The 120,672-nt window shown below is 39.9% G+C and overlaps 1 protein-coding gene across 2 annotated transcripts; it reads right to left on the bottom strand.

Annotated features, from left to right (window-relative positions):
• Positions 1–1,181: 1,181 nt before the first annotated feature.
• On the bottom strand, positions 1,182–117,068 carry LOC137278169 (centlein-like). Of its 2 annotated transcripts, none has more exons than XM_067810352.1 (37): positions 116,915–117,068; positions 111,628–111,723; positions 108,328–108,392; positions 90,231–90,319; positions 88,567–88,695; positions 87,825–87,909; positions 69,717–69,798; positions 64,740–64,843; positions 59,967–60,023; positions 58,287–58,384; positions 55,257–55,366; positions 54,945–54,997; positions 47,245–47,328; positions 38,554–38,664; positions 37,532–37,626; positions 30,541–30,670; positions 30,153–30,274; positions 28,795–28,917; positions 28,386–28,486; positions 26,428–26,513; positions 25,922–26,010; positions 19,840–19,926; positions 18,850–19,006; positions 16,620–16,717; positions 14,989–15,115; positions 14,625–14,742; positions 14,363–14,508; positions 13,136–13,267; positions 12,051–12,203; positions 11,540–11,637; positions 11,279–11,387; positions 8,620–8,679; positions 8,409–8,504; positions 7,707–7,892; positions 4,500–4,700; positions 3,683–3,757; positions 1,182–3,314 (listed from the first exon to the last, which is right to left on the bottom strand). In XM_067810352.1, exons 2-37 carry the CDS (start codon positions 111,671–111,673, stop codon positions 3,225–3,227), a joined length of 3,792 nt encoding a protein of 1,263 aa, XP_067666453.1. In that variant the 5' UTR covers positions 111,674–111,723; positions 116,915–117,068; the 3' UTR covers positions 1,182–3,224. The 2 variants fall into 2 exon arrangements, with proteins under 2 accessions (XP_067666453.1, XP_067666452.1); XM_067810351.1 differs by having other exon boundaries at positions 30,541–30,769; positions 116,915–117,063.
• Between the last annotated feature and the right edge of the window lie 3,604 nt (positions 117,069–120,672).

The following is a 120,672-nucleotide window of genomic DNA, read 5'->3' as shown; positions in this document are numbered from 1 at the left end:
ACAGACAATTATGTTTCAGCACATATACAGACAATTATGTTTCAGCACATATACAGACAATTATGTTTCAGCACATATACAGACAATTATGATTCAGCACATATACAGACAACTATGATTCAGCACATATACAGACAACTATGATTCAGCACAATATCCTTTGTGGCTGTCAGAACTTGAGGTTTGTGATGATACACCCGAGGCTATCATGTAGAATCCTGATGTCATGCGTGTAGCCCAATGATCCATGCAAACCAAAGATATGACGATGCACAACAGCTTGTTTTAAGTCAAATTTTTATGCTTACATACACTGGACGGACATCAAGATCTGTCCTCTTAGCTCAGAGCAGATGCATGTACCAGTGAGTGTCATTGTGCACTTTGTCTGAATTTCAAGCGTACTAAGTTTGGCATTTTGACTGATCTTGTCACTCTAAATGTCTTATGTCTTCACCCATGCTTTGTAAAGATTTTCAAAATGTGATCCCTGGCACATCCCGTACTGAGTCCCATCAGCAGTGGCAAGGGAGAGGCCATCACCCACAACATATTTTACAAACTAATTACTTATCAGAGAATTGTTGTTTCTCGCACTCCCTCAATCTGGCTCTTGTATGATGAAGTATCAGTGTGAACTGAGAACCAAAGGGGTTCAGATGATCAGCAAAATCTTCGCTACTTAGGTTGCATCCCTCACAACTACTGAGATATGTTAGCCATAATGTTTAGAGTGTGACTGACTGCCAAACATCAATTCATGCCTGTGATGTAATAGAGCTAAGTAATTCCAAGGAATTACATTACAGCAAATATATCTTAGGATGCCTCCGGATAGTTTACTTACCAAAACAAAGAGTTTGACGTAAGGTGAAAATAAAGGAGAAGGATATGACATACTCTGGAAGAGAAGAACAAATGTTCTTGTTTCATGAAAGACCACTGCAACTGAATACTCAGCAAATGCAGTTTTCATTGTAAGATACCTGATTCCTGGATATTTTCACCTATGACAAATTGAGCATTTGTGTAATCAAAAATGAACCTCTAGTCCAACAAAGTCCAATACAAGTTGGACATTTACCCTTGACGTATTGACACCAACTCTAATGTCAAACCGGGAAACTTTTCAAAACATAAGAACTGTGTATGTGTCTGAACTCCACAGATGACAAACCATGTTTCTTTGAGATGTATTTAGTACAAAAGTAGCCTCAGTTTACAAAAGTTTGTTGTATAATTTATTAAATTACATTGATCATGAAGCCATTTGTATAGCATTCTACTGCTGTAGTCTGGCCAGAGTAGGACTGCTACATCGATATAGACAAACTGCAACAAAATGCTTACAATGCAAAATGTACTTCATGATTATCAATTACTGAAGGAGTACAAGGAGAGCGATGTCACTGATAAAAAGTCTTTCCATGCAATGTCATAGAGCAAAAGATTACACAGTCCACGTAGCACTTGAGCTGGCACTGCAGTAATGTTAGCTTGAGTTAGTAATAAGTGAACAAAACTTGGTTGTTTGGTATGAGAAGAGAAACATCAGATGATTCATCAGTACACATGTAAGGTCCTATCTAAATACTATGTAAATACACATACAATGTACAAGTCGTTATCTACCTGCTGGGTCCACATGTGTTGTTAGACCCCACAATCCTGTTATATTATCATTACTTTCCCCAAGAAGAATTACTGAAAACCATTCAGCACACAAGAGGAGTCACTTATTTCCATTAGGGTAAGTATGAAAGTTTATCACAGTCACCAAGACAGAATAATAGAAGTGATGTATGCCATAACTCCTGCTGGTAGCCGACTGACCCCTGACTGGCTGGCTGCATCATATCACAGAATGAAGGCACATGTCATTGGTGTGAGGACGATGGTTCTGAAAGTTCTGATGAGTTCCTGAGACGTTCTTCACAAATACTTGCTGGCACGTTAGTAATCCACTGGAAAAATCCCTGACAAGCAGTTCTTGTCAGTGTCTAGGATGGAGGAGCCTGAAGCTGCAGCAGCAGTTCTTGTCAGTGTCTAGGATGGAGGAGCCTGAAGCTGCAGCAGCAGTTCTTGTCAGTGTCTAGGATGGAGGAGCCTGAAGCTGCAGCAGCAGTTCTTGTCAGTGTCTAGGATGGAGGAGCCTGAAGCTGCAGCAGCAGTTCTTGTCAGTGTCTAGGATGGGGGAGCCTGAAGCTGCAGCAGCAGTTCTTGTCAGTGTCTAGGATGGGGGAGCCTGAAGCTGCAGCAGCAGTTCTTGTCAGTGCCTAGGATGGGGGAGCCTGAAGCTGCAGCAGCAGTTCTTGTCAGTGTCTAGGATGGAGGAGCCTGAAGCTGCAGCAGCAGTTCTTGTCAGTGTCTAGGATGGGGGAGCCTGAAGCTGCAGCAGCAGTTCTTGTCAGTGTCTAGGATGGGGGAGCCTGAAGCTGCAGCAGCAGTTCTTGTCAGTGCCTAGGATGGGGGAGTCTGAAGCTGCAGCAGCAGTTCTTGTCAGTGTCTAGGATGGGGGAGCCTGAAGCTGCAGCAGCAGTTCTTGTCAGTGTCTAGGATGGGGGAGCCTGAAGCTGCAGCAGCAGTTCTTGTCAGTGCCTAGGATGGGGGAGCCTGAAGCTGCAGCAGCAGTTCTTGTCAGTGTCTAGGATGGGGGAGCCTGAAGCTGCAGCAGCAGTTCTTGTCAGTGTCTAGGATGGGGGAGCCTGAAGCTGCAGCAGCAGTTCTTGTCAGTGTCTAGGATGGAGGAGCCTGAAGCTGCAGCAGCAGTTCTTGTCAGTGTCTAGGATGGGGGAGCCTGAAGCTGCAGCAGCAGTTCTTGTCAGTGCCTAGGATGGGGGAGCCTGAAGCTGCAGCAGCAGTTCTTGTCAGTGCCTAGGATGGGGGAGCCTGAAGCTGCAGCAGCAGTTCTTGTCAGTGCCTAGGATGGGGGAGCCTGAAGCTGCAGCAGCAGTTCTTGTCAGTGCCTAGGATGGGGGAGCCTGAAGCTGCGGCAGCAGTTCTGGGAGCCTGAAGCTGCAGCAGCAGTTCTTGTCAGTGCCTAGGATGGGGGAGTCTGAAGCTGCAGCAGCAGTTCTTGTCAGTGTCTAGGATGGGGGAGCCTGAAGCTGCAGCAGCAGTTCTTGTCAGTGTCTAGGATGGGGGAGCCTGAAGCTGCAGCAGCAGTTCTTGTCAGTGTCTAGGATGGGGGAGCCTGAAGCTGCAGCAGCAGTTCTTGTCAGTGCCTAGGATGGGGGAGCCTGAAGCTGCAGCAGCAGTTCCCCTCTCTCATCCACCTTCTGCAGGAAGTGGTTCACCAGAGACAATACAAAGTCCTAGAAAATACAGGAGAAAACATGAATACATATTCTCTATTTCCAACTTCTAAGGACACCATACAACTCCAGAATAGGAAAACTACGAAGGCTTACATCATGTAATAATGTCCCATTGGGCAGAGTCCATTCATGATTTTATTTAGAGTAATCTCTCCCACTTTTCACATCCACATTTTAACAAAAATGTCCACAAGAAGAATGTCACAAATTCTTTCTTTCTCTTAGACACAAAAACATGTTTCATAATGTCATGAGCAATGGTATGGCATAAACATTCCTTTGATACAGTCATTGAACCTAACCTATAATCCTGGCAATATAAATGAAACCATATGGTCTCTTTAGAGTGAAGTTCCATTATTTACCTTGTTGTTGCTGATTTTTTCACATTTCTTCATCCAGCGCTTGTTGTTTTTCTTTTCCACTTCTGACACCAAGTCCTAAAATAAATTCACACCATACTGAATTCTTGCTATATTTTCGCATGTCTAATTTCTGAATTCCATAGGACAATACCCAAGATCCATTCCCCTTACAACACTTCATGTTCAATATGAATGAAATTACATGATTCTCAAAACAAATTAATTACAAATTTCAAATACAACAAACAGTCATTGGAAGATGACATAGCCCCACGGCCCCCATATATTTGAAAGAACAAATCATCTGACAGTTACTTGATGTTTTCATTGATGTTGAAATCATTTCCATGGAATCTAAGAAAAATGACAAATGATAACACTTAAAGATCTGCCTTGTATATCTGCCAAGTTCTATTTAAAGATATGTAGAAGTGTTCCGAAAATGAAGCCCATCCCTCCCTTTTGAGACTAAGTCTGAATCGTTTCCATGGAAGCCCATGAATGATATATCTACCAAGTTTTGCAGAAAAATATTGAACGTTTTTTGAGTTCTGCTCCGGAAATTAGCCCAAGACCAAAACAATTCCATGGAAACCAAGAAAAATAAAAATGCCAAAAATCTGTAGGTAGCAAAAGGCTAAACCTTAGGTTCAGCTTATTATATCTACAATTTTTGGTAAAAAAAGATATTGAATGTCTTTTACATTACATGCCAGGGGGATAAGAATGAGAAAGATCTAATATTTCCACTTTGATGATCTTGATTATTTTCCCAAGAAACAACTAAAAACAAATTTGTAAAGAGCTTGTGACTGACTGGTTCAGCTTCCATATCTCCATCAGCACTCATGATGTCGTCGAGGTCAGACTGGCTGAGATTCAGGATGTTCTTGGCCACATCCTGGGCCTTCTGTAGAGAGAAGTCAACCGGCTGAGTGTTCTTCTCCTGCTGTAAAAGATGCTCCTTTACCTGTACCCTGGTACGCTCTACCCTCAACACCAGCTCCTTGCCAAGAGCCTGCAAGACAAAGCATGACAGTTTAACATACAGCCACCAGGCAGGACATACCACAGCTTATAAACCTCCAGTGATGTCCTCTATTGTGTCTTGGGGAACACTTTTTTTCTGTGAAGATCGCTGTAAGGAATGAGATTCTTTCTCGGTATGAACGGTGTGTTTCTCGCAAGATGGGTAGTGTGGGCATTGTGTGTGCAAGGAGAGACGTTAGCTGCCAGTCTCATCCCATTTGATTTTATCAGTCAATACCAAATATTGAAATTATATCTAAAGTATATCTTGGTCTGTTTATAAGTGTAGGATGTAACATGACCCGTGGGCATTATTGAAAAGTAAGCCTGCTTCCCGAGGAAAATGCCCAAGGGCCAGAGGCCTGTGGGTATTTCCAGTGGGAAAAGGGCTCAATTTCCAATAATGGCCAAAGGTCATGTTATATCCTACACTTGTAAACCTCCAGTGGCATCACTCTTTTGTTATAACAAAGCTGTATTTCTTGTCATATCTTAAAGCCAGATCGATTAGGGGGCATTGTCTCTCTGCCCCTGGATTTTCGGAGGGACAGACTTTGACTTTGAATGATTACTTGTTTTGAAAATTGATACAACTTTGTCTTGCCATCACTGAATATAACTGAATCATTGTAAAATATGACATTACTGAAACATCCAACAGCAACCAGCAACCCTTCGCTTACTAGCTTGGTTGTTTTATCCAGTAAGCTATGAAGGATTTCTGTGAAGAATGAGATTGTTTCTTGAACCATGTGTTCCTTGCAAGATGGGTAGTATGGGTAGCACACAGGCAGCGAGGGCAGAGCATGTGCAATGAAAGTGCAAGGCACTGTGTTAGCTGCCAGTTTCATCCTAGAAATATTGAAATTATGTGTAAAATATATCTTCAGTTGGTATAAAAGCTGGATAAAGCATGACCCTTGGTCATTACAAAGAAGTCAGGATGTTTTCGAGGAATGTTGCAAGAGCTACTTCAGAACTTACTACAGCTTACAAAACCAGGCAGCACATACTGCAGCTTAACATACAGCCCCCTGGCATGACACACTACAGCCCCCTGGCAGGATACACTACAGTCCTCTGGCAGGACACACTACAGCCCCCTGACAGGACACACTACAGCCCCCTGGCAGGACACACTACAGCCCAAAGGCAGGACACACTACATCTCCCAGGTAGGACACACTACAGCCCAAAGGCAGGACACACTACATCTCCCAGGTAGGACACACTACAGCCCCCTGGCAGGACACACTACAGCCCAAAGGCAGGACACACTACATCTCCCAGGTAGGACACACTACAGCCCAAAGGCAGGACACACTACATCTCCCAGGCAGGACACACTACAGCCCAAAGACAGGACACACTACATCTCCCAGGTAGGACACACTACAGCCCAAAGGCAGGACACACTACAGCCCCCTGGCAGGACACACTACAGCCCAAAGGCAGGACACACTACAGCCCCCAGGTAGGACACACTACAGTCCTCTGGCAGGACACACTACAGTCCCCTGGCAGGACACACTACAGCCCAAAGGCAGGACACACTACAGCCCCCTGGCAGGATACACTACAGTCCTCTGGCAGGACACACTACAGCCCAAAGGCAGGACACACTACAGCCCCCTGGTAGGACACACTACATCTCCCAGGTAGGACACACTACATCTCCCAGGTAGGACACACTACAGTGTAACATACATCCATCAGGCCACACACACTATGTCTTAACATACAGCCACTAGGCCATACATGCCACAGCTTAACATACAGCCACCAGGCCATACATGCCACAGCTTAACATACAGCCACCAGGCCATACATGCCACAGCTTAACACACAGCAGCCAGGTCACACACGCCACAGCTTAACATACAGCCACCAGGCCATACATGCCACAGCTTAACACACAGCAGCCAGGTCACACACGCCACAGCTTAACATACAGCCACCAGGCCATACATGCCACAGCTTAACACACAGCAGCCAGGTCACACACGCCACAGCTTAACATACAGCCACCAGGCCATACATGCCACAGCTTAACACACAGCAGCCAGGTCACACACGCCACAGCTTAACATACAGCCACCAGGCCATACATGCCACAGCCTAACACACAGCAGCCAGGTCACACACGCCACAGCTTAACATACAGCCACTAGGCCATACATGCCACAGCTTAACACACAGCAGCCAGGTCACACACGCCACAGCTTAACATACAGCCACTAGGCCATACATGCCACAGCTTAACACACAGCAGCCAGGTCACACACGCCACAGCTTAACATACAGCCACCAGGCCATACATGCCACAGCTTAACACACAGCAGCCAGGTCACACACGCCACAGCTTAACATACAGCCACCAGGCCATACATGCCACAGCTTAACACACAGCAGCCAGGTCACACGCGCCACAGCTTAACATACAGCCACTAGGCCATACATGCCACAGCTTAACACACAGCAGCCAGGTCACACACGCCACAGCTTAACATACAGCCACTAGGCCATACATGCCACAGCTTAACACACAGCAGCCAGGTCACACACGCCACAGCTTAACATACAGCCACCAGGCCATACATGCCACAGCTTAACACACAGCAGCCAGGTCACACACGCCACAGCTTAACATACAGCCACTAGGCCATACATGCCACAGCTTAACACACAGCAGCCAGGTCACACACGCCACAGCTTAACATACAGCCACCAGGCCATACATGCCACAGCTTAACACACAGCAGCCAGGTCACGCACGCCACAGCTTAACATACAGCCACCAGGCCATACATGCCACAGCTTAACACACAGCCACCAGCCACCATACTACAGCTTACAAGCATCAGGCAGGTCATACTACAGCTTAAAGCCATCAGGCAGGTCATACTACAGCTTAAAACCATCAGGCAGGTCATACTACAGCTTACAGCCACCAGGTAACAGCTAACAGCTGACAAACTGGTACATTATGACTTACCTTGATAAACAGCTGGTACTGCTGTATGCGAGTATGGCAGTTGGTGAGTTGCTCCTGTGCAGAATCTATTGCAGCCTCACTCTGCGTTGCCAGGTCATGCAGCTGCTGCTTGGCTGTCTTCTCCAGCTCGGCCAGGGCCTCTTCCAGCTCACCAGACTTGGCCTTGGCCTCACAGTACAGCTTAGTCTGCACATACACACTAAGTCTATAACCACTGCAGTAGCAGTGCTTGTATTTCAGGAAGGATTATTGCTTGGTTGGGGAATACAGGGGAAAAGTTGGACATACACTTGCTTTTAAGATTGTACTTCTATTTGTTTGAGATTTGTCAAGCAAAGGCCAATATCATCAACTGCTGCTGCTTTCTCTGTACTAATGAGTTATACAAAAATAACCTTGCCTTGGAACATGACTTTCTTGAAGAATTTGATACAAATGAACAGTAGGACATGGTCTTATGGATCCCATAAATCCTTGCAGTAAATATTCTCTTGAAGTAGTCGTAAGATATTAAGCTTTTCTGCTTGAGTCAAAATTTATCAGTCTGATCTACAGAAATCATTGCTTTGGCAGTAGCAAGTGATGGATGCCCTTTAAGTTGGCAGAAAAATGAAGTCAATGTGCCAAATGTCTGTAAATACCAAGGTTGTCATTTTGGGTGATTATCACATGAGAGTTTCTTCCCCCAACCATATGGCCTACCTTCTTCTCCAGTTCCAGCACAGCCTTGCAGTATTTGTCTTCACAATCCTGCTTCTCCTTCACTGCCACACCCATACGCCGCCGGGACGACTCCATCTGGACACAAAAACTAAGATTATCAAAAGATCATCCATCTGGTGGAGTATTACATTTTGATAGTCACTTAGGTTTTAATGATATCATAGACGTCTGAATCAAATATCTGACTCACCTGTGTCTTCATCTTGTCATTGGCTTCAGAAAGGAGGCGGACTTTTGTCTCCATGTCAGTCTTAAACAGAAAACAGATGTCACTGTAAGACAACATGGCATCAATGTAACACCCCATCTATCACCACCATCATCTCGCTGTAAGACAACATGGCATCAATGTAACACTCAGTCTGTCACCACCATCATCTCGCTGTAAGACAACATGGCATCAATATAACACTCAGTCTGTCACCACCATCATCTCGCTGTAACACAACATGGCATCAATATAACACCCCATCTATCACCACCATCATCTCGCTGTAACACAACATGGCATCAATGTAACACCCCATCTATCACCACCATCATCTCGCTGTAACACAACATGGCATCAATGTAACACCCCATCTATCACCACCATCATCTCGCTGTAACACAACATGGCATCAATATAACACTCAGTCTGTCACCACCATCATCTCGCTGTAAGACAACATGGCATCAATGTAACACTCAGTCTGTCACCACCGTCATCTTGCTGTAAGACAACATGGCATCAATGTAACACTCAGTCTATCACCACCATCATCTCGCTGTAACACAACATGGCATCAATGTAACACTCAGTCTGTCACCACCATCATCTCGCTGTAACACAACATGGCATCAATATAACACTCAGTCTGTCACCACCATCATCTTGCTGTAAGACAACATGGCATCAATGTAACACTCAGTCTATCACCACCATCATCTTGCTGTAAGACAACATGGCATCAATGTAACACCCCATCTATCACCACCATCATCTCGCTGTAAGACAACATGGCATCAATGTAACACTCAGTCTGTCACCACCATCATCTCGCTGTAAGACAACATGGCATCAATGTAACACTCAGTCTGTCACCACCGTCATCTTGCTGTAAGACAACATGGCATCAATGTAACACTCAGTCTATCACCACCATCATCTCGCTGTAACACAACATGGCATCAATATAACACTCAGTCTGTCACCACCATCATCTTGCTGTAAGACAACATGGCATCAATGTGACACTCAGTCTATCACCACCGTCATCTTGCTGTAAGACAACATGGCATCAATGTAACACTCAGTCTATCACCACCATCATCTCGCTGTAACACAACATGGCATCAATATAACACTCAGTCTGTCACCACCATCATCTCGCTGTAAGACAACATGGCATCAATGTAACACTCAGTCTATCACCACCATCATCTTGCTGTAACACAACATGGCATCAATGTAACACTCAGTCTATCACCACCATCATCTTGCTGTAAGACAACATGGCATCAATATAACACTCAGTCTATCACCACCATCATCTCGCTGTAAGACAACATGGCATCAATGTAACACCCCATCTATCACCACCATCATCTCGCTGTAAGACAACATGGCATCAATATAACACTCAGTCTATCACCACCATCATCTCGCTGTAAGACAACATGGCATCAATATAACACTCAGTCTGTCACCACCATCATCTCGCTGTAAGACAACATGGCATCAATGTAACACTCAGTCTATCACCACCATCATCTCGCTGTAACACAACATGGCATCAATATAACACTCAGTCTGTCACCACCATCATCTCGCTGTAACACAACATGGCATCAATGTAACACCCCATCTATCACCACCATCATCTCGCTGTAAGACAACATGGCATCAATATAACACTCAGTCTGTCACCACCATCATCTCGCTGTAAGACAACATGGCATCAATGTAACACTCAGTCTGTCACCACCATCATCTCGCTGTAAGACAACATGGCATCAATGTAACACTCAGTCTGTCACCACCGTCATCTTGCTGTAAGACAACATGGCATCAATGTAACACTCAGTCTATCACCACCATCATCTCGCTGTAACACAACATGGCATCAATATAACACTCAGTCTGTCACCACCATCATCTTGCTGTAAGACAACATGGCATCAATGTAACACTCAGTCTATCACCACCATCATCTCGCTGTAAGACAACATGGCATCAATGTAACACTCAGTCTATCACCACCATCATCTCGCTGTAAGACAACATGGCATCAATGTAACACTCAGTCTGTCACCACCATCATCTCGCTGTAAGACAACATGGCATCAATGTAACACTCAGTCTATCACCTATATCATCTCACTGTAAGACAACATGGCATCAATGTGACACTCAGTCTATCACATATATCATCTCGCTGTAAGACAACATGGCATCAATGTAACACTCAGTCTATCACCACCATCATCTCGCTGTAAGACAACATGGCATCAATATAACACTCAGTCTATCACCACCATCATCTTGCTGTAAGACAACATGGCATCAATATAACACTCAGTCTATCACCACCATCATCTCGCTGTAAGACAACATGGCATCAATGTAACACTCAGTCTATCACCACCATCATCTCGCTGTAAGACAACATGGCATCAATGTAACACTCATGGCATGGGCACTCATATAATATACTCTATATTATGTCATCAAAGATAAGAACTGTATGAAAACAATGCAGTGTTATGTTACTACTGGTAAAGATATGAATGGCATCAAAGCCTCATTTGTCTGCAGTATCTTACACTAAATGCTTTGTAAGTGTTGTCTCCCCTAGACAAACACTTACAATTCTGTCTGCATCAGTTTTTGCTTCTTCCTGAACACGTTTGAGTTTGGTGCGTTGACTCTCCACAAGAGCTCGCTTCTGGTTGTTATCTCGCTCCACATGGTTGATCCTGGGGAGAGATATGAAAACTTGTGAGTAGTCAGTCTTAACAAATATAAACCAGGCTAACATAATTTCACTTTCCTTTTCCATCATTCGGATATATCTTGGTCATGGGAGGCCATTTGTACAAATTTGCATCCTTATGATTGGAATTCCCACCTTTCTTGAAGATTCTTTATCTGCTGTTGTAATCCCTCATTCTCAGACTTCAGGTTCCTAATGGTGACTGACTGGCGAGACAGTTCATTTGATGACACCTGAGAAATTATGAACTTCTTTATAGTTACTGAAATCCCTCTTTAAGTCCAATTTTATTATTATTATTCTAATACTAATATTTGTATGGTGCGAGTACTCAGCTCAGCTGCTTGAAAGTGCTTTGTTTTTCCCTCCATCACTGGATGTCTATCTTAAACAGCACATCATATTACCAATCTCCATGGGGACACACAACTATTGCAGCCACTAGGTGCGCCGAGTAAATGGGGGTTTCCCATCCTTAGAGACATTACACGATACAGTGATGCATGCACTTTCCTTCCATGTATTTACAAACAATTTCAGATTGTTGGGAGTACAAAAGTACTAACATCTGTCCTTAATCAAAAAAGTCGTATATGAAATAGATTGGACACTTCTAGTCTATGATATGTCAACATGTGAAAAGTACCTTCAATCTTGTCTCCAGCACCTTCCACTCCTGCTCATTGTGACGTTCATGGAGGGTGTTAATAGTGGAGGTGGAGTCGTCCCCTCTAGCAGACAGTTGTTTCTCCATTTCTTCCTTCTCTCTCTGCATCTTTTCCACCTCACTGGTGAGTCTCTGCAGGCACACACATCACATGACTTATAAAAGCCTACACACATCTACCTATCACTGCATGCACACACATCACATGCCTGATTGTTAGAGAACAACCAACGAGATATGAGTGATTACGGGAAATATGCACGAGTTGAAATAACGTTCACAGTGTCGAGACTTGAGATCTCAAACAGCTGATTCGTATTCATGCATGTATTAACCCTAATGTCTATAGAGGTAACCGTTTCACAACAATTAATGGGATTGATGTTGTTTCTCATAACTTGAAGAACTGCTCATTTATCAAATATTTTTGTGCCCACAAATGACTGGATGCACGACACCATTGTCAGAAAGGGTCTGGATGAGATGCTTTCGGGATCAGAGTAAGCCTAATGGTTTAGAAACAATATGCAAATGATTATTTTTTTTTTGTAAGGTTATTTATTTAAAAAAGACCATTATTTATAACCCTATTTTATTGCAAAATAATGTCTAATAAAAAGAGTTTTAATATTCTGTAGCCTTTATGTTTTCCTTTTTCAATTTTTCTGTGTGTGAGTACAGCACATTCTAATTATCAATGAAACGGAAAAAAGTTGTCAATGAACTTGATTCATGGAAAGTACGTCAGTCAACCAATCATATTTCTTCTCTGCTTATCTGACCAATCAACACTGAGAATCACTAAATTGCACACTGTGCATATATCAAAAAGATATTACATGGGATCTCCTTGCCCGTATAGGTAATAAAGGCTATAGTTCATGCTGCTCATAACTGTCATTAGCCAATACACAGTAGGGGATGTAGTGCCTTGGTAATCAAAGAGCTGTATCCTTGATGGAAGAGGGGAAGGCATCTGACTGACTGCTAAATCATAGGTCAGAAACTGAAATGTGAAATGATATTTATTTCTTGGTTTAAAAGTACTGGTTGACAACACAAACCTGGACAGTCTGCTTTGTGAGTCTGAGTCTCTGATTGGCAGCATTCAGATCTGACTGTGATTGCTGATTGGCCTCTTTCTGCTCACTCAGATTCTTTAGTGCCTGTCCCCGAGAGTCTCTCAGAGCTGTGATCTGGGAAAATAAACCAAAACCCCAAGTACTCACCACAGGTTCTCACACAGACCAAAACAGTTCACAAGAAACTCTCCATAAAGGGGTGACACACACACCTACAATTAGATACACTTTGCCAAACTAATACAAGACATTTATTATGGACGCGCAACTTCTTTATTAGTTACACACAATATTTCTGGGCTAATACTTGCCCCTTCATCAGGTGAATGACAGTGAATAGTTACAGAGGTATATACACTGTCATTCACAGTGTAAATAATGAAGAACTTGCATGTCCATAACAAGTGTCTTGTATTACCCTACCAACTTCTAAAAGCCTCTCAAGCATCTGTCAAAATAAATGAGAGATTTCTATGACAGAACGTGTACTTGTACATCACTAACAAGAGTCATCAGAAGATGACAAATCTCCCCAGCCGTAACAAATTTGGATGAACAAATTATCTGACAGTTCAACCTGATTTTTGGTCCACGTTTCCAATCGTTTCCATGGAAATCATAAAAAATTATACGCCAAAAGTCTGTGAATAGCAAAAGGTACCACTTCAAGATCTGTGTGATATGTCTGCAAAGTCCTGTAGATAGATACCAAACAGTTTTCAAGTTGTGATCCGGAAATGAAGCCAACCCAAAACATGGAAATGAAAAAGACAAAGATCTGTAAATACCAAAGGGCACCACTTTAGGTTCTGCTTGATATATCTGTGTATTTTTTTTCTTAAAGATATTGAATGGTTTTTGAGTCGTGCTTCTTTTTTGAGATGTTTCCATGGAAAACGAAGAAATATAACAATGACAAAAAGATGCAAATACCACTTTAAGTTTTGTTTGATATATCTACCAATTGTTATTGAAAAATATTGAATCATTTTTGAGTGATGCTCTAAAAACAAAATGATTATGGATGGATGGATGAACAAGGCATTGATTATATGCCCCTGCATTACATCCAGAGGGGCTTTAAAGAAATGAACCAGACTGAGGCTTTGGAACAGTAGATCAAGTGAGCTGTCAATGGTGTATGTGTTTGCATCATAATGTTTTTGATGTCTGTGATGCTACTATGGTTGTGAAAGAGTTTGAACCCACTTGCTGCTGGAGATGCCCCACTCTCTGTTTGAGAGATGCTAGTTGTCTCATAGCAGGTGTAACCATTTGGAGGCGGCCTTTCTTGGTTTTCTCTTTAACAGGAGTAGCAAACGGAATGGGGGAAGTTGCAGCCTCTCTGAACAGAACTGTAAAATGCATGGACAAACTGTTAACTATCAGTTTAGGCCATTAATCAGTGATATCTAAACAACTGCTCTGTTCCATCATTGAACATTTTCACATACTGCTGAGTGTTTTGTACCTCTGTCTGAGCTGCTGGTTGTCAAGGACTCCTGACTCTGTGACACAGAGGGTGTCTGTCTTGTGTCTTGCTGGATAACCACTCTAGGTTGTGCTTTCAACTTCCTAGGTTTCCGTAACTGACAACAAAGAAGAGTAAATATATCATAGCTGATATGGCATCTTTCTAGGTTATACTGACTACAGACCCCTCATACTGCTGTACCCAATTTCCCCACACTATGGACAGTCCTCCTTGACCCATTGTCTGATGTCTCTGGTGTGACCTCTGTTACAACTGTACCCACCTTGCCCACACTATGGACAGTCCTCCTTGACCCACTGTCTGATGTCACTGACGTGGCCTCTGTTACTGCTGTACCCACCTTGCCCACACTATGGACAGTCCTCCTTGACCCACTGTCTGATGTCTCTGATGTGACCATATCTCTACGTGAGCGTGTCACAATGGCCCGACCAAGTGTGTCGTTCTCTGTCAGGGTGTCTTCCTCACTACACAACACATACATAGTATAGCTAGACAACGTATAAGTTATATGAATGTATTCAAACTAATATCACGAGAAGAAAGGTTACGATGAAAGTACCTACAAATCAGTCCACAAAAATGCCTTAGCTTATGTACAGTCGAAACCCTGTTTACTCAGACCCCACATATCCGGAAACTCCACTTTTGGACGATTTTTATGTGAAACGAAACTTATGTTCATTAATTGTACTCGCTTAACCTGACGCCGAGCTTCCGGACCCAGATAGCGAATTTTCCTACCATTCCCATAGATTTCCACTGAAAAATGACCCAGTTATCAGGACGGAGAGATCTGTGCAACATGCATGTGTATGTGTCACATCAATATCGTTTACCGTTTGACTATGTGATTTCATTCTCAATCTGTCGGAAGGCATTTGATGTGAATTGATTAATCAGCCATCAAAACACTAGCGACACATGTCACTTGGGTTGTTCATTAGGATTTGGCGGGTGTGAGAATATCTTATCAGTAAGGAAAACACATGTTGAGTAGAATTAAGGAAAACTACAATGTAATTGTACTGTATATAACACTTATAAAATGACCCCTACTATCTGTCGCGATGCAAGTTAAAAATAGCCTGCCACATGATCTAAGTCATGTGATCCCATCTGGAAGTTTACTTTCTGCAGACAGCATAAGCTATGTTTTTAGGGCATATGTTCTTAGGGCATTTATATTAGCAAAAAAGAATATACAATTGGCAAAATAGAGAATTTTGGTCATTGATTTATGTTTTTCATGTAACATCCCGCTTGAAGCTCCACATACGACATGATTACGTCCAAGGTAACCTGACAACTTGTAACCTGCATTCTGCCTTCCATGTATTATCAGTACACTCATATGTTATGATGATTCACTGTTATTCTATTGACTGTTGATTTATTGATATATATCCATGAAACTTTTTTGCTTTCACTTAATTTTCAGATTTTGCTTGTTTAATCTAGTTAACTGGACGTCTCGCTATCAGGTCGATTTTCAAGTGAAACCAAAATGTCCAGATAAACGGGGTTTGTCTGTACATCTGTATTTCTGTAAATTCATTTAGTTGGTGAATATCAAATATCAATACATTTTTCAAACAAAATTGATATGTTATAATTAACCCAACTCTCCTGCGATATTTCTTATCTCCCTTTCTCTTTTAAAGGTTACAGACTTGAATCCTTTTGTTCCCAGGAAGAGTCAAAATTCACTCATGTACTGGGAGCCCCACATTCCTGCCAGAAGCTGACCCACTTGAAGGAAAAGGGAGATAATCAACAGAGCATGAGTCAAGATAAGGAAAAATCATGCTTTGTTTGTTATGATAGATTCATGTGTTCATGTTTCTGTTTTTTAAGATGCCATGAGAACTCTGTACTGTATCAAACACTGGAATGATAAATGGACCAAGAGAGTTGTTGTAAAAACTGGAAAAGACTGGAAATAGAAAAAGAAATAAAACTGTTGCTTACGTGGTAAGATTGTCTGATATTTCCTCCCATCCCTCCTCATTGAAGTCAGAGAACAAGGCCTTCATCTTCTCAATACTCTTGTTCAAACTTACTTGATACTGGAAAGGATATGAACATTTCTTGAAGAGCAGAAACATACCAGCATAAACTTTGCTTCATGTAGATAGCACTGATGAGGCGGATGTAACTGGTATAGATATTTATTTTAGCATTCTTCAGTGTTTCTTATTCTGTCTGCATAATTAGAGGTTGGGAGCATTAAATGTTGGTAATGAGTCTATCAAACCATACAACTGCCTAATCAACTGACAAACAAAGATGATCTTAAAAGTCACATGCAACCAAAAAATCAAACATAATTAAAACACAATTATCACCTATTCATGACATATAATATACATTGTTGCTTGTTAAAAAACAAATAAACAAAATTATAAGCGTACAATTACGATGCAAAAGTGCAATATTTTGTACTTGAGCTTACTTCCCTCGAAACGAAGCCCTTGGGAGACTGAACCCAGTCATAGCGGGTGGATGTGCACTCAAGTGTAATGACGGCTTCCAATTGGCTGGTTCATTTGCTGATACGCTGAGGGCTCATTTTGTGTACAGAAAGATGATCTGTTTGATGTGCATTTTAGAAGTATGTCGAGTCACAAGAAAGTAAGATTCTTTATGGACAACAACTTCTTTTATTGTACTTGATGCGTCATTTCAGTATGGATTCATATACTGTTGTCAAACAAAATAATATACACTGGGAGAAGTTGTTATCCATAAAGAACGTATATAGAGATGTTGGGTTTTATAAATACATCTTCTCTGAATTTGTGTTCAATCCAATTAAAACTCTACTGCGTGGCTGGAAACTGTCATTTGTCCAAGTACAAAGCAGGACTTGAAACTGAAAACAGTTTGCACCAGTTTCCGTCAGGCTACACACGTTTATGGCGTGTAGCATGATATGTGGTCAATGACTGAAGCTGTGTACTGCATATTGTCTTTAGCAGACAGACATATCAGTGTCAGTAAACCAGACATAGAGCTTTCTCTGTGACAGAGGCTGCTTACCACAATCAACAATTGTTTTTTATGTAACGAGTAGATCATTTACTTGTTTGTGTACACAACTAAGATTAGACTACAGCTAACGACCTCATACTCCGGGCATGCATACTGTTTCAAGCTCCGTGAACCTATTCACTGCACGTGTTATGGGCGCAGCGCAGCACAGCTGTTGAAACCTATTTTTGATTGAATCGAACGCAAATTCAGAGAACATGTATCTACAAAACCCAACATCTCTATATACATTCTTTACTTCTTCTAGTGCATATGATTTTGTTTGACAACAATATATGAATTCATACTGAAACGACGCATCAAGTACAATAAAAGAAGTTGTTATCCATAAAGAATCTTACTTTCTTGTGACTCGCCATACTTCTAAAATGCTCATCAAACAGATAATTTTTCTGTACACACAATGAACCCTCAGCATATCAGCAAATGAACCGACCAATCGGAAGCCATCATTACACTTGAGTGCATCCCCACCTGCTATGACTGGGTTCAGTCTCACGAAGGCTTGTTTCAAGGGAAGTAAGCCCAAGTACAAAATATTGCGATTGTATGCTTATAATTTTGTTTATTTATTTTTTACAAGCAGCAATGTATATTATATGTCGTGAATAACTGATAATTGTATTTTAATTATGTTTGATTTTTTGGTTGCATGTGACCTTTAAGCAAACTTAAAGTGAAAAGCTTCCTCTAAACCTCATCCATAAGGCAAAAGTGGTTAACTACTGGGAGGCTAATATATCTCTTTCTTATTATGCCTTCTAGTGCCAGGTATTCATGGACTATTCCATGTCTTAATGTATAGCCGTACTACTTGTTTTACAAAAGTAAACATTTTATTCAGATACCACACTTTTGTATACAGGTCTATTATACATTTGAATAACATCGGATTTGTCAGCAATAATTACATTAATTACAAAATAAGTATTTTATATGCATCATATTACCAGGTACCTATTTACCATAAGACATATCGATTGATAATCTTACCACTCAGTAAATGATTATCAATATACTGTGCTGTTCACTGTACATAGTGGGCCAACAATCAGTAACCACAAGAGGAGTAAGACCTGCTAGTATTTTCAAAACTGGTACTAGTACGTACTGCTGCAAATGAACTGTCCAACCACTGATTACAAACCTTCTTGGTTATCCTGCCACGTCTGCGTATGCGGGAAACTGGTAACGTGGGTGTTGGTCTGGTGTTTGATCGGGACTCAGAACAGCTGTCAGAGAGAGGCACAGACACCTCCCGACTGGTCTGGAGTTGACTGGACTCCTCAACTTCCCGCTCAAGCCTTCAAAATAAATTTGAACATTATTTAAATATCAAACAATAGTTATCATTTGCATAATACTAGCATATGTGGAAAGGAAGTAGGAGTTTTAGAATTAATAAAGTAACTACTAATAATTACTTCAATATCCTCAATTACATAGCATACATAGAGTTTGGTGGGATCTTGCACATAGCTCACAGTAATGACTGTCAGAATACATAGCAAGATCAACAAAAAGCACAATACCTTGATGCTTTCATTGTAGGTAATGTAATAAGTACCAAGTTCATGGTGTCAATTCCAGTTGTTGACATCATGACACTTGCTACTCCATTGTGTGTAGAAGTGGTAGGTCTGGAAATGATAGGCATGGAACTACTGTTGCCATAGCCACACATGTCTACTGCATTGTCTCTGACAAGTCAGATAAACATGAAGTGTCCTTCAACAACAGTATAGAGTGTAGCTGTACCCCAGACAGGCTGGCAATGGAGTGGGGTCTTTGTCCCCGAAATACTTTGACAAGGTTGTATCTACCTAGTTAACAACATACACAGTTGTCTAATCACGCAGAAACTGCAAGAATCACTCGCTACAAATATTCGTTTAACACATGTGCAGGTATACACACAGCACGTTCCAGACATGGTGCTTGCAAACACAAAATAGAAGTCATGTTCTCCCACAATGAACAGCACTGCACTGTTTTCTAACTACAGCTAAGGATGGCTGTCAATGAAAATGATGTCTGCTGAAACTGCAAGGCAAAGAAGATGAATATGACGTAACAGGAGGAATGATTTTGTGATCTGGCATGGTATGCCTCGATAAGCACGGCATGTGAAACCTACCGATGTATGTCCTTCTTCAAGTTGGCAATGTCAATTTTCTGCTGGGAGGACTCCTGGTTGATCTTAAGCATGGTGCTCTTTAACTGTCTTCAAAACAGAAAAAAGAAAATGAGTAAATCAAAGATTTCATAGTCAACAACAACAAAAAAACACAATGCAAATTAAAGATTACTACCTGTGCTGGACTAATATAATTCATCCCCGATAATTTCAGGTTTTACACTTCAAGGTGTCTAGTATAATGCATTCTCATGACATATTAACCTTATACAAGACTATTTCTAAGTCTTGTTTCAATTGTTCATGCTCTCATTCCGAACATAAACATGAGTATGACATCACATTGCCTCAGCTGCTAATAAACAACACTTTCAACAACATCCTTGTAAGATCATCTATCTCTGCTAGAAGCATGATCCTCTGGTCACACCATCCCGTACCTATGTCTCCAATCTCCTTGTAAGACCACTTACCTCTTCTCTCTAGTGGCATGTCCCTCTAGTCATACTATCCAGTACATATGTCTCTCACGTCTCTGTAAGACCACCTACCTCTTCCCTTCTAGAAGCATGTTCCTCTAGACACACCACACTGTACCTATGTCTCCCACATCTCTGTAAGACCACATACCTCTTCCCTTCTAGAAGCATGTTCCTCTAGACACACCATCCAGTACCTATGTCTCCCACATCTCTGTAAGACCACCTACCTCTTCCCTTCTAGAAGCATGTTCCTCTAGACACACCACCCAGTACATATGTCTCCCACATCTCTGTAAGACCACCTACCTCTTCCCTTTCAGAAGCATGTTCCTCTAGACACACCATCCAGTACATATGTCTCCCACATCTCTGTAAGACCACCTACCTCTTCCCTTTCAGAAGCATGTTCCTCTAGACACACCACCCAGTACATATGTCTCCCACATCTCTGTAAGACCACCTACCTCTTCCTTTCTAGAAGCATGTTCCTCTAGACACACCACCCAGTACCTATGTCTCCCACACCTCTGTAAGACCACATAACTCTTCCCTTTCAGAAGCACGTTCCTCTAGACACACCACACTGTACCTATGTCTCCCACATCTCTGTAAGACCACCTACCTCTTCCCTTCTAGAAGCATGCTCCTCTAGACACACCACACTGTACCTATGTCTCCCACATCTCTGTAAGACCACCTACCTCTTCCCTTCTAGAAGCATGTTCCTCTAGACACACCACCCAGTACATATGTCTCCCACGTCTCTGTAAGACCACATAACTCTTCCCTTCTAGAAGCATGTTCCTCTAGACACACCACCCTGTACCTTTGTCTCCCACATCTCTGTAAGACCACCTACCTCTTCCCTTCTAGAAGCATGTTCCTCTAGACACACCATCCAATACCTATGTCTCCCATATCTCTGTAAGACCACATAACTCTTCCCTTCTAGAAGCATGTTCCTCTAGACACACCACCCAGTACATATGTCTTCCACATCTCTGTAAGACCACCTACCTCTTCCTTTCTAGAAGCATGTTCCTCTAGACACACCACACTGTACCTATGTCTCCCACGTCTCTGTAAGACCACCTACCTCTTCCCTTTCAGAAGCATGTTCCTCTAGACACACCACCCAGTACCTATGTCTCCCACATCTCTGTAAGACCACATAACTCTTCCCTTTCAGAAGCATGTTCCTCTAGACACACCACCCAGTACATATGTCTCCCACATCTCTGTAAGACCACCTACCTCTTCCCTTTCAGAAGCATGTTCCTCTAGACACACCACACTGTACCTATGTCTCCCACATCTCTGTAAGACCACATAACTCTTCCCTTTCAGAAGCATGTTCCTCTAGACACACCACCCAGTACCTATGTCTCCCACACCTCTGTAAGACCACATAACTCTTCCCTTTCAGAAGCACGTTCCTCTAGACACACCACACTGTACCTATGTCTCCCACATCTCTGTAAGACCACCTACCTCTTCCCTTCTAGAAGCATGTTCCTCTAGACACACCATCCAATACCTATGTCTCCCATATCTCTGTAAGACCACATACCTCTTTCCTTCTAGAAGCATGTTCCTCTAGACACACCACCCAGTACCTATGTCTTCCACATCTCTGTAAGACCACCTACCTCTTCCTTTCTAGAAGCATGTTCCTTTAGACACACCACACTGTACCTATGTCTCCCACGTCTCTGTAAGACCACCTACCTCTTCCCTTTCAGAAGCATGTTCCTCTAGACACACCACCCAGTACCTATGTCTCCCACATCTCTGTAAGACCACATAACTCTTCTCTTTCAGAAGCATGTTCCTCTAGACACACCACCCAGTACCTATGTCTCCCACATCTCTGTAAGACCACCTACCTCTTCCCTTTCAGAAGCATGTTCCTCTAGACACACCACCCAGTACCTATGTCTTCCACATCTCTGTAAGACCACCTACCTCTTCCCTTCTAGAAGCATGTTCCTCTAGACACACCACCCAGTACCTATGTCTCCCACATCTCTGTAAGACCACATAACTCTTCCCTTTCAGAAGCATGTTCCTCTAGACACACCACCCAGTACCTATGTCTCCCACATCTCTGTAAGACCACCTACCTCTTCCCTTCTAGAAGCACGTTCCTCTAGACACACCACACTGTACCTATGTCTCCCACATCTCTGTAAGACCACCTACCTCTTCCCTTTCAGAAGCATGTTCCTCTTGACACACCACCCAGTACCTATGTCTCCCACATCTCTGTAAGACCACCTACCTCTTCCCTTCTAGAAGCACGTTCCTCTAGACACACCACCCAGTACCTGTGTCTTCCATATCTCTGTAAGACCACCTACCTCTTCCCTTCCAGAAGCATGTTCCTCTGGCCACACCACCCAATACCTATGTCTCCCACATCTCTGTAAGACCACCTACCTCTTCCCTTCTAGAAGCATGTTCCTCTAGACACACCACCCAGTACCTATGTCTCCCACATCTCTGTAAGACCACCTACCTCTTCCCTTCTAGAAGCACGTTCCTCTAGACACACCACCCAGTACCTGTGTCTTCCATATCTCTGTAAGACCACCTACCTCTTCCCTTCCAGAAGCATGTTCCTCTGGCCACACCACCCAGTACCTATGTCTCCCACATCTCTGTAAGACCACCTACCTCTTCCCTTCTAGAAGCATGTTCCTCTAGACACACCATCCAATACCTATGTCTCCCATATCTCTGTAAGACCACATACCTCTTCCCTTCTAGAAGCATGTTCCTCTAGACACACCACCCTGTACCTATGTCTCCCACATCTCTGTAAGACCACCTACCTCTTCCCTTTCAGAAGCATGTTCCTCTAGACACACCATCCAGTACATACGAGGGGAAGTCAATAAGTTCATAGAAGTGGGTGCTGATATATCCTTGGTGATGTTGTCATTGGTGTCATTATTGAGGTGATTCATCTGTGACTCTGTATACTGATACCCAACCTTCCTCGAGCATTTACTTGAGAGTTAGAGCCTTTAAAAGACGATTACCCTGCACAAATCATGGAAACCTCCATAACTGAGTTTCGTGCAGTTATCAAGTTTCTCACTAAAGAAGGTGTGAATGCAACCGAAATCCACAAACGCATGATCAATGTGTATGGCGAGGAAGCCCCTCAATATTCCACTGTGGCAAAATGGTCAGCTGAGTTTAAGCGAGGTCGCAGCTCCTTGGAAGATGACCCACGGTCAGGAAGACCTTCTGAAGCCATTACAGAAGATACAATTGCCCGGATCCAACGCTTAATTATGTCCGATCGGAGAATAAAGGTGGACGAGATAGCTTCAGAGTGTGGCATTTCACATGGAAGTGTTTGCACAGTGATCCATGAACACCTGCACATGTTCAAGGTATCCGCAAGATGGGTCCCTCGTAACCTAAATGCACATGATCGTCACCAGAGAGTTGAATCCAGTCGTGAGCTGTTGGACATCTACAACGCTGATCCTGATAACTTTCATGCTCGTCTGGTTACTGGGGATGAAACCTGGATTCATCACTGGGATCCCGAAACCAAACAAGAATCCATGCAGTGGAAGCACAAGCATTCTCCTGCACCCAAGAAGTTCAAAACACAACCTTCTGCTGGCAAGATCATGGCAACCGTTTTCTGGGATTCAAAGGGTGAGATTCTCATAGACTATAAACCACCTAAAACTACGATCACAGGGGCTTACTATGCTGACTTGTTGAAAAGATTGAGAGCGGCCATCAAAGAGAAGAGGCGTGGGAAGTTGACAGCTGGAGTCATGCTTCTCCACGACAATGCACCAGTCCACAAGAGCCGTGTTGCACAAGCTTCTCTTCAACAATGTGGCTTCGAACAACTAAACCATCCCCCATACAGTCCAGATCTGGCCCCCAGCGACTACTATCTGTTTCGCAATTTGAAATCTCACCTGCGTGGAACAAGATTTGCCAATGATGATGACCTCAAGGCAACAACAGAGGCGTGGCTGAGGGACCAATCTGAAGACTTCTATTTCAAGTACATAGACAGTCTCAAAGACAAATGGGCAAAATGCATCGAGGTTCAGGGAGACTATATTGAAAAATAAAACCAATATCACAACCATTGTGTTCTGTTTTATATCGAGTTCTATGAACATATTGACTTCCCCTCGTATGTCTCCCACATCTCTGTAAGACCACCTACCTCTTCCCTTTCAGAAGCATGTTCCTCTAGACACACCACCCAGTACCTATGTCTTCCACATCTCTGTAAGACCACCTACCTCTTCCTTTCTAGAAGCATGTTCCTCTAGACACACCACCCAGTACCTATGTCTCCCACACCTCTGTAAGACCACCTACCTCTTCCCTTCTAGAAGCATGTTCCTCTAGACACACCACACTGTACCTATGTCTCCCACATCTCTGTAAGACCACCTACCTCTTCCCTTCTAGAAGCATGTTCCTCTAGACACACCACCCAATAATTATGTCTCCCATATCTCTAAAAGACCACCTACCTCTTCCCTTCTAGAAGCATGTTCCTCTAGACACACCACACTGTACCTATGTCTTCCACATCTCTGTAAGACCACCTACCTCTTCCTTTCTAGAAGCATGTTCCTCTAGACACACCACCCAGTACCTATGTCTCCCACATCTCTGTAAGACCACCTACCTCTTCCCTTCTAGAAGCATGTTCCTCTAGACACACCACCCAGTACCTATGTCTCCCACATCTCTGTAAGACCACATAACTCTTCCCTTTCAGAAGCATGTTCCTCTAGACACACCACCCAGTACATATGTCTCCCACATCTCTGTAAGACCACCTACCTCTTCCCTTTCAGAAGCATGTTCCTCTAGACACACCACACTGTACCTATGTCTCCCACATCTCTGTAAGACCACCTACCTCTTCCCTTTCAGAAGCATGTTCCTCTAGACACACCACCCAGTACCTATGTCTCCCACACCTCTGTAAGACCACATAACTCTTCCCTTTCAGAAGCACGTTCCTCTAGACACACCACACTGTACCTATGTCTCCCACATCTCTGTAAGACCACCTACCTCTTCCCTTCTAGAAGCATGTTCCTCTAGACACACCACCCAATAATTATGTCTCCCATATCTCTAAAAGACCACCTACCTCTTCCCTTCTAGAAGCATGTTCCTCTAGACACACCACACTGTACCTATGTCTCCCACGTCTCTGTAAGACCATCTACCTCTTCCCTTCTAGACACCCCATCCAGTACCTATGTCTCCCACATCTCTGTAAGACCACCTACCTCTTCCCTTCTAGAAGCATGTTCCTCTAGACACACCACACTGTACCTATGTCTCCCACATCTCTGTAAGACCACCTACCTCTTCCCTTCTAGAAGCATGTTCCTCTAGACACACCACCCAATAATTATGTCTCCCATATCTCTGTAAGACCACCTACCTCTTCCCTTCTAGAAGCATGTTCCTCTAGACACACCACACTGTACCTATGTCTCCCACGTCTCTGTAAGACCATCTACCTCTTCCCTTCTAGACACCCCATCCAGTACCTATGTCTCCCACATCTCTGTAGGACCACCTACCGCTTCTCCTCCAGCAGCATGTCCCTCTCCCCAGTCATTTCCTGCAACTGTCTCTCCAACTTCTCCAAAACAGCGTCTCTACTTTGTACCTACAAATATCCAAATCTCTGAATGAAGCATAAACCCTCACTTCCCAATGAATATGCAGAGTATTTAGAAAGTGGTCAAAAGCAGCAGCTTTTGTGTTGACACTAAGGAGCCTGTGATCTGTATTTTACTAAGAAAGTGTAGTCCCAAATATGACTAATGTCCCTCACTAGGCTGACGACTTCAATGATGATACAAGGAAATTCAACTAATATTTTGATGTGTTATACGTTGATATGTGCATTCTTCCCCACTACCATCACTGAACTAGTGTATACATGCTATTTCATAGAAAAAACATTTGCAATATGAAGCATGGTCAGACATCAACAACAACCCAGTCTTTACCCAGTAACAATGTGCTGATGGAAGTGACTGATTGTTACAGTGGCTAAGGCAAAGAGGGTATTCTAACTCACAGAAGACTTGAGTACTGTGACTTCTGATGACATGTCTGTCTTTGCTTTATGTTCATACTCCCTTTTCTTCACCTGGAAGTCCACATCTGTGAAACAAGACAACAGCCGTGAAAACAACACTAACATGTTCCTTTACAACAGCATCATGGAGTACTCTTACATGGACAACAGCAACATGGAGTACTCTTACAGGACAACAGCAACATAGAGTACTCTTACATGGACAACAGCAACATGGAGTACTCTTACAGGACAACAGCATCATGGAGTACTCTTACATGGACAACAGCAACATGGAGTACTCTTACAGGACAACAGCATCATGGAGTACTCCTACAGGACAACAGCAACATGGAGTACTCCTACAGGACAACAGCATCATGGAGTACTCCTACAGGACAACAGCATCATGGAGTACTCTTACAGGACAACAGCAACATGGAGTACTCTTACAGGACAACAGCATCATGGAGTACTCTTACATGGACAACAGCATCATGGAGTACTCTTACAGGACAACAGCATCATGGAGTACTCCTACATGGACAACAGCAACATGGAGTACTCTTACATGGACAACAGCAACATAGAGTACTCCTACAGGACAACAGCAACATGGAGTACTCTTACAGGACAACAGCAACATAGAGTACTCCTACAGGACAACAGCAACATGGAGTACTCCTACAGGACAACAGCATCATGGAGTACTCTTACAGGACAACAGCAACATGGAGTACTCCTACAGGACAACAGCATCATGGAGTACTCTTACATGGACAACAGCAACATGGAGTACTCTTACATGGACAACAGCAACATAGAGTACTCCTACAGGACAACAGCAACATGGAGTACTCTTACAGGACAACAGCAACATAGACTACTCCTACAGGACAACAGCAACATGGAGCACTCCTACAGGACAACAGCATCATGGAGTACTCTTACAGGACAACAGCAACATAGAGTACTCCTACAGGACAACAGCATCATGGAGTACTCCTACATGGACAACAGCAACATAGAGTACTCTTACAGGACAACAGCAACATGCAGTACTCTTACAGGACAACAGCAACATAGAGTACTCCTACAGGACAACAGCAACATGGAGTACTCTTACAGGACAACAGCAACATGGAGTACTCTTACAGGACAACAACAACATAGAGTACTCCTACAGGACAACAGCAACATGGAGTACTCTTACAGGACAACAGCAACATAGAGTACTCTTACAGGACAACAGCATCATGGAGTACTCCTACATGGACAACAGCAACATAGAGTACTCTTACAGGACAACAGCATCATGGAGTACTCTTACATGGGCAACAGCAACATAGAGTGCTCTTACAGGACAACAGCATCATGGAGTACTCTTACAGGACAACAGCATCATGGAGTACTCCTACAGGACAACAGCATCATGGAGTACTCTTACATGGACAACAGCAACATAGAGTACTCTTACAGGACAACAGCATCATGGAGTACTCCTACAGGACAACAGCATCATGGAGTACTCCTACAGGACAACAGCATCATGGAGTACTCTTACAGGACAACAGCATCATGGAGTACTCTTACAGGACAACAGCATCATGGAGTACTCTTACAGGACAACAGCATCATGGAGTACTCTTACAGGACAACAGCATCATGGAGTACTACAGGACAACAGGAACATGGAGTACTCTTACAGGACAACAGCATCATGGAGTACTCTTACAGGACAACAGCATCATGGAGTACTCTTACAGGACAACAGCATCATGGAGTGATGTACAACAGGACACAAGCAGAGTGAATTATTCTTACAAGATCATATATGAATCAAAACTGGCATAACCTAAACCTCACACCATTGATATATTCCCATGTTGTATGATGGTATGAAATAGGGTGTATAGAGTTTTTGCATGCCTAGAAATGGACATGTCACGTAGAATTACCTTCATAAGCCTGTTCCAGCTTTAAGTTTAGTTCATGGATGAGGGCAGCATCCTGAGCAGCTTGAACTCTGAGCATGTCCAACTCCTCTTGCATAGCCATCCTTGAGGCAGATGTGATATATGTCACAATGATGATTATACATTAAAGGTCATGTGAAAAATCATTATTTACCTATGTCTACTGTGGAATTATCATTTGTTAGGTTACAATAACATCTTTGAAAGCCCTCGCATAAATATCATTAAACTCTTACATATTTTGAAAAACATACTGAAATTAATTAACACAAACACATCACCAAGAACCTGGAAGGCATATTATATGAATATCAAACATTAAGTAAAATAGCAAATACAGTGTAAACATTCTTTTTATCATTCATGTATCTGCATCAATTCATTAACACACGTTTCTGTTAGAAGTTTGCGATTTTCATTCTTGAAATGAGAGAGTTCATTCCAAACTTGGTCACTGTTTTCCTTCTGCAGTTCACGAGGGTCAGAACAACGAGACTTGATCTTCTTCTTGCCACTACAAGCAGATTCCATGACAGTCTTAGCAAAACTTGGAATAGAAGGTAGTAAATGTGATGCATCTTTAAAAACTGGGAAACAAACTTGGGAAACAAGTAGCAGACTTGATCTGTTTAAACACCATGGGATGTTAATCTTGGACATTGTCACTAGCTGAATTCATCAATGTCATAATTTTGAAACCATTTCTACACGATTCTTTTCACAAGTTAAGACACTTATATTTCACTATTTTTTATAGTTTTCAAGTGGTTTAATGCAGGTTAATGCAGAATGAAACCTTGATATGATTTCACATCTATGACCATTGGTGTGGGGCAATAGAGACATCATAATCTGGGAGTATCCTTTTGGCCAATACATGACTGACCAATGCTGGCTGTGATATATGTCTCTCAGCTGACAGTAGGTTATGGCCTCACATTCCTGACACAACAGGTAGTGGCATCACATTCTTGACACAGCAGGTAGTGGCCTTACAATCCTGACACAGCAGGTTGTGGCATCACATTCCTGACACAGCAGGTAGTGGCCTTACAATCCTGGAACAGCGGGTTGTGGGCTTACTTTCCTAACACAGGAGGTTGTGGCCCTACATTCCTGACACAGCAGGTTGTGTCATCACATTCCTGATACAGCAGGATGTGACCTCATATTCCTGACACAGCAGGTTGTTTGCTTTGCATTCCTGACACAGCAGGTTGTATCATCACATTCCTGACACAGCAGGATGTGACCTAACATTCCTGACACAGCCGGTTGTATAATCACATTCCTGACACAGCAGGATGTGACCTAACATTCCTGACACAGCCGGTTGTATCATCACATTCCTGACACAGCAGGATGTGACCTAACATTCCTGACAGAGCAGGTTGTGGCCTTACATTCCTGACACAGGTTGCGACCTAAAATTCCTGACACAGCAGGATGTGACCTTATATTCCTGATACAGTAGGTTGTGGCCTAAAATTCCTGACACGACAGGTTGTGTCTAAAAGACTAAAGGATAACTCAACAGGCATAGTAGCAGGTTTGGAGTCATCAATCTGTTACTCAGTTGATAAATAGGTACCCCATCAATACACATAAACAATATGTAATGGTGCATGATCAGCTCCGACACTGATAAGCAAGAAATGCTTAAATGATAGGCTGTCATCTGTCCTTACATTAGGCCATCCAGTTTTAACAAAGTGTCTTACAGAGTTTGACGACTTTGCCCTTACAAACCTGAATGTATCATCCTCCAGAGTCTTCAGTTGTTCCTTCACAAGTCGGTAACTGTTCTGGAGACTCCTCAGTCTGTCTAGTCGCTGGCTATGTGCCTTGTGCAGCACCATAAGCTCTCGAGACTGAACACAGAAACACATATTCCTTTATAGAAACAATGTGGCTTGAGGAGAAAGCATCCACCTATACCAGAGTAAAATTATATAATGATACAAGATACAGAAACAGACTCTATATGCTCATGCATCATATTGAATAATAGCTTTATATAATCAGTCCTAAACATGTTTCTATAAGGATGACCTACAAAATGCACATGCAAAGGCATAATGCTGTATGAAAAGATTGTAGACTTCTCCTACATGTGAACGACAACTCTGTCTCTCACCTTGAGTTCCAGAAGATGTTCTGTGTCAGCCAGCTTCCGCTTCAGGGTGCAGTATTGATGCTGACTGTCACGTGAGCCAGGCGATGCTGAGCGGGACCTGAGGCGGGGTGTGTGTTGCGAGCTGCTTGTGCTGCGAACATCGCGTGACGGAGTGGAATGGGTCCGCTCATGTTTGTTGAGGCGTGACACATCAAACTCCAAAGATTGATCACCAAATTCCCTGATTATCCTTAAATGACACATACATCGAATGTGAATTATTTTTTCACTTCAGATGTTTGATGGGTATTATGAAGTTGGAACATAATAACTTATGGTATGGATTTGCAACTTTAATATTTACAACAAAATGTTTCTGGGCTACCTATTGCCCTCATGAGGTGAATGATGGTGAATGGAGATGAAGGGGCAAAAAGTAACGTTGAAAGTAGCCCAGAAACATTGTGCTGTAAACAATAAACGAAATCTCAGTATTCTTCATATCATGAAACAGGGCACCCCAAATGCTTTAAATCTATAACATGAAACTCTTTTCAAGTAAATTGTACTGTCACTAAATGAACCATCAGAGGTTAATCCTGGCCAAAAGAAAATGTAACTTTCTGAATAAAATTGATATTTTATACTTATCCTGACTCATGCTAACTGCTTATCTCCTCTTCCCTGGCAAAGGTAGTGGCACACCTGAAATCCGTTGAAGTTCCCTTCTAAAAAGAAGCGGACGATAACTACACTCACCCATGTGTAGCCTCCCTTTTCCCGCACCTAGGTCATGTGACCGGCCATGCTTGTTACTCTCTCCTTGTATATCGCCCGACACGTGAATATAGGAATTCTGCGTGCCTGTGTGGGCATCTGGGAGGGCTTTTGTCATGAGTCAGGATAAGTATGAAATATCAATTTTATTCAGAAAATTACATATTTTTCCTTATCCTGACTCATGCTAATTGCTTACAGAATCCAACAGAAAAGGCGTTGGGTCAGGCCATGCTATATTCTGCCGACTGTCAAAAATACGTCCAATAATTTTTCCCCCAAATAGGAACTTGTAATGGCAATAATATGGTCCTGCTCTTCTAATATTCATGGTACATTCTGGGGGATCACATCCAGTCGAACTTGTCTTCAGATGAAGATTTCGTTGACAGGAATGTGTGACATCGAAAGTAACTAGCATCCTGCTAATTTCTGATGCAACTAATTGTCGAGATATTGAAATCAAGACTAGTTGCAACCCTTCTCCATGTACAAGTATCTACATTATGAGTACAGGGTCCTAATCACTCATGCTAGTCTGTTTAAGGCGCGTGCATGGACTTTCCACCATTATACTCCGCAGAGTGATAACTTGTGCGGTTATAGGCTTGAGCATGGATTTCTGACATTCGTGCAGCTGTCGCCAAGGCAACTAAAAACAGCGTCTTCTGAGTTAGCAGTTCAATTGAGGTCTGATCAAGCAGTTCGTACGCATCACTTGTGAGATGTTGAAGCACGATGTTTAGATCCCATGCTGGAGCTCTAAATCTACGCTGTTGATTTTCCAACTTGAAAGAGTGTAGTAAGGCAAGTAACTCAGTCAACTTGGTTCCTGTTTCCATGGTTATGACTGAGCTGAGAGCTGCCAAATATGTAGATAATGTATAACCTTTCACACCTCTGGACTGTCGTAGGTGACATAGATATTCTGCTAGCTGTGGATATGTAGCCTTCATCAAAGTGAAACCTTTCTTTTTGGCGAATGTCTCAAACCGCTTCCATTTGTCATCATAAAGGGTCTGAGTGGATTTCCACAAGGCTAAAGTAACTACTTTAGCTGCTCTCGCAGAGTATCTTCTGTATTTTAAACTGTTTTTAATACGCTCCACTCGAGAAGTCGGAATACAGATGGGTTGACCCCTGTCTGTTTATGTAAAAGACCACTGTTGAGTTGTCTGTGTGTATCATCAGTAGTTTGTCTTTCAACATTGTCGCCCAGTGATGGATTGCATGAATGACCACTTTCATCTCCAACTGGTTGATATGACGAGCTTGCTCTCCTTTGGTCCACATCCCTGCTGCTACTTCGTTGTCTAGATGGGCTCCCCATTGTTGCATTGACGCCTCTATGTAGAGATGGCTGTTGAACGCCGGCTCTACCATAAAATTCCTGCGCAAATGTTTGATCGGTGAGTCCACCAAAGTGAAAAAGGCTTCAGGTTGTCTGAGAGTGGAATCTGATCTCTGCTGTTGAGATGAAGATTCAAGAATCGTTGTAACGGACGCAGCTGTAGTCTTCCTCTTCTGGTCATGTCTTGTGCTGACGTGAGGAGACCCAGTAGACATTACGATTGTCGAAGTGTCAGCGGAGAGAGTAGAGCTTGCTATATCATGTTTTGAATCTTGACCCACCGGTCCTCTGGGACGACAATCTGATTCGATGTTGTGATGAAACGAATCCCGAGGAAAATGAGATCTCGTTGAGGTTCTAACTCCGACTTCATGTGGTTTACTAACCACCCCAGTTGTGTTAGTAGCCTGATGGTGAAATCTAACTGTAGTCTGAGTTGACTTTTCTCTAGATGCGCTTGTATGCCATCGTCCAGATAAAAGGCACTGCGTAACCCCCTCAGGTGTAGATAGCTGACTATGGGCTTGGTTACCCGTGTAAACAGCCACTGAGCCGAAGATATTCCGAATGGTAGGACCTTCCACTGGTAGTGTTGACCGTTGAAAAGGAAGCGCAGATATTTCCAGGACTCTCGATGTATCGGGATGTGCAGATATGGATCTTGTTACCTTGGCGAGGTAATCTTCTGGACGAATAAGGAGTCTTAGTTGAGGCAGATGTACCATCTTGAAATGCTCTGGTTTCTGAAGGCATGCTGTATTTAAGTCGAAATTTCTCTTTGGAATTCTTCTTGGGTACCGAAACTGGGCGTCCGACTCTGTGACTCTATAACTTCTACTGCTCCTTTCTTTCACAATGTTGCTATGGCGTTGGTCAACTTGTCCAGTTGATGCGTTGCATAAATAAAAGGAGTTGGTGTTCTTGTGAGCGGGGGATTGGTTCCCAGCGAGATCTTGTAGCCCTCTCTCAGAATTTTCATGACATCGTTGTCTTTGAGGATTCTCCAATTGTCCCAGTAAAGTTGAAGACGTCCATCCACTTGAGATGGTTATACGGGAACGGCTGCGGGTGGAAGACTCCAGTTGTTCCGAACCTGATCTTCAATAATGCCCTCTTCTCCCACCCCTAGACATTGTTGTTGAAACTTAGTTGCTGGATGTCTGGGGGCGCTTCTTTCCTCCACAGGAGCAACGAAAAGAAGATGTCCTCTCTTCACTTGCTCTTTGAACCCTGGAGAACTTGGACTTAAGGGTGTAACATTGATTAGTCTGTTTAAGTACTGATGTCAGAGTGTCGATAGACTTGATCATCACAACTTCTCTGGAGTCTTGAGCAACCATCCTAGCTACCTCTTCAATCTTCCCATCGAAGAGAGTAGGTGCTGACCATGGAACATGATACAAAGGTTTAGTAAAGTTCTCACCCCATGACACTGTAGATAGGAGACCTTGAAGACGAAGTAAATTCAATCCTGCCGTAGTAGACGCTAAGTGATCGGCCATAATTTGCTGATCCTTCTTCTGAGTTACCAACGCTGTCAGGATCATTTATCACTCCTCATTATCCAGATTACTGAACTTTGCAATGAGAGTTTCATTGATGGCTCTCGAATGAGCCAGTCCAAAGAAAGTATGCCTCGTAGTGGTGTCGAGCTGTGCAAACCTCTTGTCAAGTACCTTGTAAGATTTATTGCGGACTAGACTGATGATCTTATAAGCTTCATCCACGTCAAGTGCTATGACGAATGGCTCCATATGAGGGAAGGGAAGAGGGAAGCAACGCGCGCTGAACGACGGCACATGTTGTTTTTGAAACTTAGTTGTTGACTGCCGTAGATAACATTTCAGGAATCGTAGATATTGGTGGTATCAGCGGGAATGTAAGTGCATCAATGTCGTCATCCTTCATCATATAGGTATTACCTTCATTAGCGTCTTTGGTGAAGCTAAGTCAAGTCCATTTGTGTTTGATGATGTAACGAGTCCGAAAATAGGGCTTCCTCTGATAATGATGCTCGAAAATGTATATCTTCCATGAGTGTGAAACATTCATTCCATGTTGATGAACCCTCCTATAAGAATCCACGGCTAAGGGAGGTGATGACTGTTGACAGCGCCTTCAATGAACTCTGGTGAGCGATGGAGACTTTCTGCGTTGATGAGTGAACCCGCGAGTGTACTCACGCGAGCATGACTCGTCACTGGTGCGAGTGCACCCAGGCAAGCGCGAATCCTCACACCTGCAAGTGTACTCACTCGGCATGGTTGGATCTCTCTCTCGACTGTGATGTGAAGAGGGGGACACTGATGACGATCTTCCTCGAGTGTGTGCATACATGTCCTCTTCATCCTCAGGCGTGAGTGCCGCTCTAGGTGAGTGCTCATGCCGAGCTGTAGTCGATGATGACGAGTGCAGTCGTCTCTCCTCTTCTAAACGCCGCTCCATCAGATTCATCATCTGCATTGTAAACTGTTGCATGAAGGCGCCTGGGTTGAATTGCTGTAATGCTTGTTGCAACAGTTGAGCTGTAAAGTTGTCTACTGTTAATGTAGTCTGCGTTGTCTGATGATTCTGTGTTGTCTGGCGATTTTCCTCCAGGTTGAGAGGTGTAGAAGATGCCGTTGGGGTAGATCTAGATGATGTCATCCGATGACTGCGTTGATTGATATCTATCTCATTGTGTAGAATCAACGGTGGTTCGTTGAAGATAAGTCGTTCATGTAGAGGGAAGATTTCTTCACCAAACGATTCCTGCGCTGAAGAATGATGACTCTGCGATGATTTCGAGGAAGATGATTTTGTCTTCGATGAACTAGACTTCTTTGGTTGATACGGCACTGCTTTGGAGGAAGATCTCTTCTGAGATACAGGGGACGACATGCCGGACCCAAGACATAGCCCCGGAGAAATGCCAGACATTTCACTGGAATGAATCTCAGTAGACGTAGTTAACAAATTACCCGAATTTAAATCACTTGTTTTAGACATGACTAAGGCAAGCCCCCGTTGCTTGTCCCTAGCACGTCTGTAAACAGACTGTGTATAGAGAGTAACTTCTGAATCAGACAATTTTATGGAAAATTTACAATGATTATTAGAAGAACGTATAGGTTTGCACGTCGGGCAAATTAAATGAGGATCAACCGCCGACAGCCGCAATCTACATAGTAGACACGATTTCATCAACTGGGACTAAGTCTCAGTTGAAGAAATACATGCTTAATATGACATACTTTGATAACATATACTGCATATACAAATCCAAATACCGTATACGAGCAGAATTTAGTTTAAAGACCAAAATAAAGAAAGAACTTATCGCCGTATCGAGCCCCTCAGGTGCCTCAAGTCACCCACGTCGGGCAATAAGGAGAGAGTGACAAGCATGGCCGGTCACATGACCTAAGCGTGGGAAAAGGGAGGCTACACATGGGTGAGTGTATTTTACGTCTGCTTCTTTTTAGAAGGGAACTTCAAGGGATTTCAGGTGTGCCACTACCTTTGCCAGGGAAGAGGAGATAAGCAATCAGCATGAGTCAGGATAAAGAAAAATATTTGGTTTCTGACTAATATTAGGCTAAAGACATTCACAGGGAAAACACCTACAACTTTCATTGAAATACAGCAATCACATTGTCCTCCATAACTGGTAGGAGTTGTTTCCCTTGTACTGTTTGCCTTATTCAGTGAAGCTTCATAAGAGTGCCTGCAAATTTTATCTCCTCCACAAGAAAACATGACAGATGGACATGGAAGCCAGCTTACATTACCCCCAACAAAGATGCATGGGGGAGGTAGCAAATTGCATCACATGCAGCAAGGAAATCTGGGACAAGGAGATGGAAGGCATGTTACATCACCTGCAGCAAGGAAACCTGGGACAAGGAGATGGAAGGACTGTTACATCACCTGGAGCAAGGAAACCTGAGACAAGGAGATGGAAGGGAAATTACATCACCTGTAGCAAGGAAACCTGAGACAAGGAGATGGAAGGAAAATTACATAATCTGCAGCAAAGAAACCTGGGACAAGGAGATGGAAGGGAAATTTCATCATCTGCAGCAAGGAAACCTGAGACAAGGAGATGGAAGGCATGTTACATCACCTGCAGCAAGGAAACCTGAGACAAGGAGATGGAATGGAAATTACATCACCTGCATCAAGGAAACATGGGACAAGGAGATGGAAGGCATGTTACATCACCTGCAGCAAGAAAACCTGGGACAAGGAGATGGAATGGAAATTACATCACCTGTAGCAAGGAAACCTGGGACAAGGAGATGGAATGGAAATTTCATCACCAGCAGCAAGAAAACATGGGACAAGGAGATGGAAGGCATGTTACATCACCTGCAGCAAGGAAACCTGAGGCAAGGAGATGGAAGGCAATTGACATCACCTGCAGCAAGGAAACCTGGGACAAGGAGATGGAAGGGAAATTTCATCATCTGCAGCAAGGAAACCTGGGACAAGGAGATGGAAGGGAAATTTCATCACCAGCAGCAAGGAAACATGGGACAAGGAGATGGAAGGCATGTTACATCACCTGCAGCAAGAAAACCTGGGACAAGGAGATGGAAGGGAAATTTCATCACCAGCAGCAAGGAAACATGGGACAAGGAGATGGAAGGCATGTTACATCACCTGCAGCAAGAAAACCTGGGACAAGGAGATGGAAGGGAAATTTCATCACCAGCAGCAAGAAAACATGGGACAAGGAGATGGAAGGCATGTTACATCACCTGCAGCAAGGAAACCTGAGACAAGGAGATGGAAGGCAATTGACATCACCTGCAGCAAGGAAACATGGGACAAGGAGATGAAAGGAATGTTACATCACCTGCAGCAAGGAAACATGGGAGAGGGAGATGACTGGCAACGTACCTCTCTTTCTCCTGTAGCTTGAGCTTGAGAGCATTCATCTCCCTCTGCATTCCCTCCACTTTGTACTCCCAGTCAACTACAGGGGACTCCACAGACTTCAAAATACAACTAAGGATGCATTACCACATGTACAATGAATATTTGCAGGCAATTCCTGTACTGAAAGTTGTAAACGTTTACAATGATTTTGGTGACACTTTAAATACTTTGATGTTGATGTAACAACCCATTTATCATATACATGTAAAGTCTATAATTTCAATCAATCAATCTCAAACACTTATATTTGAGAGCACTCTAGTGACATTCATTGCTTTCAACAGGTTGGTGTGAACATCAGCATTATCACATTTTAGTTCGATGAGATGTCTACCATAAGGACCAGATTGATCTAATGTATGAACTGACTGACTGGGTAGTGATGTCAACCACTGGCTTGCTACATTTTCATTTACTGGGCAAGTGTATTACAGCTCACTCATACAGATGTTGAATACTGCATTATGTCGCTGACCACAATTTTAATGGACAAAATAAGTTAGGGATATTGGTATTCTTATAATCAGTATTTTATCAGTGTGTCAATGAGTAGATATATCATTATTCACAATTTCAAAATTTACATATAACCTTGAATATTTTTGTCCGGTATACATATTACAAATAAAAAGTATGCAAACACCCTAACCTTGATGGGAAGGCTGTTGTTTTGGCAGTATGAATAAAACATGGTGCTGTGAATTTCAGAACCCTTGTTTTTTCTGTTTTGACAGTGTTGCATTTTACTCAAAGACAACGCATACTGAATCAGTTGCTTCACTGAATGTTCCAACTCGTCATTTAAAGTGCCCATTAAGCACACAAAAAGCTGTATTTACCATAGAGTATATATGACCTCACCACAGTTAATTTTATTTATGACTATCAAATTTTAGAGTGTTCCCATACTTTTTATTTGTAGTATATGTTCCCACTGGGTGACTATAGCTATCTGGTACAAGTGCAGTAAAATGGAGGAAGACCTTTTGAGTGTCCAGGTAGCTGCCCTCCAGGTCGTCACTGACTGTCCTCCTGGTCCTAAAAGGGGATGAATCCTTCAGCTGGCAGATGAGGTCATCCTTCTCCAGGAGATCCTGCAACACCACTGCATTCTCAATAGCAGATTTGACTAAGTAGGAAAAAACCAATAGTAAGGTATTACTGATATATATAACATTGGCATCATGTCCTCTGCAATTGAACTTTGGCCACATGTCCACAGCACATAAACTCCAGCTTAACTAGTTGAAAATATATTGCATGGATAATTGCATTCTGTCACTGCCCAGCAGAATTGTGGAACTTTGGAAGATGTTCCTTCTCAAAACACTGTGAAAGTGTGAGTTTGGGAATTTAGGAAAATGATCCTTTGAGCTGGTGTGAGCTTAACGTGGTATGAAAGCCTGTTATGATGTAGGGTTTAGTTGTTTACTACTTTGTTGAAAGCAATTAGCATCAGAATGATGCTGCTAAGAGATCATAATCATAGGCAAAATCAGAGAATAATTATTGCTATCATTGTGTATAATTCTAACAATACTTCATTACATCATAGCTAAGAATTTCTACTTAAGCTGTCATCACACTATAAAATGTTTAATATTTACTTATCTTGCTTATTATGCTTATCTTCCTCTATGCGAATAATAGCGGAACACTTGAATCCCTTGAAGAGGATGTAAAAGTTCACTCTCCCATGAGTTTCCTTCCTTGGACCCTTTTCCTAGCAAAACAATCATGTGACTTGCCATGCTTGTCACTCTTTCTTTCAGCGCCTATGTGGATGTGGCACTATATCTTTTCTATATTTATATTCTTTATCCAAATTAAGCTGTGTATGGTTTTTGTCCATATTCTGTGACATTTATTCATCATAATGTAGTTGGTTTATGTTTGATGAAATCTTGCCTTGACTGCAGGTGTCAGTTATCAGTGGCTGATCCTCACCTCCAGTGTCCATCATGCATGAACCCATGTTCTTTCAGCTTGCGGTGCAGATGATGTATTAATTTATCAGATTTGCAATATAACTGGTATTTGTGTTACATGTATAGATATGCGATGGATCATGGTGAGGAAGTCATCTCAAGTCACTGATAAATCCTGAGATGATACCGGCATCCATATGTTGATGACTCAGGCAATTTGCCATCACAAGGGCAGTAATCTCCAAGAAGAGGTCCGCTACTACTGAGTCAACGCCATAGGAAAGAAAAAGGAAGATGTCCTCATTGTCTGTGCTACAGAAGAAATTGTCTTCATCTAGGACCTGGTTGAAGTGAACTCATTCCAGAAAAGAATGCATCAGAGGTCATTTTTTGAAGACACTGTGCCTCCTGATGAAGCAGATGTATATGCTGACCCTCCAATACTGCTGCCTGAAGTACCAGTAAGATCTACTAGAACATCAAGGCAACCACAACAACTGTTCAGCTGTTTGGAGACAAAATGCTGATGTCTGTCAACAGAGACAACACCAGTGTTGCAAGAAGATGCAGATGATGCTTCGGTGTTCTCGATTGCTTCATCTACACCCCATCAATTCCAGCCTACAATGCAGAACTTTGACCTGGGTGACTTTATGATGCAGTTTAACAATGTAGATGATGGCTATGACAGGACATTGCTTTACTGAAGAAAGATATGCACATGAAAACAGATGGCAGATCTGTCTGATGACAGATGGCATTCCTGGATGCATGATGCCTTTGAGAATATGTTCCTGAGTGATCTACATCCTCATCCCACAAGCCTACTGCTGACTACTACTTACTACCAACATTCAATGCTAAGAAGTTCCCACTGCAACACAAGGACCCCTTAATGAAAGTGTCAGACCTTGACAACTTGGAAGTTGATCAATGACCTACTATTTTGGGCGGGAGATCGATGAAGCTGCTAAGGAAGTCACATATGATTGAATGATGATCAAGTCCACTGATACGCTGGCAAAAGTCATAGAGGTACAGCAACAAATCAAAGTTCTCCAGAGTACAGAAGGCGAAGGAAAAGAGATCCTCCCACTCCAGAGATGGGAAGAATTCCTTTCATCGCTCATCTGGAAACAGCAGGAGCATTGTGCATGATTGACATCATCTTCTTTATTCAGCTAACTTTGTCATGATCATCATGACCTCTCTTGATTCATACATGACATTCTTGATGACTTCTTCCCTCCACTGACAACTGTCATCCCCAGCCAATCAACTCCAAGGAATGGGTTCTTGAATTTCTCACTCCAGGTGCATGACGACCACGATACTTGTCTCCTTAAGAGAGTAAGACCCACTGATGTAGGCTCTAGATGCTCAGAGTTCTTCTCAGCTTCTTCTAAGTAAGCAGAGCAGACAGGATCATCTGTGGGGTTCTTCCACTCTATAACTGGTTCATATGCTGAAGAGGGAATCTTCTTGTGTTAAACGGTGGGTGTTTATTAGTGTCCTTTGGTGGAATGTTCCATCCGAAAGTCTCGCTGAGTGTCCTCCCTACGGTGAAATAAATTACCATAGCCATATAGACAAGCTTACCGTCATCAATAAGGTTTGCTGACAGGGAAGAGGTTGGAGACCGGTATAGGCGAGGGGGGCTATGATGCTAGCACTGGGTGACTAGTTTCGTCCTGGATTGGACTCATCAGACATCGCTCTACACAAATATTCCCAACGAGGAAGGTACGAGAGCAGTTGCAAAAGCTATCAGGAGACACAAACCCACCAGTCTCCTCAACCTTCTTAGATTAGTCCTAATCAAGAACTATTTTGTGTTTAACGGCACCCACTACCTACAAGTAGGTGGCACTGCGACGGGGACTAAACTAGCTCCATCATACGGAAATGTCTTTATGGGTGAATTGGAAGAATCCCTCCTAGCCAACTACCCAGACAAGCCAGATCTATATGTCAGATTTATTGACGATATTTTCTTAATCTGGACGCTCGGCACAGATAGACTCGAGAAATTCCTCGATTATCTTAATTCTGCACACCCTACCATCATGTTTACTGCAGAATTCTCCCGAATGAAGGTAGCATTTCTAGACACCTGGGTTTCGAACGAAAACAAACTCCCAACCTTGGAGTTCTCACTTTATTGCAAACCCACAGACACACACTCCGATTTGCTGTACACTTCATGTCACCCCCGACTTGTCAAAACTAAAGGCCCTTACAGCCAGTTCCTCCGCCTCAGACGAATCTGTTCTAATGATGCAGAATACGAGAAACACAGCCTCAATCTTGTATTACCTCAAACGCGGATATCCCCGATCTATTATACAGCAAAACAAACTGCAGTCGGATTCCAAATCTAGGAGAGACTTTCTCCAGACAGGGACTAAAGTACGAGCCTCAAACAAGAAACAGGTACTAGTTTGCAACTATAATCCGTTGAACCTAGAGCTCAAACGCATCATTCAGAAATGCTGGCATTAACTCTGCAACCGCATTTCCCCTTCACCTCCTATTATGGCCTTCTGCCATAACAAAACTCTGAAAGATATCCTAGTCAGAGCTGCTATCAACTACCCACGTCCGCCTCCCCAAATCACAGGCAGATCAGTCCAGTTTATCGACGATCCATGCAACCCTCATTCCTGCAAAGTTTGTAGCAATATCAACTAATCTCGGTACTTTTACAGTATCCACACGGGCCGTAAATACTCCATCCGTGAACACCACTGCCAAAGTCACAATATCGTGTACCTCTTCACTTGCAACTCATGCAAAAAAACAATATGTAGGTGAAACTGAAAGGGCTTTCAGAACAAGACTTTCTGAGCATTTTCCAGATATTACACATAAGAGAGACAATCCTGTCGCTCATCATTTCAATCTCCCCAACCATCAAAAGAGTGATCTTCATTACACTATCATCACTCAGCTCAAGGCACACCTTGAGTGGGAATCAACCACCAAACTCCGCCACTCAACGGAACTAAAGTGGATTTTTGACCTCCACACGTTCAGCCTACATGGACTCAACGATAAAATTGTTGGTTGAAATTCACCCTGCTTTTTCAATCAATTTTAAGGTTTGCTGAGATAACCTGTGTACAAATGAGTGAGTTAATTTAGTTTTTTTGCTGCACTCAGCAACATTCCACCTTTATGGCAGTGGTCTGTAAATAATCGAGTCTAGACCAGACAATCCAGATATCTACAGCATGAGCATCAATCTACACAATCCATGAAACCAGTTTCGGCTTGAAATCTTAAAAATAACAGAAATACACTATTTTGTCAATTTAATGCATGTAAGACGTGGGTAATAAATAAAACACCACTCATTTCATATGAATTACATGAAACTTGTGACCTTCCCATAGTATCTGACCATGAGCGTAACAACAGAGATAATGCATTTATAGGAATTATGGGAACCTAACCCAAACACATAAGATTCCTGCACATTCTAAGGATGCAAACCTGCCCACAAAACTGCTGCACCGAAAACCATTAACAGTTTTTGAAAGATAATGCATGGCCTATGTACATCACAGTCAACCTGCTTTCACAAATGGAAATGACGTATGACCCTAGCATGCACCAAAAACTTTTGTTTGGGTTACAAATTTTGTCCTTTTAATCAATTAACACTGCAAAGTGGTTTTGTAAAATGTAATAGATTACTGAATCTGCAAAGTGTGGCATGTTTTGTAGTTTCCTAGTTTGCTTCTCTACAGAGAATATCTCAAAGGGTTATGTCTGCTTAAGGAATGATGGCAGCACTGACCATTTTTCTCCTCAAGCCTTTCTTCTATAACACTATCAGGTGACCATGAATTTTGTGGAATCCAATTGCCAAAAATCCTTGCCAAAAAACACCTTGTATCATTTTAACTTTCACAAAGAAGAAAATAGAGCTAATGCAATCAATGACAAAGGTTAGATTACCAAAGACACTTAAAATTAAAAGTGAAGGTGATCACTTTCTCCATTAAATCATTTGAACTATAGAAAATGAGATGCAAAAACTAGCAAAGAGTTACAGAAAATTAAACAGATACAAATTTTTGTCAAAACTGTTCTTTTAAGATCTGAGAGTGATGCCAGTGGGGCCAGGCAGGACACCAAGGGGGGCAATGTCAAGCCCCACCCTCATCAGCTAGCTGTCTCAGTGGCTATTGAGTATGCTATACACCACAACTCTCAACACAGGAGTGCTCAAGCAGCCCATTGTTCAGCAGAAGGGTATCATCCAGGGGGTGTAAATGAGACCTGGTGCTTGTGGATGTAGCCAGACACACTTAATGTAACATCAAATAAGTTGACAGTCAGATACTTCCATCACTGTCACCTTTTGATCAATACACATACAAATCATTAGACATCTTCCCTCCTAGTCTGTGTCGCTTGCTCCTTCCCCAGTCTAATTCGCAGTCACATTGACAAGCCCGTTAGGGGATGTGCTGATTACAATTCTTTGTTTACTCGGTTTATGCTAGGTCCCAAGTGGTCGCTAGACGACTCTAACTAGCCAGCAGGGTTCTTTGACTTTTTGAGGAGGCAAAAATTGGACAACAAGTCAGCATGGGATTTATAATTCAATGACTGGAGCTGGGAATCAATACAGACACATATCGGTCTAATTGACACTGACAAAACCGCGGATGAGCTGGTTCTGATGCGTTGTGGGTAATTTCCTTGTTCTTGACCTGACGACCACCAACACCATCACGGTGACGCCTTGTCATATTACTCTGGGACTGACATTGAGAGAAACGGCGACAACAATGTAGACGAAATCGATGCCTCAGATTGTCTCTGTCATTTAGTCTTTTTCAAGCATGGGCAAGGCATCAAAAATGTATACACTAATTTTGTGGTCTGTCTCCACATGACGCCTAAAGCCGTGTCGATATAATGACAAATAGTTAGAGGCGATAGCTTTCAAATTTCACTATGACAGGTGTTTGGGAGGCAGGCCTCTCGGGCCACAATGTGAGTGAGACAAGCGTCCATGTTCGTACCTTCCAAGCGTCACGTGACAAGGCCCATCAAGATATGATGAAGCATGTCCCTTGAGGATAGACTTGTCCACAAAGTCGAGAAAGACGATTTTCTTGTATTCCATGGCTTTCTCAAGTTTTTCTTAGAGACCTTTGTAAATGAGATAGGCAGGCCCCTAGAGGATGGGAGGTAATCCTACAGCTTTAACTTTTCATGACAACCCATTTCAAATCTAATAACACTTATCCATAGCCGATGTGAGATTGGCAGAGGTTCTGACCTTGATCAAACAATAATCCAAGGCATATCAGATGACTCATTATAACACCTATAACTATATGTACAAAGGAATAATAGATGACATGCTGTGATGAGCTCCATTTCCACACCACTAGTCTGCAGTGCAATCAAACATATCCCAGTGTTTATCATACAAATAGTCCTAAAATCACACAAAGCCTCTCTTTATGATGTATTTTTAATATATCATATAATCACAGATTTAACAAAACTTTTCTAAAGAAAAAAGTTCTGCATTTTCGTATTTGAGTTTCTTGAAAGGCATTTAGAAGTTGGTATTGCAAAATATTGTGGATGACAACCTTGTTTTTACTGTATGTCACAAAGTTTCTGTACTATTCCTTGCCCCTTTATCAGGTGAATTAGAGCAAACAAGATACATCAGGGAGTAGAGAGAAAGACACACATGCACAGACACAGACACAGACACAGACAGAGACACACACACACAAATAAGGAACCAGTGTTGCATGTATACACAATAAACTGAATAAGAAATAGGAGATGAAAGAGGGAGACGTCAATTAGGTCATAATTGTCTTCTGCCCACATCTGCTAATCACTGGCATAAACTCTTCCCTTGTGCAAACAATAAACCTATTATCTGTACATTGAAGGAATAGCCCAGAAATGATGTGACATGCAATAAAGAAGAAGTTGTCCTCCATAATGTTTGCCTTATACTTATTCTTATACTAGTGTTAGCTGTTTAACACAGAGCCATAGCAATCCAGTAGAAACAATGTACACCATATACATGACATAATAAAAGATTCTGTTGAAGATTTGTATTTATTGGACCAAGTTACCTCATCTTTGCCTTGCCACAGTAGACTCATCATTGAATTGTCTTCATAGTGTACATTTCACATGAGACATTACATTTACGTTTTTTTCACCCTATTTACATTTTTGTTTTACCTCAAACATGCTAGTTACAAATAGTTGTTAGACTGCCATCTTCAACATCAACTATGACATGGCAGACACTATGGTTGAGGTATTGGTATCTTTAATTCCAACATAACCTCAACCAACACTGGCACAATGTGGAATTACATCTTTCATGTGTGACCTTATCTCCTAAGAAACAGTACTGGCTAGTGACCAGCTATCACAATTTTTTAGCATTTCTTAATGATTTGCTTCTTTGTTTCTTGACAAATTGAAACAAAATCTTTCTTGATGATAGATTAGCCACTCACCCAAGTTCCCTGCTTGTTGACAGCTGCTGATCCTGTTTCTCCGAAACATGGTCAACATAAAGTACAGTAGTTGTGTTTTCCTAACAACTAACAGGACAAGTTATCGCCATTTCTGAATTTTTCATGTTATTTAGCAAATGTGACATAATTTTGGTAATAAAACTACTGTGTTTCAAACCCTGACATGTTGAAAATATTTCAAAATTGGAATTTGTTTTGAAAAAAAAAGAGGAAAGTTGAAAGAACAAAACATGCTCTCATTGTTAATGTTGATGGATGCCGATATAAGTTGAGGTGAATAATGGAGATGTTGTCACACGCTTGAACTTGTCAAAGTTGACTTTTTGAGAAGCTGTTTGCAATTTTGGTAATGTTTGTTTTCTCAGGGAAAAAATAAAGATAAAGGTGAAGATTGACAGTTCCTCATACAATTATCTTCAAGTATATAATAACTGTCCCCCGATTGTTGACAGTAAGGGAATATCTAAATACCTAATACCCAGAGCAAGAAACAAATGCGGTCAGGACAGTGAGCGATTGCAGTGCTTGTGGCAGTGCTTGTGGCAGTGCTTGTGGCAGTTCTTGTGTGGTGTGGGTGACCTACTAATCAGGACACCTCCTACCAGGTTCACATGCTCGCGGCTCCCCATGGTCCTCAGGGACAACAGCAGAGGCAAACCAGGTGACAATTTGTCACCACTACCCAACTTCATAATTGACAGTAGTGTTTGGAAGAAATCAAGCATGGTTAACCAGACTCTGGCAATTAGCCCTACACATTTATGAGCAAAAACCTGTCACTCTCACCAGTCATACAGAGACATGTGTGACAACGCCACCTTGTGAACAACAAAACAGAAAGTTTTCCTCAGTACATCAGAAACTAAGGGGACTAAAACAAATGCACTTACAGCAATTTGATCTTCCCTGAAACAGGATGGAATGTGTGGTACTACTGAATACTTGATAGCATTATACCACATAAGGTCATTGATTTATTGTTGCTCTTTGCTTTGTATTATCGATCTTAAAGTTATCATATAAACTGAAAACAAATGTTTTTCACATGGAGAGAAATTTATGTAACTGATTTGGACAATGGACAGATATAGTTGAGCTACTTTAACGCTTTAACAAAATGGATATTTTCCAAATTCATCACTTCGCAAACTAAGAGCTGCCAAAACCATGATGAGTGACACACAAAACATTATGATTTTACCTGTTTTAGTGCAAGGACCTCCTTTCGAAGACTTGTCTCTGTTCTCTGGCTGATCTCATAGCGGGAACTGAGATCTGTGTACATCTACAGAAGAGAATAGGAAGCATGTTGTGTAGTCACAGCATATACGCAGAAGACTGGTTTCAGCAGTCCAACATACAAGCAATCGTTTACCAATCTCACAGTCCAGCTGCTGTATGAACACAAAGTCAAGACCTGCAGGTCAGGTTTCAAGCAGAAGCCCACCAAGGAAGTGTTTCCAGTGTCTCATGTTATGATCTTCGGGGTCCCTGATACATAATAAAACTTGTCTTGTACCTGTTTCATTTTTAACTCGGTAATATGATCAAGAAAACCAAGATGAGACATGAGATGAATTTGATTATTGTGTTCTGAAAGAGTTGATTCTTGTCCTAATCAAGTCATCATGATAAGCTGAATGTGTGCAAAACTTGTAGAATGGAGCTGACATTTCAGAAACAGGCAAGAAGCAGCTTTAATCATGAATGGCAATTTAAGAACCATATTGACCTCTTAGCCTGAAATGCCAAGTTGTGATTCTGACTACATATTTAACTGTAGCATGTTGAAATGCCTTTGTTATCTTGGATAACTTCTTACACAACCTTTTGAAGCTTGTCACTGACAAATCTTGGTGCCAAGCTTGGCCTGACATGTAACCAACTTCTTAGACTGTCCCAACTCCGCTCTAGATTATCTCTGAGACCACTAACATCTTGTCATGATTCCATCATCTTAATAAAATCAACTGGAGAAGAGGCATACTATAAACACCCTGAACATTCAGAGCACTTCATAGTATAGCACCTTCAGACTAACGGTCACCAGCAAATCATGAATTGCCTACACTTCTTGCAAGTGGAAGTGAACAATCACAGCCCCAAAACATCACCTCCAAATTACTTTTGTCACATAGCATACAAACGTAGGACTTTTCCTCAATATAGCTATAAACAAGTGACTGAATTACAGTTTGTCAACTATCATTTGATCAATGTTTTATTGCACAAAAGGCCTATAGGCCCATATACAAAAGAGTTACTTGCATATGTCAGTATAGGAATATGCATGGGTTGAACAGAAATATAATTCCAATAACAAAACAAAGTTTGGCATAATATTAAGGCATCATGTATATATAAGACAATGTGAAATTGGGCAGTAGGATTTCTGCAAGATAGAATAGATGTAGGTAAATATTTAATTCAGAGTTCATCATAGGCTAAAATGATATTTGTCTTCGATTCAGTTATTACATATTTTACAGCACATGTTTATTTTATCGATGTTGTAGTGCCTTCCTTTGCTGACCTATAGTTCATTGACACCTAGTTGGAATTGATTGAGACAGTTTCTAAGACGTTTAGTTTTGAGATTGTGGAGGTATGTCTCTGCTTCATAGTTGGATTCAATGGTGCAATATGTGTTGTATCTTGAACTTTCTTCCACACCTGAATGGCAGTCCTGTTTAAACATATCTCTAGCATGAGTTCGAAATATCTTGAGAAATGTTTGCGTTTGTGAAGTCCACACAAAGCCGAATCCATAGGTGAATATCAAGTTTTTTATTGATGAAGTCCAAGTTTTTTAGCCAATTTCATTTAAGTGGTAAATCATGTTATACGCTTCCTTCGGTAAGTGGTGAGCAGGCATGTGAATCAGTTTAAGCCAGTAGCATAAGCACTGAGTGAGAGAATAGATGTACAGCGGGTAGCGCCCGCACTCTTTGTACATCATGCTGTTTAGGGGTTGTAAGTCCAACATTTAATTTCTTGCATGCAAACAGATGCACCTTTTCTTTAGAATGAAAACTTCGACAAATCCATACTTGAAAGCTGTAAAGTAAAATAGGTAGTGCTTGGGCATCAAACAGCTTAAAGAATATCTGGGGTGTTATAACATCATCTTTATTTAGGACTGATTGTAGCTGGCAGAATGTTTTCTGCACCCTGTTTGCATGTTGTTGTACAGTTTTATTCATGCTCAAGGTTTGTGTAAACAAGACACCTAGATATTTGTACTGTTTCACAACTTTGACTGTGTTGCCTTTGTATGTCCATCTCTCTTTTGCTGCGACTCGATCACCTTTCCTGAATATGACAATGTTTGTCTTGTCCAGATTAACATTACGCTTCCATTCATCTCCAATAATGGTAAACAGTTTCCCCAGAATACTGATTAGTGAGATCCCTCTGTAATTATCTGGGTTGTCCACACTCCTATTCTTGAAAATAGGAACAATCACAGACTTTGCCTTAACTTCCAGAAATACACCTCTTTGGAATATTATATTTAAACATTTGGTAAGAAAAGGCAGTGATTCTGGTAGCAAACATTTAATCATCTCAGAGAGAATTCCATCCACACCTGCTATTTTCCTCTTTTCAAATGTTCAGTAGCATCACAAATTTCATTCTCTGTTACAGGGGATTCCAATATCATGTCGTCCATATCCTGACAGTAATCATCTGCTGTGCCATCCTCCATGGTACTAGGACATGTTTGTTTGTTTGTCAACTACTATTAAGTGGGTCACCAACTCACAACTGCTGCCTACCTTATGCATGCTGAGTACACCTTAGCAGCAAGACACTAATATTTGCAGGTACATTTAGTGACTAGTTGCCAGTGAAGAGGAAGAGTTGATGATGTGATGATAGGAATAAGTATCTGTCACAGTGAGATAATACAGGTGTTGTATTCACAGGAAGAGATGATGATGTGATGACAAGAATAAGTATCTGTCACAGTGAGATAATACAGGTGTTGTATTCACAGGAAGAGTTGATGATTTGATGATAGGAAAAAGTATCTGTCACAGTGAGATAATACAGGTGTTGTATTCACAGGAAGAGTTGATGATGTGATGACAAGAACAAGTATCTGTCACAGTGAGATAATACAGGTGTTGTATTCACAGGAAGAGTTGATGATGTGATGATAGGAATAAGTATCTGTCACAGTGAGATAATACAGGTGCTGTATTCACAGGAAGAGTTGATGATGTGATGACAAGAATAAGTATCTGTCACAGTGAGATAATACAGGTGCTGTATTCACAGGAAGAGTTGATGATGTCGTGACAAGAATAAGTATCTGTCTCAGTGAGATAATACAGGTGTTGTATTCACAGGAAGAGTTGATGATGTCGTGACAAGAATAAGTATCTGTCTCAGTGAGATAATACAGGTGTTGTATTCACAGGAAGAGTTGATGATGTGATGATAGGAATAAGTATCTGTCACAGTGAGATAATACAGGTGTTGTATTCACAGGAAGAGTTGATGATGTGATGACAAGAATAAGTATCTGTCTCAGTGAGATAATACAGGTGTTGTATTCACAGGAAGAGTTGATGATGTCATGATAAGAATAAGTATCTGTCACAGTGAGATAATACAGGTGCTGTATTCACAGGAAGAGTTGATGATGTGATGACAAGAATAAGTATCTGTCACAGTGAGATAATATAGGTGTTGTATTCACAGGAAGAGTTGATGATGTGATGACAAGAATAAGTATCTGTCACAGTGAGATAATACAGGTGTTGTATTCACAGGAAGAGATGATGATGTGATGACAACCAAAATAAGTATCTGTCACAGTGAGATAATACAGGTGTTGTATTCACAGGAAGAGTTGATGATGTGATGATAGGAATAAGTATCAGTCACAGTGAGATAAGACAGGTGTTGTATTCACAGGAAGAGTTGATGATGTGATGATAGGAATAAGTATCTGTCACAGTGAGATAACACAGGTGTTGTATTCACAGGAAGAGTTGATGATGTGATGATAGGAATAAGTATCTGTCACAGTGAGATAATACAGGTGTTGTATTCACAGGAAGAGTTGATGATGTGATGTCAAGAATAAGTATCTGTCACAGTGAGATAATACAGGTGTTGTATTCACAGGAAGAGATGATGATGTGATGTCAAGAATAAGTATCTGTCACAGTGAGATAATACAGGTGTTGTATTCACAGGAAGAGTTGATGATGTGATGACAACCAGAATAAGTATCTGTCACTTTAGCTGGTTATCGTTACATACTGTCATATCGATAATCGCTTCTGTCCGATTGATAATTGATCAATTATAATCGCTTTTACTGTCATTTCATGTCAAACACCTACGTCAGCCAACGAACGTCCGGGTTGTCAATTGTTAATGCTATCAAAGTTATGGACACTTGCAGCATCTGTCTTTGTGCATTGTGTTGAGGGGTGAACAAAGACATTCTCTTAACGTTGAAATAGAAATATCTGTTCTGTGAAGTACTGTAATTAAGCATTGTATCGGCATGTTCTACAGCATTCATGACACCGAAACAACACAGTATTTCAGACGCTACCAGCAAGTTATGTGTGTGCAAATGTTCACTAAGGAATTTTCTTTCAGCCAATAACAAATATACATATATCACTAACCTGAAATACCTGTATCAATTTCGGCATCTGGTTGCGATATTAGACGGATGGAACGTGAGGAGTGCACAAAGTTTGTCACATGATTGTATACAAATACCATAGATCAATTCAAGGAATTCTCCTTTCAGCCAATTAGAAAATAATAATAACACCTGGGTCGGATTGTGACATATAGCTGAATGATTGGATGAATGATGTTGGCACAGTTTGTGTTCATGAATATTAATTAGTTCTCATGTGGCCTGCTTGACAAAAGAAATATCCACTTGAAAAAAAAGTGGATGTGTTAGAGGAAATGTTTATTTTGAAAACTGATAATACAGGTGTTGTATTCACAGGAAGAGTTGATGATGTCATGATAAGAATAAGTATCTGTCACAGTGAGATAATACAGGTGCTGTATTCACAGGAAGAGTTGATGATGTCATGACAAGAATAAGTATCTGTCACAGTGAGATAATACAGGTGTTGTATTCACAGGAAGAGTTGATGATGTGATGACAACCAGAATAAGTATCTGTCACAGTGAGATAATACAGGTGTTGTATTCACACGAAGAGTTGATGATGTGATGCTAGGAATAAGTATCTGTCACAGTGAGATAATACAGGTGTTGTATTCACAGGCAGAGTTGATGATGTGATGACAACCAAAATAAGTATCTGTCACAGTGAGATAATACAGGTGTTGTATTCACAGGCAGAGTTGATGATGTGATGATAGGAATAAGTATCAGTCACAGTGAGATAATACAGTGTGTGTGTGCAAATGTTCACTACGGAATATTAATTAGTTCTCATGTGGCCTGCTTGACAAAAGAAATATCCACTTGAAAAAAAAGTGGATGTGTTAGAGGAAATGTTTATTTTGAAAACTGAAAACTGAATAATATTGTGTTTCTGAAATTTAATGCATTGAAACTTGATTATTTTTATCATAATATAATAAGACAGTTTAGTAGATTTGCGTTTCATAATCGGAAGATGTTTAGTTTTATTGCAGTCCATGGAAATGATGCATTTTGACCCTACACTTTTCTCTCTCTGAAAAAGAGAAAAATAAGTAAAACCTTTATTCGCAATACAGTGATCATGTTAACCTAAATTGGATACCTCTAGAATCAGTTATAATCTCGTAGGATTTCAATGACGTCGTGACCTTTTTGGGAAAGGGACACCCCAATCAAAATATATCCAGCATTGCTATTGGCTGACAGGGAAGGCATGCGTAGTACATGACTTCCCTTTAAGAAGTAAGCAAGCAATGGCGACCAGGGCCCCGTTGCCCAAATCAATCGCAGTCGTTATGACAGTCTAAATATATGTCAAATTCTAAGATGCTTCGGTGAAAGATCAAAGGTGCCGACAATACTTTATCAGACGATAATGTGCACTTTTTGCATTATGTCACAATGTGTTGACGTCACTGCGCCATTCCAGACTGCCCCTTCGTAATGGAACTTTCTTGCATTACATCACAATGTAACCGATGTCACGATGGATGTCATCGCCCCGTACAGCCTTCCGCAGTAAACTGCTTTGTCGCATCCCGTTTCTTGGTTCTCAGTTTCATCACACAGCAAACATCACTGTGGAAACATTACGTTTATGTTTTCCGACAGATAAAATGTCTCATAGTCATGTTTACATTCCCACAATGCAATCGGGGAATGTCGCTTGACTTGTCAGCTTCCTCTGAATGTACTGATCTAAACTTTCGTTTGTAGTAGAAATGAGGCGGTCATATTGCCTTGTATGGTTTAAGAGAATCACGGATGTAAATAAAACGATCTAGAGAAGATATTTAACCCGAACATAAACCATTACCAAACTGTTCATCGTTTGTTTTTCTAGTAACCTTTGTCTTAACATAGGGGGCTGACACGTCCAAAGAACAGTGCGTCAGTTAGCCCTGTGCAAGGATTCTTAATTTAGGTAACAGACACCGTCGTTTGTTTTCTGCCACAGGTTAATAGAAATTAGGCTTAGAAGTTATTAAATACGGCATCTTAGAAAAGAAAAACAGTTCGCTCCACTACCATGTATAGTGTAATAAAGCACAAAGCGTCCTCGTGCTTTAACTATAATAGTTCAGGGCGAAAGTGTGCTTTATTATTCTATACATGGTGGTAGAACGAACTGTATTTCTTAAGTATAAGGGATACGATCACCATAGCACTACGATCGCTTTTAGAATGGGGCCCATATTGCTATGTCAAAGAAAACACTGCAAGACAGAATAAAAATTAATCATTATTTTCCGATTAATTGACCTGCAGTTCCTTAGTAATCGACAATCGTTTATTTTGACTTGGATCGAACGATTAACCGATCCTATGATTTATCGCTCCAGCACTATCTGTCACAGTGAGATAATACTGGTGTTGTATTCTCAAGAATTGTACATGTTCTGATATTTTCATTTTCACTGATGTTTAGATGATTCTATAATTATATTCAATCTTCAAATTCTTAATGGAACAAATACATGTGAAAGAGATCAGTACTAGGTGGAAAAAACTCTCAAAAGTAGCTGTCATGTAACTCTGTGTCAGCAACACACCATTTACACTGTTTATCCATAATGCATTATCATACCTCAAACATACATCTTGTTTTCTGATTGGCTAAGCACTCTTTTGTTATTTTCAGTGTACACCACTTACAAACTGCCAATAGCAACTTATTCAGTACCTCATGATAGTTAATTTTTAATCTTGAAAGACATTAAATGATGCATGATGCATGAAAATTACCGATGTTTTGCAAATGGAAATCCATGGAAGGGAGATATCTCTAATCTGTTTTTCTTGTGTCGTCCACAAAATCTAGCGATGGCTACGATAACATTTGACTCTCTTTCCAATAAATAAATTTTGACAAAACGTTCAAATGTAGTCCCTGTGAATATTTAGAAGTGGAATTACTAAGACAATACATACAGAAAAAACAGCAAGATGCAAGATTTGAATCAACTGATTCACACAGGTTGGCTGAAGTGTACAATCTGATGCTTCAAATAGTTCAAAATTAACAGTGAGGTGTTTGGTAAGATAAATACATTGTTCACTGGTTCCTTGGGGACCATGGGTTGAGGTACCCCAGTGTTTGTTTATGTTCCCTGAGCTCAAACTTCAAGGGTACCTCAACCCATGTCCCCTCATTACCAGTGAACACCTTATTATGTATCCTCATGACGGGGTATTTGAATATTCTTGAAAGACATATCACTGATTCTGTCAACTGACCTGCTGTAGTGATGTGGACTCTATGGAGAAGGCATCTTCCTGGTTCTTCATCACTGAAACATCATAAAATCAGCAGTCATGTGGCAATCATGACATATACTACACTCAGACATGTGAGAGTGAGGACAAGACAACCACTTATTTCATCACTACATATCAGTAGAATGAAAGAGGATGCGTTTAAAACACTGGTGCTGAAACTCATGAGCCTGAGTGGAGTGTTAAACATGAATCAAATTAAGGTCATCATATGATTGTGGCAAGTCCATGACCAGCTGGTGACAACCGAACTAAGATGGGTGCATAACCTACTCTTCTGAGTGTCCAGCTGTAGTGACTGCAGCTGCCGGATGAGCTCTGCTTGCTGACTGGAATGCTCTGTCAGCTGGTTGTGGCTGGCCCACAGATCAGACAGTTCCTTCCTGCAATGAGCAACATTAACCCCATACATAGTGTTATTGTGGTTGTCTGTGTATGGTGTCAATGGGGTTCTGAGGAAACCTCCTCGTAAAAGCGTGGAATTCAGCCAAAGACTCTGAAGTCCCACGAAGCTAATTAAAATTATATTTACAAGAACACAATAACATGGGGCGGCCACATGGAGGGCTGAGGTCTGGAGCTAACCTGAGTGGAGAAAGCAGTCTAAACACTCACTGCCTAACATTTTGATTTCCTGACTAATTACTTAATATTGAAACTAAGAAGATTGCAGCAGTTGAAAAAACATAAAGGTGTGTGCCCTATGATACCTTACAATAACTGACATGACCAGACAGGGGTGTGTGCCTAATCCTGCTAATCCTAATACAAATGGCAGTAATCTTGTCAACACAACATTAACTGAGTGAGTAAGTGAGTACAAATATAACAATATTCCAGCAATATCATGGTAGGGGACACCAGAAATGACTGGATTAAAGATAAGTTCCCCAATTTTAAGTGCAAAAGTAGTATAATTTGGCATTTCGAGGTTCTTCCAGATGACCATTATCTTTCGTAGATATAAGATAAAAGAAGGTTTATCCATAAAAGATCTTGGTCATACTATAATACACATTTTAATTGCAAAACCAGTTCCTGGATCCTCAACTTCAGCCATTATGCAAATTCCACTTGCAAGTCTGACAGTTGTAACATCAAATGTGACTGAGGTTGGTCTTAATGAGTAAAACCAATCACTAGTGTCATGTAAACCACTTTGCTTTTGTCATGTATGTAACTGTTAACAGGGTGGTATTGCACTGCCTGTGGTAGCACGGCATCATTGAACAATGCAAATAGGCTCCATGGATGAGGTAAATAGATGTGGCGTCAGTTTTCCGCTTTTTATTTTCATTTTTTAATGAGAATTTCGATCCCAATTTATTGCCCACAAAATAAGTCCTTGAAACAGTGTACTTTTTATGGCCGATAATTTCTATTTACTCATCTGAAGCAAAACTATTTCTTCAAACATTTCCTGGGCTGTTTTCTGACAAAAAAAAGTCCCAAACTCCATGCAGTGACCTGTCTAAGACAAAAGGAACTGCAATCACATTAAAAAAATCATTTTCTAAGTCATGTATTATATGGGGGTGGGGAGCTGGTTGGAGCTGTATCACATTCTGCTGAAAATATGATGTCTCATCACGATACCTGCTGCTGCTCATTAACAGTCAATTTTTTTTTAAATAGATAGAAATACATTTTCTAAAGTGTTTACTGCAATTTTGCAAACTTTTAGTTCAATTTCAATCATGGATTGTGACTTTTAGAAAGCTTTTACCTATATGAAAACAAATAATTTGCATCATTATTCTCCTCTGATGTCATTCTAACGTAAGTGATGGCATGTTTACAGTATGAAATAAATCATGGCAATTTAGCAAACTGTGTAGAAACAGCTTTTGTCTTACTGAAACATGTGCCTAAGAGATGAGTTTTTATTACCTTAGGCAGGATTGATCCAGTGACATCTTTTGAACTATGTACACATAACTTTCTGGTATACCTTTTGGTATGTAGCTCTTTGAATAGTATGTCACTGAGATGAGTTTTATTACTTCAGACCAGAGTCTCTCTCTAAGCTGCTACTTATCATGGTGAAACTAACATTCTGTATCTATATTTTCCTAATTTATGAATCCTATATCACTTGTAATGATAATAATTGATAAAAATGAATTTTAGTATAAATCAAGACTCCATGACCATACAGCATATATAGAAGAAGTGCAACAAATACTATAGGCTGTGTTGCTGATGCAAGGAAGGCCTTCATATCTAGTCACAGATCTTGACACAGGATAACACCACCATGAAATGAAATATTTGAGCATTTAGTTTTAGTGAAAAATGGCTTACTTTCTTTCCTGTTAGCTGAGTATATCACGAAAAGTATAAAAGAAAACAAAAACACACGTGTGTCCAACATATATAATGAGTACAGTTGCTACAACTATGTGTGTGTGTGTTTATATATATAAAATAGAGAATATAGGTACAACATATATGAGTACAATCAATACAATATACTAATGTATAATATGTCCAGCAAATAGAATGTGTACAATAAGTACCATATTCCTGTGAGCAAGGAGGTAACCTACTATTAAAGTTCGGTTTCCAGCCCTGCTAAGCTAAATTCAGTGCATTGTTCAATCAGAGTGGCTTAACACAACTGACATCTGATTTGTAAATATGGAGACTGTTGCACAGAATTTTGGTTAATTACAGGTGTTGCAAAATATGTGTACTGTCTACTGGTCGTGGCCAGATATTTTCCAATTCTTTCAAGTTTTCAATCAATATGACCATGTGATATGAGGCACTTTGATTAATTATACCTACTTAGTTAAAATATAGATTTTGATTATTGATCACAATGTATGGCTGAGCCCTGCCATTTTGTTTGAAGCAAACGAAAGAGAAAGCTGGATCTGATTTGTCAATAGAAGGATGAACGAAGGAGAGATGTATACCTACATCTACACAAGTACAAAACTTATAAGAAGATATCATGCACAATATGGTCAATGTGTAAAATTGGTAAAATCTACACAAACAATGTAACAGCATGAATCAAACTTGCTTGGAATGACAATACGTCTGAGCCAAGCTCCTCTTTAACTGAGATGTGTCACATCTCACAACGATGAATTGTTCTTGTCTGTATGGCAAAGGACATACCTTCTTTGAGTGGCATTTTAGAAGTTGGGGAGTACAAGATTGACAAACTTTATGGATAACAACTTCTTTATTACGATAGTGCGACATTTCGGTACAGATTCTTGCACCGTTGTCAAGCAGGAATGACAAGAATTTCCAGCTTGACAACAGAGCAAGAATCTGCAAAGGACATACCTGACATTCTCCAGCTCTGTGTTCTTGTAGGTAATCTCCCTCTGCTGCTGCCGGCCATCTTCCTCAAACCTCTGGAGCTTTCGGTTTGCCTCCTCCAACTATGTACAATTGAGATACCACTATCATTTTGTCTATCAACAACATTCTCTTTTGGAACAGTTGGGATATGGCTCACAGGATGCTTTGTATGGCTTAATGTCAGACATAAAGAGAACTTGCACAAATCAATAAAATTACAAGAGAAGGTATTCTCAGCTTATAGATTTACAAGAAATTGGTACAAAATATTTGAAATTTGTTTGAAGAAAGCGTAATCCACTGCACACAACAGATATGAAGGTGTGATTCTGTCCAGCAAGCACTGTGATTGTTTAGAGAACGTATCTGTTACACATTGTCACAATGTCCTGTACTGAAGTAAAAGTTTTGGGAATACACCTGTCATAGTTTCATTTCCCCTACACATTGTCATAATGACAGATTGGAATTGGTCACAGTGACATTGCGATATGTCAACCCAACCTGACATTGCGATATGTTGGGTGTCGTAACTCTTAGCCTCGTTCCTGTATTGTGTGATCACATTATCTTTGCCGAGTCCTGTAATATCCTGTTGGATGTACATCACTCAGAGCTTCATTCCTGCTACATGTGGTCACAATGACAGGTTATCTTTGCCCTGCCCTGTAGTGACAATGTAAGTTGTTCACTGGTCACGAGGGATCCATGGGCTCATGTACCCTCAAGGTTTGTTTATGTTCCCCATGGGTACATGAGCACATGGACCCCTCATGACCAGTGAAAAAACATGTTTATCTTACCGAACACATTAAGTTTAATTTTGAACTGTTTGAAGAACTGGTACAGCCTTGTAGTATGGCGAATCATTTCATCACCATTGCGCATATGACACAAGGAAAACAAATTTAGAGTTATCTCCCTTCCATTCACTTTCAATCGCAAAACATCAGTAATTTCCATGTATCATGTGTGATTCAATGTTATTTGAGATTAAGAAGTACTACCATGAAGAACCAAATGAGTTCGGCATTCCCTGCCGTGTACATTGAAAAAAATACATCGTCTGTAAGCATGGTACATTAAAAAAAAAATACAAGGGCGCTTAGCCACTCAGAAAGTGACATTCATCTGTGGTTTAAGATAATGTTGGATGTACCCCACTAAGCGCTTCGTTCCTGTTATGTGTAGTCACAATGACAAGTTATCTTTGTCCTGCTTGGTAGCGACAGTGTACGGTAAACACTTACAGGCTCATTCCTGTTATGTATTGCTACAAAGACAGATTGGATTTGATCTGCCCTGTAGTAACAATGTTGGGTGAACACCACTCATAGCCTGATTCGTGTTATGTGTGGTCACAGTGGGAGGTTGACTTTGCCCTGCCCTGTAGGCCTTAGTGTACAAATGGTCATAATGGCTCTGATCTGCACTGTAGCTTTCAGTGTATGCCACATCATCCTTGGGGATCAATATGCTTGGGACAAGGCCCAGGCTGGTGAGGCTTGGTATCAATGGAGTTGGCTCCCTTGTCTCACCAATAACACATCATTCAACAAACATATATTTGTTCTGCTCACAAAAAAATCAAACCAAACCTGTCACTGGTGTCTTGATATTTTTCTCCCTTCATTTCAAGTGATAAATATTTTCTACACTCACCTCTTGGACAAGACACTGAAACTTGGTGACCTTGTCAGACACCTCTCTGTCCAGATCCTGTAATATAAGCACATATAGTGAGCAAAGCAACAACTGTGAGCGACCAGTTTCTTGAAACACACACTCTGAACCCATTTCAATAACTTGACCATGATCCTTACCTGTGGCTCCTTTTTTCACCTTCTCAAATATTTTACTGCAATCAGCAGTCAAGAAGACGTGAACTCTTTCAATTAAACAAACTGATCCTACCCCATCCTGTATAATTGTAAAGGTATCTACTGGTTGAATCCCCTAACAAGGGGGCATATGGCTCTGCAACAAGGAGGTAACAAATTTCTATTACTACCTAAGTTTGGGCATGGGTCTATAGTTGAAAGAGTGGACAGACCAGGGTTAGACCCATGACTGATAATTCTTCATTGAAAGGGGTATGTTTATAAGTCCTTTAATGTTGTACTCCTAGATCAAGAAGTGATATCCATTAATATTGTTAAATCATAATCATGGTTTGCCACTGCCAGCTGCAGTGTTACCGTTATCCAGTGTATACCAGACTTTGACCATTACAGACATAGAATGTCCCGTAATTTTCAAAGGCTGTTGGTCATTGCGTGCGGCAAATTTAAAAAATCAATGTTCTAATTACCTGTCAATCTTATTTCTCTTCCAAAAATATTCATATTCACAATGACAATATGGTGTTGTCAAATAAAAATAGTAGTTTTGGAAAACTTTTGGAAGGCTAAAAATTGACACATTATGATATCCTCCACGTTTCTGATTGGTTCTTAGGTTGCAAAGTTTCATGCAAAATCAAACGTGTGATGACTTGTAAATTTTACAAATGACTGGTATTTGAAATGATAGCTAGTCACAATGTCAAGTAAAAAGATGCCAGCAGAAACACAATTTTAAGTTCTCAGAACCTAGAAAGCACATTTATAACTCATATCCCCTCCTGAGGGCTAGACCATATAACAAAATCTTACCCCATCCCCGGGACTGGACCATACATTCTAGTCATACACCCCTCCCCCAGGCAGGACCATACAACAAAGTCCCCATGGTTGGACCATATGATTCCGTCACACCCCATCCTCATGTTTGGACCATACAATGCAGTCACACCCCATCCCATGGTTGGAGTATACAATGCAGTCACATCCCATCCCATGGTTGGACCATACAATGCAGTCACACCCCATCCCATGGTTGGACCATACAATGCAGTCACACCCCATCTCCATGGTTGGAGTATACAATGCAGTCACATCCCATCCCATGGTTGGACCATACAATGCAGTCACACCCCATCTCCATGGTTGGACCATACAATGCAGTCACACCCCATCTCCATGGTTGGACCATACAATCCAGTCACACCCCATCTCCATGGTTGGACCATACAATCCAGTCACACTCCATCCTCATGGTTGGATCATACAATGCAGTCACACCCCATCTCCATGGATGGACCATACAATCCAGTCACACCCCATCTCCATGGTTGGACCATACAATCCAGTCACACCCCATCTCCATGGTTGGACCATACAATCCAGTCACACCCCATCTCCAGTGCTGGACCGGACAACCCAAAGGAAGCATGAAACTGGAAGCATTGGCAACAAACTGAAGACTGGAAGGTCATAACCATCCAGATTGGAGAAACTGGCCTCCAAAACCCAATAAATCTAAGAATTAAGTGCCTGTTTCCAACTAGTTAGGTGAGAGAGAAGGAGGCAAAGGGTTGGCACGATGACTGACAAGAATCAAAGTATTTAGCCAAGCCCTGTAATGGAGTATCATGTGCATTAGACACACTAGTGTTCCTGCACATGTCACAACCAAGGTAGCTCCTAAAGGGAACTACTGCTGGCTCACAGCCAAAGCATCCGAAAGGATATGAGATTTTGACGAGAACAAAAGGCAAAGTCACATTGTGCCTTTAATATGCATTCATAAAGAAACTTTCATGATAAAATACCCCCAATAACTTATTGTTTTTGAGACTCTCCTCTTTGCAGTTGGTTTGCAAACCCTGTTCTGTAAGTCATGCCATCATTCATCAGTTATTGTATACTAAATATACTAAACATCCGATGATGACAAGTCTATTGCTAGAGACTAAATATTACCACTGATATACAGTCTCTGATACTGTCCCTCACTTCCCAACACATTCAGTGACGAATCTGTAACGTACTCACTACCCCCTATCATAATTAAACGAGATCTAGCGATGTCGTCAATGGCCATCTATTACACCCTCAAGTCAAAGACATGGGGATAGGACCTGTCAAGATTAAGACATCAAATATTGATGGCTGACATGAATTATTTGTGCCTCTCACTGTGACAGAGATGTGCTTTGCCTGATGCATGTCAATCAAGCTGTGATCAAACACCAACACCAAGCAATCCTTGGCAACACAGCTGTACGCTTGGCATTACAGTCTTCCTACTCCTGTCAATATTCATTTCTTATAAACTTTTAATCTGAGGTAATCAAGCTGTTAGATATTCTCAAAGTTCCTTGAGTACAGTTTTCATTGTTGTGAAATTTAGTTATTCAGATTGTTATTAAGTGTTCCATGCAATATCAGGTTATTCAGTCATCAAGGCAATTATTCTCAACAAAAGTAATGTCTAGATTTCATATGACACTTGAAATATCATATCATAATATATATTGATGTGAGTCTAATCTGAATGTGGGTGTCAGAATGTCATCAGCTTCAACTGTCCATATGAACCTGTGTGTTTCTCTCCCCAAACAACAAACTGACAGCACTGGAGTTGACATTAAGTGACTGAGACAACACCTACCGGACCTGTCTGACTGTCCTGTGCGTGAGTAACATGTTGGGTCTAGCACATTAAGCATGTATATTCGTGAGTGATTTCCCCTGTCTTCACTGCAGTCCCAGAACAGCGACGTGAGACACATTCACCTCATCAAATCTTTAGGCCTCACTGAATGTTTTAATGAAGCACCTCTCAATGGAGGGATTAGGTACCCCCTGAGAGGAAGCCAAACTGTAAGTACACACGCTGGACCAGCATATTAGTGAAGTAATCCTCACTATCCCTGGTGACATGAGTAGCAAGAGGCACCTGTAGCAGTACACACAGTACAATCACAACCTACTCAGTACTGTGGAATAGACAACGTCCGGCACTTTACCACACCTATACTACAGCAAGCATTATACAGATAGGACAAACTGAATGTGGAAACTGTGTACATACAATCCTGTTGCCTAATGTGAACTGGCGACATACAAACAGGACCTACTGTCACAATGTACCTATAAATGAAAAGATAGGACATCCTGCAACAGCAGGATTTCATCTTCATCAGCTAAAGCTTTATAAATTTCAGAAAAAAAGTAAAAAAGTGACTTTGTTACAATTTTAACCCCTTAAGGTTCAAAGGTACCGATTAAAGGACTTTAAAGGACTCCAGAGCCCATACAATTTCAGATGCTGAATCTTGATTTGATATCATTAATAGTGACTTACCATGACTTAGAAAAGGAATGATTACTTTTGAATTAATGCTCATGAGGCTATAGACACAAGACATGTCAAAAGAATCTGAAATCTCTGATTTTCTAAAGCTAAATTTGAGTTTTTCGGGCATTTGTTTGGATTGTTTAAACTGAATAAATCTCATTTGATTTCATCAAAAAAGTATTGTTGGGTGGGACCTCCTGCTGTTTGTTGAGTGGAAGTGGAACTGCAGTAAAGAGTGGTGATTGTTGATCCTTCAGCATCACCACACGTCCATTGAGGAGCACATGGCACACAGTATAAGGACCTAGTAGGGATGTTTATTACAGTAAAGTCTATGAGAACCACTACCATGAAGTTCCCTTTGATGCTTAGTTTCAAACATGTGAACCTGTACCTGTCACAATACTCCACTTGCTGGAATTTACTTTCACGGGCAGGAAATTATTCATCTAAATTGTTTTCTCATAGAAAGCTTTATCCACTCACTATGGATGCCCCAAGCAGGACTTACATACAGGATGTCCTTAATACAACTAGCATATATGGCTGCAAATACTGGAGTAGAAGCCTACTAAGAGATTCCCCAAAGAACCAACATACCGACCAGGGTTTATGTCCACACAGCTGCCTGGGAAGTGGAGCTGAAAATCTACGGTCTCCTGAAGCTGGCAAGTCATCAAGTGGCAGCAGCTACATATTGCTGACAGTCATGTGTCAGGTGTACCCCACACCTGTACCCTACACCTGACACACCAGAGAGAAAGCCGACGGACTGGCTGGGTGTAAAGTCAACATACGGATCTGACAGCTTCACACACTACACACACTCCCTGCGTGAAGCCCTTCACCTGCATGTCCACATTGCAGTGAACACTGGACGCTACAGCTACTGGTCACATTTGTGTGTTCAGTCATGCTGACAACACACAGTCCCAGTGGACCTGGTCTAGCTCATTAGTAGGATTGCTGCTGATTACTGGTTATATGTCAATTTGTCTTGCAACAACAAGACAACAAGACATTGTTCTGCAGACAGGCTAAGCTGACACTGTTCATCAAGAGCTACTTTCCCTCACTCCCACAGGGAACTTTCCCACCAAGCACAGCTCTAGTCAAAGAGACACCAAGCACTATATAGGCACTAGGATGAAGATACATCCAACAGACTGTAGAAAAGACTTTCTGAAAACTTGCTCTACAACCCTACAAAGTAAAAGTTTAAGGAATGTGCACCCGCACAGCACTCCTCACCCGTATTTTGTTCTCCAGATTCAGCCTCTTGGCCAGACTGTCTGCCTTCTCTGCCCGCACGATTTCTATCTCGGTTGACAGCTCTGTGATCCGTTTCTGGAACTCTGCAACAGGAGCAACAACACTTCAGCTTGTCATTCTCTTTGTGAAACCTGACAACTGAGCAATAATACACCAACTGTAACCATGCAAATCTCAGAACATTCAATGTGCAGGAATATATTGCATGAATTTCTGATCTAAAAACTCTGCATGCTATTTTCAGATTTCTTATTCATATATAAACAGAGCTATGCGACCTTAATTTGCCAATTCCCAAACTATGACCAATATGAGAAGTATCGTATATATAGCAACTACAGATTCATTCTACACGAACATGGGTGTTTGCATTACAAGCAAAAACAGGAACAGATACATCCCATTCTTTATTTTTGAATGGCCCAAAACATATAGGTACAAAATCTTTTGCAAACCATAAAACTCCACTTGCAAACATGATTCCTTACATAACATTACACCTTCTCAGTGGAGTACATATTCTAGTACTCCTTGGGTTGAGTATCACTTCACTAAGAAAGTATGTCCCAAATATTTACCCTTATCTAAAAGTCATTGAGCATGGCCATGGGAGTGGTGCCAATATACACGTATCAGATGGGTATACAAAGTATGTCAACTAGACTTCCAGTTGTACCACTTCCATTCTTGTGAAAGCTGTGGTGGCTGAGTGGGTTAAATCACTAACTTTGTGTGCTGGCCATTAGGGGCCTCAGCCTGTGAGTGTGAGTATATAAATCCCAGATGTGACTCAACCCAAACAAGTCCTACAGTCTGTACTTTGTTTTCAAAGTGAATCCCAAATAAAATGTATATAATGTGTGAAGAGTTTCCTAACATGGTCAAATCCAGTAATAATTAGACCTGCTATTGAGTGACATCACTTTGGTTCAGGGTGAAAGTTTTCATGATAACACTTGATCACAGACACATGCACTGAATCATAAATATGCATGATGACATTACATATTCAAGCTTTCTTCACACCACTGTTTTACACTGACCTTCATTTTCTGCCAGTCATATGTGAAGTATAAGTTACAAATACAAAGCTGCCCTACCAAGCTGACAATACCTTCTGAATTAAACTTTACATATCATTTCATGGATGAAAGACTTTCACAGTGATCTAGGCATTTGATATCACAGTCATAGTCTAGTCATTCACAGCTAATAGCTGGGAAACGCTATGAGCAAGCGAGGAAGTGGGAAAGTGGGTGAGTGGGTGAGTGGGTGAGTGGGTGAGTGGGTGAGTGGGTGAGTGGGTGAGTGGGTGAGTGAGTGAGTGAGTGAGTGAGTGGAGTTTATGCCACTGTTAGCAATATTCCAGTAATAACACAGTATCGAACACCAGAGATGGGCTTCACATATTCTACCCACATGGGAAACCCGAGTTTTCAGCATGATGGGCTAATGCTTTAGCCACTAGACTATTCCACTGCCCCTGAAACTGCTTTGATGTTTCATGAATCAAAGTAAGCTCCCTTAAATTTGGACCTTGTTTCATCTTTTTGAATTTATCTTCCTGTTACTAATCTGCTAGGTGCGCTGATCTGGACAGTCCAACCTTAAACTGACAGCGCATGTCGCATGTGCAATGTGCGCCATACGTGTTACTATTACACTTAGAGACAGTTAACCAGTATAGCCTTCACCGTCACAGGGAACGTTCACGCCGGTGCATGGACAGCATATCTTTTCCCTTTCACAATGATATATCAAGTGTTATTTCCTGAAATATTTATTCCATGATTCTATGATACACCTTGGATAGGCATGACTGCTTACATTGCAAGCATGAATCTCGGAATGGCAGTTTGAAGCGAGGCGTTGTAATCAGCTGATCGTTTTCATGTCATGTTTTGTCGTTTTGTTGACGTTTCGGTAATTTATGTCTGGCACTAGATGTCTCAGTATCACACATTTACAACTGCAGTGTATTTTCATTGTATATGTACTCAAATCGTCTTAGTATTACGGCCGATATAGTTGCATTCATGGAATTCACTAATTTGGGGAGTTGATGCGGTGCGCGAAATGTGAAACACTGAAAGTCTTGTTATGTAAATTTTATTGGGTCGTTCATGATGGGATTGAGATTTCTGACAATACAGATACTTAGTAGGTACAGAGGAAAGTGAAAAACAATGGTGAAGTAATTCTAAAATAACAGTAACGAACGAATTATGGCAGTTATCGCCTACATGTAGCCAACTTGCAAATGCAATAAACTGGGCATAACTAAAATCCCTACTGTACTATTTGATGTCTGTAACGGTTTGTGATGCATGAAATATTAATTCACTGTATAGATAAATAATAAATAAAAATATTGCAAATTTCTACAATGACTGCATTTTAATTATCCTCAATTAAGTGTATAAATTAAAACGTTTTTCTTAAGTTTTGATAAAGGAAATAATATTAAAATATTAATTTATTAAATATACTAAGCAAAACTACCATTAGGTTAAGTACACATTCAAGGGCACTTTCCAAATGTTATTTTTCATTACACAACTAAACAATACATATATTTATATTGATAATAAATTTCAATCTCTAATATAAATGGTACTGTTAAGTGTTGTCAGCATCGAATGGTTTACATTTTTCTGCAGTGTCTACATACTTCTTGTCTTCACAATGATCAGATTATTGTAACAGTCATGAAAAAGCTCATATTTCATTTTTTAGACCTCGCTCTTTCTGTTTTGTTGCATTATATTCATTTTTCAAATTCAAATACAAATATATCAATAAAGTCAATATCTTTTCTCACATATATAACAGGACGCACAACACTGACTGGTGAACATATTTTACAAGGGATGTGTAATAATCACAAATTCTTGACAAAGAACTTCCAGCAAATACGCTTTCGCCAGGGGTGTATCTCCAATTTTCTCTTACGTTGCGATCGGTGGTAGTATAGGAACTATTTTTAAGATTTTAATGTGGCAATAGTTAAAGAATTACCATTGGGAATAATATAAGGGCTGATAACGTATAAAAAAAGAATTTTCATTATTTCACAGATGCCACGACACCTGAGACTTGCTCTGTCTCATGTTCTGTCGTAGGAAATGCTGTGACAATACAGCAGCTTTTCATGGCGTTTTCCCTGCTATCTTCTATGGTGTCAGTTCATACTGCATTTCTAAATTAAACAAACGATATCTTTCTAAACTAAAAACTCAAAGCAAAACATGTGTAAGTTGATGACTTTTCATTGTAAACGTTCGTTTTTTCAATGAAGGTGACCATGGCAACGCGCTTGCTGGGTTCTGTCTTTACATGAAGCAAGTTGTCGCAGCGCACTTTGAGTCGGGAACCAGACCGGAAGCAAGAAGTTGGACCGTCGCTTGTATCATTTCAAAAGGAGAGTTATCGCCCCTCCCACCAAAAAGATCGCCCATTGCTGTGACCCTTTAAGAGGTCAACAAAAAGAAAGACTCATCAGCATGATCATGGTTTCCTCAGAACTTAATGAGTCTCAGATACTCAAGTAAAATCCCTTTCTAAAATACAATAAGCATCTAGTACGCTGAAAAAGGCTATAATAAAGCATACAACTTTAAAGACAACAACTTCTTGTATACTGAAAAGAGCAATATTTCACTGTAGATTCTTACACCAAGCTGAAGGTAATTTGCATTACAACCAAAACATTGCTCTATACAATAAACAAGTTGTTATCCATAAAGTTGTATGCCTTAATACTGAATGCCGATCAAACAAAACAAGGATATTTCAGAAAAAATCTTGCATGAAAGATCTGGCCCTTCTTAAAAGAGAATCTAAGAATGTTCCAAAGTATACATGGTAGTGGCTGGGTCTTGGTTGTAGGCATCACATGACATTTCTGATAAGATGGCTGCGTCCAACCACAGGCAAACTGTAGTGCAAATGGGGTTGTGCAGTGTAGAGAGTATAACAAGTCTTCTTATATGTGAGCGAAGCAAGAAAAGGTTGGCAACTCACTTCTCTCGCTTCAGTTCAAAAAATATTTTTCATGTCAAAATAAAATATCGCCACCATCAAAGGTACACTGCCACTTCCTCACTTGGTTGTACTCTCAGATTTCCAACCCCATAGTTAATAAATACTCACATGAAATATGCTTTATTCAACATTGTAAGTGCCACACGTGGCATTCAAATCGTTCTTCGCCTCCAATACCCCTGCCAGCTTCCGGTTCAATGAAGTGAAGGAGCAAGAATAAGCAGAAAAAAAAAGAAATGCCATATTGCTTAATTTTATTATGGACCTGTTGGAGTTAATTTGTCTTAACTGTCGTTGTTATTGTAACTTTTATCCTACAAAAAAAAAACACTTCTGGCGCAGTGGGCGAATGTAACAAGGGAGTAACTCTGTAGGTATTCCATATGGAATAATACGCTTTTGTTCGTTCACTGCGTTGCACAGGAAGCTGGCAGGGGGAACGGAAATGAAGAACGGTCTGATATACCACAAGTGGTGTTTAAGATATTTAATAAAGCACATTTCACATGAGTAATTATCAAATATGGGGTTGGAAATCTGAGACCACAACCAAGTGAGGAAATCGGAGAGTACCTTTGAAGCTGGCGATATTTTGTTTTGACATGTAAAATATTTTTCGAACAGAAGTGAGGGAAGTGCGTTGCCAACCTTTGCTCGCTTCGCCCGCATATATGAGGACTGGTCATATACTCTATGCTGCATAAACCCCATTTACGCTACAGTTTGCCTGTGGTCCAGCATCATCAGGTACACACTGGTAGTGCTATTTACAAATGTATGTACCCCAAAAGTTGATACAGGGTTGTCACAATGTGCAGTATGTGTTATAATGTACACTGCAAAGAAAATGTGACTTTGGTGGAAACGACACCTGTTAGAAATATGTAACTGTATCATTGGGCAAATACCCACCATGCTTTTCTCTCTGTGTGTCGGTGATGGTCTGGCGATGGATTTCTTCATTGCTCTGCTCCTTAGTCTCCAAACTCTTCACCTGAACAAGGCAGCTAATGTCAGTCATGGACAAAGAGTGGACAAACTGCATTACAGGCACTCTTCTACACAGACAGATTCTTCCTCAGTGCCAGTCAGTGAGAATACCTATGTATTGTGATACACTGCATGGTTTAGCAGGTATGATCTGTACTGACATGAGCAAAGCTCACTGTGGTAAGTAATAATATATATCACAAATACTCGTATGGACTTCGATCATGTTAAGTAAAATGATACACAACACATAAGATGCACAATGACTTCATTTGAAGACTAACTGAAAGAACAAAGAAGCAAGTCACCACACCACTTAGAACTTCTTTAAGGTATTATGATAAATATGTTGAAAACAGTTTTACTTCTTATATTCAGATATTTTTTCTCATTCAGTAGGTAAATTTCAGATCTTATTCCTACATGAGAATTGTACAGAAATCTTAAAGGTGGTGATAAACGATAAACAACTGACAGATCTTTTCCTATACCTTGATAACGTGAACAATTTAACAAGAATGCACTGATAATCCACAGTAAATCAACACATGTAATCAGAGTGCAATTTGTTCTCTCTCATTCTACCTTTTTAACTTACAAACTACATGTTCACTTGATATTAAAGTAACTTACAACACGCATAAAGATACAGCATATCTCTGTATCACCACAGATTCATAGGTCCTCCACAGAAATGTACATTGTATATTTTATACACAGACATTTCTAAAGGGACCATAATGCATTTTTCTTAGCAAGTGTAAAATTGCAAAAGATGTAGATTAAATAAGCAGATTAGCATCAGGACATTCTCACATGTCCCACAAAGGAAGGGAACAAATTGCACAGCACACAAATAAATGTCAGCATTATTTTCTAGCTGTTTATCTACCTAATGTGTAGACTACAAATTGTGACAATTTATAGGCATTGTTTTTTTCAACAACAGTGCTTGTATTGTGTCACCTTCATTGTGTCAGGACCTTGATGGACAACAAGACAAAAACACTGTGATTGGGCAACACAGACAAGGTTACACAGCTTTACAATGCATAGGCAATTGGTACCATGGAGAACTGTACGTCTGGGATCACTCATGCTATCTTTAATCTGGACATGATCAAATTTAACAAAAATTAAAGCCACACAAGTCTTCTTTGTAGTTTTACTCATAAATAATCAGCCAAATGTTTGCAATTTCATTGGGTAACATAAATTAAACAACATTTGGCCCATGAAACAATCAGATTACTCCCTGATCATAGTTGGTATATTGGAAGATTAAACAGCATCCAGTTAGGAAAACCTTTCAAAATAGGTCAGTTTGAACACTGAACAGAGCGTGTCCATATGTTTCACCCACACTTGCAATCTTCAATAAATCGTCTGTATAAATATTGTATATGCTGATCAAACACTGCTGGTGGTTTGGAGAAATAAGCTGATTTGGAGTCTAATATAGATGAAAGGCAAGTTCTAACAACAGTATTTCATAATTGCTACTAATAATGATATTAAAAAAAACAATTATCAAAATCTTATTCATATCTCTCCTGTTCACATCTTCTGTAACCTTTCTAAAATCACAGTTTTAAAAACACTTTCTTTGCTCTTTGAGACTGAAGGAAAGCTAACTGCCACTTGAATAAGTCCACTGAAATGTGTAAGACTTCTCCAACCAGTGCCCCAGTCATTGATCACCTAACTAATCCCACTAAACAGCACTACCAGGATTTATACAGTGATTGGATTAGGGTTCATATGGCATCATCAAGTTTTCCAAATCATGAACGATTTCAAGATGGCAGCACCTTCACCTCCAAGCGTAACTTTGGCAAGATGAAGTCGTGTTTGGAGTCTGTCTTGCGTTGTGAAGGTGATGCTGCAACAATAGCAGCCAGAGAACTGACAATGATTGTGACAAGTCTCATGGATCACCCTCCCCAACTATCAAGACTCGTTGGAATTCAGAATGAAAAAATAAATGAATGTACCCAGGTTATGACTTTTCTCTGACTCCAGACATGCAATCAGTGTCGGATGTGTAACATTCAATTACAAAATCAAATATATGTCTTTTCTATAAATGTCTGCCAAGGACTTGTCTGAAACCTTATACCACGAACCTGTATGATAAATGTACTGAACATTAGAAATCATTAGGTAGTATACTGTTTAAATATTTGCTTGGACAGATTATAGATTACACATAGTATTCAAAATTATAAATATTTGAATTAGGCAAGCATAAAACTAAGGTTTACATTCTTCAAAACACATATCAATTATCATCAGGTCAGGAGTGTTGGATAATTAAGAGTTTTCGTTAAGTCAAGACATTTTATATGTCAAATGGAAATGGCATCCTCTCATAAATGCAAACTATCCTGGTAAAAATGACATCTCATAGAGACCATGTTCAAGTGTTGTGAATATTCCTGAGCTGAATCTCTTTGAGCCAGCAAACGAAAATATGACAAGTGACAATTTTTCACAAGAAATGACTATTCATTTTGCAATCAACATATGACATGTGCAACAGGATTCACAGTTGAAGTCATTCATTCCAGGAAAGCTCTGTAGTGAAAAAGATATGGGACAAAATAGCTGTGTGTGATTTATTCCCTCAGTGGAGGACTGAGAGTCAAGTGGATGTGATAAAACATGTCCTCTCCACTCTGGCTCCCATTAATCACTACAGCGCTGATAGCATCGCGTCATTAATTATCCTCCTCATAACACTGTCATAATCAGAATTGCAACCTAATAGGCTCTGCGACAGCGTCCAGCCACATACCTAAATTGGAAAATGATCAGCATCACTTTCATGAACATAATTAAAATTAATAGACAATAAAACACTTTTTTTCAAATTTCACATAGCTGTGGGCAAGGAATAAACTGACAGAAGCCCCCGAATATGATTACAAACTATCATAATTCAATAAAATCCTTACTGCTACTGGCAAAGTGTGTTACTGCCTGTATGACAAGCAGAGATGAAAAAATCTATCAATTTCAAAATCTTTTCAACTGTGTTTCTTTGGGTTCAATATAATTACGTTGTGCTGGTAAAAAGCCTAAAATCACTTTCTGTAACCAACATAGCGCTGTCTAATCAAGACATAAATGACAAATGACGACATGTGACCCTTTGCCCACAGCTGATTGGTCAAGCTAATGCATTGCACAACGAGACATTTTGAGGCTTCAGCAACAAGATTTGCAATGATTTTGTGCGACACCAGTCGGCAGTAATCAATATCCTACCCATGGATGGTTGAACACTACCGCTTGTAATAATTGTCCTGCATGGCCATGTGCTCTGCTAAATTAGTCAAATCCTTCGCCGGATTCCCGTAATTAAATAATCACAAAACACAATCAGGACTCTGGCCGGGACTGAAGATGATAAACACTTAAGTGGTGCACACTGCTGGTTCTTTGATCCCGACACTGCTGGGACAAGCTTGTCTCATGTCCTCAAACCACATGACCAATCCACATTATCGTTGCCCATATTGTTGCCCAGCAATTTCACATGATTGTTAGTGTTTATGATACATGAAACATGCTGTTATGCTGTGAATAGATTCCTGACTGTTCATTTAATCTGCTAAGACACACAATAAACACCCATGAGATGTTCCTGATATAAGTCCTGAGACTGTCCTAAATGACACCCTTCTTTTGATATTTTTCTCTTCAAAGTAAATTAAATTCCCCTCAATGACATCTTGACAACTTCCAAGGACCATCTTAAGTACATGATTTCTGTCACATGATAACAAAATATTCTCCCTTCTTAATGAACAAAAATGAAAGTTATACTGCATTCTGTTGCAAAAAGTATGTTTTGGAAGAGTGGGATAAGCTGTGATGATAGAATGACAGGGAAATGGACAATCTTTATCTACACTCTTTTTTATTCTGTTATATTTCCCATCCAACTGATAGAATTTCTGTTATTCCATAGATTGTGAGTACTTGTGCTGGACAATAAGCCTTCAATATGTCTTCTAACTCAGCATGACTACATAGCTCAATCACATAGTTAATTGTAAGTGACCATTCACCAGTATATTAAAACATTCCATTCTAACATTCCATGAAATATGAGAAGCCATGCTAACTCTATGATAGACTCATGATATATTTTTGCTTGAAAACAGAAATCAGAACAAATCAAACTAACTTGATTTCTGCCAGAAAATGTGGTTCTAAAAATGTGGAAATAATTATCAGGATACGTTGCATTGATAATGTGAATATCATGATATGTGTATGCAAGGACGGCCTATTGTGACAAGAAGTAACTTATATCAACAAAGATATCATCACCTGTTATATATTGTGGACTGCAATAACATGGTAAGAAGCTAAAAAAAACCTAAAAACAAGATTTACTAAGTATTAAACCTTATGAATTAACTTTCACAAATCTGTTTCAAAAGAAATCAAGCTTATGAATTTCAAGTTCTTTTCTCAAACAGTGCCCCAATGATATATACATGCCATGTCTTACATTGGAAGGGAAATGAGATAACATCAGTTATAGACAGTAACTCCACTGGGGCAGTTATTCAGTTTGTGTTTTTATATATGACTTACAAGGACTAGAAACACAGGAGAGTCACTATGAACCATCTGTACAAAGACAGTTACCATTACTCAAGTCCAGCTATGTGTATATGTTTGTTACTGAAGCAGCTGTCATGGATGATCTCCCCTGCCTGCTCAAGTGGAGCCAGCTGTCAGTGTAGGCCACAAGTAGTTCATTCTGCATCTGCTAGTAAGACATGGACTACAACTGTCTGACCTACACTGCTGGAGTGTCCACAAGGTGGCACTGCCACTTGTAAGAGAGTTACAGCTATCTGTTGAGAGTGCTGGAATTCTCAAATAGGACCAACCAGTGGGACAAGCACTGCTTATGAATTAAGTTAACGTCTCGCTGTTATTTTTCATTATTCTACATAAAAACCATTGTTGACTCACATCAAAAGAAATAAATCATCTGCGAAAGAAAATCGGCAGGCAGTTTGATTAAATTGCGATGCAATCGAAACTTGTGGGCACAGACGCAGAAGCGCGTCTTATCACGCCACCCGGATTCCCGCGTGATTACACGACGTCCGAATCAATACGACACCGGGACACACTCGGTATTGACAGGCATATCCATGACTCTGTCCTCAGTGTCGAGGTGCCACAAAATCCTATAAAATTGTTATTGTCCGTCTTTTCAGTTACGGATTTGATACGCCCATGGAAAGTGGCCGATTTCTCTGGAGAACTGGCAGGCTGCATGGGCTGTTCCAAAGGCGGGCTGTCCTATGTCAACAGCGGAAAGTGTAATTAGTCGTGATGTCCTGGTTGTTATTGATCCCATGACGAGGGGACAGATGGGACGCTTTCCCCACGAGGTGCTTAATGAAGGGGGCCAAACACGCTATGCAGCACTACCCAGCCACTTATTCTAAAAACTTACTTTGCTTTTTTCTTACCATGAAATTTGACAGATATCAAATATCTGACATCTAATGTAATTTAATTTTTTAAAACATGAAATTTGACAATTATTGGAAATTTCTAAAATTTTATTGAGAAGCGTTCCATCCATGTCCCTTGCCAGTTTATGTGAAGATGTGCTATTGATTTTGCTCAATGGTATTACAGGCAAGTTGAGCAGGCGACTGTCAACTCTGCTGGCTACACACGCTAACAGGGTTACCAAGGGCCTGCTACTTCCTGGAGCAGTTGTCCACTTGCTGGGACACTGAGGTCACATCACCTCACTGAAGGACAGTCAGACGACCTAGCAGGACCCAAGTACAACAGGAACCTTACTTGCCAGGCCTACGTCATTGTCAATGACCACTACATTCATGATACATCCCAGTAGGATGTTAACAAATGTTAACAAATGGAAACTTGTTTCTACATGTAATTTCAAGCAGTACTAAAATCTGATGTACATATTAATACATGCTGTTGTTCCGTCAATTCACAGTAAGAATTTGTTTATATGCGCTGCTTATTTTTGTACAAAACCCGAATTGAAACTCTCAAAGAGAAAACTTAAAGTCACTTATTAATTTCCAAGATCAACTTTGCATTCACATATTTCTTAATAGCATTCAGAAAAGTGAGAGTTATTTCACTACAAGAAATTCAAAACTCAACTCCTCTTATAAAAACCCAGAATTTCCAAAGAAGTCATGAATACTGTTAGAATGTTGATTCCACCATGGCACTATGTTGGCACTGGTGGGGAGCCTCCTCAGCCTGGAGGTGCAGTATCACATGGCCCCTCTGGTTTGGGGGTCACAAGAGGGAGCCATTGGTGAACATCTGCATTCCTTTACACAGCCTGACAAGTACTCCCTAACTCAGCAAATTGTTCACAAAAAGCATCCATCAAATAGAATTCTCCTTGTTGGTTTCTACCCCATTAGAAACAGTCATTTGTTACAGTATATGTGGTGCCATGAAGACCATAAGTTCAAATTTCGGAACATATCCTTTGACTTACTTAAGACTGCCTCTGATGTCAGGTTATCACATAAAGTATTCATTTGTCAATCAAAGACACAGGATTTTAAATAATATTGCCTAATATTAAAAGCGCACACAAAAAAGTATTCCATAGTTGCTATGAAAGTCAATGCCTGAATGATAACTTTCTCTTCATATTTAACAAATGTTGCTGTTCATCAACCTTGACAGTGTGAAGATGAATGGACTTTCCTATCCTGAGCCCCAGCTGTATATGAAACAGTCTGAGTTTGGAAGCTACCAGGATCTGTCTTCTATGAGACATGCATTCCGCTCTGCTCTCTTCTGCCTTACAACACAGACTCTTGCAATTTTACAAGAACACAAATCAGAGAGGAAATAAGTAATTTCCTGTGGCTAATATCCCAAAACACAAGACAGCTGTGACGCAGCCAGCTGGGCACTGTTTAATGTGAATTTCTTGGGAAGGCAAGGAGGGGGACACTTGATACAGTGAGATGTATCACTGGGGTACAGGATGGGATGTGGAAGACCAGGTGAGGGCACTTCATGCAGTGAGATGTTGTAGCAGGGTACAGGATGGGGTGGGGGAGACCAGGAGGGGGAAAATGATAGTGAGATGTATCACTGGGGTACAGGATGGGATGTAGAAGACCAGGTGGGGGACATTTGATGCAGTGAGATGTTGCAGCAGGGTACAGGATGGGGTTGTGGAGACCAAGCCGAGGACACATGATACAGTGAGATGTCGTAGTAGGGTACAGGAAGGGCTGGGGGAGACCAAGAGGGGGACACTTGATAGTGTGATGTATCAAGGGGGTACATAATGGGGTGGGGGAGACCAGGTGGGGGACATTTGATATAGTGAGATGTCGTAGCAGGGTACAGGATGGGGTGGGGGAGACCAGGCAGGGGACATTTGATACAGTGAGATGTATCACTGGGGTACAGGATGGGATGTAGAAGACCAGGTGGGGGACACTTGATGCAGTGAGATGTCGTAGCAGGATACAGGATGGGGTGTAGAAGGTCAGGAATTTGACACTTGATACAGTGAGATGTATCACTGGGGTACAGGATGGGATGTGGAAGACCAGGCGGAGGACACTTGATACAGTGAGATGTCGTAGCAGGGTACAGGATGGTATGTGGAAGACCAGGTGGAGGACACTTCATGCAGTGAGATGTATCACTGGTGTACAGAAGATGGAGTTGGTGGGAGGAAGAGTGGGCAAGGTTGATGGAGGCACTCTTATAAATGTATTGCACTGGCAGACATTATTTTCTATTTTTTTACTAATTGCTCTTCTGGCTGAATAAGTGACAACTTTCTGAGTTTTAGAACTAGCTCACAACACAAATCTCATTATATGACAATGACTAAAAACACAGTTTCCAATTGTACTGCAGTGCTAGACAACACTATTCTGATTGTATTACAGTGCTTGACAACACTATTCTGATTGTATTACAGTGCTTGACAACACTATTCTGATTGTATTGCAGTGCTAGACAACACTATTCTGATTGTATTACAGTGCTTGACAACACTATTCTGATTGTATTACAGTGCTTGACAACACTATTCTGACTGTATTGCAGTTCTAGACAACACTAGTCTGATTGTATTACAGTGCTTGACAACACAATTCTGATTGTATTATAATGCTTGACAACACTACTCTGATTGTATTACAGTGCTTGACAACACTATTCTGATTGCATTACAGTGCTTAACAACACTTTTCTGAATGTAGTACAGTGCCTGACCTATATGTACTGTATTGTAGTGACTGACAAGAGTAATCTGATTGTTTTGCAATAGTTGACAAGACCATTATGGTTGTATTGCAATGGTTGACAGCCCTACTCTGACTGACTTGACAGGACTGATAACACTATTGTGACTGTATTGGCCTGGCTAACAACATTATGCAGTAGTCAGCAATATTACAGCCTTATCAGGTCAGTCTTTAAATGGCCCAGTCTCAGGCAAACCAGGGGTTGATAGTGTGAGCTATCCGCACTGAGCTATTTCCACTGTAATCATCTTTTACAACATGCAAGTTATTGGTAACTGGAGCACTCAGGCGATTGACTATTCTGGTAGTCCAGACTACAATGATTGCAATGCCATTTCTATCATATTATTAATGTTCTGTTTCACACACTTCCTTCAAAGACAATTTCCTTAGGAAAACCAACAGTGATTCCCATCTGTGCCTTTAAAGATCAAATACCCAAGACGATAAATACAACTTACAAATATTTCAGCTTTGATATATTTTACCTTCAACATTGAGCATCTAACCATACTAACCAGTACCTTGCGTTGAACAAGTAGTGATTTGTGACTGATGATATCACAATAGTCTGTAAAGCAATGAGATTCAATTTCATTTCAGCAAGATCTACTATGACACATTGCTTCAGCTCATCCTAGCAATATTTCTTTATCTCCTGTGGAAGTAAAGTCAGGACAATAAAATGCACAAGTGTCTATCAGTGAATCAAAACTGATAACTGAACTTTTGCAGTTATCAGGTCAAATAATGCCTGAAGTTTGCCCATATGAGAAATACATAAAAAATAAGGTCTTACTAATACTACCATACAATGTGTGGATTATGTGCTGTGTTGAAAGATATGAATCCACTTCATCAGTTAAGAATGCCTGACTAGCCACTAGCAGCTCCTTGTATTTGATCATACACCAAGATTAATAACTACCTCAATCTATCACAATATGAAATCCAAATGATACTGTCCCACAGTCAGCTAACCAAATAGCACACATTACAACCTTAATCTTGTGTCCAACACCAACCATCATATCTGCGTATTTCCACAGAAGCGCACTTGCTTGGTTGTCATTAATATTCCCCCATCTCTAGGGTTAATTTGCTAATTTGTCAATGACCCTCAATTGAGCTGCATCTCTGGGGATTCAGCCGTAACAAACGGATATCAGTCACAGAGTTTGATACGCAGTATGTGTTAATCCTACCGCTCTCACTCTGCTATTGTAAACTCAGGGAGTTGTAATAAGCAGAATAATGTCATGTGTCTCTACGAGCAAGGGAAATTTATGATACCTGCCTTTGTGTGTTGAGCAGGGCAGAATTCGCTGCCGGTACTTGCAAAATGAAACTTTCATCTGACATTCGTGACAGCTGGGGAACATGTATTTTCTCCCGAGAATCAGCCGATATGACGTGACTCGGGAGAATAACAAAGAATTATTGAAATAACATTTAAGAGGAGAGTTAATTGAAAAGAATTGTTTGCTCCAGTGACACAAGGTCAGATCTGTTTTACACACCAGTTGTATTAGGGAAGGCACTGGGACCTCACAGCTGTACATGCATGGACGATAAAATATTACGTGGGACTGCCCCTGATAGACGCCAACTCTTGTTGCATCCACTGTTGTCTACTTGAAAGGACTTAAAAAAGAACAAATGCATGCTAAGTCTGATTAATTTGTCGATGCACTCAAGAGCTATAGTCCCCAAATCATTGTGCCTGGTTAGGACAAAATTCATATCTTCAAATGTCCCAGACTCAGGAAATGTACATCAAATCAATACACCATAATTCTGTTATCTGTTTAAATCAATAATGTTTCATTGTCACCACCATCCACATGAGGACATGAATGGCTGATTTGCGGTCTCCACAGTTTTCTTTCATTACCATGGACAGTTTGATAACAAGACCAATGACTTGAGATTTATGCTACTTTGAAGTGTGTTTCTTTCCATTCAACATGTCAACTACATGTAGGAGGAATGTGTACAGTGATGCCAGCAGTACACAATTACAATCTGATAAAAGTCCATTAGCATGCAAAAGATGCTGACAAACAACATATGAAATACATGATAAATATTCCATATCATTGATTCATAGGATAATGGGACATCCAAGGGATGCAACTCCTTTATCAAAACTGAATTTTGGGACCCTGCACCATTTTTTCCACCTGGACACTAAATAAGTATGTTTGGCACATAGTGGAACATTTCTAACAATGACAATAATTCTATTGATTCCCGTTCTTACAAAGGTGTGACTTGAAAAGAAATAAATCAAAGAGTCATTGGTTTTGTGTTTTCTTTATTCCTAGTGGTTTTCCAAGTATTGTTTGCAGGAGTTATCACCCCTAATAAAATCATGGGGAAACTTTAATGTGCTCTCTGGTATTGCTGGAGGATGGATGGATGGGCCTTCACCTCAAGTATTAGTGGTAGTCTCCTGAGTATTATTATCATCACTGTGATAATGATTGCCAAGTCCCACATAAGGTTTGCTGGAAATAAACTACATCTAATCCAGGTGAGGAAAACAACAATCAAACTAACAAACATAAATGTTTACTGACAAGACATACAGAACTGGTTCTTGTGACAACACCTGAGAATGTTTCTTCCTGATGTATTGTGACAAGAAATGTTTCCAGGTTCACAACAACCAGTCATGCTCAGGTCTGGGTTGAATAATTTTGTTATATACCTGTGAAAGACTGAGATTTCAGAGTTTTACTACAGTAAAAATATCACTTTGATAGAACTATTTCATGGCTTAACAAAGTTTTCTGTCCTGTATCTTGTAGCACAACACAATTAAACGCAATGGCATTTGGTGGGTAAGCCTGTGCATGAGGTAACCAAAGGAACCTCCAGAGTAGAAAACTCAAACCAATCAGCTGATCAACTAGTCGTTGCATCAACCTGCACTGAATAAGTGAGATTTAATTAAAGTGTCTACCCCTTGCTGTGTTTTGTTGAGCCTATGCCTTGTTTTGTGTGAGTTTACTGCTGTTCCGCACACTTGATTTACATGGTGACAGCATTCAAAAATGACATTTTATGCACATACTTTATTACACGTGACTGGCAACAGTCATTACATATTTCATTTATCATTATGATCATATTTTCTTGCACTAATGCTGTATAAATGTACTGAAAAATGTACAAAAAAAATAGAAACAGAATGCAGTTATGAAGGATGCAGGGTGAATATCAACGGGCCCAGCATTGGAAAACTCTTGTAACAGCCTTATGTGCTAAGAGCATGAAGGGGATTAAGCAAGTAAGAGTGAAAAATTTAAGTATCCATATCATAAATAGAATATTTCAGGTGTCTAGTGAAATATGATATCTGTCGTTTGTGACATGTAAAATGTTGTACTTTCTCATCACTTGATGACAGATGACATGAAATATCCTCAGTAACTCAGTAGTGACTCGTTCCAGTAGTTGTCTGATTTCTGGATGTCAGTCAATGTTTAACGTCACAAGAGGTCTAAATCATGGTATCTCTGTCATGCAACTTATCTCACTCTTTCCTCATTTTCCCTAGTAGAAGGCAATGCAGAAGGGATGCACTTGCCAATAGCCATAGACCCTCAATCATGACGGTCCTAGTTGACATCCTCAGACAGGATGTTATAAAAGTGTGCGACCACTGGCAAGATGACATGATCTGTTCCAGTGAAAGTCTTCCAAGATGCTAAGCAATGGTTACAATTGTGTGTGGACATAGGGATCCATCTGTAGGTGGCTGATCTTCTGCCATAGTGCAAGCCTGGTTACTAGTTTTCTTAATCCAGGCCACCACTGTGTTCTTCAAAATATTGTTATCTGATTAGTCTTGACAAGCTATATACAGACAGTGGAATCCATAAGGAAATGCATCAGTCCTAAGAAAGCATCATTTCAGAGCTACCTGAGGTTGCAATGGAAGCTGGCTGATTTTGGTTGTCTGAGAAGTGTTGGCCAAAGAGGCAGACCTAATAGTTGAAATCCACCAGTCGGCCATGGTGGCGCCACTAAATACAGAGTCATCTGATTTATGACCTTGGATAGGGCTGTGGCATAAACAGTGGAACTGCATATGTGATCATGCCTTCCCAAGGAGTCATCATGGCATGATCTGCATAAGCTAAAGGATCTGGAACAGGCCCTAGATTTACAAAGCTCTCTTAGAGCTAAGACTGTCAAAATGCCATTCATTAACATTAATTTACGACTATCTTAGCTCTAGGAGAGCTTCGGACATCTTGGCCCTGGGCTGTTACAAGCTGTAACTGGTTGCTGAGTGACACTGCAAGCAGATGTGTATGAGGCTGCTCCCGGTTGATGTCACCTATCTAAAGACAACCATGTGAATGAAGGCCAAGATAGACCGTCTGTGATGATGATGATCTTCCCTGGAATGTGTCTGGCTGTGATGCTGCAATCCAGATGGTCTGTCAGATGGTAATGTTCCCCACCAAACCCTGTCAGGAATTGAAAGTGGGTTGTACTAAAATGGAACTGTCCATGTGGGAAGTAAAGAAGAGATCAGCAGGTATAGTGCCCAGTGAGAAGCGAGAGCTCCTAATAGCAACATCCACATATATATGAGGAGGTGACTGAAACTCAGCTATCTTGGTCCTGACTTCTTTGTAATAATGATTCTCTGGATGATAACCTAGGCCTATAATCTTAGATAAAAGTAATATATATATATATATAAGTAAAGAAGAGATCAGCAGGAATAGAGCCCAGTGAGAAGTGAAAGCTCCTAATAGCAACATCCACATATATGTGTGGAGATGACTGGAACTCAACTACCTTTCTTGGGTAGATGCTCCAGTTGTAAGAGAAACCACAAATTCCCTAGAAAAGCTGGAAGATGTAGAGAGTCTTCTAAATTGGCATCCAGTTTGACATTTGAAGACAGAAAATCATCCAAATACCTGTGAATTCTATATGCTGAAGACAGCCTTCTGGTGACAGAAAAGCATAGTCATCTACAATCTAGGAACAATATGTGTAGATATGCATCCTATGGAGATCACTAGAGCCAAACAGACATGTTATCTCAGGTATTTCTGGTTGAAGATATTCAGATCACATTCAAGACTACTCACACACACTGATTATCATAAAAGGTTCGGCACTCAGCACCAAGATATGATACGTTACTGACTGCTCAATGTGCTTTTCCATTTCTATTGTCTTTTCACAGGCTGGACTTTAATGTCATTAATTACAATGACAAAGTTAATTGGTTTCACTTCATAGAAGAAGACCCTGCATGTGATTATTATATTATTTTCTTGTAAAAAGAATGAGTACAGTTTATCCATTTCTAGTAAAATAAATGTGAAAGTCTATCCCATAAAGCCTTGAGAGATTATGTATTTTATACTGACAAATATCTAAAATTTGTTGTTACTTTCAGGCTATTCTCTGCTTATTTCTATTGTCCATAAAAATGGACAAATTATATAGTATGAGAACAAACTGAACTCATAATGTATATGTTCACTTCAGATTGCATTCTACCTGCTAATCTGCCAGGACATGATGAAGTAGCAAGATGGTTGCAGAAATAAACTTAATATATTCCTTCCAGCAGTTGTGAGAACTAAGAAAACTACCTTTGCATATTTAGAACTGAACTACCCACAGAAGCTAAAGATATCAAATACCTTCCTCTCCCCATGATTAGTAAAACAATGGGAGAGCTGCCATCTATTTCCTGCAGTGACAAGGGAAGTAAGACATCAGTCTGCATCACAACACAGGATCATGCACAGATTCGAAAACAGTCAAACAAATCCTGTCATCTCGCAATCTACCTTAATGTCAACAAACATGAACAAACAGTTACAGTATGTACTATAAGTCAACAGTAACAATCACAAGTTGTTCAAAGAAAATGAATACATATACATGTACGTGTATTTCAACAAATTCATTAAAATATCATATGCTTAGTCTAGTGACAACTGATTTCTGATAGCCATGTAAAAAGACTCCCAAAGGTATTATGTCCACTTAGCTGACTGAATGACCACTTGAATACCCTTCTCAAGTGGAAGAAGAGAGGCTACAAGAGGAGAAGCTGACCAGATAGTGAATCAGGACAAGGAGACTCTGGACACAGGACTGGCTTGGTGGTATACAATGCAAGAATGATCCCAATATTGTTACCCTTACACTCATTAGGGGCAACTGACCGGACAGTGAATCGGGGCAATGAGTGTCTGGACACAGGAGTGGCTTGGTGGTATACAATACAAGAATGATCCCAATATTGTTACCCTTACACTCATTAGGGGCAACTGACCAGACAGTGAATCAGGACAAGGAGTGTCTGGACACAGGACTGGCTTGGTGGCATACAATACAAGAATGATCCCAATGTTGTTACCCTTACACTCATTAGGGGCAACTGACCAGACAGTGAATCGGGACAAGGAGTGTCTGGACACAGAGCTGGCTTGGTGGTATGCAATACAAGAATGATCCAAATGTTTTTAACCTTACACACATCAGGGCAACTAACCAGACAGTGAATCAGGACAAGGAACGTCTGGACATAGGGTTGGTCTGGTGGCATACATGAATGATCCCAATGTTGTTACCCTTACACAGACTGAGAGAGGACATCCTGTTCATATCGTGCCACCTTGAAGAAACTGAACTCTTGATTGTCATTCCCCAGATAGGTGAGTGAGTGACATTTAATGCCATCCCCAAATAAGAAAGAAGTCTGCATAAACACGGACTCTCCAGGACACAACTACTTCACTATTTGTGGTCAGCTGGCTGAGATCACACAGGCTGATGTATTCTGCCTTACCCAGATCAAAATACTGTGACAGGAAGCTGCATGTTCTCTTCCTTATAGTGCAGTGACCTGGGTAAAACACCACATTCAGCAATGCTTCAGTAATATCCTCACAATTTGATGAGGGAGGAAAACCAGAAGTGATCTCAGCCTTACATCTTACCACTGTGCTATGAACAAAAACATGATGAAACTGGGAGTGGAAGCATCCGTCGCAAGATTCTGGAAGACAATAAATGCAACACTGCACAGCAAACTGTTATGCCTTGATGTCATGGTCACCAGTAACTGCTCCCTCAACCACTTTGTATGTACCGTAATAGGTTTATTGCATTGTGTTAATCTGAGAGAGAGTAAACTTGGGACTCTCTCACAATAACCTATATTGCCAAAGCCTGCTGGCCCTGGTCTTGCTAGCACGATGTGGAAATTATTCATCCAGCACATGAATATATTATCTTTCAAGTCTGATAATATTCCAACTCTCAGTCACTCTGTAATCCTTTTTCTGACTCATGAGTGACATTACCTCCAACTGCTTTCTAATGTTCAAAATGATGCAAGTTGAAAAATCTAACATAAAAACTATTAGACAGCTATTTTTCATCTCTGAATATCTCATAGCAAGTTGAAATCAGACACAAATACTCATTTCTTTTAATCAAATTTAAATCTGTCACCCAAAGACACATGCACCTAAATCTATAAATCTGTCATATATTTTTCTCTACAAATCACATTCAAAGTCACAGAAATGAGAGAGCACAAAAATCTGCAAGACTCCTTGATGTAGTGACCTTTGAGCAATGTTGAGTGAGGTCACCAATTTTAGATGGCGGCAGACGGGTTCAGTAGCCATTATGGATCCACAGGGACAGACCCATAAAGTTGGAGCAACAAGCATCCCAGATAGGACTACATCACTTATGAATGAATTAATCTGGCCTGGACGCAGCCACTCAGGTTAGTCGCTGGTGGAATATCGTGACAAATGACAGAACATGTCCTGGGTTCTGCATGCTACATATGACAGGAGAACGGGAATGTGACTTCATTATTTAATAATTGAATTTGGGAACACCTCCTCCTCAGCATTATGACTACCCGTCATGGGACAACAGCAGCAGCAGCAAGCCGGATCAATGGCAGAGTGTTATTATTACAGCCGTCTGCCCCATAGCACCACATTGGGACATCCAGAACTAATTAATCGCCTAATCCTGCCAAGTTAATGACCAATCAGATATTGATCTATTGTGATACTAGGTCCACTTAAGTTTTTTCTGTCCGCATCTAATTTACAACATTTGATAAAACAATCACAAAAATCTGATTTGCTTCTCAATCTGAGTATCTGGAGACGTTATCTTGGTTCCACATGAAACATGACATGGTTGTTGGCTGTTGCCTCAGTCAAGACAAACACACAGCACCCCATGTGACCACTGTAGGTCAAACATTCAAAAGCAGTACTTGGCTTCCACAACTAGAACTTATCCCCAAATGGGAGTGGAATCAATGTGTATACAATCAAGTGAGCCACTGATTGGATCGTGGGATCAGATTTACATGTTAGAGAGGGTCACATTCATGTGAAAGGAACATAAAGTTCTTCACAAAAATTGATATGGAAAAATCAAAGGTGGAGCAGCTATGCGTGAAAGCATCTAACTTTTGATGTCAAGTGCACAACGCTCATGATAGAGGAATATGAAATTTAAACAGGTTTATTTCATTCAGTAGAAAAATAAAACCTGGTGATGTGATTTGAAATCAGTTCATTTAAGACTAATTCTTCATCAAGTTGGTGTTATTGGGTATTGAGTCCTTGAGGTCTCCAAATACAGTAAAGATTATTCCAGGCCTAACACAGGAAGGCTACACTCATTGAGTTATTATTACAAAGTCAAGGAGTTTCATATACAATAAAGCTGATATCAATGTTCACAGTGACCACTGAAACAGTACACTTGACAGAGTATGTGACCTCGTCTGTTCAATCAGGGGAGTTGATTGCAAACTTTATCTGATGCTCCAGGAAAACAAACAAACTTCATTTTCCCTACACAAATACATTTTCTACTTCAAATAATCAAGTAATCTTGATCCAAACACATTACCAAAACATCCATATCATATCCATCCTGACAGAATCTTACTATGTCCTTTGTAGAATAACACAATAAGAACAACTTAGGCACGGCTTTACTGTATGTAAAACCATGCACTTTACTATTCACATACATTTTGCATGCCTTGAAGTCTTCCAACTTGAAATCAGATTTGTACGTCTGACACCTGAGCCATACCACAAAGCCTGGTACATGAGCCATACCACAAACCCTGGTACATGAGCCATACCACAAACCTACCTACAACACCTCACCATGATCCGTCATCAGAAAAAGAATATCAACATATCTGTATTGACATATACAAGCCTGCCATGGAAAAAAGTGCTTATGTTTGTTATCTTCAAAATTTTCTTCAACAGTGCCAGGATCAATTTTGGTGAAATCATGTGTCTGTCCCATTACTACATCTTCCATTCACCAATTTCTATAGGGTCTGCGTTACCACATACTGTACCATTATTCATATTTACATCTACAGACACCTGGAAACTGAATATTAGTTTGAAGAAAATAGAAACATATATCATGAATGACATGCTTTAACTGATTTGTTGTAATCTAAATGATTACATGTCAACATACTGTTTTCCAATGGATACAGCTACACCATATGAACGTCAATGGTGACAGATCAAATTGTTCCACACACAGAAAGTATCTGACAATACACAATATGGTAATACATAACCCTAGTTATATTTATAATTGTTTTAAATGTACTTATAAAAATCAACAAATAAATTACCTGGGCCTGTGATGTTGACAGTCTTTCCTTGAGCTGGTCACACTCTGCCTGGAACCTGCCAGTTTGTTCCTGGAGGTCGACCTTCCTGGAAACAGAATGACAGCATCACTCATACCCCATATGCTGCATGGCTGGACAACACAGACATTTACAGATTGCATCAACAATAGACTCACTACTTCAGAAGTGCTTCACTACTAAAACACAATTACAGTCAAACTATATCTACACTACAGAAGCCCATGGTATCAAACATTGTGATGACATCATTTACCTTGTATAACTGATCAACAAAGTCTGTCATAATATTTGTCACTTATGAAAGGTGCTCCAGTTTTTTCCAAAAAGTTCAACCATTTCCACAGTAACAGCAAACATTATTCAGTCACTTCCATAGATATTGTAGAACATTATTTACTTCTTATTGTACAACATTATTTACTTCTTATTGTACAACATTATTTACTTCTTATTGTACAACATTATTTACTTCTTATTGTACAACATTATTTACTTCTTATTGTACAACATTATTCCGTTACTTCCACAGTAATACTAAGACCTCATACAATCACTTCCACAGTTATAGTGGAACATTATTCAGTCAGTTCTACAGTAATAGTAAGACCTTATGTTTATTTGTGAAATAGAAACATTTATTCAGCAGGAAAGGCCGTTAGACTGAACATTGTCTGTCATGTGCACAAAGGTTTACTCTACTGGGACTGGATGCTGAACTTACTTAGTGAGCAGGTCACTGATTTCCTGTGACTGTTTGGCTACAATGTTCTGGAGCTCTTCAATACGGTCGTCCTTGATCTGCAGGATCTCCAGAACCTTCAGGTCCTTGGCCTCGGACTTCTCCTTTTCCCTGCAGGACATGCATCAATCAGTCCAAACTACAGCTTCAGTTGCACCCACTTACTCAAAAGTTTAAACATATACTGATGCTCTGAAATAGTCTTTCAGGGCTCTTTGATTCTGCCCATAGTTTGGGCAACAAACATAGATAAAAATTGCATATCAAATAAGGAAAGTTGAGATAATCTTCATTTTAAACATTGTCAAACATTATATTTTCATTTCAAAATCTAATCATTTATGGGGGCATTTGGATAAAAGAAATTTCAAAAGAATTATGTTTAATAACATACATATACCCATGCATTAATTAGAAACCACCATATCTAGAAAATGAAATGCTATGCTACAGAAAAGTTAGGGTATAGCCATCAGTTGAATCAGCCTATAGTTGAAGACGATTTATCCACTGACAGTTTTACAAATACCATAACCTTTTCATTTATTTTTCATGAAAGAATATGTTAATGAAAATGTACTGAATTTTTACCTAGAAAAACGATTCGCTTCCACTGAAAGTACACAATCAAATCAAGTTTGGACTGAAAATAACAATGAGTGAGTGAATTAAGTTTCATGCCTCATTCAGCAAAATTCCAGCTATATGTTTCGACCAGACAATCCAGTGATCAACAGCATGAGCATCCATCTGTGCAGATGGAAACCCATGACATATGTCAACCAAATCAACGATTCTGACAACACGATCCCATTAGTTGTCGCTTACGACAAGCACAGTCACCTTTTGCGGAAAGCATATGTCGCTGAAGACCTATTCTACCACCCAAGTCCTTCATAGGTTGCGAAAAGAACAATTCTGTTATATACCAAGATGACATTTACACATGCAAGTTTTAATAATTATTATGCATAATCTGGAAGAACCTGTATGTTAATGATTCAGCCCTTTTTCCTATAATTCAGACTGCTAATTGACAAAACCTGAAAAAGGCCACATTTATAACATTTTGGAATAAATCTTTTAGGATTTTGACTTCTCTGTGATTTCATGACTTCTCCTTGCTTGTAAAGCAACTTTTGCTGCATTTTACAATTTTATTTTGGTTTAGTTTGACTGTAACTTTTCCTAAATCTTAAAATACAAACTTTCATCCATTCACAACAAATAAAAAAATTATAGGTCACATAACAGTCAGTTATCACTTTCACTTTTCAAAATAAGGTACCTAGTTTTATGACAGAAGAACGCCTGTTTTATATAGGCAATTATCCTTATTAAAGTACATGGTAATTTCAATGATGTTTTTGTTTTTGAAATTCTAAAAGCTTGCCCTATCAAACTATGAAGGTTATTTTTCGAAAGATTTTAAAATTTCATTTCAAACAAACTTTAATTGCTAAAAATAAAGGGTGCTGCTTATTTTATACACAGATGTAATATTTTAATCAAAATGCATAAAATGTCGTGTTTAAATGACAACATACTTGTACCAACATCTGATATTATCAGCATGGAAAACCAATATGTTTTTTGTGTGAGTGAAAGTGAACCACAAAGTTTGAAGTAAGACTGCCAGTGATTACCTCTGTATGACCAGTGCTATTGCCTCTGTCACATCCGGATTGGATACCTGCAGCCGTTTCCATAATGACCACACAAATTCCTTGTCAGTCTGAAAGATTATGACAATTATGTTGATAAAATATGTAACAAACAGCTTGTATAGACATGAGCACAATGTAAGAAAGAGATTACATGAACACAGAGAAACTGTCCAAGCCTCGTGGAAGTGTTATCGTCTGTCCCAAGACAAGAAGTGCTAGTTGGTTCTCAGCAAGGCACAATACACTTGGGTCGATCTATTATTGCTTGTCATTATACCAAAACTGTGGTAAAGTTCTGTCAGTATGTATGTGTCTCTGTGGTAAAGTTCTGTAAGCCTTGTGGAGGTCGTATCATCTCTGTCCCAAGACAAGGGGTGCTAGTTAAGCTGGGTTCTCAGCAAGGCACAATACACTTGGGTCAATCTATTATTGCTTGTCATTATACCAAAACTGTGGTAAAGTTCTGTCAGTATGTATGTGTCTCTGTGGTGGTTCTGTTAGTATGTATGTATCTCTGTCCCAAGACAAGGGGTGCTGGTTAAGCTGGGTTCTCAGCAAGGCACAGTACACTTGGGTCTATCTATTATTGCTTGTCATTATACCAAAACTGCATGGCAACAGTTCAGCACTTGCATTTCCTCATACTTGACTCTTCCATGAACTGGATGTATGGTGTATAAGTTATAAACATCGTAAATACATAGTGGCCTGACCCCATCCTAGAGCTTCAATTTGAAAAAGGTTCATATTGAAAATGAAACATACAGCTTAACGGATTACAACTTCTTGTTTATAACGTTGAGCGACATTTCGATGTTTATTATGTTGAGCGACATTTTGATGTAGATTCATACATCGTTATCAAGCTAAATGTGATCACAAGCTTGATAACTATGTATGAATCTACATCAATGTAGTAATCCATAAAGCTGTATGTTTCATTTTTGACTCACCAACTTCTAGAAGAAAACAACTTCATACTGTTTAACATCCGTGCATCCGTGCACAGCACCACAAACAAACTGACACCCCTTTTACACATCAACATTCTGTGACAGAACTCCTCATATGGTGTAGTGGTTAGGTTCTGCACATTGGTGTACTGGGCAACCATGGGGATCTGAACATTGCAGCAGTGAGGACCTGTACATTTGTGTACAGTATTACAAATTGACAACCCTTTTGTCCACATGTACATATGTAAGTATATATGTGTCTCTGTGGTAAAAAACTGTAAGAATGTCAATGTCTCTGTGGTAAAGTTACATCAGTATGTATGTGTCTCTGTGGTAAAGTTCTATCAGTATGTATGTGTCTCTGTGGTAAAGTTCTATCAGTATGTATGTGTCTCAGTGGTAAAGTTACATCAGTATGTATGTGTCTCTGTGGTAAAGTTCTGTAAGCGTGTATGTGTCTCTGTGGTAAAGTTCTATCAGTATGTATGTGTCTCTGTGGTAAAGTTACATCAGTATGTATGTGTCTCTGTGGTAAAGTTCTGTAAGCGTGTATGTGTTTCTGTGGTAAAGTTCTATCAGCATGTATGTCTCTCTGTGGTAAAGTTCTGCAAGCATGTATGTGTCTCTGTAGTAAAGTTGTGTAAGCGTGTATGTGTCTCTGTGGTAAAGTTCTATCAGTATGTATGTGTCTCTGTGGGAAAGTTCTATCAGTATGTATGTGTCTCTGTGGTAAAGTTCTGTAAGCGTGTATGTGTCTCTGTGGTAAAGTTCTATCAGTATGTATGTGTCTCTGTGGTAAAGTTACATCAGTATGTATGTGTCTCTGTGGTAAAGTTCTATCAGTATGTATGTGTCTCTGTGGTAAAGTTCTATCAGTATGTATGTGTCTCTGTGGTAAAGTTACATCAGTATGTATGTGTCTCTGTGGTAAAGTTCTGTAAGCGTGTATGTGTCTCTGTGGTAAAGTTCTATCAGTATGTATGTGTCTCTGTGGTAAAGTTCTATCAGTATGTATGTGTCTCTGTGGTAAAGTTCTGTAAGCGTGTATGTGTTTCTGTGGTAAAGTTCTATCAGCATGTATGTCTCTCTGTGGGAAAGTTCTGCAAGCATGTATGTGTCTCTGTAGTAAAGTTGTGTAAGCGTGTATGTGTCTCTGTGGTAAAGTTCTATCAGTATGTATGTGTCTCTGTGGGAAAGTTCTATCAGTATGTATGTCTCTCTGTGGTAAAGTTCTGCAAGCATGTATGTGTCTCTGTAGTAAAGTTGTGTAAGCGTGTATGTGTCTCTGTGGTAAAGTTCTATCAGTATGTATGTGTCTCTGTGGGAAAGTTCTATCAGTATGTATGTGTCTCTGTGGTAAAGTTCTGTAAGCGTGTATGTGTCTCTGTGGTAAAGTTCTGTAAGCGTGTATGTGTCTCTGTGGTAAAGTTCTGTAAATGTGTATGTGTCTCTGTGGTAAAGTTCTATCAGTATGTATGTGTCTCTGTGGTAAAGTTCTATCAGTATGTATGTGTCTCTGTGGTAAAGTTCTGTAAGCGTGTATGTGTCTCTGTGGTAAAGTTCTATCAGTATGTACGTGTCTCTGTGGTAAAGTTGTGTATGTGTGTCAATGTCTCTATGGTAGAGTTCTGTATGTATGGTGTGTCTCTGTGTTAAAGTTGTGTAAGTATGTATGTGTCTCTGTGGTAAAGTTCTGTTAGTATGTATGTGTCTCTGTGGTAAAGTTGTGTAAGGATGTATGTGTCTCTGTGGTAAAGTTCTGTAAGTATGTATGTGTCTCTGTGGTAAGATTCTGTAAGTATGTATGTGTCTCTGTGGTAAAGTTATGTCAGTATGTATGTGACTCTGTGGTAAAGTTGTGTAAGTATGTATGTGTCTCTGTGGTAAGATTCTGTAAGTATGTATGTGTCTCTGTGGTAAAGTTATGTCAGTATGTATGTGTCTCTGTGGTAAAGTTGTGTAAGGATGTATGTGTTTCTGTGATAAGATTCTGTAAGTATGTATGTGTCTCTGTGGTAAAGTTATGTCAGTATGTATGTGACTCTGTGGTAAAGTTCTATCAGTATGTATGTGTCTCTGTGGTAAAGTTCTGTAAGGATGTATGTGTCTCTGCGGTAAAGTTCTGTCAGTATGTATGTAGCTCTGTGGTAAAGTTCTGTAAGCGTGTATGTGTCTCTGTGGTAAAGTTACATCAGTATGTATGTGTCTATGTGGTAAAGTTCTGTAAGTATGTATGTGTCTCTGGTAAAGTTCTGTAAGCGTGTATGTGTTTCTGTGGTAAAGTTCTATCAGCATGTATGTCTCTCTGTGGTAAAGTTCTGTAAGTATGCATGTGTCTCTGTGGTAAATTTCTATCAGTATGTATGTGTCTCTGTGGTAAAGTTCTGTAAGCGTGTATGTGTCTCTGTGGTAAGGTTCTATCAGCATGTATGTCTGTCTGTGGTAAAGTTCTGCAAGCGTGTATGTGTCTCTGTAGTAAAGTTGTGTAAGCGTGTATGTGTCTCTGTGGTAAAGTTCTATCAGTATGTATGTGACTCTGTGGGAAAGTTCTATCAGTATGTATGTGTCTCTGTGGTAAAGTTCTGTAAGCGTGTATGTGTCTCTGTGGTAAAGTTCTATCAGTATGTATGTGTCTCTGTGGTAAAGTTCTGTAAGCGTGTATGTGTTTCTGTGGTAAGATTCTGTAGGTATGTATGTGTCTCTGTGGTAAAGTTCTATCAGTATGTATGTGACTCTGTGGTAAAGTTCTGTCAGTATGTATGTGTCTCTGTGGTAAAGTTCTGCAAGCGTGTATGTGTCTCTGTGGTAAAGTTCTGTAAGCGTGTATGTGTCTCTGTAGTAAAGTTGTGTAAGCGTGTATGAGTCTCTGTGGTAAAGTTCTATCAGTATGTATGTGTCTCTGTGGTAAAGTTCTATCAGTATGTATGTGTCTCTGTGGGAAAGTTCTGTAAGCGTGTATGTGTCTCTGTGGTAAAGTTCTGTAAGCGTGTATGTGTCTCTGTGGTAAAGTTCTATCAGCATGTATGTGTCTCTGTTGTAAAGTTCTGCAAGCGTGTATGTGTCTCTGTAGTAAAGTTGTGTAAGCGTGTATGTATCTCTGTGGTAAAGTTCTATCAGTATGTATGTGACTCTGTGGTAAAGTTCTATCAGTATGTATGTGTCTCTGTGGTAAAGTTCTGTAAGCGTGTATGTGTCTCTGTGGTAAAGTTCTGTAAGCGTGTATGTGTCTCTGTGGTAAAGTTCTGTAAACGTGTATGTGTCTCTGTGGTAAAGTTCTGTAAATGTGTATGTGTCTCTGTGGTAAAGTTCTATCAGTATGTATGTCTCTCTGTGGTAAAGTTCTGTAAACGTGTATGTGTCTCTGTGGTAAAGTTCTATCAGTATGTGTGTGACTCTGTGGTAAAGTTCTGTAAGTGTGTATGTGTCCCTGTGGTAAAGTTCTATCAGTATGTATGTATCTCTGTGGTAAAGTTCTGTAAGCGTGTATGTGTCTTTGTGGTAAAGTTCTATCAGTATGTGTGTGTCTCTGTGGTAAAGTTCTGTAAGCGTGTATGTGTCTCTGTGGTAAAGTTCTATCAGTATGTATGTATCTCTGTGGTAAAGTTCTGTAAGCGTGTATGTGTCTCAGTGGTAAAGTTCTATCAGTATGTATGTCTCTATGTGGTAAAGTTCTGTAAGCGTGTATGTGTCTCTGTGGTAAAGTTCTATCAGTATGTATGTGTCTCTGTGGTAAAGTTCTATCAGTATGTATGTGTCTCTCTGGTAAAGTTCTGTAAGCGTGTATGTGTCTCTGTGGTAAAGTTCTATCAGTATGTATGTGTCTCTGTGATAAAGTTTTGTAAGTATGTATGTGTCTCTGTGGTAAAGTTCTGTAAGTATGTATGTGTCTCTGTGGTAAAGTTCTGTAAGTGTGTATGTGTCTCTGTGGTAAAGTTCTATCAGTATGTACGTGTCTCTGTGGTAAAGTTGTGTATGTGTGTCAATGTCTCTATGGTAGAGTTCTGTATGTATGGTGTGTCTCTGTGTTAAAGTTGTGTAAGTATGTATGTGTCTCTGTGGTAAAGTTCTGTTAGTATGTATGTGTCTCTGTGGTAAAGTTGTGTAAGGATGTATGTGTCTCTGTGGTAAAGTTCTGTAAGTATGTATGTGTCTCTGTGGTAAAGTTCTGTAAGTATGTATGTGTCTCTGTGGTAAAGTTCTGTAAGTATGTATGTGTCTCTGTGGTAAAGTTCTGTAAGTATGTACATGTCTGAGGTAAAGTTCTGTAAGTATGTACATGTCTGAGGTAAAGTTCTGTAAGTATGTATGTCTTTTTGGTAAAGTTCTGTAAGTATGTATGTCTCTGTGGTAAAGTTCTGTAAGTATGTATGTCTCTGTGGTAAAGTTTTGTAAGTATATATGCATGCAAAGATAAAGTTGAAACCTGATGCATGTACTATGTTTCAGAAGCATTGTTCTACAACTGTAAGTTTGAACTCTTAACTAAAGACCTGTATTTACTTCTGGTGTCAATTTACACTTTCGTTATGCGCACAAATATATAGTGATATATAGCTGAGAAGTCCACTGCAAAACATGTTATGTTGCTTGTGCTATGACTCTTTCAAAACGTAATCTTACAAGACAGGAGCAAGTGGACACCTTCATCCTTTATGTATACAGTTCAGGGAAATGGTCTCTGTGTTACACATGTTGGAACGACAACAATTATCAGTTCTTAACTACTTTGGATGCTCTGGCGTATCAATGTATCAATTTCCAAATGTCCTTCATGCTGTGTTTTGCAGTGAACACACAGGATACATACGAGTCCCAGGGTATGTTCGTTCTTTTGAAAGCACAAGCTTTCAGAACTGAGATTTATTCTTAAGACATTTATTATGAAACTTCTTAAAGGTGGAATACAGGGTCAGAGACCCGATATTTCACATGTATTCTTCACTATTGTATCCATCAAGTCATGTTTTACCAGAAGTTTTCACAATTGCCCATGGATTCCTAGAATGTGTTTACTGTTACCAACTGCTCCTCTTGGTATATAAGGGAACACTACTTTGTTAATATACATTTACCCTATCTGGAGATGCATCTGCCTCACACAAAACCTGATGGTATCATCATCACCAAAATTACATAGTCACCACCTATATGCTCGTCATGACATGAGAGGATGTAAAACTGAAGCAGCACATTCACCAATCCCAGCAGATGTCAGTATACCATGGAAATACAGGCTGGTGGAGATGAAGGGGCAGACACCACAGTAGCGGCACAGGAAACACAATCTGCATGGTAGATAAGTTGCTCACAAGTACATGACACACGACAAAAACTGACATAAAAAGTTCACCTGAGGATGTTAATGCACTGGAGTGTGACGCCTCTGTATCTTGGATGACGGTCATCAGTGTCTTGTTAATGCATGACACATGCATGCCTGTCTCATGTATATGTTCGTGACTGTATCACTTCGCCCAGATTGGATGTCACTAATTGGGAGATTGCATGATGGAGGGAGGGGAAGGCAGTGAAACACACATTCACAAAGCCTAGCAAAAGTACAACTTTCACACAAATACATATCACAACAAATAGTTAAGTTATTTCACAGACTCCAACTTATCTACACTCCAACTTATCTACGTCTTTCAAAGACAAATTGGTTGCTAGTCATGGATAAGTGTGTTCATGTGTATGAATGTTTGTATACAGTGTATAATATGTATACCTGTGTACATATAATCACTAATGTTAAAAAAGGAAGAGTGTTTGATTATTGATTGTGAGGACATCACAGTAAACACAAACGAACCATGAACTTCCCAACAATGAGTTACAAGTTCGCATAGTTAAATATCAGAAGAATATACAACATGTATTCAAACAATATCACAAGACCTTCAGCTTACTGATAATATCAAGTTTACATCTTGTGAAACATTCTACAGTTTGCCTGAGGTTCATAAGAACTATATTATAAGAGATGTAATCTGAGAGAACAATCCATGAAAAATAGTTTTAGTACTGTCTATACAGAGTCAAATGTGTTAAAGCTGAAGGAACCAACCTCAGTACTGGTTTGAACCAGGGAAACAAGATCACTGAACAAGGACTGCAAAGAGAGCAACCTAATTCTTTGAGACAATCACTGACCCAGTGGTGTTTGACCATACAGCAACTGAGAGATGGAGCAAGATTAACCATGGTAAAGGTCTGTGATGTAATAGCACTGTAAAAGATAGAACTCATTCACTTTTAGTCCAGAAAAGGTAAACAACAAAAGCACTGAACATGTGCAAATTGAAGCCATAGTAATGTTTTAACAATGACATAACATCAAAACATACCTGACAAAATACTAATCCAACAGTTTGTAAAGTCAAAATCTCCTAATCATGTCAACCTGTGAACAATGTAGACAGAAGGGTGTCATTGTTGAACCCAGGGTGGCTGGCTTCCACTGGGACTGCCCGATGGACACAAGCTAGGGGAAATGTGGGATTGTCATACAGACATATTGGTGGGAGGGTGTCATTGTTGTACCCAGGGTGGCTGGCCTCCACTAATGCAGCCTGATGGACACAAACTGGAGGAAATGTCGTACAGAGATATTGGTGGAAGAATGTCATTGTTGTTACTGTTACTGTCCACTTTGATGGAAATAATGTGATTTGATGTCAGTCTACTGATTCTGAAGGGCTGTTCAATAATCCCTGTAAAATGAGAGACTTTGACACAAGTGAAAACACAGACATGAAAAAGTCAAGTTTTAACATACTGCAAGAAACTGAAAAGTAAAATGTATGTTGTGACAATATGACAGCGAAGATGACTTCTGTTGACAATTCTGAAGATTAATTTTGTGGTATTGTGAAAAAACACACACATTATAAAAATGATGTCATGAAGAGGCAGAGGATTTGAAAGGTTTGCACAGAGAATTTCAGTGTCCTAGAAAAGCAGGTCACCACAATTATGTACAATGTAAGTATCATATGATAGAATTAGATGGTTTGTATATTTCGATCAAAACAAATAACTTCTGACTGGAGTCTCATTGAAATATGACATTCTCTGCATTGTTCTAGTCTTAAAAAATTACATCATTCATACATACCATAACTCACAACAAAAGTTTACACTGAAAGTTTATTTCTCAAGAAGTATTGTTAAGTATAGCTCTATGAGTAATTCTCATGTGGCAGGGATGAGTGTGAAGGCTGTGACAGTTTCCCACAGCCTGGGAGTAACTGACAGTGACCAGACTCTGCATGTGTATAAGCCCTGCATGGTTGGCAGCCTTCCAGGGACTACTTCAGCCCCAATATGGTGACACTCATGACAATCTAGGCCAGCTAGAGTTACACCAACAAGGCATATCCCGTTCTCATCACATCTCACTCAACATCAGGTCATGTATCACACAGCATGATGCAAAAAAAACCTTCTATGATATAGTACATTCTGCTAATAGCTCAACTCCAAAAGAACTTAGAAGTACTGAAGATACATATGATTTATCATAGGGGGTTACTGACATATTATCCTTGATACTCCTAATATTTCAGCCATTTGGCATCCAATCATTTTACCCTTTTTTGTTACCCTTATTTGCGATGTTCTAGGAAATATTTATGCCTCTGTGCTTGCCATTACAAAGGTGACTTATATGGAGCCTTTATGAAGTTAAAATGTACTGTCATCATGTTGAAGCTAAACGTGATCCCAAGTGGTGAAAACACTAAGTCAGTTGACTGTCTGTGACAGTGAAACAGAGGTAGATGCATCCTGTGGCCCTGTAAAGAGCACATGTACCCTGGCCTAGTTGGCAGCAAGCCACACCATCAGGAACCTACCATGTCTGGTGACAGTAACTGTGTTCTTCAGTTGGTATGAATTACACATCCCTGAGACATCCCAGTCTGTGATATACTAGGGAGGTTTTCATTACAAATTGCATTCTTGACAGGGGATTAGGTCCTTGCGATCACACTTCATGCACTCCCACTTTGCCACATGTCAAGAAGGTTAGCGAACAGATAGTGCCCAAGTTGTATTGTGTAACTCACTCCAACAGCCATCATCTTGTTGTAATTAATTAACTTTATTAGCTGTATCAATTAAAGCAGTGACAGGAAAGAAGTTATGGCAAGAAGCAGTCTTTTTGCACAGGGAAAAGCTGGGCATCAATATCATAGCCACACTAGGAATCTCTATCAAGTTCAGACTTTGTAGTGGAATTCTTCTCCATTCTGCATCTCATGCTTTACAGAACCATGTTATCCAAGTCCAAAATCCTAATAGTTATGATAACAGTGAGAAATAACAAACTTGTAAACAGATGCAGAATAATACTCTCTAAAAATCCAAAGTTACAAGATTTATCATGTTTGATATTTTCGTTTTAATGGTTTCCCCATAATTATTACACAATGCCATGTAGAAAGTGGTCAAATGTAACAGGATTACACTTTCTTAGTAAATTACAAGATCCTAGTACTTTTTGGCACTCAACCCAAAAGTACTAGAATCTGTACTTTAGTAAGAAGGTATAATCCAAAATATGATAAAGGTTTGCCCATAATTACAACAATGGTAATTCTAACAATACTACCTTCATTACATCAAAAAACACCATTCTTTCTGTGTAATGGATGTACTTATAATATAAATTCTTCAGATATTCTACGAACCTTACTCTTAACTGTCAACCAATCCAAGGCATCAACCTGCCAAACCACATCCCGAGATTGTACAAGGTGGAAATTTTGTCACTTCATTTGCCAACAATGTACATCCTTCTTTAGACTAACAATTAGTCTCTGAAATGAACATAGTTTACAAAAAAACAGTTTGTACAGAAAACTTTTGTACTGAGACTTTCTTCACGTCTAAAACTGTGACAATGTAGGCTTGCCACATATTCTAGACTTGCATTGGCTTTCTTGGACATATTGGCTTTCAAGGTCTGTCTGACAGACTAATCCTTCTTCAACACAGGCTGAATAAAACAGAGGGACAGGTGGGACCAGACAGTGATGATCTCTTCATTAACATTAACATGGTCAATTGTAAGGCAGAGAAATCCTTCCTAAAAGAATATAGATTTGATTGACCAATTCTGTAATTGCTGGTTGCAAAAGTTTCACCAAAGCCATTATGAATTCTCCAAATTTGAGGGAACAAGTGGAGTAACGTTTGATCAGCAAGTAACTTTCTTTCGGCAGTTCTCACCTTCATCCATTCATGCACCAGGTCTGTGTGTCTTGCTACTCTCATGGCAACTTGATACACCTTTCCATCTCTAGCCCCATGCGCAGGTGAATAGAGGGGGATGTATGACCATGTTCATATTACAATGATTTGTTCTGTTTTGGCCCTGGTGGGAGTCCTGGGGACAGTCATCACCAAGAAACACCTGTGATGGCTTTTTCATTTCAGCTGACACTCATCTCAGTGGCCTTGTGCTTGATAATGACTTACAGTGTGATGACACAAAACTTCATGCCAACAGTGAAGTGTTGACATTCTCCACCATCAGATAGAGAGTTACTCCTGTCACAAGAGGAATCCACGAAACACAACAATTCTCTGAGTTTATTACAGGAGATATCAGAATTCTGGAGAATTTGTTTGCTGTCACTGTCTTGGAAAGGTTGGCAAGGGAGAATTCATTCCCAACACGATCACAACAAGAAGACACAGTCATCAATATCCCCGCAGTACCTCCAAATTCAGTCGAAGTCAAACTTGTTGCCATGGAAACGCCAAAAATATTTTATTCAGAATTCCAAAACTATCAAAAGGCACCAGTACACCACTAGACCAATCTATGTATCAAGTTTGGTGAAGAAGTATTGAACGATTTTAGAGTTCTTCTCCGGAAAAGATAAATGTGCACGGACAGATTAACGCACGGACTGACGGGGTGCATTTTAATACCCTCCACAAAACAAGTTGCTGGGGATAAAAATGTGTAAATTCGTAACAAGTAGAATATTATTCATCCAGTAAATGGTAGATAATGACAATCAAAAATGCTCAGATAATCTTTCATCGTCTACTTAATCACATACTGATATGAACCAAAATATGAACAGGTATGCCAAAATGCCAGCAGATGAAGGCGACCTTAAAAGCATCTAACTCAACAACAACAACAACAACAACAACAACAACAATGAAATAATGGATGTAATGTAATGAAGGTGATATAATCAAAGGAATTAACATTTTCAAGTTTCATCCTTAGACACTAAGAAATATCTAATTATTCCACGCTCTCAACACTGATTTTCTATTTAGGGGAGTGTCAGTTACTACATGTCTCCCAATGACATTGAGGGTGCTTGAGAATAGTTCCACTCAATCAGAAGAATATCATTTCCCTTTAAGTTTTCGGATGTGACTTTAACAGACTTCATTCATGAAACAAGCGTGTCAAGATCCTAATGTTTGGAAGTTGAATGAGACTAAATACTTCAAATTACTACTTACTACAACATACTTCATATGTTGTATGGATAAGCAATTTGCTCTCATACCATGTAAACAGACATGTCATATGTTTGTTGTATGGATAAGCAATTTGCTCCCATACCATGTAAACAGACATGTCATATGTTTGTTGTATGGATAAGCAATTTGCTCTCATACCATGTAAACAGACATGTCATATGTTTGTTGTATGGATAAGCAATTTGCTCTCATACCATGTAAACAGGCATGTCATATGTTTGTTGTATGGATAAGCAATTTCCTCTCATACCATGTAAACAGGCATGTCATATGTTTGTTGTATGGATAAGCATTTTGCTCTCATACCATGTAAACAGGCATGTCATATGTTTGTTGTATGGATAAGCATTTTGCTCTCATCCCATGTAAACAGGCATGTCATATGTTTGTTGTATGGATAAGCATTTTGCTCTCATACCATGTAAACAGGCATGTCATATGTTTGTTGTATGGATAAGCATTTTGCTCTCATACCATGTAAACAGACATGTCATATGTTTGTTGTATGGATAAGCAATTTGCTCTCATACCATGTAAACAGGCATGTCATATGTTTGTTGTATGGATAAGCAATTTGCTCTCATACCATGTAAACAGACATGTCATATGTTTGTTGTATGGATAAGCAATTTGCTCTCATACCATGTAAACAGGCATGTCATATGTTTGTTGTATGGATAAGCATTTTGCTCTCATACCATGTAAACAGGCATGTCATATGTTTGGTGTATGGATAAGCAATTTGCTCTCATACCATGTAAACAGGCATGTCATATGTTTGTTGTATGGATAAGCAATTTGCTCTCATACCATGTAAACAGGCATGTCATATGTTTGTTGTATGGATAAGCAATTTGCTCTCATACCATGTAAACAGGCATGTCATATGTTTGTTGTATGGATAAGCATTTTGCTCTCATCCCATGTAAACAGGCAAGTCATATGTTTGTTGTATGGATAAGCATTTTGCTCTCATCCCATGTAAACAGGCATGTCATATGTTTGTTGCATGGATAAGCAATTTCCTCTCATACCATGTAAACAGACATGTCATATGTTTGGTGCATGGATAAGCATTTTGCTCTAATAACATGTAAACAGGCATGTCATATATTTGTTGCATGGATAAGCATTTTGCTCTCATACCATGTAAACAGGCATGTCATATGTTTGGTGCATGGATAAGCATTTTGCTCTCATACCATGTAAACAGGCATGTCATATGTTTGTTGTATGGATAAGCATTTTGCTCTCATATCATGTAAACAGGCATGTCATATGTTTGTTGAATGGATAAGCATTTTGCTCTCATACCATGTAAACAGGCATGTCATATGTTTGTTGCATGGATAAGCAATTTGCTCTCATACCATGTAAACAGGCATGTCATATGTTTGTTGTATGGATAAGCATTTTGCTCTCATACCATGTAAACAGACATGTCATATGTTTGTTGCATGGATAAGCAATTTGCTCTCATACCATGTAAACAGACATGTCATATGTTTGGTGCATGGATAAGCAATTTGCTCTCATACCATGTAAACAGGCATGTCATATGTTTGTTGTATGGATAAGCATTTTGCTCTCATACCATGTAAACAGACATGTCATATGTTTGTTGCATGGATAAGCATTTTGCTCTCATACCATGTAAACAGGCATGTCATATGTTTGTTCCATGGATAAGCAATTTGCTCTCATACCATGTAAACAGGCATGTCATATGTTTGTTGTATGGATAAGCAATTTGCTCTCATACCATGTAAACAGGCATGTCATATGTTTGTTGCATGGATAAGCAATTTGCTCTCATACCATGTAAACAGGCATGTCATATGTTTGGTGCATGGATAAGCATTTTGCTCTAGTAACATGTAAACAGGCATGTCATATATTTGTTGCATGGATAAGCATTTTGCTCTCATACCATGTAAACAGGCATGTCATATGTTTGTTGTATGGATAAGCATTTTGCTCTCATACCATGTAAACAGGCATGTCATATGTTTGTTGTATGGATAAGCATTTTGCTCTCATCCCATGTAAACAGGCATGTCATATGTTTGTTGAATGGATAAGCAATTTGCTCTCATACCATGTAAACAGGCATGTCATATGTTTGTTGTATGGATAAGCATTTTGCTCTCATACCATGTAAACAGACATGTCATATGTTTGTTGTATGGATAAGCAATTTGCTCTCATACCATGTAAACAGGCATGTCATATGTTTGTTGTATGGATAAGCATTTTGCTCTCATACCATGTAAACAGGCATGTCATATGTTTGTTGTATGGATAAGCATTTTGCTCTCATCCCATGTAAACAGGCATGTCATATGTTTGTTGAATGGATAAGCATTTTGCTCTCATACCATGTAAACAGGCATGTCATATGTTTGTTGTATGGATAAGCATTTTGCTCTCATACCATGTAAACAGACATGTCATATGTTTGTTGTATGGATAAGCAATTTGCTCTCATACCATGTAAACAGGCATGTCATATGTTTGTTGTATGGATAAGCAATTTGCTCTCATACCATGTAAACAGACATGTCATATGTTTGTTGTATGGATAAGCAATTTGCTCTCATACCATGTAAACAGGCATGTCATATGTTTGTTGTATGGATAAGCATTTTGCTCTCATACCATGTAAACAGGCATGTCATATGTTTGGTGTATGGATAAGCAATTTGCTCTCATACCATGTAAACAGGCATGTCATATGTTTGTTGTATGGATAAGCAATTTGCTCTCATACCATGTAAACAGGCATGTCATATGTTTGTTGTATGGATAAGCAATTTGCTCTCATACCATGTAAACAGGCATGTCATATGTTTGTTGTATGGATAAGCATTTTGCTCTCATCCCATGTAAACAGGCATGTCATATGTTTGTTGTATGGATAAGCATTTTGCTCTCATCCCATGTAAACAGGCATGTCATATGTTTGTTGCATGGATAAGCAATTTCCTCTCATACCATGTAAACAGACATGTCATATGTTTGGTGCATGGATAAGCATTTTGCTCTAATAACATGTAAACAGGCATGTCATATATTTGTTGCATGGATAAGCATTTTGCTCTCATACCATGTAAACAGGCATGTCATATGTTTGGTGCATGGATAAGCATTTTGCTCTCATACCATGTAAACAGGCATGTCATATGTTTGTTGTATGGATAAGCATTTTGCTCTCATACCATGTAAACAGGCATGTCATAAGTTTGTTGTATGGATAAGCATTTTGCTCTCATACCATGTAAACAGGCATGTCATATGTTTGTTGCATGGATAAGCAATTTGCTCTCATACCATGTAAACAGGCATGTCATATGTTTGTTGTATGGATAAGCATTTTGCTCTCATACCATGTAAACAGACATGTCATATGTTTGTTGCATGGATAAGCAATTTGCTCTCATACCATGTAAACAGACATGTCATATGTTTGGTGCATGGATAAGCAATTTGCTCTCATACCATGTAAACAGGCATGTCATATGTTTGTTGTATGGATAAGCATTTTGCTCTCATACCATGTAAACAGACATGTCATATGTTTGTTGCATGGATAAGCATTTTGCTCTCATACCATGTAAACAGGCATGTCATATGTTTGTTCCATGGATAAGCAATTTGCTCTCATACCATGTAAACAGGCATGTCATATGTTTGTTGTATGGATAAGCAATTTGCTCTCATACCATGTAAACAGGCATGTCATATGTTTGTTGCATGGATAAGCAATTTGCTCTCATACCATGTAAACAGGCATGTCATATGTTTGGTGCATGGATAAGCATTTTGCTCTAGTAACATGTAAACAGGCATGTCATATATTTGTTGCATGGATAAGCATTTTGCTCTCATACCATGTAAACAGGCATGTCATATGTTTGGTGCATGGATAAGCATTTTGCTCTCATACCATGTAAACAGGCATGTCATATGTTTGTTGTATGGATAAGCAATTTGCTCTCATACCATGTAAACAGGCATGTCATATGTTTGTTGTATGGATAAGCATTTTGCTCTCATACCATGTAAACAGGCATGTCATATGTTTGTTGTATGGATAAGCATTTTGCTCTCATACCATGTAAACAGGCATGTCATATGTTTGTTGTATGGATAAGCAATTTGCTCTCATACCATGTAAACAGGCATGTCATATGTTTGTTGTATGGATAAGCATTTTGCTCTCATACCATGTAAACAGACATGTCATATGTTTGTTGCATGGATAAGCAATTTGCTCTCATACCATGTAAACAGACATGTCATGTGTTTGTTGATAACTGACTTAAAACCGTTGTTGGAAAAACTGAATATGAAGCTTGTTTCCATTTCATAGCATGCTAATGTCCCTCTTGGTTTTACCACAAAACAGGCAAAATTCTTTCATAGGATGCCTAAGGATACAGTATTGTTGGAAACCTATAGTATTTGTTGTTGAATTTAATTATAAGGATTGACTGTGTATTTCTTTGGTTGCATTGAGGTATGAAACTAAAAATCAGTGTGCAAACTTTTGTAAGAGCGTAGCTGATTCTTACAAAAGTTTGCACACTGATTTTTTGACAGCTGTCAATCAACCAAGCTAACATCAGGTGGCAAATCAGAGCGGAACAGCACAACATGACGCGTTCCGGTAACGGCAAAGTTTCAAGTTCAAACATTTGAATTCTTACCAGCAAACTGAAAGACACAGATTGAAAAGTCAGAATTAGAAATGAACCCCGATGACATGAAGTTGTTAGTGGCAGCAGGTTGTGATGTGACTGGGATTGCGATACCATGAACTGATGTTCCAACGTGCACATGCTGTTGTCGAGGCGTTACAACGTTATTAACTTTCACGAAAAATTTTGAGTTGTTTGTTTATGTTAACCACAATGTACCACTTCAATATTTATTCATTTAGCTACCTGAGTGCAAAGGAATTCCCTCGCTCTGTAAAGGTATTCCCTGTCATTCCTCAGGCCGAAAGTAGTCCGGTTTGGTTGGCATGGCTTATTTTTTTAGATTCATTGGGAAATGAAATAAAAAAAATGTTCCCAGTTAACCAATCAGATTGCCAGTATTTTAATGAACACAATAAAAATTTAATTATTTAAGTATGATCGGATTATACTGACAAGGCTGACAATCTGAGACCTTGTCAGTGGAGAAGATGAAATTTGTTATTATTAATATGTGAGTGAGTGAGTGAGTGAGTGAGTGAGTGAGTGAGTGAGTGAGTGAGTGAGTGAGTGAGTGAGTGAGTGAGTGAGTGAGTGAGTGCGAGTCTGTCTGTGATGGTCTGTGTGTGTCTGTGAATCTGGGTCCTCTGCATGACTTGAGAATGCTTAACCACCAGGTTACCCTACTGCCTGTGTGAATGTCAACATGGGCTAATGTTTAATGTATGGTGTAACCATGCAGCATCTTCTGATTGAACAAATTAACTAAGGGGTAAATTTTAAGAAAAAGATTAATGTCACCAATACATAAAGAAAGCATCTTGATATTTTACACCCACACAAGTTATTTATTGTGTCAGGAGCATTGACACAAAGCTGGTGACACAAAGTTACTAACAAGTTCATGACAATGTAATGTGGAGATGTTGTTGGGGTTGAGTTGAGTTTTACAGCACACCAGCATTACTCCAGCCATAAAGCACCAAGACTGAGACAGCATTCACACCCATTTTAAGTGTAAGGTCCAAATGAGTTCCTTGAAAATCATATATACAGTGGACTCTGGCAATATCGGCCTCTGTAAACATCGGCATTCTGTCTACAACGGCACAAAGTTTCAGTCCCGGCAGAAATGCACTTAATTATCATATAGAAACATATGTATACATCGGCTTCTGTCTACTCCATATATCTGCATTGTTTTTCAGTCCCTACGAACAAATGGTTATGAAAACAAATCCGTAAAAACCAGCATGTGCACTCAGATTAAACACTTCGCATCTAGCCAGGAAGTACGACTTCTACATCATGTGCAGAACTTGGAAAGTGCAGCAGAGGACATTGCTCTCGAGGCATCGGCACAGAAAATACAAAGCAAAATCAGTGACTTTTTTACAGTGTGAACAACCTTGTTATTATTTGAATGTGTTCCATATTGAAACATGTTGTTAATGCTAATGAGACAGTACGACTTCCGTTGTGCGTCGGCGTCATGAGACAAACTGCCTATACCTCAACTTTGTCAAAACCGGCATTTTTATTTGGCCCCAAGTGGTGTCAGTTTTGACAGAGTCCACGGTATTTATCACATTAATTTTTACAAACAGAACATGTCATAGCACCAAATTAAGAAACAAGTAATCCGTCATTCACATTACACAGTTACACTTATGATCATCTAGTAAGATATATGATGGCATCACAAAGGTAACATCTACTTTACTTATCAGCACATGTAAGCATCTTGTTTATTGTTCAGCCAAATGTAAGCATTATGGTTACTTTTTATTTTTATCCAAATCTAATCATCTTGGTTAATGGCCAGAGAAACATAAGCATCTGGTTTACTTTCCAGGCAAATGTAAATAAAATGATACAGACGAATGTAAGCATCATGCTTACCTGACACTGCTTCAGCTCTGAGGCAAGACTCTTGTTTTGGGCCAGCAACTGACTCACATCAGCATCTGAAAGTAGACTTACACATACACAAGGTATCACCATTATTACAAGTAATACTAGGGTTAGCAATGTAGTTGCATATGCTCTAGGATGTGGTTATTGGCTTGTTGACTGCAATTCATGGGTTCAATTATCTAAACCTAAGTCAATGTATTTTAAGCAACTTACAGTCCATGTGATGAGCTACCATTCTTAAGCAAATAGCACAGAAACATTATCCTAAGAGAATGCGCAGGGGCCATCCATTTAAACACACTCCACATGCCACTATCCAAGACAACAGAAAGAGATCTTGAGGTCACACATCCAACCACACACCACTATCCAGGACATCAGAGAGAGGTCTGGAGGTCACCCATCCAAGCAAACATCATATACCACTCACTATCCAGGACACGTGAAATTTAGTCTGGCTGTCACACATCCGAACACACACAATACACCACTATCCAGGACACTTGAGAGAGGTCTGGTGGTCACACATCCAACACACCACTATCCAGGACACCTGAGAGAGGTCTGGTAGTCACCCATACAACATGCACAATACATCACTATCCAGGACACCTGAGAGAGATCTGGTGGTCACCCATCCAACACACAATACATCACTATCCAGGACACCTGAGAGAGGTCTGGTGGTCACACATCCAAACATACACAATACACCACTATCCAGGACACCTGAGAGAGATCTGGTGGTCACACATCCAACACACACAATACACCTCTATCCAGGACACCTGAGAGAGGTCTGGTGGTCACATATCCCACACACCACTATCCAGGACACCTGAGAGAGGTCTGGTGGTCACACATCCAAACATGCACAATACATCACTATCCAGGACACCTGAGAGAGATCTGGTGGTCACCCATCCAACACACAATACATCACTATCCAGGACACCTGAGAGAGGTCTGGTGGTCACATATCCCACACACCACTATCCAGGACACCTGAGAGAGGTCTGGAGGTCACATATCCCACACACACTACACATCACTATCCAGGACACCTTGTTGGCTGGGCCGGACTAGGCGAGTTGTTTAAAACTTGGTTATTTTTTAACTCTTGTCAGTCTGTTCATATATAACTGAAATATTAGTCCCTAAGTATTTAATATTGTACATCACAACTAAAGTGCATGTTGCAGTTTTGGCTTTATGTGACCTTCTAACACATGTGTAAAGGTTTGAAATATGGTGTACTACACATAATAATGTAAATATTATTTAAACAATGAAAACCTTTCAGGGAATATAAAGACACATACCCTGTATCCATGTATGATATAATGTTGACCAGTGCTAAATGTAGACAATGAAAATAGTTTCATAAAAAAATATCTGAACGATGTGCAAAACTTACATAATAAAACTGAAAGTGTAATTGGAATGATAGGATGGAATTATTTTGTGTCAGTCATGGCATCACGCTGTACGGAAACTGTGACAATTTCTTATGAATTATCAAATCATTGCATTGTATAAATTCTTAATTTCCCATTTCTTGTTACTATAATCTTGCTCTGCACATTCTAAAGGTATTGAGCCATTACAAGCGATGTATAGATGGCTGGATGTTGGAAAATTTCAGTAAATGCAACAAACTGTAAAATTTGACTTTTTCTTGGTTTACTTTTCAAACAAGCACAGCCTTTCAAGAACAATGTTCGTTTTTACTCCTATTATCTTTCGTTACATTTTATCTGGACAGTTCGTAAATAAGACCATTTGTAATTTGATTCTAAAATGTATGGGGCATTCAGTTATCTACTTGTGGATGAATATGGTATATATGTGATGTAATTGGCATCTCGATACCAGCCTCTGCCAAACATATTTCAGAAACAGTATCCAATTTTTGATAAAGTGCACTTCACCATTCGTGTAAGTGTATTTTTGAAAACATCCCAACCAATTCTGTGTTCATCGTAAAAATTTCAGAATTATCATTAGTGATTTCTTGAAAACCTGACATCAGTGATCATTAACACGCTATTTTTGAAATTCAATACTCTCAGTAATTATCCCATTTTCACATTTCAAGACAAACAGCAAATAATGTTGGGAATGATAATTTCATATTGTGTCAAAAATGGCAACATTTATGGTGAAGTCTATTTTGAAAGGTTATTTAAAGCACTTCAACTTTGTCTCAGATAATAGTGGATGGTATCAAGAAACAGTGAAATTCCAACAGAATGACACCATGAAGTATATTTGTATGCGGTATAGATTTAGAATTTTATTGGACTTCAAAAAGGGGATTGAAGGGGAAGGATATATATGTCTCTGTGGCACTCAGATTTACGAGGCTCTCTTAGGGCTAAGAAAGCCATAAATTAAATGTTAATGTATGGTTACGATTGTCTCTTAAAGTGTCCATCAAATACTCGATGGACTTTCTTCCAAAGCTGCAATGCACATGCAGTTCACTATCCGATTAGTCTTGAATGTTTAAATTGTGAGCTCTATAAACATTCTCTTGTCCTTGATTCCTAAAGGCACCATGAACGTGGTGTTCGGTTGAATGACCAACACCATCTTGCCAATGTAAACAGCCACTATTTAGCGGCGGTCCATAGGTGTGTTAACTTAAACGCTAAGATAATGGCTGGTTAAAGGTAAGCGGGTTTTGAGAAACGCTTTTAACACTTTGTAACTTTAACGGCTGGTTAAGAGGTTTAACCAAATGGTTAGAGGATAACTGAGTTTTGAACAAACGGGCCCCGCAAGTAAGTCTGGAGGTCACCCATCCAACACACACCACTCTCCAGGACCCCTTAAATCCATACACACTGAACAGTTTGAGACCCTGATGACCATGTTTACATCAACATGATGTTGTTGTGGATTTTTCTGTTAATGAAAGCCATTGATGCTTCAGGTCTGACAGCTATGTAGATGAGTCAAAGATTTTGCTTGGATATTAACTTTTTCCCTTGTTAAACATGTTTTGGAGTCTAGTCTTTATCCATAGTTGGTTGAAGGATACAGACTGGAACTGACATACTTATAGACTATGTACAAATAGTGAAGCAGTGAATATCAATGGAATGTTGAAAGATATTTACTGGACATAAAGGACATACAGTCACTGTCAGCAAGCAGAAATGAACCACCATAAATTTCAGCCGTATCATAACGTATTAAAAGAGTTGACAATGTACTACAGGTGACTCAAATATTATAAGAGAGGCTAGATGAATATTGTAATTATTTTGTGTGACCTACCTTTCTTGCAGTCAAATTCTAGCGAAATAGTGGACATGTTGGACATCAAAATCCAATTCCATCAGTTGCCAGGCAGTTGTAAGAAATGATTTTTATCTGCAAGAAACACAAATAAACCATTGTTTACGGAACACCAAAGACAAGGACATGTCTTTTGTTAATGCACTATGATATATGAATTATGACAATTTTCTAATGACACCCACAAGATGAACTACATACATTCACAGTCACACGCTCACATTTTCCTTTTAAAAACCAAAGGATATTTATTTGTTAATTACATTACTCCTTGATCAGAGCTGTCCTCTTATAAAAGATTCACCAACATGGGCAAATGATATTATTACAATTGATAAATCTGCTTCAGTTAATCAAATATCAATTGTCTGCTTGCTGATGGGCATGTGTTTAATATGCCAAACTGCCATGACAGAACAAGAAGTAGGTGTCAAAGACACAGTGAACTAAGGAACATCAAGCAGGTGTGACTCACTGGGATGGGTGTTCACACAGTTCAGTGCAGAGTTCTCCAAAATATAATAACAACATAAAGAAACTGTGCATTGGCAAAATATTATCCCAGTTGATAAATACGATAACAATGTCAGAGGTACATATAAACTTTAATCGAGGGTTCATGAGACTATAACAAGTCTGGAGATCTTCAACTGTAAAGTCAGTCACAATGACGTCAAAAGTCCACAAGTGTGATGGGTCAAACGACCATGTCACAAGTTCAATAACAGGTATGTCCACCATTGGCACTGAGAACAGCAGTGAATCAATGATGCATAGAGTCTATCAAATGTGCAAGGAAGGCTTGTTGGATGCCACACCAGATTCTCTCAAGTTCTGTCGCAAGGTCAAGGCTGTTATCTGGCGGATGAGGAAGATGGTGTAGACGTCAAAAACATGCTCTATCGGGTAGAGATCTAGTGAATTTGCAGACTCAGGCAGTAAGTCAATGTTGTGGTATTGCAAGAAATCCATAGAGACCCTTGCCGAATGAGGGCAGGCATTGTCCTGTTTTAAAATGTTAACCCAGGGTCATGACTTTACAAAAAAGGAATTGCCACAGGTTGAAGAATCTAATCCCTGTAGCCCACACAAGTTAAGTTGCCCTGAACAATCACCAAAAGAATTCACTGGTGTGCTGTTATTCCACCCCAAATCATCCCTCAGTGATTCCTCTCCAAGACACAGGCATAACATTCTCCCACATGTCTGTAGGCATGCTGATGTCCATCACTATGATAATGTTAAACCTGGACTCATCAGTAAAAACAACATTTCTCAACAAAAACAAGGGTCTGTGGGCATTATTTTGGCACCACATTCGGCGAGCTTGTTGATGATGTTGTGTGAGGATAGATCGTACGGCAGGACGTCATGGTCTGATCCTGTGATGATGTAAACGTTGTCAAACTGTGTTGGGGTGAATACGGTTAAGTCCTGGGATGGTCCAGGCAGTCATCACTGCAGTATGAAACCTGTGGCGAAGATGGGTCACCCTTATCTATCTGTCCTGTTTTGGCGTTGTTACACGTGGACATTCAGAACGTGGCTGATCGATGATGTCATTTGTGTTCTGGTAGCATCTCAGAAGTGTGGAAATGGTGTTCCGGTGGCAGTAGAAATGTGCTGCCACTTGTCATTGACACATTCCCCATGGACCATCCCAATGGCCTCATGATGTTGTGCAGAAGTTAGCCTTGGCTAAGTTAGCGTTTTAATAGCCGTGGAATTTTTTGAACGATCACAAGGGGTTGAGCTTTCCAAAGTAACAGTATTGTGTGACCTTCATTTGCTCTGTTTTTCTTTCCCGGAATGCACATGTAACAATGTATTGTACGTCTCAAGGCCGAAACCACTGATGTCAGTGAAAATGGCACTTTCATGAATGTTGGATACTCACTATACTCTGAGTTTAATTAAGGACTGACTGTGTATTTCTTTCGTTGCATTGATGTATGAAACTAAAAACCAATGTGCAAACTGTATGAATCCGCGTAGCGGATTCTTACAAAAGTTGGCACATTGGTTTTTAGTTTCATAATTCAATGAAAGAAATACACAGTCAATCCTTATAATTAAATTCAGCAACAAATACTATACCCTTTCAACAATATTTTCTTTAAACATAATCACATTCATCAAAACAGATGTCTTTGTTACCACCGATTAACATTTTCGGTGTAAGAATTCGGTGACATGACTCAGGTGACTCATTTACATAAAATGACACGCCTCCCAAACAATTAGCCAATCAATCAGCATACAGCACCCCCAAACAGCCGTCAGTCAACCAAGCTAACATCGGTCGGCGAATCAGGGTGGAACAACTCAACGTGACGCGTCCCGGTATCGGCAAAGTTTTAAGTTCAAACGTTTGAATTACTACCTGCGAACTGAAAGAGACAGTTTGAAAAGTGAGAATTGGAAATAAAGCCCGATGATATGAAGTTAGTGGAACTGAGATTGTAGTATTTGCGCAAGTAGAAAGAGTGTGTGATGTGACTGGGATTGCGATGCCATGAACCGATGTTCCAACGTGACCATGCTTTTGTCGAGACGTTGCAACGTTATTAACGTTCACGGATAATTTTGAGTTGTTTGTTTATGTTAATCACAATGTATCACTTCAATGTTTACCCAAAGTTCAATAAGGTACCCGAGTGCAAAGGAATTCCCTCGCTGTGTAAAGGTATTTCCCGACATTCATCAGGTCCGAAAGTAGTCCGGTTTGGTGGGCGTGGCTTATTTTTTTCAGATTCATTGGGAAATGAACTCAAAAGAAATGTTCCCAGTTAACAAATCAGATTGCCAGAATTTTAATGAACACAATTAAAATTTAATTATATCCTTATGTGTCTACAGATGTTTGATAAATTTAGATTTAAAATTTTGTATGCACAGTTTATTTATGTGCCTAGCATATTTTTAAAACAGACATTGCCTGGAAGTTTCAGGATAACATTTGTGGAATTTTAGTCATGAAATTAACAGGTTTCATCTCTCCTATCCTGGTGCCTAATCATTTCAGTGGTTTCAACAAACTTAGAAGTTTCAGAAACAAAAAAGCAAGAAATATTTTACTGCAAAGCATAGTTGATTTGTTTGGTTTGTTTGTTGTTTAATTCCACTCTCAGCAATAGTCCAGCTAAATGGTGGCGGTCTGTAAATAATGGAGTCTAGACCAGATAATCCAGTGATCGACAGCATGAGCATCAATCATCACAATCAGTGAGTCTGACCACCCAATCACAAAAATTACCTATTATTATTTTACACAAAGTAGGGGGTGAATGTGAAACTTGAAAAAAAAAACAGCTGATGATATACACTGTGTAATAATTTGCATTAAACATTTAACAGATTTACAGCATAGGAAACTATGAAAAAAACAATAAGACAGTATACTCCCTATTGTAGACTACCTATATATTTATAATTTTTATGCAACATTATTTTATTTTATGAAGTTTTAGCCAATATTTACATTGTGCCATGTTTTGCATAATACTGAAGAAGGTAAAAAATGAATCATAGATGTTAGGAGTTAGATATAGAAGGTGTCACTTTTGTCACTGTATTCTTTACTGTTGTAAATACAGGATTCTTGATTTTCACAATAAATATGTATGAGTTCCATCCTCAGTAATTGTTATTTCGTCTTTTAGCCAGTAAGAGCTAATTATCTCTTAACTACCTTGATGACATTTAGGAGTATCTAAGCGGCTTGTCCACAACACACAAAAAAATGCTATCTTAAGCAAATGCTGTTTTCTGTTTCCAAAGTAATGCAAAATATTACATGTCTGATGAAATGTGTCCCCTGTGGATGTCACTGGTGAGGTTGCTGTACATTATCACGGAACTTTGCTCATTTGAAAAAACATTTCCATGTTTCTATGTGTGTCTTTTTCAATCTTAGTTAAAATGTGGTACACCCACAGAATACCGGATACCTACCAACCATATTGTTTAGTGTCATGTTACCCTAACCCTAACACTAAACCTTCTCTAGAGTACTTATATGGCCCCTCATCCACATCACAAAGGGACATGCTCTAAGTGCATAACATATTGATCATCATTATTACCCCAGATAACCCAAGCTGCCTGTTAGGCGCTAGGTTATAGTCACATGACTTTATCGCACTGGGTACCCATTTTCTGCTGGGTGAATTTTTTAACAAACTCACTTGCCTAATTTGAGACCACATGTGCTTCATTGTGGGGCAGGACCGACATTCTAGAAACTCTCAGGAGTCAAACTACCAAACACGGCCATCCAATGACTGTCTGAGTTTGATGGTGCTTAACTGATTTGTGACATGAGCACTACGCACAGGACCACTCGCCACCTCACCCTTACTCCAAACCTTACCTTAAACTAACCTTAAACTTAACCCTAAATCTTACCCTAACCAAAAGTAAACTCACTTGCTTTCAAACATGGCTGAAGGAATCCAGTATTCTGTAGTCTTTAATACCTAATTTGTTTGATTTGTAAGAATGACGTCCGTGCATATCAACAATACAAATCTAAGCAGATTCATTTATCAGCTTACTTTGAGATTTACAGTCCATTAAATATTAGTAGAACAGCATACGGCTGTATGAGAAGCACAAAACAAAAATGGCAAATACATAATGGGTGTAATTAATTATCACTGGGACATCAGTATTTCTGAGTCCCTGTAGGTTTCCAAAATTAATGTAATTGAGTCTATATAAGCTGACCAAAGTCAATCAGGCAAGACCTCAGCCCATATCCCTCCATAATTCAAACAATGAGCAAGTATTTCTTTGAGAGGTATTTCTAGAAGTTGGATATGCCTTTCAGTATGTTCAGATACAATGGAAGAAACATGACAAATCTTATCCTTAACAGATAAGAAATATATATTCTGGTGACATATGATTTGGCGAGAATAAATTTTTAAGGTGGGTATAGGGGCGGAAGTCTTTCCGATAATCATGCCTCACCGAATGAAACGTTCAGAAATTGGAGGGTATAAATTCCTTCTTTTCCGATTATGCTTCTAACTAAATAAGTATAACTGGGTATCAAATATTTGACCCCCAAGTATTAGTATATACGGCTTGTTTGTCAGTGTTTGATCACTTCAAGTTTGTGCATTCCGGCAGACAACTTAATCTTTAGTAAGTAAGCAGAGAGTTCATGCAACATGTTTATAGCTGAAAAACTTGACAGGACATGTTTGTTGTCATATTAGCTGACACTATTTGAAAAAATCGGGTTATCACTTGCAGCTACCTCATCATTTTCTCGTTATAACATACACCAAATGGAAGAGTTCAGTTAATGTCGTCACCAAGTAGAAATGTAATCCACACTTGCATTTGGGTGATACTTTCATATCACTGCACTCGCCAAGTTTGGTGATCAACTGTAAATCCGCCGCTGAGACGGTTTCCGGTTTGTTTACACCATGTGACCCATTGTCGCAACAACTACAACCAATAAATAAACTTTCTATTTATATGATTGTGCGAAGAATGAATTATGTATTTGTATATATATCATGAAAAGTATGGTGCAATAATTACAGATCAATATTTTAATGTCGTAAATGTCATTTCTCGTAAGGCTGGCACCGACAAGATGGCGGCGGTGAGTTAAACTAATTTTAAGCATGGTATTGGATTTCATTTGGCCTTACGATTTGAAACTGTATGTTGACCGTTGTCCAACACCTCATATTTTGATGCAGTAACACGTAAACTATGTATTCCAAATCATTAATCAACACGTTATATTCTAATAGCGTTAAAAAGTGCATTATTTATTCGATTATATCTAGCAGACGACGTATCTTTGATTGCCTCCGCCGGCCTATCGATCGGCGTGATGACAATTCCTAGCAGACGAGTCTCAGATTCGTCAACTTTTGGTCTCCTCCTTTTAAATGTTAATAATTCAGAATGAATATGCACTTATAATAAATTTTGGCCTGAAATAGGAGACCAGGGTTCCGTGGCGGGAACTCGTTGAGTTGTCGGTCAATATTCGTCCTCATTGTAACTTGTTACATTCTCGAAAGCGACGTGCATGTGGTGGCACTGTCAAAATGATCGCGATGATCCAAACATCATGACATTTGCAGATGTTGAAATCAATATGGGCCGGTGTTGGTAGGGTCTCCCTTACTTGTGTCACATTCTCTCTGATCATGTGCTTGTCTCCCCAGTCCCTCCTCGTCCTACCCAACCCCCACATGCCTATGCTCATTTGATCAGCTGAGGGCACATCCCTGGGGTAGGGGATGATTTGTCATGCTGTGTGTCTCAGGAATTAATTAGGCCGAGATTGCTTCACAAAGGAAATTTTAATGAAAGACACTGGCATTAGCATAACCATATGGAATTAAAGTGCCATCTGTCTTTGACTGAAGTGGCTTGGTATTGATCGGCAAGGAGTGAGATTGCCTGCTATCGGAATGTCATTGGCTGGCATCTCATGTGACAACCAAGTGGGCCCATGCTCTGCTAGTCGTGGGATAGGTCTATGCTGCCCTCATACTGGTACCATTCCATAGGACATCTCTCACACTGCTTGCTTACAGTAGAAGGGAGCTAGGCGACACCTAGAACTTGCCAACTTTATGGACTACTGGATACAGTAATAGCACAGACAAACTGCTGTCACAAGTAAGATCAATGTTGGGCTTGCGTGATGAGTTAGAAAACTTTATGCAGGCCAGTGGTATTACTGATACGACTGTATGGGGGACATGACCGGCTACTGAGCTCCTGGGACAGGAGGATCACTCAGCTCTGCCGGTGCCTCCCCACCTAGAGGACACTCTTGTAAAGGCTTCCTACCTAATGTAATTACAGGCATTAATCATATTTGTTAACTATCTCCAGTATGGATGTACCACTTCACTCATATTGATTATTTTGGTTCAGAGGCATAGCTTTTTTTAAAAAAAGTTTCTTAGCTGAAAATGGGATTAACCCTTTTGTAACTGATATGTTTTGCAAGTCAGACATATTGCCTTGACTCCCCTCCAGTTTTTAAACAGTTATTTGGCATTTGACCTTGCTAATCCCAAAATAGAATATATACTTTTATATACAAGCTGAAGCAACTCTATTTGCATCAATTTTCTTTTCCTTTTGAGGGTCATTGCACTTAAGAGTCTAATGAAAATAATTCTTAATGTGAAAAAGACAAGGATAAAACAGAAAGGAGTTCAAGACAAAATTTGATTGAGTATTCTTTTCTATCATTTAAAAGCTACATCACCCCAGTACAACAGAGATAAGTCAAACAAAACGGGCTTAGTTGCCAAAAAAATGGTTTATTTAAACTGAATCAATGTCAAAAGAATTTGTTCATTTTTTTATGCTTTTATCCTGACGGCATTATCATGTTATTGTCATCAATGCTAATGCATAGACATCTTGTTGCTTGAAGGGTAATCAATCCAGCTGTCACTCACCAACACTTGGGACACCCTATGACAGAGCTCATTACACCATATAAATAATGCATTGTGTCTTAATGTTGAAAAGGATTTTGCTTTTCAAAACACATTCTTATGCAATTCAAATATATTTTGATCATGGCAGCAAGTGACAGTTTATGACAATTTGTCCATAATGCAATAAGCTGTAACTACTCATCAGCATGGAGACTCACTGATTGTCATCAGCAACTATACACACAGTTATAAGCTTGATATGGTAACAATAAGTGCTAATTGTTTATTGATTTTGTCCAATACACTTTAATTATTTATTGAAACAAAGACTGATTGTTAATAATATTACCCAATGTGGTGGTAATTCATATTTGTCAGGGTATGCAGCTGTGAGTAAAGTAGATGACAAGGCTAAGAGAAAACAAACCAAATGCAAACCTTGTGACACTTTATCCAGTCACGGCTGACAAATCTTTTTTCTTAATATTGCATGTAGCCTGTACTGACATGTCATAGAGACAAGGATGTGTAGTCTGTGAATACATGTTACAGAGAGTGGGATCTGTAGTCTGTACACACAGGTTAAAGAGACTGAGATATGTAGTCTGTATTCACAGGTTACAGAGACTAGGATATGTAGTCTGTACATACAGGTTACAGAGACTGGGATGTGTAGTCTGTACATATAGGTTGCAGAGGCTGGGATGTGTAGTATGTACATACAGGTTAAAGAGACTGGGATGCGTAGTCTGTGTTCACAGGTTACAGAGACTGGGATGAGTAGTCTGTGTACAGGTTACAGAGACTGGGATGTGTAGTCTGTACATATAGGTTGCAGAGACTGGGATGTGTAGTCTGTACATATAGGTTGCAGAGACTGGGATGTGTAGTCTGTACATATAGGTTGCAGAGACTGGGATATGTAGTCTGTACATACAGGTTACAGAGACTGGGATGTGTAGTCTGTACATATAGGTTGCAGAGGCTGGGATGTGTAGTATGTACATACAGGTTAAAGAGACTGGGATGCGTAGTCTGTGTTCACAGGTTACAGAGACTGGGATGAGTAGTCTGTGTACAGGTTACAGAGACTGGGATGTGTAGTCTGTACATATAGGTTGCAGAGACTGGGATGTGTAGTATGTACATACAGGTTATAGAGACTGGGATGCGTAGTCTGTTCACAGGTTACAGAGACTGGGATGAGTAGTCTTTGTACACAGGTTACAGAGACTGGGATGTGTAATCTATACATATAGGTTACAGAGACTGGGATGTGTAGTCTGCACGTAACGGTAACAGAGACTGGGATGTGTAATCTGTGTACACAGGTTGCAGAGACTGGGATGTGTAATCTATACATATAGCTTACAGAGACTGGGATGCGTAGTCTGTGTTCACAGGTTACAGAGACTGGGATGAGAAGTCTATGTACACAGGTTACAGAGCGAGCGAGTGTCATTTTACGTTACACTCAGCAATATTTTAGCTATATGGTGACGATCTGTAAATAATAATGACTAATGTTCTAGTAGCCCAGTGCTTGTCACGCCCAAGACACGGGTATGACACGGGTATCTGGTGT

This window comes from Haliotis asinina, chromosome 3, assembly GCF_037392515.1.
Source record: "Haliotis asinina isolate JCU_RB_2024 chromosome 3, JCU_Hal_asi_v2, whole genome shotgun sequence".
In the NCBI taxonomy this organism is placed as follows: Eukaryota; Metazoa; Mollusca; class Gastropoda; order Lepetellida; family Haliotidae; genus Haliotis; species Haliotis asinina.
This window is presented reverse-complemented; position numbering and strand designations above follow the sequence as displayed.

Excerpts from the sequence above, each read along its gene's own strand:
- LOC137278169 (XM_067810351.1), bottom strand. The coding sequence starts at position 111,673 with ATGTCCAACATGTCCACTATTTCGCTAGAATTTGACTGCAAGAAAG. Across the intron at positions 12,204-13,135 it reads TCACAAAGCAGACTGTCCAG|AGACTCACCAGTGAGGTGGA; the intron begins GTTTGTGTTGTC and ends GTGTGCCTGCAG. Across the intron at positions 3,758-4,499 it reads GAGATATGGAAGCTGAACCA|GACTTGGTGTCAGAAGTGGA; the intron begins GTCAGTCACAAG and ends AATTTATTTTAG.